Source organism: Pinus tabuliformis, chromosome 9 (assembly GCF_031772625.1).
Source record: "Pinus tabuliformis cultivar Carrire ecotype Pingquan chromosome 9, CPIR1, whole genome shotgun sequence".
Taxonomy (NCBI): Eukaryota; Viridiplantae; Streptophyta; class Pinopsida; order Pinales; family Pinaceae; genus Pinus; species Pinus tabuliformis.
The window spans coordinates 1,180,763,876-1,180,908,054 of NC_142307.1; the positions used below are offsets into that span (position 1 = coordinate 1,180,763,876).

At 38.4% G+C, this 144,179-nt stretch overlaps 1 pseudogene; it reads right to left on the bottom strand.

Annotated features, from left to right (window-relative positions):
* Positions 1-11,449: 11,449 nt before the first annotated feature.
* LOC149152785 (uncharacterized) lies at positions 11,450-112,458 on the bottom strand (annotated as a pseudogene).
* Between the last annotated feature and the right edge of the window lie 31,721 nt (positions 112,459-144,179).

A 144,179-nucleotide genomic window follows, 5' to 3' on the forward strand; every position in this document is an offset into this window, starting at 1 on the left:
AAATTGCTAAGAAAAAGAGTCAAACTTCAAACTAAAAAAAACAGAGTTTTTATAAAAGTGACTAAGACTTTAGAAAAGTGGGTTTGAAATGAAGAAAAATCAAAGTGTATGGTCTATAAAGCAAATTTATGATAGCAAGACATTCCATTGTGCAAAAAGTCAAGTTGAGAGCTAAAATTGTGTTTTCAAGGAAGATTGAGCAAAGGAGGAAGAAAACCCGAAATTTGCAGCAAGTTGGCTGGCGCTGCGCATCAGAGGGTCAGTGATGCACATCAGAGGAGCGCTGCACATCAGACAGCTTTTCCTTGTGTAAAAATACACTAGCGCTATGCATAAGGGAGGCGCTACGCATTGGGTTCAGTGCACTACGCATTGAGATGCCAAGGTTCCAATTCACCCAAAATCATCCCCTATCAATTCTTTTGCTGCATTCACCTCCTAAAACGTAAGTGTTCATATATCCTAAGCTCAAATAAGGTTTCTCATGTTTGGTTCATGATTTTTGCTTCCTAAAGGTCAAACCCTAGCTTGCCTCCATACTCTATTTCACATCATTGCAAAACCTTCACATCATTGCAAAATCACAATCTCTTGTCCCTTTTCCCAACTTCATTGCACTAAAACCACCCCTTGATTCTATTTTCCCTTTCCTATTTTCCCTAAGAAACTAATTCCCTTTATCAAACCCTAAGTCCCTCATAGATAAAAACCCTAGCTCCCCAAATCCTTCCCTTCATTCCCCTACCTCACCTTATTATTATTGTTCCATTTACAAAATCTCTTCATACTCACCTTTTTGTTCCCATGTTCACCATATCATCACCCCAATATCTCATAGAGACAAGCATGGAAGGAGGCAGTGAATCAGATTTTGAAGAGGACACACTTAGTGATAGCTCCAGAGAAAGAAATGTGTAGTCCAGGAAGCCTCACAAAGGCGGAAAAATCATCAGGGAGGAACCTATCAGCATGAGTGAACTTCTTGCTTGCTCACTAGCCACCACATGTTTCAGATATCAGTCATGTTTTGAGTTTTGTGAAATGGTTGAGAGGGTCAAATTTCACCATGAGTTAGCAAGGCAGTTTGTGATAAACATGGATAACAATGTGGTACATCTTACTGGGGTAAAATTCACTCTTTCACCAACTATCATTGCAGAGGCCACAAGAATTCTAGATGTAGGGGAAAAGTGGAACAAAAGACAAAATATTAGTAAGCATCACTATGAGCCTTATATCAAGGCCAAGTACCATGGCAAAATCAGCAGGGTGTTTCCTTCTAAATTCCTGGAGGACCGGTATGTTCCACTCATGAAACTTATCATTAAATACTTTACATGTGAGGGTAGGTTTTCCAGACTTTATGCCTACCACATCAGATTTCTCATGCACTTCACTAGGGTCAGAATGATGAGCATCCCTTATTTTATATGCAAAAACATAGAGAGGATGACAATGATTTCAAATAGAAAACCATATCCACAGCTACTCAATAGCATTTATCATTTTTCTATCATCAAAATTATTGTTTTGCATTAGCTCACTCAGTTTGGAATGCCATGGGAAATTTTCATTGCCCATGAGTGATTCAAGGGGCCTTAAATATTTTCAAATCCCCAAGAGGAAGGTGAACCTTCCGGGCAACAAAAGGGGCCTGAAAATAAAAAAGAGGAGGTTCCTATGTTTCACCTATGAGATAGGCACAAGGAAGCTTTTTGCTGCTGCCAGGCGAGTACTATCTCCACCATGGGTGGAAGGGGTCTTGTTTTCTTCACCAGACCACAAGCAAATGCTATCTTCACTGAGGGTGAAAGGGGATTTGCCTTCTTCTCCAGCTATACAGGTTGGCCAGTAGTCAAAGAACAGAGACAAAGGGAAGCAAAGAATGCATGAGGAAAGCTCTCCTGAAGGGCAAGACAGAGTGTTTATTTTGATTGAGGAGGATGTTACTGGTTTGGGCTCTCAAATCTCAAGACTGAGGGACATGATTATCAAAGAGAAGGAGGATGAAATACAAGCCTTATCACTTAACCTTGAGAGGGCCAAATGGAACATCAACTTTCTTGAGTAGGAAAACAAAAAATTGACAGATAAGCAAACTATTATGGAGCTGCACATGATTATGGAAGATAGGCAAGAGGCAAAGAAAGCGAAGATTGAGATGACCTCCCTTGAGCAAGAAATTGAGAATGACCAAGAGACATGCTTGGAAAGAGTGAAAATTCACCTTGAGAAGTTGCTTGAGAAATCTAACAAAGAGAAGAAAATGTTGCGCCATATGGCCTATCATTACTTAACTCGGAACAAGATTTGCAAAACAAGGGTAAAGAGGCTAAAAGCTAAGCTAAGAAGAACCTTGAGGGCCAAGAAAGAACTTGATAAACTCAAAATCTTGGTTGAAGCCTCATTATCTCAGAAAAGCACTTAATGAGGTTGCCTCTTACCAAATTTGAAGATTTTTTGGAAACTTTTTGTCATTTTTCATTTTTGAAAAATAGAAACACAAGAAATACTGGTGGATGCGCAGTGCCACTGGCACTACGCATTGGATTGGCTCACACTTTTTCCAAATGGCTCGTAGTTTTGGATTTAGCATGAAAAAAAAACCAAACCCAAAAAATATCATCAATTTTGGAGAAGATCTGGACCACAAAAAGGGAAAAAAAAAACTCAAAAGATGCCCTCTCTGCCACTTTTTGGACCCACAGGAAGCAGTCTTGGGAGAATGGATTTTTGAAGGGGCAAATCAACTCCAAATCAGGAAATTCAAGATGTTCCAGAAACTATATAGGTATAGCTTTCCAATAAGTTATCTTGGGCTTGATTTGGATGAGTGGAATCCCTCCAAAAGCTTCCCTAAAGTGACACTATGCATCAAGCTCAGGGCGTTGCGCATCAGGCAGATTTTGTCAATTTTGCCTAAAACTCAAAATTTCGCCCAGTTTCTTTAGTGGTTGAATTTTATTCTTGTTTAGGTAAATGTATGCATGGTAAATGATGTATTTGATGTAAGTATAGATGAAAATCACCTCATAATATAGATACATCAGGTTCCAAGTGGTTTTGAGCTGTAATGAATTGGTTTCCTAAGTTTTAGAGGCATGTTGTTCCACTGCCTACTTTTGTGTTCCTAGTTTAGATATGGTTGAAACCACCCCTTTTCTCATGGATTCGACCCTGATAGCTAGGACAATTGTTTTCCTTGCCTATATTATGTAATTTCTTAGTCATTTGTAAAGGTTGGACTTTGGCAAAAGTGTTGGCACTCATTGAACATTTGTATCAGTAGTTTGGCAAGGAATAAAACCAGGTTTCACAGCTATTTTTGTGGGATTCTTGTGACAGTGATTTTATGTATTGTTTCTTCTTTTTAATGAGTTTTTCTTATGTTTTATATGTATCCAAATCCATCTTTCTCTTCTAAAACTAAATGAATCAAGGTGAATGGACAAAATACGTTGTTGTGCTTTGTCTTGGGAATGCATTTGGTTTTCAATGTTTTCAACTGTTTGAAGAGGATTCATAGTTTCTTTATGCCCTCCTCAACTCCTCAGCTATCTTAATCTACCATCTTAATCCATTTCTAGTACATAAACCCTTATCTACCTCGCCCCGCAGAACATGACTATATCCTTGAGTTGATTTCTCAGACCTAATCTACCTTCTCCAATTGATCCAGCAACCAAAACCTAAAATCAAACCAAAAACCTTGAGCTACTATACCTAGCCTAAAATCTACATTAAATTCAATCATCTCAAACCCTAATTGCCAATATCCTAATTGAGATTGACAAGGAGAGAGCCCTCTCCCGACCTGGTAGGGATAGCTACCAGGTTAAGCATGGTTTGATGTTACCCTAGACCTGCCTTCCTTCAGCCTGAGGTAGATCCAGGCACTAACAGGAGTATTGAGCTTCCACCTTCCTTGATTGTCCGTCAATTTAGCTAACCACTCGTACAGTTCAATTGGGAAGGTGTAGAAGAAGATTTCGTCTATCTCCGTATACATATATCTATTCAACCATTCTTCCTTTGACAGGCGTGGATTCCTGTTTTCTTGCACTGTGAACTCGTGAATCTTCCAATCCAACCACTTTTCAATTTCTTTCTTATTCAAATTCCGATGATGCAACCTCACACATATCTTTAAGCAGAATCCAATCCCGACAATGGAACCATTTGTTGGCTTAGGGGGTCCTGACCCAGGTACGGAGTTAGTTGTGCCAACCAAGAAAACCCTACATTAATGGCCCTTTCGGCAGCAACCCGCGTAACGCAGGCTGCAGTCTCACTCGAAGCAATATGTGGGGATGCAAGAACCAAGTTTTTGCATCAAGAGACTAGTATGATATCTTCCATCTCCTTGGGTTTGCCTCCACGAAAATCGATAGACTCCCAGGGAAGGTCACTATAACTTAGCTAAAGTGTCCTTGAGACCTTCACGAAGGTCCACAATTAGTCCTTGCAGACCTTTAACAATCGATTTACCTACTTACGTGCATCAACAAGAAATCCTAAGTTGGAGTCCATGCAGATCTACTTAATTCATCAGAAAACATAAAAGGAACCACCCGAATCTTCGTAGAAGTGGTTAAGCATTCATTTCATACATCATTAAGATAAATTCAAGACATTTGTGTAGTATTTAATCATTATTTCTTAAAACATGTCATTCATCGAAAACACATAACATAAACAGATATGATGAGAAATAATCAATAATTCTTCAGAAAGCTATCTTTATTGATCTTCAATTCATTGATTACAGACTCTAACTATCCTGCACACACAACTATAGGGGTCCGTGCACTCAACTGTGGAGCCTTCCTTCCTCTACCTAACTGCAAGAAGCAAAGCATTCCTTCCTTAGCTCTTGCCCAAGACTCTTCAATAAACCCAATTCTCTATCTTAGTTCGCCTCTTCCTTTTTCTAAGACTCAACTATTTATAGACTTTTCCATATAATGCCATGGTTGGCTGACCATGGGTGAATCTAAAAACTAACTCAAAAATTTACTTAAAACAAGGGGCTAAGCCCCTTTAACTCTTATTTATCTACGTGCTCTGCATCCACAAACCACGGAGACTTTAAATCTTTTACAAAATTGTATACAAAATTTGGGTTTATTAACCCCAAATTGACCTAGGGGACCCCATCCCAACATCGACCCTCCCCTTAAAAGGGAAAATTGTTCTCGATTTTTTCATACTTCAATTTTCCTTGGAACAACATAGGAAATGCTTCTTTCATTTCATGTTCTATCTCCCAGTTGGCCTCCTTAGGCCCAAAGTGCTTACATTTCTCTTTAACATGGGTATTGAATCAATTCTAAAGTATAGTTTCTCTGTGGTCCAATATTTGTAGAGGCTCAACCTAGGATTCGCCTTCTAAATCAATCTATACAACATTCCAAAAGATGTTATGAGCAATATCATAAATATAACTTTTCAGAAGCGATACATGAAATACATTCTGAACCCTAATATGGGCTACTAGTGTTTTCTACTAGGCCATTGGCCCTACCCTAGTTAGTATCCCAAATGACCCACAAAACGAAGAGGCTAGTTTAGAGTGGTTTACCAATTTTAAGGAGGTATTTTTTGGTCATACTTTAATATATACATGTTCACCCAAACGAAACTCTTTGTGTGTCCTTTTTAAGTGTACATAATGTTTTTTCCTGTCCTGCATTGCTTTCAGGTTCTACACGATCCTTTTCACCATCTATTCATTTTCCTGTATCAGATTTGGCCCCAACCTAATCCTATCCTTATTCCATATCTAACTCAAGGAAATATGGCACTTCCTTCCAGACATAAATTCAAAATGAATCATCTTAAGTGTAGCGTGTCTTCAAGGATGTAACAACCCTGGGTTAAAAGTTCATGTAATAAAAGTTAATAATCGAAAATTAAGACCAATGCTATGGGACATGTATTCCAAGCTGAATGTTGGGTAAAACATCCTAGTGGGTGTTCAGTCAATTTATTATGACTAAGGGGAAATTGGAAAAGACATTTGCAAAGGAAAAGAGGCATTAATTGACATTTTATTTATGAAAATAAAGGAAAATAGGAGAAAAGGGAGATGAAAAGTCATAGGTTTTCATGAGAGGAAAATTGAAGGGAAAATAGAAGAAATTGAAGAAAATAGAGGCCTCAATGAAAAGAAAAAAAATTAAAGATCAATTCACAAAATTTTGTTAGTTTTAGATTGGAGCTCTCTTCTATTCTCTCACTCTCTCATTCTTGTAAACTTAGAGCATTCTCGCAGCACTCTAACATTGGAAAAATTAAAGGAAAGGAAGGACAAGAAGGCAAATGAATGCAAGAGACACACAGGGAAAAGTTGGACTAAGTAGCTTTAGCAGGAATACTTGTAGGTAACATGTTGAATGTGTGATTCCCTAGCTGGTTTCTAAAAGCATGGTAAAGGCATGTGTGTATTCTTTTCTCTTGGTGTCATTGACATGGGTTTTTCAGGGTCTGACAGTGTTTTCAACCTTGCCTTGACATTTCTGGATAGCCCTAGTGTGATGGGGTTCTTTTATTTGGTTGAGCTTTGGATTCTTGGATGGTTTTGGAACTGGGTGAGTTGGTATTAGGAAAATTCCCATAGGGCTTAGGAATCCCTTAACTGGTTTTGGCCGGACTATGGTAAAGCTCGAGGGTGGAGAGAAGAAAATTCCTCAAGTTATTGGTGAAGAACTTTAGAGGTATCCAATCTTATTTTGGGCCTAGTAATCCCTTGAATAGTTTTGGCAAGATTGCGATAAACACTGATGGTGGAGTTGGTTTAATCTTCAGGAAGCCCTAGTTGTTTATGCATTAGTTTTCTTATGTGATCTCTTGACTACTTTTGGCAAGATCATAGGAGCATGAGGGTGGAGGTGGTTTAATCTCTTGGAATCCCTATTTGTTTATGTCTTGAGTCCCACATTCATGCTTGGAATATGGCATGGGGGTGATTGGCTAAAAGAAAGATTTGGTTCAACTCAATCTATGGTCAGGTGGTATGTGTAAGTCCCTCGGTTGGTTGGCTTTTGCATATGTTAATAAATTGTCTTTTCTTATTATATTTCACGAGTGCATGTGCTTGTTATTATGTGGCTTGATGGTTGTTCTATGTAGTTATTATTCTGATTATATGTTGGTTATAAGCATTGTTCCATAATAGGTTCTAGCTATGGATTTTGACATGTCTTGATTAGTTTATGAATGGTTAATGAATACATGAGCTAATACATGTTATTATAGATATTATGAGAGGGCATTTGTTATGAAACCAGCTCACAAAAAGATAGAAAAGATAGATAAACACCTTAGAATTCAGATTCTTCGAGGGGACAACCTCCTTTACATTACACAAATGAATGATTCTTTGATGATTCAAATGACAAAACCTCCTTCTTATATATAGGAGTATAAGGAGTGACAATATAACCCAGCTGACCTAACAATAATAATATAAAGGCACAAAAATAACAATAGAGGGATTCTATGGGGCACAGTAATAACAATATGTGAACAACAGGGGCACAACAATATAATAAGGGATACAACTACAATAGTAATAGGGTAATCACTAGTATTATAGGGACCTAACATGCCCCTCTCCTTCAAAAAAGTGTTGTCCTCAATGCTTGAGTAGTTCTGAATGCTTCTGTATAAAATTCTCATCCTCCCATGTGGAATCTTTAGTGGATAAGTTCTTCCACTTGATGAGATACTCCGAAATTGATCGATTTCATAGCTGTCGAGTTCTTATTTCTGTGACTACTTCCGGTTCCAATATGATTTTTCCTTCCTCATCAAGTTCTAGCAATATTGTTTGAACTGGGAGCTTGTCGCCCATAACCTTCTTTAAACATGAAACATGGAAAACTAGGTGCACTCGAAAAGCTACAGGAAGCTCCAATTTGTATGCCATAGTACCAATCTTTTGCAACACCTTATACGGACCATAATACTTTGGTGATAATTTATTATCCTTCTTAAATTGCTTGAGGGAAATTTGTTTATATGGTTGTAGCTGTAGGAATACCCAATCACCTACATCAAAACTTCTTTCGTTGCGATGTTGATCTGCCTATTCTTTCATTCTATTCTGCGCCAACACGAGGTTATCCTTTAAGAGTTGGAGGACTTGTTTTTGATGCTCGAAGTGATGTTCCAGTACTTGAACGTTAGAATTTTCTCTTAAATATGATGTGATGGATGGTGGTTGATATCCATAAAGTGCCATAAATGGGGTCATTTTTGTTGTTGTATGGAAGGAAGTGTTATACCACCATTCAGCCAGAGGCAACCATTTAACCCATTGTGTTTGTTCATCAGATACAAAGCAACGAAGATATCCTTCCAAACATTTGTTTACTATCTCAGTTTTCCCATCAGATTGAGGATGATAAGATGATCTATGAGCTAACTGAGTACCGAGACAAGAAAATAATTCTATCCAAAAATTTCCAGTGAAAATGGGATCTCTGTCACTTACAATAATCTTAGGGTTTCATATAGCTTTTGAATTTTTTTCATAAATGCAATAGAAACTATATTGGCTTTAAATGGATGTGATAATGCACAAAAGTGTGCATACTTGGTAAGTTTGTCAACTACCACCATGATGACACTCTTTCCCTCAGACTTGGGTAAACCTATGATAAAATCCATTGAAACCTACTCCCAACGTTGGCTTGGAATGGATAAAGGTTGTAATAGACCCGGGGTCTTAATTGTTTCAACTTTATTTTGTTGGCAAACCAAACATTCCGCCACAAACTTTTGAATATCCAATTTAAGGCCATCCCAAAAAAAATCCTTCTTAACCCTGTGGTAAGTTTTTAAAAATCCTGAGTGCCCTCCTAATGGAGAAGTGTGCAATTCCATAAGAATCTTTTGTTTGAGTTGGGAATTCTTACAGAGGTATAAGCAATCTTTGTACCATAATGAATCATTTTTCCAACTAAATGTATCAGATGTATTGGAATCTTGTTGTAACTTTCGAATAAGTTCCCACACTTCTTCATCATTCTTCCATTCCTCCCTTGCTTCATTTATCCAATATGGTTGGATAATAGAAATGGCGCACAACAATGCTTCCACATCCTCATCCTTTCTTGAGAGTGCATTTGCCACCACATTTTGCTTCCCTTTTTTGTAGATGATTTCAAAGTCATAACCCAACATCTTTGTGACCCACTTTTGTTGCTCTTCAAAGGATAATATTTGTTCTAAAAGGTATTTAAGGCTATCGTGATCCATTTTTACCTTGAAGTGTCTTCCCATTAGGTAGGGTCGCCATTTCTTAAGTGCATGTATTATTGACAACATTTCCTTCTCATAAATAGCTTTGTGTAAAAACTTTCCCTTGATTGGACAACTTTCAAAAGAAATAGGTCTTTCATCTTGCATTAAAACAGCACCAATTCCATTTCCTAAAGCATCACATTCCACAATAAAGGTTTTTGTAAAGTCTGGTGTAGCTAAGACCTGTGCTTGGCACATTGCCTCTTTAAGATGTTCGAAGGCCTTTGTTGCTTCTAGAGTCCATGCAAATGCATCTTTCTTCAATAATGATGTTAGAGGTGCTGCTATTAACCCATAATTCTTAACAAATGTGTGATAATACCCTATCAACCCCAGAAATCCTCGCAGATGCTTTATGGATGTGGGGCTTTTCCATTCCTTAATGGCTTTAATTTTGCTAGGGTCTACTTTAACTCCTTCATGAGATACAATATGACCCAGATATTCCACCTCTTGTACTCCAAAGAAACATTTGGATCTTTTTGCATATAATTGTTTCTCCTCCAATAGTTTTAGCAACCTATCAACATGTTCAACATGATCCTTCCAAGACTTGCTGTAAATTAGTATATCATCAAAAAATACTAACAAAAATTTTCTAAGGGTTTGAAAATGGAGCTCATCAAACCTTGAAATGTAGAAGGTGCATTGGTAAGGCCAAAAGGCATGACAAAAAATTCATAATGACCCTCACGAGCTCTAAATACTGTTTTCGGAATGTCTTCAGTCTTCATTCTGATTTGATGATATCCTGAACGAATATCCAACTTGGTGAAGTAAATTGATCCATGCAACTCATCTAGTAATTCATCAATGACAGTGATGGGAAACTTATCTTTAATAGTGATCTTGTTGAGCTCCCTATAATCCAGACACATGCACCATGATCCCTCCTTCTTGTGCACCAACACTACTGGAGAAGAGAAAGAACTTTGACTAGGTTGAATTATACTAGCCTCTAGCATTTCTGCAACCATACGTTCAATTTCACTCTTTTAGGCATAGGGATATTTGTACGGCTTGATGTTTGGAGGAACACTTCCTGGAATCAGATGAATAGCATGATCATGATCACGAATAGGTGGGAGACCTTTGGGAGTCTCAAATACCTTGGAATGATTGTCCAAGAATTTTTGGAGATCTAGAGAAATAGATGATTTTGATGTGGAAACATCTAGCGAACATAATTGTGCAATTAGACCTCTTTGTTTCTTTTTTAGAAGATTTGTCATACTGTTAGAGCTGATTATCTTTCCTGGTTTCCCTGCAATACCCCTTAATTCAACTTCCTTTCCTTCCGCATAAAGTTTCATGAAAAGTTCTTGAAAATTAAAAGCTATTTTACCCAAGGATTGTAGCCATTGGACTCCTAGTGCACATCAACACCTCCCATTGGAATGGAAAGCATTGGGCTAGTCAATACATATTCTCCCATGGATAGCTTGATATTATGGCACTTTCCAGAGCAATTTACTGTTCCTCCATTTGCAACCATCACTTGACACTCTGATGCTGGATATAGGAAGCAATTCAATTCTTTTTCTACCTTACAATGAATAAAATTGTGGGTACTTCCTAAATCAATCAAGACTATTACCTTTTTCTTCTTGATTTGTCCTTCTATCTGTTGACACCTAATCCTCAACGGATGGGTGAACTGGAACGTGAACAGTCATCAAGAAGACGAACTGTTCCGTCTCCTTTTTGTATATAAACAATAGTTCTCTAATGAAATAACATATCAGTTTTTCTTCTGCTTATTCTGGAGTTACCCTGGCCTGACATGGTATCAGAGCACAGGTCCCAGGTTCTAAAAATAGTTGTAACTCCTGCCTCTGTCCTGAGCGCTGCTCTCTCCTGAGTGCTGCTCTGCCCTGAGTGTCATTGATTCTCTGCGCATCATTGATTGTCTGCGCCTCTGTCCTGCATCTCAATGATGATTCTCTGCGCTCTCTGACTAACATGAACGCCAGAGAATGCGCATTGTTTTTATGAACGTATCTTACCGTTTTAGCATCCATAAGCACTGAGCTATTCAAACGTTACACATACAATCGCCTCAATTGTTTAGCTGAAACATTGGGCGGATATCTTTGTAAAAAACGTATTGCAGGACGATCTCTTGATCTCCTCCGAACGATTACACACCTTGTATTTCCATCTGATCATCTTTTTGCAAGACACCTTCTACCAATCCGCTCTGCGCCTCGGTACTGGTCTTCACACTCGTAGGTTTTGAATAGCACAGAGTCTCCGCATCCATGAAGCACTCAAGAACCAGTTTCGATAAACTGTAACCCTGAGCTTGTGATCGACTGTATCCATGTTCGAACCACCCAAGAGCGTGTTGAAATTCGTATTGGAAAGTAGAGAGTTGGAGATGGTCACATCGGTGGAGCCCAAAATTACGCTGTGGACCGAGGCGTGAATGGGAAGTTGAGTACAGCGATTGCAGACATTTTGGAGTCCAAACTATCAGTGGACAAGTCACGCTGGTATATCAGTGGACAAGTCACACTTTTATATCAAGTTTTATGATGCACAATCTCAAGTTTTAATTTGGTTTCAGAGGCTCCACATTTTAGAAATTTGTGTGGCGGAAGGTTTTGGCTCTAGAGAATTTCATATAATCATAGATGGTTGATGCAAAATAGCTCACATGGATTGGACATGGAAAGCATTTATAAGTTTCATAACATTTTAGCATAGCTTATTTAGTCCACGTTGCATCTTGTTATAAATAATGTTTCATATACTCAGAAACTTTTGCACCAGATTCATATTGCAAGACTTGTGAAATGAATAGAAGTGGCATTCGTAGATGTTTTTCGAAAGGCTCAGTAGTAAATGTCTTATTAGATAGCCAATTTAAAAATATGGCGACATGAGAGCACTGTAATTTAACTGAGAACAGTTTTGTCATCATTTATTATTTGAGAGCAGTTCGGATTCTGTTTGTCATCACTCACGACCGCAAGGATATGAGTGTGAATGTCTGAATGGAGTCAAGTATTGCGCAGTTTATGTAAGCAGTCTTTCAAAGCAGTCAAAGTATTGTGCAGTTTTCAAAGGGTTTATTTATCATTCTGAGTATTGCGTTGTTCTTCAAAGTATTTATATATATCAATCAAAGTGTTTGATATTACGCAATTTATTACACAGTTTTCTTTTGAATGATAATGCTGCATTGAAAAGTTATCATTTCAATGCTGATGCTTCTAGCAAACATTAGAGGGATTTGAAGGCTGTAACGTAAGGAAAGTTTTTTTTTATCAGCAGAGATATTTTTTTACAGAATGCATTCAATCATCTCTATGGTCGGAATAGTTCTCACTGGCAAGGAGAACTATTCTGAATGGTCTCGGATGGTAAAACACACCCTCATCTACAATGAGTTGTGGAAAGGAGTGTGTGTCGGAGAAGAAGACAAAGACCCTGTGCAGCCTACATCAGATAAAGAACTTGTCATTTGGGAAAACAAGAACAGCAAAGCCTATGCATTGATCGCAGCATCTGTAAATGAAGAAGTAAGTCGTCATATTTCATCCTATTCCACTGCCTTTGAAGCTTTACAAAATCTGAAAGAACTCTATGATTCACATTCTGCACTTGAAGTTGTTCAGCTCATGATTAAACTCTTCACTCTTGAACTGAAAAATAATGATCCCCTTGCTCTTGCATCTGAAATAAAGTCTATAATGGATGATATTAAATCCACTAAGGTTGAGCTGGATATCTCTCTTATTGCCTTTCTCAAAGCACTCTATCCTACCTACTCCAATTATCTTGAGTCTTTACAAGCAAATGGAAATCTTAAAAACATAACCTTTGAGTCTCTTGTGAAAAAGTTTGCTGAAAGAGAGAAAGCCTTTGGAAAGAAAACAGTCCCTGAATCTTCTGGAGACTGTTTGCCTTGCTCATAAAGAAAAGCATCCTGCTCAAGATTCTACAAGAGGAAGAGGTGGACGAAGAGGAAGAGGAAGATACTTCAGAGGCAGGGGGGGCAGACATTCTCAAGGAGAAAAGGCAGATCTGCATTGCATTCGCTGCAAACGAAATGGATCACATGATGCTTCTACATGCAAGCTACCATGGGACAAAATTGAGCAGAGAAGAAACCAGCAGAAAGGTAAAACTGATGACACAGACAAAGGTAAAGCACCTGAATCTGCTCACTATATTGAGGCACAATGTAACATTGGAGTAAATGAAGATTTGTTTAATGCTTCACTTGCTTCTTCGAAAAATGATTGGCTGCTTGATTCAGGAGCAACCTGTCATATGACTCATAGGAAAGATTTTTTTGAAGATTTCACTGACAATGTTGATGGAGCAGTATACTTTGCAGATCAGTCAAAAATCAAGCCGTCAGGGCTTGGCACAATCAGGCTTAAACTGCCTGGTCTTCCAGACTTTCTTCTGGATCATGTTCTATATCTCCCACAGCTCAAGAGAAACTTGTTGTCCCTGGTCCACATCCGCCAGCAAGGTCACTCCATTCATATGTTTGATGGCAAGCTTGAGGTAAGAAAGGCATCTGACCATTCACTTGTCATGAGGGGTATAGAAGAAGAAAGACTTCTTAAACTGCAAGGAACTTCTGCTCATGCACAACATTTCTCATATATTTCTCATCATGAAGAAGGTACACTTCCATCAAGTTTATTATGGCATGCTAGATTTGGACATTTAAACTATGACAGTCTCCGCTTATTAAAGAAAAATGGTGTTGTTGGTTTGCCTACAATTCCTAGAAAACATAAGCAATGTGATGCTTGCATTCTAGGAAAGCATAGCAAACAGTCTTTTCATGATTCACATTCAAGAGCACATAGGAAGCTTGAACTCATTCATTCAGATTTATGTGGTCCAATGCCTGTTCCTTCTGCAAATGGAAATAAATATATCATGACATTTATTGATGATTACACCAGAATGTGTTGGGTTTATTTATTGAAGAACAAATCTGATGCTTTTCAAACATTCAAGAATCTTCATAAGTGGATTGAAAATGATGCACAATCTCATATTGGGTCTATTCGCACTGATAATGGAAAAGAATATAGATCAAATGAATTTGAAAACTATCTTCGCCAACATGGGATCAAACATCAAACAACTGTACCTTATAATCCCCAACAGAATGGTGTAGCAGAAAGAATGAATAGAACAATCTTGAATATGGTACGATCCATGCTTTTCTTCAAAAATGTAAAGATAATTTTTTGGGTTGATGCTGTTCTATGTGCTACATATATAAAGAATAGATGTCCATCTAGTGCTATAAGAAACAAGACTCCTTATGAATTGTGGTATGGACATGTTCCTTCGGTAAAACATCTCAGGATCTTTGGTTCCACCTATTATGCTTTAATACCAAAGGTACATAGAAACAAACTTGGTGCTAGAAGTCATAAGTGTATCTTCCTGGGGTATTCAAACACCTCTAAAGCATACCGTCTCTATGATGAAGTAAATAAAAAGTTTGTTGTATCTAGAGATGTCATTTTTCTTGAATCATCCAAATATGACAGTGTTGTTGAGTGGCAACTTGATCGCTTGGATAGATTCACAAAAACGAAATCATTTCAAGAGTTTGAGAATCAAATTCCACATCCTGAAGGGGGGATTCCTATACTAGATCAACATATGGAATCTTCTTCTGAAGAACAATCTCCCTTGCATGAAACTCCAACACCGGATGATCCTTTAAGTGATGTAATTGATAGAATTGGGAGACTCAATCTTGATTCAGTCCCAACTCAATCAACAGAGCAGCCTGGACCATCTCAGAAAGGTCCCCCAAAGTGGCTGACAAAGACACTTGAAAGCGTTCATCCTGATGAAATTGGAAAAACAGGAACCAGAAATACAAACCGACAAGATGGAGGTGATGTAGATAACTCTAATTCACCTGTTGATATGGATGTTACTTATGATTGTGAATTGAACTTGTCTACAGATTTTGAACCAACTTCCTTCAAAGAAGCTTCTTCTCATGATGAATGGAAAGAAGCAATGTAGAAGGAGTATGATGCCCTCATAAAGAATGGCACTTGGAAGCTGGTTGATCCTCCATTTGGAACCAAACCAATTGGCTGCAAGTGGGTCTACAAGAACAAGTACAAAGCTGATGGCTCACTTGACAAGCACAAAGCTAGGCTTCTGGCAAAAGGTTTTGCACAGAAGGAAGGGGTCGATTATGAGGAAACTTTTTCCCCCACAGCAAAATGGGCCACCATCCAGACACTCTTTGCACTAGCTGCTCAGAACGGTTGGAAATTCCATCAAATGGATGTAAAAACTGCATTCTTGAATGGAGATCTAAAAGAGAATGTTTTTATGTCCCAGCCTGAAGGATTTTCTGTGAAAGGACATGAACACAAAGTATGAAAACTTGTGAAGTCCTTGTATGGCCTCAAACAAGCACCATGAGCCTGGTATGAAAAACTAACTGAGCATCTTCTGAAACTCAACTTCAAACATTTTGATCTTGATGATGCAACTTTATTTGTCAAGAAAGTTGGCAAAACAGTTGTATATCTTGTGGTATATGTAGATGATCTTTTAATGACAGGGAACAATGAAAGCTATATTGCATCCATAAAGAAAGAATTAGGAAAAAGTTTTGAAATGACTGATTTGGGCTATGTTCATTACTATCTTGGCATTGAAGTAACCCAACATCCAAAATCCATATTTCTTTCTCAAAAGAAATACATTGGAGATTTGTTAAACAGATTTGGCATGACAGAGTGCAATCCTCTTTCTACTCCAATGGAACAAAACTTGAAGCTCACATCTATTGAAGGAAAGGAATTTGAGGATGCAACAAAGTATAGACAACTTGTAGGAAGTCTCATCTACCTCACTACTACCAGACCAGACATTTCATTTGCTATTGGAATCCTCTCCAGGTTTATGCAAAAGCCTTGTGAGGGACATTGGTCTGCTGCAAAAAGAGTTCTAAGGTACTTGAAGGGAACTCAAGACCTTGGAATCAAGTATACACAGGTGGACGACTTCAACTTGATTGGATACTCTGATTCAGACTTCGATGGAGACAAAGAAACTGGGGTATCTACTTCAGGATATGCTATGAGTCTTGGATCAGGAGCTGTCTCCTGGAGATCACGCAAACAATCAGTACCAGCAGATTTCACAACAGAAGCAGAATACGTGGCAGCAGCTGAAGCAACGAAAGAAATTGTGTGGCTCAGGAAAATTCTTGAAGATTTGCAGGTAAAACAAATACAATCAACTCCACTCATGATTGATAACACCTCTGCAATAAAGTTGGCCAAGAACCCAAAGTTCCATGATCGTACTAAGCACATTAATACTAAATATCATCTAATTCGACATCATGTTGAGGCCAAAACAATCCATCTCCGTCATTGTTCCACAAACGAGCAAATTGCAGACATCTTCACCAAAGCGCTTGGAAAAGAAAAGCTTGAAAGATTCAGAACGATGCTTGGACTCACCAACATCCCTTCAGATTAAGGGGGGGAATGTTGACACGTAATCCTCAATGGATGGGTGAACTCAAACGTGAACAGTCATCAAGAAGATGAACTGTTCCGTCTCCTTTTTGTATATAAACAATAGTTCTCTAATGAAATAACATATCAATTTTTCTTCTGCTTATTCTGGAGTTACCCTGGCCTGACACTATCTTGATGGTTTGAGGAGTGGTAATTCCATCCAATTCATTACAAGATATGGTTAGATTCATTTCTTCTTTATCTAAGCTTTATTCTTGGAGTATATCCTCTTCTTTTGACCTTTCTTGCTCCTTTTCTTCTTCCTCTTCACAATCTATGTAGAATAATTTCTTCTCAACACACTTATGACCTTTAGTGTATTTGCTATCACAACTGTAACAAAGCCCTTTTTCTCTTTTTTCTTCCAGTTGTTGTGGTGTCAACCTTATAGGTTGTGGAAGACTAGGGGCAACAACACTTCCATCTTTATAGTTGTGAGTGCTATTCTTCCTGGTTGCCATAATTTTGCTTTCTATTTTTCTTGCTAACCTAAATGCCTTCTCTAATGAATTAGGTTCCCAAAGGTGAACATCATGTTGGATATTATCCTTTAAAGTCCCTATGAATACATCAATGATATGCTCCCCTGGAATATTTTTTACCCTTTTGTTCAATTTTTGGAACTCCTCAATGTGCTCCATTATTGACCCTTTTGTTTGAGACTTATCAATTGGCTAAAAAAAGTGTTGCTTTTTGCATCCTCATAATGTGCTGTCAATTCTTTCGTAAAAATTGCCCAAGTGATAATTTGTTTAGAGAGCAAAGCCATTGATAACATACAAACTAATTTGGTTCCAAATATAAAGTTGCAATACGTACCTTTTGTCTGTTTTGCACATTATTGAGATCAAAAAATTGCTCCATCTTTAGTATCCATGTTACGAGATCCTTGCCATCAAACTTCCTCATATCGATTTTTGGAATATGGTGTGTCTTCGATCCAACATTAGAGTCTATGAAATCATGATTAACATTTCTTTTGTTCGCATCATGAGTTTCCTTTGCTACCCTTTCACCATTAGTAAGTATTTATTTTAGAAAATTTGTCAAATCTGTCTTCAAATCTATCTTCAAATCATCAATCTTAGCTTCCACGCCATTCATATTAGCTTCCATGCCCTTTATCTTAGATTCCACACCATTTATCTTAGCTTCCGTTAGCTTTTGTGAGAGTGAAATTTGTTGCACTTGGTCTTGTAATTTTGATATATCATGTAGCATTTCTTCCTCTTCTTCATGAGTCATGCTAGAGCTTTCAGGTTGCTTACTAGGTGTTTGTATTTTCTTTTCTCAGGGCATCAGCTACCGATAGTAATGCTCTACTATGCCCTTTGAATTCCTTCAAAATAATTTTTTAAACCAAGTTTAAGCAAAAATTTAAAAAAATCTACACACTTTTTTTCACTTTGTAGGAGCTCGATATTGCCTTTGATATATCTCTGTAATTTCAGATCATGTAGTTTTGAAATTGTGACTTGCAGTAGCCCTCTATGTCCTCTTTCCAATGCCACCATTTTGATCCCAATTGGATTCTCCAACGAAGAGTTATGCCAAATCTCCCACAGTGACCTGATTATAGACTAGTTCAGTAGAGCGAACTTGTATGACATGCCACGTGTCCTTGTTTCGACCTTTGGCTCTGAAAAATATATAAAAGAAACTTTAGTCCATCCTCTTTCTGTGCCTTCCTATGAAATTTCAATCCAATGCTTAGATAGAAAGTTATGACGATTTTCCCTAGGTCACCTATTTGGAATGTAATTCAGGAGTCTACAAAAATACCAACTTCCTTAGATCATATCTCCGCAAATATAGCGCACAAAGATCTAAAATTTGGACCCGAGGTTCAATGCAATTTCTTCTCAAATGGGTTTTTTTTTTCACTTCTGAAATGTCACAGAAAAATGTTAGAGTGAAAATTTCATGATGACTTATTTGGAGCAGCGAAACCCTAGAATCCAAAGCTCTGATACCAAATGTTATGAAACCAGCTCACAAAAAGATAGAAAATATAGATCAACGCCTCAGAATTTAGCCTCTTCTAGGGGGAAATCTCCTTTACATTACACAAATGAATTATTCTTTGATGATTCAAATGACAAAACCTCCTTCCTATATATAGGAGTCTAAGGAGTCACAATATAACCCAACGGACCTAACAATAATAATATAAAGGCACAAAAATAATAATAGAGGGATTCTATGGGGCACAGTAATAACAATATGGGGACAACAGGGACATAACAATATTAATAAGGGATACAACTACAATATTAATGGGGCAATCACTAGTATTATAGGGACCTAACATCATTAGACCTTCTTGATGATTCTATGATAAGTATCAGACCACTGTGTTCATATATGCATTCATGACCTATAGATTACATGTTCTCAATATGTTTGAGGAACGATTGGCAAGGTTAGGCCTGGTTAGTTCAAGCATTTGATCAAGTTTTGTATGAATGGCTTTGTGTTGATGTTATCTATCATTCTAGAAAATCCCACTAATTTTTTGGTAGTGATCTGGAGGTTGACCTAGAATTTGGGCTCAAAATTCGGGACCACACCCTCTCAATGGAATAATTTAGGTCAAAACCGCTACCTGGTAGTTGTATGCATGCAGTTGGAGGCCCTGAACTACATGGAGGCCTTGTCATGCATGTGGTTGGGAGCCTAGGTCACTAAAAAGCACTCTAGCTTAGGGTTTGGGCATTGAGAGTGGTTGTTTAGCTCCTGCGTGTCTTGTAGCTCCTAAGAAATGTCAATAAAGTTTCAACTTGTTGAATCCACTTCCTTAATTGTACTTAGGAGGTTGGGTCATCTCATTGAATCCTTTAGATTATGTTTACCCCAATAGGCTAGTTAAAGTGGGTAAATCTAGGAGGGGTGGTTATAAATGACCTAATTAACCCTTTTTTGTTTTACCATCTATTTAAGGATGGTATGTAGTGCTAAAATTTAGTTTCTTACCTGCTCTAGTAAATAATTCCTTCCAACAGTTTAAATACTGAATTTTTCACACTATATTATATAACAATGTTGAAGCCAAAAATTATCTCTTTTTGATAACCTCTTTACACTCCATCCTCCTTTTTTACTCTAATAACTCTAATTGAGCATTAGTTTACAAGGTTCATGCCAATAATATGTACTTAAACATATTTTATTTCATAAGTTTCATTTTTCTTTATTATTTAACTCAATATTTGCATAAGCTACTGAATTGCACCAATTCTACAGCTAATCACTGATTTTGCAACATAGTTGAAGGTTCGATAGGTTCTAAAACTCCAACCGAAGAACAAGACATATGAGTAGGTGGATAATAGCTGGCATAAAAATATTTACCTATCTTCATGATCTGGATCGATGATAAGAACACCACATAGGCCCAGTCAGTGTGGAAGTAAACCAACAAAGAAGGAGTCAAAGGCGAATCATGCGAGCGAGAAAATTAATGGAAGCAAATATTTAACCTCATGATTTGTTTCTCCGATAGAAAATCGTGAGGAAATCATGAGATATTATCTTCTTATGTTATTTTTAGTCTTTGTCGAGTAGGATAGGCTCATAAATCTCGAAAACAATTATTCATAAAGTTTATAAATCTACCTCTCGGCATGATAAACACAATCTTGGATATTATTTTGAAAACTTTGCTTATAGTTATAAAAACTCTGTTTTGTTTGATAACTTTGTTGTGGGGCATATCAATGCATATATAGTCCTTTGAATAATTCATGATGTTACCTACATCTTGCAAGAGCCCCCCCTGGAGTTGTAAGGTTTTATCATTTTCAATTAACATTTCAATTGTGCATTTCATGTAGTGTTTAATTTAGTCATCTAACTATCTAGTTTCGATTTTGAATGAATGTTTAGGACTAATTTTAAAGAAGGGTTTGTTTAATCATTTTGTTGTAGGATGAATGAGTGAAGTCGAGACCTCTTATGCACATGAAAATTATTATGACAAAGTGTGGATTGATTTAGGATTTTCAATATAGTTTGAGTTACATCTGAGTTTAAATTACATTTGAGTTGATTTATGTTAAGTGCAATATTTTAGATTAATTTATTTTTTTGTTGAAGCAATTTGGGTTTGATTTCAAAGTAATTTTATTTCTTCAAGTGTGATTTTTCTTTTGAGAATGTGTGATAATTCTAGTTTCGTATTTCTTTCATGAAAGTGGGATAATTCTAGCTTTATATTTCTTTTAATCAAGTGTGATACACTTAGTTTCATTTATGTTAAATGTGACATATTTACTTTCATGTAAGAATGATAGTTGTTAGAGGAAAACATGTGCATCTAGATATCTCAACTTAATCTAGGAATTTCTGAATAATAAGGACTTCTAGTACATATAGTGCACATACACTTCATCAATATACTAGCCTTGGTCGATAATTTATGTAGTAATTTAACATAAATTAAATTACCAAACATTTTGGCGCCATTTCGGGGGAAGTTGATATGGGAGTATTTTTCTTTTCATTATATATATATATATATATATATATATATATATATATATATAGGGAAATATATTCTAGAGGTATATTTGTAAGTAGATGTAGGAGTTTAATTCCAACATCATCACTCACCCCACCATGACCTCCTAGTGCTACACCATCCACCCAAACACATATTCCATCATTTGTAGGAAGAAATAGACTTCCTAATGTATACAGATCTGAAATCCAACCTAAATATTCACCAACTTCCTCTACTAAAGTTGTAGTAGAAGAAGAATATCATACATCCCCAGTAGAAGCAGTAATCTTGATATCTTCAACTCGAGAACAACTTCTAGGACATGAACTAGAAATCCCTAGTGAAGAAGAAGAAGAAACCAATTTTAACATTCCATTGATAGAAGAACCAAAGGAGGAACTAGAAAACCCAATTTTGGAACCTTATATTAGCTCTGAGGAATATACAATTGTTGGGTGTGGAATCCCCCCAAGGCATTTTTTGGGGCTTAAAGCCCTAGTTTTGACTAAGTCCATTGTAAAGACTCCGCGATTTGTGGGCACGGACCATAAAGTCATAATAGAGTCATGGGGTTGTTCGCCCTTGTTTTTGTAATGAAACATCGGTTTGAAAGATCTACCCATGGTCCGCGGACCATGGGATTGTATAAATAGAGAGAGGCTCTAAGTGTAAGAGAGACATCTATCTAATAGAAGAAAAATGGATCTAAGGAATTGATGAAGCATTGAGTTGAAGTGTAAGTCATGCCTTTGGGTCATAGAGTAGGAGAAGGCTTTGCAGCTAAGTGCGCAAAGGCCTAGTAGTCTGCAGCTGAGTGCACAGGGCAGGTTGAGTCTGTAACCATTGGAAGCATTAATAAAGAGAAGTTTTACCATATTTCTGTGTATATTTTTCTGTTTTATGTATTATTGGGTATGAATTGTAAGTTTACTATTTATTTACTACGCGAACTCATATGAATGCGCTGAATAAGTAAATATAACATAAGGCATCTGTTTACATAAAGATAACTAATTGGTATAAGAAGATAAGTAAGATATTGGGTGTAACTTAGGGAAATAGTGCAGATCGCTGCTCTAGCAGCGCGAAAGCCCCACAACCCCTGGTTAGGGCTGTGCAAAGGTGAATATAATAAGGCGCGAAGGCCAGGGAAGTGCGTGAAGTAATCTGTTCAAAGGGACTCATAGTTGGACCAAATCAACCCCTCAAACATCTCAAGGGTGCAGAAACCTGGTTCTAGCACCCCTCATACTACTTCGGGTGAGACCTCAGTCTACGCTGCATGGATTGTTTCTGAAAGGGCCAGTAGTATAGGGATTTGTTTGGCTAATTAACTTCGAACCTAGGTTAGGCCCCAACAAGCCAACAAATGGTTCTATTTCCAGGACCGGGATCTGCATATAGATGCCTGATCTCGTATCATTGGAATCCAACTAAGAAAGAAATTGAAGATTGGTTGGATAGGAAGATTCACGAGTTCACGACACAAGAGAACAGGAATCCATGACTATCAAAGGAAGAGTGGTTAGACTATTACCTATACATATAGATCCATGAAATTTTCTTCGCATCTTTCCCTACTGAGTTGTACGAGTGGATCATGAATCTAGTAGATAACCAAGGAAGGTGGAAACTTGATAATCCTATTGTGTGGACTCCATAATTGGTGTGCAGATTGGAAACATTGGAGGATAAGATCATGCATGCTATTGATCACTGGCTCAATCGAATTATAGGAGGATTCATTACTGAGTTCGTTGTAGATACTTCAGTCAGCTATAGCGAGGTAGAGTGACGCTTCCTCAAAGGACCGCGAGGTAAGTACGTTAAGTATTTGAAAACTTGGATTAAAATGCTACTGTGTGAAAAATGGGTTATGCGAATACATTGATATTTGGGGCTATGCAAAGTGGGAGAATTTACAGAAATGAAGGTATTGCAAAACTAGAAACTAGCCCCTTGATTTCACCTTCGCGAGGGGACAAAGAAGAGCTCACAAAGGTCTCACTAAGAAGTGCGATTAATCTGATAAGGAAGAGGATTCTGCACATATCATCCCCACCCACACCACCACTAGTTTCACTATCTTCACCCCCATCTTCACCCATACCACCTCTGCCATCACTGCAAGTCAATATGGAAAGCGCAATAAAGTTTCCGGTGTTCGAGGGAGTAGGAAATGAAGATCTAGACCAGTTTTGGTTCGTGATAAAAGCTGTATGGGAAGTGCAGGGAGTTACGAATGAAAATATAAGGAAAGCAACATTGGTCATTGCTCTACAGGATCACGCACTGACCTGGTATATTAAGCATTTTATTGACAATCCGAATGCAGGGATCGCAGACATCAAAACTGCCCTGAACAGAGAATTTAGTAGACCGAAGTTAGAGGCGCAGTCGATCATTGGGTTCAAGGAGATCATGATGCTACCAGGAGAGAACCCTTGGGAGTTGGATCAGAGACTAAAGTGCACAATTCGTGAAGCTAATATGACTTTGATGGATGGACAACACCATGAATGGTTTGTAGCATCGCTAATGCTGCATTTAAGGAATGCACTGTCACAACAGAGGCTAACAACTCAGGCCAAGGCTTTGGAGATCGATATGAGGTTGCATGAAACCCTCATACACGATCCTAACTTGGGAGTTTAGCAGATCCACACGCAGTTGAAAAACTTGTGCCTTGAGATGCAGAGTCTGAAACAAGAAAGGACAGCTCGCCCAGAAGTGCACGACGAGATATGGTGTGTTAAATGTAAGGTTTAGGGTCGTGACAAGGACCACTGCCCAATGTTCATGAATTACCTCGTGGGAGGAGGATCGATGACGTTAAGACCCAAGGCCCAAGAAGGACCTAGCGCGGTGCCTGCATTGTGGAGTGCGATTTGTCAAATAGGAGGATGTAGGTTTTAACCCCGTACAGAAATTACCTGCATACAAATTCTAAAACACCGAAAATAAACAATGCGAGAGCATAACACATAAAACACATATACATAGAGATTTTCCCCTGGATCCCAAAACCGGGACTACCACCTTGATTTTTCATTATGTTCCTTTCAATGTTACAATACACATTTAGACATGCCAAAGCATCCAATACCATGGACGGAAAACCATCGCGTCCAAAACCATGGAACAAAAACCATCGCTTCCAAAACCATGTGTGAAAATCATTCACAAAACCGTAGGTTGGTCCGGTCAACCTAATATAGGGTCCAAAACCAAAATATAGAGTGGGGTTACCTACACTCCTCAAACCCCTTGTGACTCCCCCCGCTACACAATCTGTGCAACAATGGGGGGGCTTTGCCCCCCTTCTAACCCCCTGGTTAACTACATGGTCTAGTCGTGGAAAGAATATAACACAACCCAATAGAGGAAAGCATGCTACAGACAACTGCCATTTATTATAGAAGTACATGCAAAATTCGCAAAAGTTGTTTTGTAATTTCTATAGATTAGTGGGACATGATGAGTGCACTTGTAGAAGCTATGAACTGATGATGGATAGGACTCCCACCTACAGAGTTCAGGCCAAATCACGACCCCTTGACCAAAATGCAAGGATGGCGTGAACCAGATTTTAGGGGCGCGGATAAGGCCGGGGTGGAGGAGAACCTGGAAGAGGTCGTGGACAGCTGATGTGTTACGATTGCATAGGGCCAGGACATTATGCCCGTGATTGTAAAAATCCAACGCATCCATCATGTCTGTATTGTACTTTGTTTGATCATGAGACAGAGGATTGTCCCACGCTGATAGCAAGGATGCATGACAAGGGAGTGCTCCAACCTCCCCCGACTCAAAACCTACAAATGATGAGGTTTGAGATGCATGAGGAAGACCCTAACGTAAAAATTGTGCTCTGAAGTGGAATTACGACAGGGGATGACAAAGGCAAGCAGCCTGAAGACAGTACTTTGGTTTGCAAGGCTTGAATGAAAGAACCAGAGTTTGATTTGGAGCGTGCTAAGGAAACCTTCATGGAAGCCAGGAAGATATTTTTTGATGCCTCCACTTTAGAAAGCAAAGACAGACCGGAGCCAGAAATGGACTCATCAATGCTCACAACGTTCCTGGAAACATGCATGAAGCTGCTCTACGACAACAAGGCTGTAAAGGGACTACAGGAACTCATAAATAGATGCGTTGGCACCATGCCAAGAGAACCGCACGTATTCTAGAATATTGGAAAGAATGCGACAAGGATGGGAAGAGAAATGAGATTGACCACGCAGATTGGAGAATATGAGATGGACCAAGTGATTCTGGAGCTAGGATCAGACACAAACATTCTGCCAAAGTAGACATGGGAGAGCATGGGAAGGCCTATGCTGCAATGGTCCCCTATCCAACTGTGAATGGAAAACCAGCAAAAGATCCTACCTATGGGAAGATTGCAGGGAATCACCGTGGACATTGAAGGAGCAAGCGTGTTGGCATATTTTGAAGTGATAGAGATTGTTGATGAAAACAATACCTACCCAGTGCTATTAGGAATAGATTAGGCCACTGACATGAATGGGGTGATAAATATGAGGAAGTGTAAGATGATTTTTGAGGAAAAGTCTCTGCACGTAGTCGTACCTTTGGACCCTACAGAAGGATCGTGCTACATAGATCTAGTGCACGGCTATGAAAGCGACGATGATTTAGACTGCATCTACAAGATAACTGCGTGAGAGCAAGACTGGGTAAATCCCACCGCGGATGGGGAAATCTCATGGGAGTGCAAGAGCTCCTCTACATCGGATTTTGATGAGGAGATAGAGTGATGGTAGAATCGGTTACACGAGGTAACCATGCTGAACTATAACATGATGACAAGATTGTTGCACTGCGTATCGACAGAGGTAAGGGATGTGCCTATGTATGATGGGTTAAGCAAGGTAGATGTCTTCTGGAATAGATTCGAAAGGGAGGTGCCGAAACAGCAAAGTTTCGAGGCTTTGAAATGGGTACTGCACACTACGCCCGCAAGGTGGTGGGGTACGCACCAAGGAAGCTTTGAGGACTGACCCAAATGCAGGAGAATGATGCGCATGCATTTTGGGAAGCCTCAGATGTGTCTGATAGACAAGTATGATGGACGGGATGATCTGTGCACGCACCTCGCCAAGTGGACAAAAGTCTATGGGAAAGAGCCACAACCTAAGTGGGTGCACCTGTTCTGTCATACCCTAGATGTTGTACCCATGAACTGGTATATAGAGATGTAGCTTTACAATGGGACAAGTGAATGGGATATCTTGCGCGAAGGGTTCCTATTAACATTCACGTTTGAGGATCATTGGTGGGATACTGTTGATACACACTACAAGCAGTAAAAGAAGCTATCTTTAAAATACCCCAGAAGCCAATAGAATTGATTCAGCCTGAATGGGAGAGTCAGCTGAGCTGCGCGCTGGAGTGTTATAACATAAAAATTGAAGAAGACAATGAGGATCCATGGAAAGTTAAAATTCCAGAAACTAAAGGCTATTGCGAGGTTCAAGGGCCACTGATTGAAGACCCTGACATAATCGCGCCAGTAAAAACAAAGCAAGTGAACATTGGTACGGAAGCTGAACCTAAGTACGCAACGCTCGGTGACTATTGGGATGACACGATGGTGGATAAAGTAGTTTAGTTACTCCGCGAGTACCAGGACCTGTTCCACACCAAGATCACAGAATTAAAAAGAATCATTAGAGATTTAGGAATGATGCAGATCACATTAAAGCTCGGTGCAAGACCAGTTAAGCAGAGGCCTTATTAGTTGAATCCAAAGTACAAGGAGAAGGTCCACATAGAACTAGACAAGATGCTTGCAGCTAGAATCATTGAGCTTGTGGAAGAATCTGATTGGGTAAGCCCTATAGTAGTGTAGGAAAAGAAGCAGATGGGTGAGATAAGAATATGCATGGACCTAAGAAAATTGAATGACACGTGTGCATGACCCATCCCCAACTCCATTCACAGATGAAGTACTGGAAAATGTCGAGTGCAAGAAGCATATTCTTTCACTGATGGATTCTCAGGGTACCACCAGATCAAAATCGCGCTGGAAGATAGGAGTAAGACAACCTTCACGACTGAATGGGGTTGATTTCAATACATTTTTATGCCGTTTGGGTTGAAGAATGTGTCGGTCATCTTTTCACGCATAGTTGTTGCAGCATTCAAGGAATATATCCACAAGTTCCTGGAGGTTTATCTGGATGATTGGACTATATTTGGGTTAGTTAAGCACCATGTAGCGAGCTTACTCTTGATGCTAGATACTTGCCACCGACACCAAATCACGTTGAACCTCAAGAAGTGTATGTTCCTCATTCCCTTTGGGAACTTGTTGGGACACGTGGTTTGCAAATAGGGACTGATGGTAGACCTCGTGAAGATTGAAGTGATTTTGAATTTGGAAGCGCCGCGAAGTTTCAAACAGTTGTACGCTACCCTAGGACATATGGGGTATTACAGGAGGCTCATCAAAATCTATGCCCAAATCACCATGCTGATGGAGAAGTTGTTGAAAAAGGATGTCACGTTATGCTAGAATGATGACTGCATGAAGAGCCTAGATGTACTAAAAGAAAATTTGGCCTCTTTGCTGATCCTGGTGTTCCATAAATGGGACATGGAGTTTCATGTCCATGTTGACACGTCGTGTATAGCGCTGGGAGAAGTACTAACACAGGAGGGTGGAGAGGGCTTGGATCACCGTATCACGTTCATGAGTCGCAGGTTGTCTAAAGAAGAAAAGAACTATTCCACAACTGAACGCTAGGGATTGGCTATGGTGTACGTGCTCCAAAAATATTGGCACTATTTGCTAGGGGGACACTTCAATATGTATACAGATCACTCCACGCTGAAATACTTCATCAATAAGCCTGTGTTGGGGGGGGGGTGAATATGAAAGTGGCTCTTATTGTTCCAAGAATATGATTTTGAGGTCGTTGTCAAGCTGGGACGCTTGAACGAGGGACCAGATCACATGTCGTGAATTGAGATGGGAGAGGAACCTACTAGTTTGAGGAAGGATTACCTGACGCACAGCTCTTTTCTATGCGTGTAGCGGATCAAAACTTTGAAGACATAATCCACTTTCTCATGACTGGAACTGCGCCGAAAGAGTACTCCATTCTAGCAGAAGAAGGAACTAGTGGTGCATGCGGTAGATTTTTCTATCATCACAAGGCACCTATATAAAATGGGCAATGATGAGATACTGTGAAGGTATGTACCTGAATTTGAATGAAGTCATATCCTCATAGACTCGCATGGGGGCACTGGAGGAGGACACTATGCAGGGCAAGAAACTGCACAGAAGACCCTCTGCGCAGGGTTGTGGTGGCCAACCCTTCATCAAGATTCAAAAGCACACTGCAAGGCCTGTGATGTATGTCAAAGAACAGGTAAACCACCGCGGAGGGACGAGATGCCTTTGAATCCACAAATGGCATTGTAATCCTTCGAAAAGTGGGTGATTGACTTTGTAGGCCCTATCAAACCTTAGGGAAAGATGGGCACGCGATACATTATCACTGTGACAGAGTACCTGACTCGTTGGGCAGAAGCGCAACCGGTTAAAGATTGCACGGCCGCCACGGCTGTGAAGTTTCTGTTTGAACATGTATTGACACGATTTGGATGTCCGAAGATATTGATGAGAAATCACGGTACACATTTCCTAAACAAAACAATTAGCGTGATAACATAAGAGTTTCAGGTGTATCATCAGAAAAGCACATCATATCACCCACAAGCCAATGGGACAGTAGAATCATTTAACAAACAACTCGAGACTGCACTAACAAAAGTCTACAACGCACAATGGAGTGATTGGCACCTACGTGTACCTGCAGTACTATGGGCTTATAAAACAACGTGTAAGAAACTAACGGGACAGACACATTTCCAGTTGGTCTATGGAGTGGAAGTTGTCATGCTAATGGAGTATATTGTGCCTAGTTTGTGCATAGCAGTGCTCACAGGTATGATGGACCGTGGATCCTTGGAGGAAAGGCTGGAGCCCTGGAGGAGGTACCTAGCTGGCTTCCATCAGCAGGTACAAAAGCATAGCGAAAAGGCCTGGTGCGATCGACATATTAAGTTTCACACCTTCAATGTAAATGATTTACTATTACTATATGATAGTAAGTTTGATCAATTCCCGAGGAAGTTCTAAATGCATTGGTTGGGCACATACGTTGTTAAGGAAGTCACAGATGGAGGCGCGGTGTAGCTGGTCAAGCTAAATGGAGAACTTCTCCCAAGAAAAGTGAATGGCAGTTGGTTGAATCCCTACACGGGTGGCCCGACTATCTGACTAGCTAGCAAAAGTACAGTTGTCGTGCCTCAGGGAGCTAAAATAAGGCGCGAGACTACTAGCAAATGTAGGGGACATAGGAACAGATCTATGGAAGCAGTTTCGACACTACAGTCTTCGAACAACGCGTACAGTAGATTCAGTAGGTAGCCGCTCAGTGTGTTGCCGACCTTGTAGCTGTTCGAGCAGAATTGGAGCGTCTCCACATGAAGATCTCCGCACTGACCAAGTGACTCGAGGGTGACTCACGATGTATGTGTTGGGGGCCTGTTGGGCGTGGAATGCCCCCAAGGCATGTTTTGGGGCTTAAAGCCCAAGCTTTGACTAACTCCATTGTAAATACTCTGCGATTTGTGGGCGCAGAGCGTGAAGTCATAATAGAGTCATGGGGTTGTCTGCCCTTGTTTTTGTAATGAAATGTTGGTTTGAAAGATCTACCCATGGTCTGTAGACCATGGGATTGTATAAATAGAGCGAGGCTCTAAGTGTAAGAAAGACATCTATCTAACAGAAGCTGAATGGATCTAAGGAATTGATGAAGCATTGAGTTGAAGCGTAAGTCATGTATTTGGGTCATAGAGTAGGAGAAGGCTCTGCAGCTGAGTGCGCAGAGGCCTAGTAGTCCACAGCTGAGTTCGTGGACCCCTGCAGCTATGTGCGCAGGGCAAGTCAAGTCTGTAACCATTGGAAGCATTAATAAAGAGAAGTTTTACCATATTTTTGTGTATCTTTTTCTATTTTATGTATTATTGGGTATGCATTGTAATTTTACTATTTATTTGCTGTGGGAAATCATATGAATGGGTTGAATAAGTAAATATAACATAAGGCATCCATTTACACGAAGATAACTAACTGGTAAGAAGATAAGTAAGATCTCAGGTGTGACTTAGGGAAATAGTGTAGATCACTGCTCCAGCAATGTGAAAGTCCCACAACCCCTGGTTAGGGCTATGAGAAGGTGAATATATCAGGGTGCGAAGGCTAGGGAAGTGCACAAAGTAACCTGTGTGAAGAGACTCATAGTTGGACAAAATCAACTCCTCATACATCTCAAGGGTGCGAAAACTTGGTTCCAGCACCCCCCATACTACTTCGGGTGATACCTCAGTCTGCGCTCCATGGACTGTTGCCAAAAGGGCTAGTAGTATAGGGATTTGTTTGGCTAATTAAATCTGAACCAGGGTCAGGCCCCAACAAGCCAACAACAATGGAGAGAGAAGGGGAAGGACAAGTACATAATGTGAATGGTGAACGTAGGATTTTGGGTGGAAGAGGAGTAAATAGAGGAGGTGGAAGAGGTGGAGGAATAGGAAGAGGAGTCGGTAGAGGAGATATAGAACCTTTTGGATTTCCCATCTTTGATGAAGATACCACAACAACAATCAAAAATATCTCACCCTCTATCCTCTCTAATTTCCATCGATTAAGAAATGAGGATCCTCAAACATTTCTCTTTGAGTTTGAAGTCTTGTGTAGATCATATGACTACTTGCTTGATACTCAAAAGTTAAAATTGTTTGCGGTCATTCATAAAGATGCGGCATTAAAATTATTTATGGGCTTAGAAGAAAATTCTATAAAAATGTGGGAAGAAATGAAAAATGCATTCTTAGAAAAATACAAGGATTATTGTATGCACCATAACCTTAAAGATGAAGTCTTTAAAATGATATAAAAATAAGATGAAATCTTTAAGATTTCCTTGAAAGATTTGCTTACAATGTAAAAAGGGCTAAAATGCATACTCTAGATGAAGAAACTTTGAAAGCTCTCTTACTAGAATATATTAGAGATGAATGGATATATATTCTCAATTTTATGGGTAAAGGATATATTTCTTAGTTATTATTTGGAGATATTTGTGAGTTATGCATACACATTTCAAGAGGAAAGGAAATAACTAGGAAATATCCAAGAGATCATGTTCTATCTAGGATTAATAAATATGTAGCTTGGATAGTAAGTAGGGTTGAAATAGGCAATTTGCTTGAAAACTTCAAAACAAATATTTTGGGGAGTCTTAGTGAACAAATAAATACCCTTAAATACAAAACAAGAAAAAGGCTAAAAATGTTGCATTATCTATCCTTTGTCCAAAATGTAGAAAAAAACATTCCTTGAGAGAATGCCCTCTTGACTTAAAAAGTTTAGAAGCCTATGCAAAAAATCATGATAGAAAGGTATGCCCTTCAATACTGGGTCTTAAAGTTGTCTATCAAGAGGAAGTAATGCCAAATAAAGTAGAACCTATTTGTTTTTTTGCTAAGGGACCATGACAAAATCCATAATCAAATATGATTCAAGGTTTCAACACTCTAACATATGCAGAACCACCACAAAGTAATTGGATTGCACCCATGCCTTAGCAACCTTGGCCTCAAACTTGAGCACAAGGATGGAAAAATATTTATGGCAAGTATCCTTAATATCCTCAATTTCAACAACCTTATCCTGTTTTTCCACCACAATATTTTCCTCAGCATGTTCAACCCTCTCAACCTCAAAATCCAAGCCCACAACTTTCATTAGCATTTTCACAAAGACCAAATCAACTGCTTGCTTAGCCACTTCCAAATGAAAATAATAAAAACTCACAACATGTTTACAACATAGAAGGGAAGAATTTACAAACTTACATAATAACCCCATTAGATCTAAACAATGTCCAACTTAGATCTGGTAGAGTATTGGAAAAGAAGTCACCAACTATTGTTATCGAGGAATCTGAGAAGGATAACCTCTCTGAGAAAGAGATATTTCTTCATCAAGAGGAAAATTGTAAAAAACAAACCACTGTTGTACATTCTCATGATATTCCAATAAACTCAACTCCCATTATAAAAAAACCTTCAATTTTTGTTTAAAATCCACATTTTCCTTAAAGATTGAAAATTGAAAAAGGGGTAAAAAAACATATTATTTTGCCTGATTACGGTATGATAGATGAAACGAACAATGTCTGTATAAAAATTCCTTTGTTAAAAGCTATATGGTGGGCTCCAGTATTGTAGCAATAATGCTACAACTCCTGGAGATTCCTTCTCTAATTTTATCAACCCGGTAGTTCGTAACAAATTTGGAAGCGACGGTGCTGTATGCACAAGTACTAGCTCTTGCCGCAGCTGTCACTTGGTCAGCTGGCACAAGTCCGCTAGGGCTCAAGCCAACTTCTATGAGCTCTTAGAAGAAGCTTTTTAACCGATGAACGAAAGCTAACTCAAAAGAAATTAACCTACTGCAGAAAGGAACTGAAATCCAACAAGAAGCACAAACCCTAGCAAACCCTAATTCTACCAGCTAGTCCTATTGATGCAAAGATGGGAATGAAAACTACCGGAAGAGATTCCATTACTTCTAGGAAGGTGAGATGCATGTGTCTAGACTACTTTGATCTGAAGAGAACATATTTTTGTATTTTTGTTCAAGTTGTTGGAATTATTATGCATGTGCTTCTAACTGAATCTTTACTGTGCAGGGGTAGATCAAGGAGGGAAATGCTTGGAAGAGGTCAGGAAGGCTCAGAGAGGGTCTAAGGAGTCCATAAAATCCTTTCAGAGAGGTTCACAAAGTTTAGATGCCAAGCAACCGTGTTTATGAGCTTCTACAGGAATTCTGCAGGGGTTCTACAGGATGTTCATAATTTCTACGGGAAGTTCAGTAATTCCTATAGGATGTTCTACAATCGGATTTTTGGGTGATGGGTGAGTGGAAGAGGCTGCATGGATGGATAGGGAGGTAGGAGGGGAGTTTTTAATGACTCAGCGACAGAGAGATGAGATGAAGAGGGGGTGTGCAAGGCTAGGTTGTCTTAAAGAGGGCAAAGGGAATGGAAGGCCGAAAAAGGTAGAATAACAAGGGTAATAGAATAGTTGAGAGACAATGGGTCTAATTGGAGAACGAGTAGTTGGCCTGGGAACGACTTAGAAAGACAAGAGAGTGAGAGAGTAGCGCTGCACAGTGTAAATGAAACAAATCATCCACGTCCTGCACACAACCGAAATATTATTAACCTATTCTAACTGTTTAACAAAACCAATGAACAACAACGTTATTCCTAAGGAGAATCATGCATGGTACTGAAACAAAGAAACATTCCAAGAGATCTAAACGTATGGACACTTCTACAAACAAGATATTGCATCAAAGATTGCATGAACATGTAAACCGATGTTTTTGGTGGGTGGCACTATCTACAATTCCAGCCCCTAGAAAGAGGTGAAAATGAGTGTGCAAGCAACCCTTTTCTGGAGCTTTTATCAACTCCAATCTTCTTCAATTTATTCTAAACAGCTAAAGCAACTCTATCTTCTACCAATGTCCTACTTAACCACACCAAGAAATCTAACTCAGCAAACTGTGTTTGAATGCATGTAAAGGAAAGAAAACATAATGCTGAAAGAAAGATAAGAATACAAAGGAAGGAGGCCTTAGGCTCTCAGGTTGGGCCCAACCCTGAGAGCTATGGCTCCTTTAAGAACTCAGAACTGAACTCAAATATGCCTGCTTTCCATTAAACGATAATAATCATAAGTCAAATAACATGCCAATAATGGCTACAAAAGAGCAAAACAGAGCTAGCAGCTCGTAATCCAGAATGTGCAACAAGGTTTCAAAAAAAGTCCTTTTCGAAGGCTAAAGCCTCATCATTTATACATTACAAGGCCCCAAGCTGGCCTCCTAAATCAGTGGGATTTGGCTGACCAAACTAGGAGTGAGCTGCTGCTTCCTCAAAATCTGTTTGGCTGCTTTCTAACTCGGTGGTGGTGGCTGTCAGAGCTTGGAGTTGGGGGTGAAAATCCCGAGGAAGGTCATTTAATGATGTGGACAACCCTCCTACGAATCCTCAACCCCATCTTGGCTGTCTCCTAGCCCTCATCTACGTGGTTTCGCTCCATTAAATGTCAAAATACCTGAAATAAGCACGTGTTAGCCACCTAGGAATAGTGACTACCCTTATTCGTACAAATGACATAAATATACTAAAAAATGATGCATAAGTTATGAAAAATGAAGGGTTGAGCAAGGGTAGTTAGGCCAAATGAGCCCAAAATGTTACCAAATTTGGGGCTCATCATCACCGCCCAGCTAAAATGATTGCTCATCCTTGAGAAACTAATCCAGCTCTTCGTCCTTCATTGCTTTCACTGCCACCCTCACATCCCAGGCCTCTGAAGTGGTCTCCTCCTCACTGGCATGGAACCCAGCCTTCCTTCCACCTCTTCCCATTGCTTTTTCTCTTCTTTTTCTGTGCTGCCTTCCATCAATCCTAACAGCAGAGGTGGGCTTAACTTGAGGCCAATCCAGCTAGCTTGAAGGTTATGTATGGACTTTTTGTAGAGGGGCACCCGTGCTAGAGCTTCCCTCATTCGAGTTGGAGTATGGTATTCTCTGATTTTAAGGTTGTGGGACAATGAGTTCCATCGGTGGGTGCAAGCATGAACACAGTTGTCCCCTAATAGTCGCTCCATATCCTCGAAATGGGCTATGGTCTATGCCTGCTGATCCATGTATTTCAATAAAGTTTGAGGGTTGGTGGCTAAGTGTTGGTGGGCCGTTATCAATGCAGTGGGATCCCCTGGCTCTGCTCTGATCAGCAGTGGCTCATGTAATTCTCGGTCCATGACTTCCTTGACTTTTGTTGCCCTCTTCTCTTCATGGTTCAACCATGAGGCAAATGCCATCAGTTGCATATCCCCTACAATTGTGTTGGGATCCCATGTAGTCACGTTAGGAAGGGCCAAATTATGGAGATAGAACTCCGAGAGTTTGGCCTTATCCTCTGATGAGCTGCTATTACATAATGCTGTGAACTGCTGTGGGTCTTGGAGTTGGGAGATACCCCTTTGCGCTAATGCATTGATTTGAAATTGCAGCCATTGGTCTCATAGGTACAGGCCATAGGATTTGGCCGGCTGTCTGCATTGTATAGCATCCATGGCCCAACTGGCCATGCAAGCCAGTTGTGCCTATTTTTGTTGCAACTGTTGTTTGAGAGCTTGTATCTCAATTTGTGCTTGCAGTTCCCCTTCCTGTAGATGCGAGGTTGGCTCCCCGAGACCGACTTGCAGTCCTTCTCTGCCTTGATGTTCTGCTGTAGTGTCCCCTGAGGATGTGCCCTTTTCCTTCTTCAGCTCCTGTAGCTGCAGTCTAAGCTTCTCGTTTTCTTCCTGTAGGAACACCCGCTGGCAGTTTGCCACGTGTTTAGCCATAGCTAATTCCTTTCGTGCCTCCTTGAGTTGTTCCTCCAAGGGGTCTATATCTGCCACACCTTTTGATTTGGCTATTTTCATCCACGTGTGGGTTCTCACCCTTTCTTCCTCCAATGCAAAGAAAAGTGGCACAGTGAATTTCTGTGGTATAATTTTTCCAGCTTCTAAGAAGTTATAATATGAGCTCAGACTTGGCTGAGGACTAGGCTCCGGAATATGCTCTTTCTCTTCTTCTCTTGGCGGCTCTACTTCGTCTTCCCTCGGTGGTGATGAGGGTGCCTCTCCCTCCATTCTCTCTGTCTCCTTAAGCCGGGCTAAGGTTTCCTGTAGAGCAGCCTCAGCATCCTGTAGCCGGGCTTCTGAAGCCAACCTGTCCATTCTCTCTTTCCACGTGGTTGTCTTCGGGCTCCCCCGCTCATAAGTGACTGATATTTTTGAGGGGGACCTCTCCCTGGGCGAAGTAGGGGCATCCTCTATAGTAATTGGGCTGCTGGATGGAGGCTGTGGCCTCCCTGTTTTGATTCTCACACTTCTCGGGCCTTAAAATATAGAGGGATCTCCCTCTTTCATTTTTCCTTCGGCTTAGGAGGTGTACTAAGGGCGGCCAGCACGGCTGCTGCCTCCCTTGCAAGAATGTCGGCTCTCTTTTCCTTTGGTTTTCCTTTCTCAGGGCTTCCTGTAGAAGGCCCTTTATCAGCTGATTTCTGGCTTCCTGTAGAAGCCGGTTTTGGTTTTCCTGTAGGAATAGGTGGCACCGTTTTAGCTTGTTTAACTGCGGGTGTTGTGCTTTTTGACATTGCTGAAGCTGCTGTCGAGGTGCCTTTACTGACGTGGACGGGTTCAGTCCTGTCCACCCTACTTTGTAACCTTTTCTCCCTGGGTGTCAACGTAGATTTGTCATCCTTCTCTTCGACAACCTTTTTCTCTTGTTTCCCCTTTTTCTCTTTCTTCGGTGCTTTGGTGGTGGGTTCTTGGCATTTTCCCTTCTTCTCTGTGGGTACTGACTCCTTCTCCTCGCTGCTGGAGGAACCAAGCTCTTCGGTCAACATTTTTATATCGCCATCCTTAGTCAGATTTCGGAAGGCTTCCCACAAGAGAGGGACTTTGTATGTGTGAAGTGCATCCTCCACGAGGAGCTTAATGAGCCCATGATGGGCTACCTGGTCTGGCGTGCCTTCTTTTAACTTGGTGGCACATTCAGTCATAAATTGCAGTAGAAAGTAGGGAATACTTAGTTTGTTTTCTGCAGGTAGGTCCATCTGATGTCTCAATTCAGTGAGTAGCCGGAAATGGTACCCATACACAATGCTGAACCGTCCTTCGCATGTGATGTATTTCATAATTTGGAGGCTGACCTCGCTCCAAAGTGGCAGTAAGCTAGTTCTGCGAACCCCGTTCTTATCCTCTGAGAATTGCTCCTCTGGTGGGAAGAACTCCTTTTTAGCCTTATGGCGTAATTTCCTCTCCTCCTTGTCCCATGGTACCCCCATTGGGAGGTCTGTGACTCTTCTGATGAATTGTGGGGTGACCCTGAGATTCAAACCCCTGAAATTAACAATGGCCAGCATTTTTGATTTTGGTTTCAACGCGCGCAGGAACTCCTCTGCCACCTCATCATCATAGCCTTGAAGTTTGTCGCAGAACGACATCCATTGCGCCCGAGTGAACAATTCTACCACCTCCGGGCTCTCCCTTAGTTTCTTTGAGTCGGTCGGTTCCTTTCTGATGAATCCACCTGGCATGGTGAACACCTACTATGTTAGCTGGAGATCGCGGGTGCATATCAAAAACTAACCTTTTGGGACAGAGCGTAGAACTACGCCTCTGCCACGCACACAATTCGCAAAGACTATCTACAGATGAGCCTTAACAGGGCTTAATTACAAATCACATCCTGTAGAAAACCCCACATACACTTCGACAACAATTCATGCAAACGGAAGACAACGCTTTGCAATTTTGATGATCAGACTGTAGTTTTACGCTTTTGAGAACGTCGACTCCACCATCCTCGAAACCAATTGCATGGAAGGAACAGGTTCAGGCTTACCTTTTCCAATTCACCACCTTTGACGTGAAGAGACCAATTTTCCTTGTGGCAGTGAGCTTCCTGTAGTGTAGCTTTCCTGTAGAAGCAGCGCACGGGTTCTGGAGAGCACGACATTGGTTTTGCGCCTTTTGTGCCACTACCAGACGTTCGAACAAGCCGAAGACTTGGAGTAACAAGCTTCAGAGAAATTCGGACGCTCACTCGACTTCAAAATGGCTGATGATAAATGCGTGTGGTGGCGATCTAGCCGATAGATTTGAATCCCAGCCAAACTCGTGGCGCGGGGGTGAGTTGTCCCTGCCGGACCGTTGGACGACGTCACCTACTCATTCACTGCAAATCTCCCCGACTGCTGCATCATTCCCCGCAGATCTGCCGCCACCATTTTCGTTAAATCGCGCTTCTCCCCGACTGGACACTTCTCATGTGTCCACTACCCGTTTTTCTTGCCATGACCACCACTTTACAAATCCGACTAGACCATCTGACTAGTCGTCGTGGCCAGTTGAGTGGCCATTCGACTGCTCAACCCATTCATTTCATACTTGCAAACATTCTAGAGTAGTATTCATGTAATTTGACGAAAGAAAGGGCGAGGCACTTACCTGTGCGGTCGCGACATGATTTTCCAGGTTTCAGGACGATGGTGATTAAATTTTCTTGTTGCTGCTATTTGCACGGGCCCGGGGGTCCTTCCTTGCAGACTGCCACTGATGACGAAGCTTGTGACTTGGCTGCATGTGCCCGCTCTATTGCATGTTGCAGGCGACTTAATGGTGTACACCCTAGCTAGATGAACTGCTACGGGATTCCTGTAGGATGTCCTGTAGCCGTTTTTCTTCCTCGGGTGCATGCTGAGACAGCGGAGGCGGTGGCATCACAGTCACGATCGCAGGGCCCTCGGATGGCTTGGATAAGTATTGCATGGTATCTCTGCATCTTCTTTCCATTTGAGAAGCACTTCCTCTGATAATTCAATGTTCTGTTTTGGCTGTGCAGGTATTTTCATTGCATGGCAACTGGGGTGGTAGAAGGAGGCGACAACAGTGTGTGATGGAGAAAATAGTAGCTTGCATGCCTCCATGCCGAACCTCGGTTGTTAGATCTCCCCACACCATTATTTCTGGGCCGTCCAAAACTTCTACAGGAAGTTTCCTGTAGAAATACAGAACTTCCTGTAGAAAGTCTGTAGCTTCCTATAGAAGACTAACCTGTGATCAAATCGTGCCCAGACCTTGGAGAAGATGAGTGTTTTCGGAGGGGGTGCTGGTGAGGTCACCTGGTAGAATAATAAGTACCCTTGTCTTTGAGTTGAGGGACCTCTTTTCCTTCATAGAATACCTGCAACCTGCATGCATTGCCACATTGTGAACTTGCTGTCACTGTTTTTTTTTTTTTTTTTTTTTTTTTTTTTTTTTTTGAAAGACAGCAGGGGCGCCTCAGAGAGGTTTTCACCCTTACTATCTGCCTTGAGTGCCTCAGAGAGGTTTTCACTCAAGGGTCTTTTTCAAACCCCCTTTTTTTTTTTTGAAAGACAGCAGGGGCGCCTCTATGAGGTTTTCACCCCTACCATCTGCCTTGGGAGCCTCAGAGAGGTTTTCACCCAAGGATCTTTATTATTATTATTATTATTTTTTTTTTTTAAGATCTTCAGGGTATGCCCAAAACAGAGGCAGAACCCTTCTCGATGACCAGCACTGATTTTTCCACAGTTTTGATGAATTCTTGTCTTGACAGAGGCTTTCTGTAGATCTTCAACCGATGCCCATTGACAAGCATAGGGATGGCCTCCTCATCAATGGTCCGAATAAGAACAGACCCATTTTCATTACATTTTTCCACTGCATATGGTCCCAGCCATCTGGTTCTCAGCTTCCCCTTGAAATCTTTATGCCTGGAATCATACAACAGTGCCCAATCTCCCGGTTGAAATTGCTTGTCATTGAGGTGTTGGTCATGCCACACCTTCCTCTGAAGTTGAACCACTTCTGAGTGAAGAAGGGCCTGTATTATGTGCTCGTCCAATCCATTCAGCTGCAATAACCTTTCTTGTTGGGCATGGCTGAGATCCAGGTCCAGCTGAGCTGCCATCCTCAAAGTGTTGTACTCAAATTCAATTGAGAGCAGAGCTCTCTTCCCATAGACCAGCTCATAAGGTGTGAAGCCGGTTGTGGTCTTCCAAGTGGTGTTGTAAGCCCATGTGGCCTCAACCAGGCGATCTGCCCAATCTTTTCTATTGCTGCTCACCACCTTAGTCAAGATCCCTTCCAATGCTCTATTGGTGACTTCCACCTACCCATTTTCTTGAGGATGATAGGGGGTGGAAGTCCTATGCTTGATTTTTTGATGAGCTAGCAGGTCTTCAATTAAGTTGGAGGTGAACTGGCTTCCTTGATCGGTGACTAGTTCTCTTGGGTAGCCAAATTTGTAGAAGATGTTTTCTCTTAAGAACTCGGCCACCTTTTCTTCTGTCGTTGCTTTGATTGCCTTGGTTTCTGCCCACTTTGTCAGGTAGTCTGTGCACACAATGATGTAATACCTCTGCCTCGAAGGAGGATTGATTGGACCCACAAAATCCATACCCCACTTCTCAAATGGCTCAAGAGTCACTTGAGGTTGGAGAGGCATTTCATCCCTTGGAGTCGGTTTCCCCATCCTTTGGCATCGGTCACATGGACTGATATATCTTCTGACATCTTGATGAAGCGTGGGCCAATAGTAGCCTGCCTGAAGGATTTTGAAGGCAGTCCTCTTTGCTGCAAAATGTCCTCCACAAGGCCCGTCATGACAGGTGAGGAGGATATCAAAGACTTCCTCCTCCCTTACACAATGCCTTAAGATCTGATCAGGGCCAAGCTTGAACAGGTTGCCCCCGATCCAAGTGAATGAGGCACTCTTTCTGACGATTCTGCTCTTTTCTCTTGAGGATAAGTGCGGAGGGAATTGTGCTGAAACAAGGTAGTTTGCTATATCAGCAAACCATGGAGAGAGTACTGAAATAGCAAACAGATGTTCATCGGGCATCTGGTCATCCACTGTTCCATCCTCATCTGCAGGTAAATCCAATCTAGACAAAAAGTCAGCAACAACATTCTATTTACCTAGTTTGTCAACGATAGTCAAATCAAACTGCTGCAACAAAAGTAACCATCTAATAATACGAGCATTCACATCTGGTTTATTCATTAAATATCTAATTGCAGCATGATCAGTATGTACAAATGTTTGATAGCCAGTGATATAATGTCGGAACTTGTTTAGTGCATGGACCACGGCCAAGAATTCTTTCTCAGTTACAGTGTAATTCAGTTCTACCTTGGATAAGTTTTTGCTGACGAAGTAGATGGCATATGGAAGTTTTTGTTCAACTTGTCCTAAGGCTGCCCCTATGGCTTTGTTTGAGGCATCAGTGTGGATGTGGAAAGGTAGGGCCCAGTTTGGACCTCTCAAGATTGGGGTAGACACCAACTTGTCCTTTAATTCATTCAGAGCCTTTTGACAATCGTCAGTCCATTTAAACTCAACATCCTTTGCCAAGAGGCTAAACAATGGCGAGGCCAGCTTGCTAAAGTCTTTAATGAATCTCCTATAATACCCCGCTAATCCTAAGAAACTTCGAACATCTCTTACCTTCTGAGGAGGTGGAACCTTCTTGATGAGAGCAATTTTGTTAGGATCCACTCGTAACCCCTGGCAAGAAATGGTATGGCCTAGCACGGTCCCTTCAGTCATCAAGAATTCACACTTTTCACGACTAAGGGACAGATTCATCCCAATGCACTTGGCTAGGAATTTTCCCAGATTGGACAATGCTTCCTGGAAGTTGGACCCATAAGGAGTGAAGTCATCCATATAGATTTCCACCGCATCATGGACCAGCTCAGAAAAGATGCTCAAGACGGCTCTCTGGAAGGTGGCAGGAGCATTGCATAGTCCAAAGGGAAGAACTCGGTAAGCAAAGGTACCCCAAGTACAAGTGAAGGTGGTCTTATCTTGGTCTTCCTGGCTGATTTGGATCTGGTTATACCCGCTAAACCCATCCAGGAAAGAGAAAAACTTCTTTCCTGCCAGTCCATCCAACACTTGATCTATGAAAGGTAGAGGAAAATGGTCTTTCTTGGTAGCTTTGTTCAGTTCTCGGTAGTCCACACAGATTCTCCACTTCCCGTTTTTCTTGGGAACCAACACCAAAGGGGACACCCATTCACTATCCGAGATGGGGTAAATGAATTCGGCATCCAACAGTTTTTGTAATTCCTCCTTGACGATGTCCTTCAGGGTTGGATTCATTCTCCTTTGGGGTCGCCTAACCGGTTTACAACCTTCTTTGATGTAGATGTGATGGGTACAGACCGAAGGATGGACTCCTTTCATCTCCTTATAGCTCCAAGAAAAAGCATCTAGATGACTGGCCAACTGACTACACAGCTCCTTTTCCTGGGAAGGAGATAGGGAGGAGCTGATCTTTAACGTTCTCTCAGGGCCGAACTCCACATTTTTGACTCTGGGAGTGACAGGGTCGGTCACACAAAGGTCCACTAAGGTGCTGGCTTGGGCATCCTCCACCAATTCCTCTAAGGATAATGCACTGGGAGGTGGAGTCTGGATCAAGGTCTCAATCAAATCATCCTCGGTTGGGAGGCCTCCCCTAGTGGTGTCTAGGGTGCACAAAGGTGCTGAGTATACCTCATCCTCTTCTCCTTCCTCCAACCAAAGTGGTAAGTCATGCTCTAATGAGGGTTGGGCAGGAGGGTACAGGACTAGCTGCTTGGACATAGGACCATTTTTGATGGTCATGTTTCCTGCACGGCAGCTTATGTAAGCATCTGCAGTGGCTAGCCAAGGCCTTCCCAAAATGAGAGGGTATCCAGTAAGCTTTGCCTTTGGTTGCAGAACCAAGAAGTCAACAGGGTACTCCCAAGAGTCAACCGAGACCAAGACATCCTCTACGATCCCTTCGGGAGTCACAGTGGAGCGATCTGCCAGTTGCAGGACTGTCGAGGTCTTTCTCAGGGAACCCTGAAGGTTGAGTTTGAGCATGGTATCCCTGGTCATCACATTAATGGCAGCCCCCAGATCAATCAATGTGTGAGGGATGATGGTGCCATTGATGTGGACATCAACTACAGGACTCCCAGGATCCAAATACTTTGGGCAGATGACTTGTCCCAACATAAGATCAGACAGTTGTCCTATGACATTGATGGTTGAAGCATCTCTCTTTCGCCTGCCTGGGTGTCTAAAACACTTTTCCTTAACCAGTTTGTTGTATATCGGTACATCTTTGATGGCTTGGAGAAGTGGTATTTTCACACACAATTGTTTGAGCTCTCCCAGAAGCTCATCCTCCTCTGGGTTGGGTTGTGTGGTGGCTGTTAGTCTCTCAGGAAAGGGTGGAATGGCCTTTGGTTCACTTTCCTATTTATCTTCCTCGTCCTCTGGGGGAGGAGGTTGGCGATCTGGAAGAGTCTTTCCAGATCGAAGATTGATCTCCTGGATCTCCACAGCATAGGTAGGGCATGATGTTTCCCCAGTATATACCTGCTGGGCCTATCTGTTGTTGGGGTTCGGGTTCGGTTGAGCAGGCATTTGGGGCTGCCTTGGAGGAGCAGGAGGTAATGGTTGTGGTTGAGTTGGTGGTGGAGGCAAAATGGCGGGAGGAGTATTGTACTGGGGCCTCCACCCCGGTTGAGGTGCATTCCACTGAGGCTGTGGCTGGGCATGTGAGTGAAACATAGGAGTAGTGGGCTGAGTATGGTACTGAGGTGGGTAAGTCCATGGAGGAGGTATAGACTAGGAAGGATGAACAGGAGGTCCCTAGGAAGGCATAGGAGCAGATTGGTTGGGGCTGTAATAGGTTTGGGGTGTCCCTTGCATCCCTTGTTGGTAAGGTCTAAGTCCATGTGGCCTTCTTTGGTTGAGGAAATAGAGAGGTTCAGTGGGCGCTTCTGTCCCTTGATACATGGCTTTAAGCCTAGGTAAGGTTGGACATTGGTTTGTGGGGTGGTCCTCCTCACAGACAAAACATACCTCAACCGAATGTAATGGGCACTCATTCTTAGGGTGTTTCCTTGTACACCTAGGGCAGAAAATAGCCAAAGCCCTCTCAGCTTCCTCTTTCTTCTGCTGGATTCAGAATGTATCAAGTTGCATGGCGATGGTCTGTCTCACCTCACTCTTGAGATCCTCTAATTGATTTGCAAACTCATGTTTGGAGAAAGGAATACCAGCTGAGAGGATGTTTCCTCTACCTCTTTTCCGGGCTGCCCTAGAGTGGTTTCTAAACACGGTCTTTATGTCCTCATAAGGCAGTTGGTAAATATCTCCCCCAGCTAGCATGTGAAGGGTATCTAAGAGGTCTTCCGGGACTCCTCGGAGCAGGACCAACTTGAGGGATTCAGGGTCAAGTGTGCACCTGGCCCGTTTATAGCTAAGCTGGAACCTTTCCTCGTAATCTTCTAAGGACTCATCATTCCCCATGGTCATCCGAAAGATTTCTCCCTTGGTTTCCTTGGACCTACAGTAGTCCCGGTATTTGGTATTGAAAGCTTGCTGCATCTGGGCCCAAGTGGTGATACTGTTCCCAGGTAAGCCCATGAACCAGCGTAGTGCTGCATCCTTAAGGGTTGAGGGGAAGAGTTTCAGTTTCTGCTCATCTTCAGTATAGTCATAGGTTCGACAAAGGACAACAAACTCAAATAGGAAGGTATCAGGGTCTTCAGTAGTCAGTCCATGGAAGTGAGGTAAAGCGGAGGGACCGATGTTCTTCATTTTCATGTCTCCATTGGTCTCTCGGATGGGAAGGCACCTTCAATTCTCTCATCTTCTCCCCTATTGTCAGCCATAGCTTCAAGTGGAGTGGTCTCTAACTCTTCTTCTGCTATAGGATCTTCGTATATCTCAGGAGGTTCACCTATAGGTTCTTCTGGATCACTGTCACCAAAGAAGAGAGAAGGGTGACTCAGTGATGTGGTGGGGGTGTTGGGTAAGACTTTGCCTATTTTATCTCGGTTTCTACGAGGCATGAAATGAAAAGACTTCTGATTGCTTTTGTTTTTTTCTGGTACCTGCAAAAACTGACACAGATTGAACTACAACTAACTATCTTGCAGAAATGAAAATGCGGAATTGAAATGAAAGCAGGAAAGAACTAATCTATTTTGCTCAAATGAAATTGCAGGAATTGAAATGCTAGTCTACGCTTGCAGAATTGAAATGCTAATCTACGCTTGCAGAATTGAAATGCGGAATTGAAATGTTAATCTATGAAAGCAGGAAATGTCTATGCTACTTTTGCAGAATGGAAATGAAATAAACTACTTAGCAGAAGGCGAGAGTAGGAGAATAGAAGAAAACCAATAATCACTAATACTCTGACGCTTCCCCGGCAACAGTGCCAAAAAGGATAGTGGGCTCCAGTATTGTAGCAATAATGCTACAACTCCTGGAGCTTCCTTCTCTAATTTTATCAACCCGGTAGTTCGTAACAAACTTGGAAGCGACGGTGTTGTATGCACAAGTACTAGCTCTTGCCGCAGCTGTCACTTGGTCAGCTAGCACAAGTCCTCTAGGGCTTAAGCCAACTTCTATGAGCTCTTAGAAGAAGCTTTTTAACCGATGAATGAAAGCTAACTCAAAAGAAATTAACCTACTGCAGAAAGGAACTGAAAGCCAACAAGAAGCACAAACCCTAGCAAACCCTAATTCTACCAGCTAGTCCTACTGATGCAAAGATGGGAATGCGAACTACTGGAAGAGATGCCATTACTTCTAGGAAGGTGAGATGCATGTGTCTAGACTACTTTGATCTGAAGAGAACATATTTTTGTATTTTTGTTCAAGTTGTTGGAATTATTATGCATGTGCTTCTAACTGGATCTTTACTGTGCAGGGGTAGATCAAGGAGGGAAATGCTTGGAAGAGGTCAGGAAGGCTCAGAGAGGGTCTAAGGAGTCCCTAACATCCTTTCAGAGAAGTTCACAAAGTTTAGATGCCAAGCAACCGTGTTTATGAGCTTCTACAGGAAGTCTGCAGGGGTTCTACAGGATGTTCAGAATTTCTACAGGAAGTTCAGTAATTCCTACAGGATGTTCTACAATCGGATTTTTGGGTGATGGGTGAGTGGAAGAGGCTGCATGGATGGATATGGAGGTAGGAGGGGAGTTTGTAATGACTCAGCGACAGAGAGATGAGATGAAGAGGGGGTGTGCAAAGCTAGGTTGTCTTAAAGAGGGCAAAGGGAATGGAAGGCCGAAAAAGGTAGAATAACGAGGGTAATAGAATAGTTGAGAGACAATGGGTCTAATTGGAGAACGAGTAGTTGGCCTGGGCATGACTTAGAAAGACAAGAGAGTGAGAGAGTAGCGCTGCATAGTGTAAACGAAACAAATCATCCACGTCCTGCACACAACCGAAATATTATTAACCTATTCTAACTGTTTAACAAAACCAATGAACAACAACGTTATTCCTAAGGAGAATCATGCATGGTACTGAAACAAAGAAAGATTCCAAGAGATCTGAACGCATGGACACTTCTACAAACAAGATATTGCATCAAAGATTGCATGAACATGTAAACCGATTTTTTTGGTGGGTGGCACTGTCTACAATTCCAGCCCCTAGAAAGAGGTGAAAATGAGTGTGCAAGCAACCTTTTTCTGGAGCTTTTATCAACTCCAATCTTCTTCAATTTATTCTAAACAACTAAAGCAACTCTGTCTTCTACCAATGTCCTACTTAACCACACCAAGAAATCTAACTCAGCAAACTGTGTTTGAATGCATGTAAAGGAAAGAAAACATAATGCTGAAAGAAAGATAACAATACAAAGGAAGGAGGCCTTAGGCTCTCAGGTTGGGCCCAACCCCGAGAGCTATGGCTCCTTTAAGAACTCAGAACTGAACTCAAATCTGCCTGCTTTCCATTAAAAGATAATAATCATAAGTCAAATAACATGCCAATAATGGCTACAAAAGAGCAAAACAGAGCTAGCAGCTCGTAATCCAGAATGTGCAACAAGGTTTCAAAAGTCCTTTTCGAAGGCTAAAGCCTCATCATTTATACATTACGAGGCCCCAAGCTGGCCTCCTAAATCAGTGGGATTTGGCTGACCAAACTAGGAGTGAGCTGCTGCTTCCTCAAAATCCGTTTGGCTGCCTTCTAACTCGGTGGTGGTGGCTGTTAGAGCTCGGAGTTGGGGGTGAAAATCCCGAGGAAGGTCATTTAATGATGTGGACAACCCTCCTACGAATCCTCAACCCCATCTTGGCTGTCTCCTAGCCCTCATCTGCGTGGTTTTGCTCCATTAAATGTCAAAATACCTGAAATAAGCACGTGTTAGCCACCTAGGAATAGTGACTGCCCTTATTCGTACAAATGACATAAATATACTAAAAAATGATGCATAAGTTATGAAAAATGAAGGGTTGAGCAAAGGGTAGTTAGGCCAAATGAGCCCAAAATGTTACCAAATTTGGGGCTCATCACTATCAAAGAAATATCAATATTTTCAAAGACAATCAGGGAGTTAAGTATTAAAAAACTAGGAAGAAAAAGAAAAGAAGTTAAAATAATCCAGTTAGTTGCGAAAATTGCTGATATCATGATGGGGAAAACAACGATTTGGAAATGTCTAGATCAAGGAAGTCCCATTGTGAAAACACACAATAATGGTGTTTAGGTTCCAAATACATTTATTGATTTAGGAGCATCCATAAATATCATGAATAAACAAAATCGGAATCAACTGAAACTTCCTAATCTTCAATATACACCTACACTATTGCAATTATCAGACAGATCTGTTATCAAACCTGATGGTGTATTAGAATATGTATTTTCATCCTTAGATTCTTGGGAATATCCTGTTTACTTCATGATCTTGACACCCAAGAATAATCTAGGATGACACACATTGCTTCTAGGTAGACCATGGTTATTTACAACTAATACTTTTATAAGTTGTAGATATGGTGGTATGTTTATATCTAATGGAATTTCAACAAACAAATTCACATTATATCCTCCTACAAAAAAAATAATAAAAGTATAAAGTGAAGCATGGATAGATGATGATAACGAAAACTTTCATATACGACCATTTTTTGCTACTTCACAAATATATGAAGAAGATCAGATTTTAAATTTGATGGAAAAGAATGAATCTTCCTCATATTGTGAATGAAATCAAAATTTTCAAGAATAATGTAATATTAAATATCTATCATCTCGTCAAATGGCTTTACATTCTATGGAGAAATTTGGCGATTCTTTAATAGAATTTTTTCTTGGGAAAACTTTGAATAGTAATGATGATATGGAAGAATCTCAAAGGAAAGAATTAGTAAATATATTACAATAACATTCATATGTTTATGCATAGGAATACACTGATATGAAAGGAATTGATCCTAACACTTCTATGCATCATAGTTATATTGAATAAAATTCCATACCAATCTGACAACCCCTGAGGAGGATGAATCCAAACCAAAGGGAAATTGTTAAAGAAGAACTACAAAAATTGGCAAATGTGGATTTCATTTATCCAATATCAGATATCCAATGGGTCTCACCATTGGTAATTGTTCTGAAAAAGAATGGAAAATGGAGAGTATGCATTGATTATAGGGAATTTAATAAAGTTGCTTTAAAATATCATTTTCCACTTCCTTTTATAGATCAACTTCTTGATACATTGATAGGGAAAAAGTATTTTTCATTCTTGGGTGGTTTTAATGGATATAACCAGATCCAAGTAGCTCTAGAAGATCAAGATAAAACAACATTTACCTATCCATGGGGAAATTATGCTTACAAAGTACTTCATTTTTGGTCATGTAATGCACCTGCAACATTCCAAAGGGTAGTTTTAGGAATTTTTCTGATCTAATTCATGATTATGTGGAGATTTACATGAATGATTTTATTATGTATGGAAACTATTTTGAAGAAGCTCCTAGAAATTTGGAAAAAGTTCTTATTAGGTCTAAAGAATAAAATCTCTCATTAAACCATGAAAAATGTTTTATGATGTTCGCTGAGGGAATTGTTTTAGGCTACCATATTTCAGGAAATAGAATCAAAGTGGATGCATCTAAGGTAGAAGTCATTTCTAAATCATCAAATCGAACTTTTCAAAGAGATGTTAAAAGTTTTCCTAGTTTTATTTGCTGTTATAGAATATTTATAGAAAACTTTACGAAGATAGCCTCTCCACTTTTCAAATTTCTTACAAAAGATTGTGAATTCATCTAGAATTCTAACTGCCGTAAATCCTTTGAAACATTGAAAGAAAATATTTCTGAAGCACCCATTTTAAGACAACCAAACTAGAAACTACCTTTTCACATTTTAATTGATGCCTCAGATACAACTTTAGTATTTTTATTGGGACAAAAATATTTAACTCCTTATGCCATACTCTATACAAGCAAAAAGTTGACTCTTGCAGAGTTGAATTACATTGTAACATAAAGGGAGTTTTTAGCTATTCTACATGCCATCAACAAATTCAGACATTATATCATTGGTTATGAAACTTTCATTCACACAGATCATTCTGCAATTAGATATTTGATGAATAAATCAATTATTAATTGCAGAACTACAAGATGGTTATTTTTCTTACAAGAATTCAATATTACTATTTTGGATAGACCTAAAAAGCAAAACACCATTGTTGATTTTTTTATCTAGAATCCAAAATGATAATAATGATGTTTATATAGAAGATAATTGTCCTCGCAAATATCTTTTTGCATTATATAATAAAACTCCTCGGTTTGTAGATATTGCTAATTACTTGGCTATAGGGAAGTTATCATCATACTTGTCTCCTTGAGAGAAAAGGAAAGTTATTAAAAATAATGCATCTTATTCATGGATAAATGAAGAATTGTACAAAATAGGACACGACTTAATCACTCAAAGATGTGTTCTAGAGAATGAAGTACCAGAGATATTAAAATATTTTCATGATGAACCAAGTGGAGGAAATTTCGCTGATAAAATAACTGCCTATAAAGTACTTATCTTAGGATACTATTGGCCTTCTCTTTTTAAAAATGCCAAAGAATATGTTAAGAGATGTGACAGTTGTCAAATAATGGGAAAACTTGTTTCTTCGGATGAAATGCCTCTACAACCTTAGGTACTTATTGAACCTTTTGAGAAATGGGCTTTGGATTTTGTTGGTCCAATCAATCCACCATCAAGACAAAAAAGGTACATTCTTGTTTGTATAGATTATGTCACAAAATGGGTAGAATCTAAAGCACTTCCTTTTGCTACTAGAGATGTTGTAGTTTCATTTCTTTTTCAGGAAATTTTCACTCATTTTGGTGTCTGAAGGGAGATTGTGATAGATCAAGGTTCTTAATTTACATCCAAGTTGGTACAGAAGATAATGGAGGAATACAAAATAAAACATCAGAAGTTTACTCCATATCATCCACAAGCCAATGGACAAGTTGAATCTGCCAATAAAGTAATTGAAGCAATTCTTACCAAGATTGTGCATTTGCATAGAAGGAATTGGGCAAAGAAGGCTCTAGAAGCTTTATGGGCATATCATACCAGATGGAGAAACACAACATGACACACTCCTTATGAACTTGTTTATGGAAAGCAAGTCTTATTTCCTATTGAGTTCTAGATAAATACTTTTACAACAACACCCAAATTGGGTCTTGATATATCAAAATTCTAATGACAAAGAATGGAGCTATTGAATGAACTTGATGAAATACAAAAAGATGTTATTAATATAACCAATATATTCCAACACCAAAGATATAAGTGGCATGATAATTTTATCAAAGAAAGAAAATTCCAGCTTAGTGATTGGGCATTGCTTTTTGATTCAAAGTTTAAATATTTTCAAGGAAAATTTCAAACTCATTAGCTTGGTCCTTATGGGATTGAAACTGTCTTTGACAATGGAGCGGTCAGAATCAAAACCATTGATGAAGTAATCTTCCTTGTAAATGGTAATAGATTACGAATATATGATAAACCATTAATAAAGGAAGAGTTCATAAGAAATCTACAAGATAATCTTGATTTGAAGTTGGTCAAGGAGATTCTTCTTTCTACTTTCTTAAAAAAAAATGAAAATATTTTTTTTTTGTATAAACATGAAAACCAACATTGTTGGCATGTTTATACATAAAATATAAGGTGAAAACAAAGAATTTTTGGTAGCATAGATTTTCTTTTTAATTCCCTATTCTTGTCCCATTTCTTTTTATTCCTCTTTTGAAAAATAAGATAGTTGCATAATTGTCAATAATCTATAGCTCTCATGGAATTTCGTAGTTGACTTGACACATTGCAACCAGGGAAAATAAAGATCATGGCAAAAGAAAATTGAATGAAGATCACAACTAAATAAACCTAAGTACAACCTACAAAAGGACAAATCCAAACTCATTAAGGAAATATAGTAGGTACGTAAATATTAGTTAGATAATAAAGGGAAAAACATTGAATTATGAAATTAAATAGATGTATGATCGTTGCTACTGCCATTTTGTATAATGATTAATTTCATTAAGACATGCCTTTGGTTCTAATGAAAATATCTTATCAAAAGGATATAAATTAGATATGAAACCTTGTTCTCATTCAAATTTACTCCCTTCCATATATTATCCCACTTCCTTCACGTACCATGACAATTCCTTGCATCTTATCCATTCCACTTGGCCCTATTCCATTGCCAAAAACACCTCACCTATTACCCAAATTCCATCGTTTTGACCTACTCCATAACCAAAATCCTTCCATAACCCTGTCAAAAATAGAAATTAGGGACTAAGAATTATTCGGCATGGGAGTCATTGTATGCTTAGAACTGAATGGGGCTAAACTTCATGAAGGATACCCACAAGTGAAACAATAATTGCAACAAGTGCAGTGGTTAAGATTTGTTGAAAATTTTGATGGGCATGAGAAAGAAGTTACAAAATCTTTTGCTAGGGCATATGAACTTATAGAAGCAAAGATTGGATACATCAAATTGGTTCTAACAGAGTCATTTGCAGTAGAATCCACCAGATCACCGACACTCGAGGAAAGCTGGTTCAAGAACCAAAAGATTAAGGAGAAAGAATGGGAGGTATTCCTTAAAATCCCAGGTATAGATACTGTTGTCTTTAAGAAGGGAATACCAGTCAAAGCCTTAAAGAATAAATGGAGGAATTTGCTATTAATTATTCAAAACTTCATAACTTGTGAAGGTAGGTTCGGAAACATGTTTTTTTACCATGTTTGGCTGATGATGAATTTTCTTGATGGTAATAAAGTTATCCTACCATACTTCCTGCTTCGTAGCTTGAGAAAAATGGTTTGAAACATTCAGAGGAAAATATATTCCATATATAATTCCTTGTACCATGATGGGTTAGTGAAATTTTTAATTGAGGCCCACCTCAAAAGAAAAGGGGTTAACTGGGAATATTTTCTGATTATAAATCATTTCAAAGAAGTTGAACAAGAAGAGCCTAGTAAAACAAGAAAGAGTAGAAGAACGTTTCCCTCACACCTTAAGAAAAACTCACTTGCATAAGAAACACAACAAGATCAATATTTTAATGATGAAACCCCTCTTATAAGTGTGTTGTAAATTATTAAGTAGAAAATTGTTAGAAGAAAGATAGCCAACAATAAAGAGGAAAGTACATCAAAAAGAGAAACAAAGCAAGAAAAGGTTCAAAAGTGTCCCTGTACTACTGAAAAATCACCATCAACTGTAAGAAGAAGTGTAAGGCTTAACAAATTATTACATGCACAGTCTCAAAAATCTCTAAAATTCATCAATTTAGAATAAGAAGAGGAATGGAAGTTCCATCACCAGTTGCAAGTCCAACTAGTAGAACTCCAGAAATTAATCTTGTCTAGCAAGAAATATAAAACTACGAAGAATCTCTGGAACAAAGAGATACAGGAAAGATTTTGAATCATCCTCACACCAAGAAGAAATTTTTAGTGAAGGAATTCATTTTGATCCTACAAAAGAACCCCGAATTGTAAACACTCTTAACCAGGAAATCTATGAATTGGAGGTATTAAATAGACATTTAAAGCAGGAACATGAAACAGTGAAGGTAAAAAATGAAATCTAGAGAACTCAAAATGATAACATATTGTTACATCTTGGTTTATGGTATGAGAAAAATAAGAAATTTAAAGCTAAAAATAAATTTCTTAAGAAAAAGGTCACAAGTTTGTAGAACAAAATCTTGATAAAGAAACCAAGGATGGCAACAATCAATGAGAAAAGAAAGAAGGACTAATTCAGACATTCTTGCTCAGGCCTATGAAAAAGCTCAGTAACAAAGAAGGATTACAAATTTTGAAATTTTGTGCATGAGGACATGCAATGTCTTCTGTGTGGGGGAATGTTGAAGCCAAAAATTGTCTCCTTTTGATAACCTTCTTACACTCCATCCTTCTTCTTTTTGACTCTAATAACTCTAATTGAGAATTAGTTTAGAAAGTTCATGGAAATAGTAGGTACTTAAACATATTTTATTTCATAAGATTCATTTTTCTTTATTATTTAACTGAATATTTGCATAAGCTACTGAATTGCACCAATTTTGCAGCTAATGATTGATTCTACAACATAGTTGAATTTTCGATAGGTTTCAAAACTCCAGCTGAAGAACTAGAGATATGAGAAGGTGGCTATTGGCTAGCATAATGATATTTACCTATCTTCATGATTTGGAATGGTAATAAGAACACCACACAGGCCCAGCTAACATGGAAGTCATCCATCGAAGAAGGATTTGAAGGCGAACCAGGCGAGCGAGTAAATTAATGGAATCGAATATTTAGCCTCATGATTTGATTCTCTGATAGAAAATCATCAATAAATCATGACATATTATCTTCTTATGTTATTTTATTCTCTGTCGATTAGGATAGGCTCGTAAATATCTAAAATAGTTATTGATAGAGGTTATAAATCTACCGCTGAGCATGATAAACACAATCTTGGATGTTATTTTGAAAACTTTGTTTACAATTATAAAAACACTATTTTTTTTTATAACTTTGTTATGTGTTATCTCAATATGTATATAATCCTTTGAAGAAATCGTGTTATTACCTACATCTTGCAAGAGCCCTCACTGGAGTTGTAAGGTTTTATCATTTTTAATGAACATTTAAATTCTACATTTTATGTAATGTTTAATCCGTTCATCTAACTATCCAATTTCAATTTTGAATGAATGTTCAGGACTAAGTTTAAAGCAGGATTTGTTTAATGATCTTGTTGTAGGATGAATGAGTGAAGCTGATATTTCTTATGCACATGATTGATTTAGGATTTGCAGTATAATTTGAGTTACATCTGAGTTTAAGTTACATTTGAGTGAAAAAGATTTTGATTTATATTAAGTTTGATATTTTATATTAATTTACTTTTATGTTAATGAAATTTGGGGTTGATTTTAGCATAATTTTATTTCTGCAAGTGGGATATTTCTTTTGAGAAAGTGTGATAATTATAGTTTTATATTTCTTTTAAGCAAGCGTGATAAACTTAGTTTCATTTTTTTTAAGTGTGATATATTTACTTTCATGTAAGAGTGATATTTGTTAGAGAAAACATGTGCATCTCAATTACTCAATTTTATCTAGGAATTGCTTGAATAATAAGGACTTCTGTTACATATAGTGTACATGCACTTCATCAGTATACTAGCCATGGTCAATAATTATGTAGTAATTTAACATCAATTAAATTACCAAACAACAATCTTTGGTATTCCATGAAGTATGATTTTTTTTTCATGAAGACTTTTGCCACCTATGTAGCTCTATATGTATACTGCACATGTGAAAAATGAGCAATCTTATACAATTTTTCTACCACCACCATAATAAAATAATATTTTCTCCTAGTCCTTGGTAACCTAGAAATAAATTCTAACAAGATTGCCTCTCATTTCCATTCTGGTACATGTAGGGGGTTCAATAATCATATTAGATGTTGATGTTCTACTTTTATCTGCTTACATTCTTGGCATGTTTCCAAGTACTCATCTACCTCCTTCTTCATACGAGGATAGAAAATTTTCTTTTTAAGATCGGTGGTCATTTTATTATAACCCTAGTGAGATGAAAATGGTCTTTTGTGGTGTTCATCTAACATCAATCATTTAATTCTAGACACATCCAAAACATAAATTATGTTTTTATATGTTAACAACCCATTTTCATTTAGTGCATAATATGGTTTTTCTCCTTGGTTAGATCTAATTTTCATATTTTCGTAAATATGATTACAAATTGTATCATCTAATATTTCTACTTTGATATGTTCTATGAATTTTGTTTCAACACTACTTATTGTTACCTCACAAAGTTGTTTCTGACTTTGACTTAGTGCACCAACCACCTTGTTTTATTTTCCTTTTATATGTTTAAGACGAAGTCATATTCACTTAGGAAGACCATCCATTTGGGTTAACTGACATTCATATCAGGTTCGACTGAAAACATATTTTAAATTGACATGATCAGTAATTAAGATAAACATATTACTAGTTAAATAATGTATCCACATCTTAAGTGTGTGGATGACTGCAACTAGTTCAAGGTCATATACTACATAGTTCCTTTCGTGATCCTTTAGTTTTTGGGATTCATAATCTAACGCATGATCTTCCTACATAAGCACACCCATGAAACCTTTTAAACAAGTGTCAATACAAATCACAAAGTATTTATTAGGGTCGACTATTTATAGCATAGGTCAATAGTACATAAATGATTTGACAATTGAAATCTCTCCTGACATTTGTGAGTCCACTCAAATTTCACCCCTTTCTTCTGCAAGGATGTTATGGTGTAAGTTAATTTAAATAATCCCTCTATGAATATACAATAGTATATGTGATACCCATGAATGATCTAACATCTACCACATCCTTAGTAATTGGCTAGTTAAGAATGTTGTTTACTATTTTGGGATCCACTATTATCCCATTGTTAGATATCACATCTCCTGGATACTGTATCTTACCTTGATAAAATTCACATTTGTTGAGATTACCATACAGTTGATGTTCACGTAGATTCTAACACTTCTCTTTCCACTGTGCTCATGCAAAAGGATGATCATAATAATGAGTGTCCTATGTCTTTTATGAGCACTAGTCTTCAAAGACACAAACTCAATTATGCCGCCATTGACAAGTAAGATTATGTATTATACAAGGCGGTGTGCACTTTCAACCCTATCTCTTGAAAAACCACTATATTATATTTTTTTTGCACCCAACAATCTGATCATTCTTTTTTCAACAAGATATGGGTGAGAGAGGAGCAAACTGGATGAATGGTTTATAGGAATATGTCTTAGAGTTCAAACCAGTTCACATAATCGAGGGCCATGGTCTATGTCAACTAGTAGCAGAAGCAGTGGATGCAAAGGAAGAAGAAGATATCTTAGGATGGGAGAAAGAAATAAAAATATACAATGTTAAGCGAGATTCCCCCGCTAGTGTCATGAAACCTTGGTACATAGATGTGCAGAAATACATAGATTCGTCCCATCTATCCACATGAAAAAAAATGGCACTTAGACTCAAAAAATTAACTTACCAGTTTTTCCATGATTTTCTTTTCAGAAAACACCATAATGGAGTACTCCTCAGGTGTTTGGAAGCACATGATTTAGAGAAAGCATTGTGTGATATCCACGACAGACCAGTCAGGGGACATTTTGCGGATAACACAACAAGACATAAAGTTATGTGGTTTGGATTTTACTAGCCTACATTATTCATGGATGCTCATGCTTATGCCCGCAAGTGTTCGATCTGTCAGAGGTGCGCCAGTAGAAACAAGAAGTCACCCACCCCATTGCTACCTATCACAGTGGAAGAACCTTTTCAACAGTGTGGCTTGGATATTATTAGAGAAAATTTTCTGCATTCATCAAAGCAATACCACTACATTCTCACTGGCATAGACTACTTTACGTGGTGGATAGAAGAAATTCCACTCAAACAGGTGAATGGTCAGGAAGTCATAAATTTCCTTTAGAAAAACATCATTTCCAGGTTCAACATTCCTACTCCACTTGTTTTCGATAATAAAACATAATTTTCATCGCTAAGACTTTATGATTTTACATCACAAAATGGTATTGTATTGAAACATTTAGCTAATTTTTATCCATGGTGGAATGGTCTTACTGAATCCACAAATAAAAACATCCTCTGTATTATCAAAACAACCATATTCTCTAAGCAGTGAAATTGGCACTCCACTTTAGTAAATTCTTTATGGGTTCATTGAGTCACATCAAATCCCTCTCTAAACACCTCCCCTTACTTCTTGGTATATGGAAAAGAAGCCATCCTCCCTCCCAACATCTACTTTCCTGCCCTCCAACTGTCGCAAGAATCCCAAGGTAAGCCATCTTTATTAGGCAACGTAGGATGGACACCCTTCGCAAATTACAGGAAAGATTGAAAGCAAAAGAAAAAATTTAACTTCATCAGAACTGTATGAAGATGTGGTTTGACAAGAAGTATGCAAGGAAGAAAAACCTCAGTGTGGGTGACTTAGTCTTGAAGAGGGATAAAGCCCACGAGAAAAAGGAAAACATACTAAGTTTCAATCTCTGCGGACTAGGCCATTCACAGTCCACGAAAAGCTTGGCCAACACACTTATCATCTTCAATCACTTGATTAGAAGATTGACCCTCTCCCTATCAATGGACAAGACTTGAAACATTACTTCTAATGATGATCTGGGGTTGTGCCCTACACTGTGTACATAGTATTTTCTTTATTGTTTGTTTGAAAAAAAAAATTCATCATGTGAATAAGTGTTGTACATGAACATGTTTAGGCTTCTTAGTATGTGTGTGGCTAAACTCTAAAGAGTCTCGTGACACTTCAACATTTGGTTAACCTCTTTTCCATCTTCCCTATGTTGTTTATATATTTTGGTCGATAAAGTTTTGACAAAAAATATGATCCATTTGTAACGAGCATTTTTGTCCAACCATGGACCTATGTCTATTCAGGAAACCTTATGCCTACAATCGGTTTTTTTGCTTTAGTGTTTTCATTCTTATCCAATCAATAGAAGAGGAGAATGGGAAAAATCTAAACGTTCAAACCTAAATCAAAGATCTCTATATGCTTCTCTGAAGTAACAACTCTTATGCTCTCAGTAAGCCAGCATGCCTCTTCCACCCAAAAATGAATAAGCGTCGATGCAAAATCCTCTTTAAAATAAATAAATAAAGGTAAAATAAGAGAAAGGCTTCCTTCACAAAGAGGTGAAGCAAGCAACTTCGTCAGAGTAATATCTAGGCTTTCTCGTAGCGGATAAATGTTTGTGTTATGACATGACTCTATCGGGGTACTGTCTAGACCTACTGGAAGCAAAGCAACACCAGAGATGAAAAATTATACTATGAAAATCTTAAGCTCGTGAGCTACACTACTTATCTAAGGATTCCTGAAAATAGATGAAAGGTTGCTACATTCCTCCCAACCATGAACTGTGTTTCTCTATAGTTCCCCCCAAGCTCTACTCCTCTGTTCAAGGAAAACATCATAGGATTTCTTCTTTAGCTTCATCTTCTTAACCCTTTAGCAACATCCTACTAGTTTCTGGGTTCAAGTCCAATTTTTCTCTCGCACTAGCCTTTTCTTTTAAAATTGGATTTATTTATCTCCCGCAATCCTCCTTCCACAACTTCCACACATGACATTTATCTTCATACATGGTGATCTGCTCTAGACAATAGTTCAACTATCTTTTGGCAAAAATGGACAATTTTTCTTTTCTGCTCCTTCCACCTTCTTGGGTATAACTAATTCAAGTTTTTTTCTTGGTAGTTAGCAGTCTAAGCTCACACGTGATAGCCTTTAATATATTTTCAAGAATAATAATACACACACACACAAAAAAAAAATTCTAGTGAAAATAAATATTTAAATTGTCTCATCTTATTATATGTCCCAATTAACTTTCAGCCACATGCTGAATATAAAATCCATAAAAAGAGACAAATTTACTAGATGTATCACAAACAAAAATATTTTATTGTGGAAACCCAAAGACTAGGAAAGCTAGTAATATTTTAGTTTTATTTTTTATATTATCTTTTAATGTTACAATACAATATGTATATATATTTCAACATTCACAAACCCCCAATCCATTAAAATTGGATTAGAATACAATTGTAGTTCCTTTGAATGGGTCTACAAAACCATGGGAAAAACTATCATGTGCACAAAAACTACTAAAAGTGAAAATTCTGTGGTGAAAACCACAAAACATGGATGCAAAAATTATGCATGGTGCATATAAATCATACATGGGGTGAGGAACCAACGGTTGTCAAAATTATGGGCAAAGAAAATGAATCCTTGAAGGTGATGGTGGATAATTTCTAGAATATTGCTAGGCCTCCTGAGGCACCCATTTCACATTGGATTATGAAATCAACATTATTCTAGAATAAATTGACAAGTTTACTAAGACTTTTGTGAGAGAATTTCATCATTTGAAGCAAAAGGATATCAGGTTTTTCTTTTGAAATTTGTTTTTTTAAGATTCAATGCTTGGATTCACTATTCAAGTCATGCACATTCCATGAGATGACTTTCATCATTGGGATTTGGATATAAGATGGAAGAGGGTGGTCATATAAACAACTACACCCAAACTATGAAGGAACTCTCCAAATCCTGAAGAAGTTGGCTATTGGTTTTACGTTCTTTTTTCTTGGCTTCTTTGGCTAAATTGGAAGAGTCTTAAGGGGCATTTCACTTGATTCATTTTGAAGAAAAAAAAGTGGATAAAGAAGAGGTGGTACGTGGAGAATTTTCCTTATGGAGAAGCAAATCCTAATCACAAATATGTGCTTTTGGAATGATTTGAATTTGTTCTTCTAGAATAGCGCCGATATCTTTATTCTCCCATTCCTTAGCAATTTTCTGCAGGTACATATTTTGAAATTTGTGATACTCCAAGTCTTCTTCCTCCATGGGATTCATGGACTTTTGACCAAAGGTATTGCTTGTTGGCCTTGGATCTTAATAGGGAAGAACTTGATTTGATTTCATTGGGAAAATCCCTTTAAGAGGGATATTCCAAAGGATCTTTTGTTGATTGTACTTCCTCACTTAACACATTTTCCTCCTCTCATTATTGGAGAACTATATAACTATTTTTCCCTTGGTCACCTTGCGAGGAAAGCTTGTCTTGTCTTCTATGTGAAACCCTTCTTCTAGCTGCCACCCTGGTGAATCTGCACTCTAGGGGAGGTTGATTAAATAATTTGGGTTGTTGGGGTAATTTCTTAGGGAAATCTCTAAATAGGTGGCCATAAGCATGACAATGAAGACACCAGAAGGGGATATGCTCATAATCAATAGGTTTCTTGTAGACTACATCTTAACAACTCAAAAGGATTCGTGAGATGCAAGTAAATGCAAAGCTACACATATGAACTATATCTCCCTTTTTTTATTATGTGTGACATCATGATGAATTTCCCTATTTTGTTGCCTATATGAGCTAGAATTCTAGGATTGTAATATTCACGAGGGAGGGAATATAATTAGATCCTACGAGAAGGAAGGAGAAATCTTCCCCTAGTTAAAATCTGGCTACCCATGGTTTCATAAACATACGTGCCGAATTCATAACGAATATACCTCCTTAGAGGATATCATCTTGATCTTCAATATTGTTGATGAGCACAATGAAAAATCCTTTAGCTCCCAGTTTAAGTTTTGCTTCTCCCTTGATTGTCCACCTTCTCTGAATCCAGTTGATGAGGAGTTCTTCTGAGGGCTAGGGTTGTATAAATTTGCAAATGATCGCATTCTCTTCGATATGCTCAATTGTTGAGCCTACTTTTGCAGGAGGAATTTCGAAAAGAGGGGCTTCTTGGGTCTACAAGAGATAGGGGCTTGCAGGTTGGGATGATTTGCCTCTCGGATCTGTGCGTGGACTTGAGGGTTGTTGCTTGCTAGAGCCTCCCATTGCTGAAGAAATTTTTGTCTTATGTTAATCTTCTACACAGATTCCTTTTAATAAAAAATTCTTGACTTGAAACCAAAATGGGATCATTCTCATGGTTTTATCAATGAAATAAATAAATGAACTCGATCCTCTCCCCTTTAGATCATTAGAGAGTAAACTATCTACAACATTAGCATTTGTTAAAAAATATCTAAATATAAAAATTAGAGAATGTTTATTATTAATTTTTTATTTGAAACTAGTTAAACCACCTCAATGGAAGCCTTAGTTCACCTTGGTTCTATATTATTTCGCTCTCTAGTTTTAAAATAACAATTGAGCTTGAAGTTCCATGTTATATAAAAATAAATAATATTATTAATTTATATATATAATCCTTAAAAAAATATAATTATTTATTAAAAATTATATATTTATATATATATATTAGTTACCCCTGTAAGGGTAGAAAAGAATGGTCGCTGAATGCTCACGTTTAAGTTTCAAACTCCTCCCTCCCTTCTTTCACAATCTATGGGTGAATAAACGTCTCTCAAACCTATCATTGCCATTTATGGCTCTCACATGAGTCGATTATCTTTTGATCACCCATTGATTTCGCAGGAGGGTCACGAGATGTTGCCACCGCCACGAGATATTTCAAGAACCTATTCCTTGGTCCTTTTTTAATGGATATCATAATCTTGGCGTGATCTTTTTTTTTGGGTGTTTAATATTTATTAGTGTGAGAGTATTTATTTATTTTTATTTATTTTTTCCATGTTTTACAAAGAACCAAATATTAATCATCATACAATAAGTCAATTATTAATTCATTATTTTTCCATAAAAATAAAATATATATGAAAATTTATTATACACTGCTAACATAGTCATTCAAGGACTGGACTATCAAACTATGGTCAGTATCTATGTTATCATATTTGGTTTTCTATCTTCATTAGAGTTCCGTGTGTATGCTTTCAGTATAATGCTTGGAATGGAAAAAGCAGTACAGTGCATAAACTGTTGGAGACCGATGATAATAAACTCTCGGAGGCATTTCTTGTGAGCATTCTGTACCTTTTTACAGAGCCTGTATTTGTTGTCACATGGCAGAGCAAAGAGCAAGGAAATTTCTGTTGCAAGAGCTATTTATGTTAGAGGCCGTGTTTTTAAATTATTAGATCAAAGCATATAATGATGAGGGTAGTTATGATCCATTTTGTTTTATAAAAAGAATAAAAGAATTATTATTTTGCTTTAGAATGTTATTTTTATATTTAAAATATTCTAAAAGAAGCATGATTCAAGCATCATAACTTCGATCATTGTACGCGGTTATTATAACAAATATTATAAAATTAAAATTTAATATGGGTTTCAATTGATATTATTGACTTTAATTTCACATAATTTGACTGTTACATCGATAAAATTTAAGTTCATTTTAAATTTTATCATTAAATTAAAATAAAATTTACCATTAAATGAGAATGAATGAATTTATACAGAAAGATACTCATTTCAATTATGATTTATCAGGCCTCTATATTGATGTAATATTTGGAGGTACATTTTTTTTAAGTTTTGCATTATAAAAAGGGTTGGCACCTCAAAAGATTTGATTCTTCGCGAGATGCGTAACTAAGATGAATCTTGTACTAAAGTTTTAATATATAATATAAATTAGTGTGGTTATATAAATTTAATAATTCTTAAACAAATACTTAGTTTATGATACATGCCAAGTTGCTAAAATTATAAAATAACTATCTAAATATTATAACTTTATTTTAAATAGTATATATATATATATATATATATATATATATATATATATATAACTAGATTCTTAACCATGGAGATTCACCCCCACTTTATTCTAGAGTGGAAATTCTTAATCTATAAATAGGTTTTTGTAAGCTAATAATTCAACTATTTTTCCGAAAATGGAGGTTTTTTTTTTTTTTTTTTGTTACCTACATCCTTCATGGGCACAACTGATTCCTAGGAGTCTAATCTCATGCATGATATCATTTAATGTATTTTCAAGAATAATAATACACAAAACAAAAATAAATATTTATATTGTCACATCATATTACTTGTCCCACTTTGACTTTTTAGTCACGTGTCCAATATAAAAGGGAACATCATCCTTGATTTTTTCAAACTTTCATTTTCCTTGAAACAACATTGGAAAAGCTTCTTTCATTTCATCTTCTATCTCCCAGTTGGCCTCCTTAGGCCCAAAGTGCTTCCATTGTCCTTTAACTTGGGCAATGACTCGATTTTGAAGTGTAGTTTCCTTCTAGTCCAAAATTTGTAGTGTCTCGACCTAGAACTTGCCTTCTGATTCAATCCTCACAACATTCCAATCAGTAATATGAGCAAGATCATAAATATATTTTTTCCAAAAAATTTGCATGTGAAATACATTATGAACCCTAATATGGGCTAGTAGTGTTAGTTGTTAGGCCACTAGCCCCACCGTAGCTAGTATCTCAAACAACCCGCAAAACAGAGGGGCTAGTTTAGAATAGTTTACCAGTTTTAAAGAACATTTTTTTAGTCGTACTTTAATATATACTTTTTCACCCACTTGAAACTTTTTATGTGTACTTTTTAAGTCTACATAACTTTTTTGTCTATCCTACGTTGCTTTTAGGTTCTACTTAATCCTTTTCACCATCTATTCCTTTTCTTGTAGCAGATTTGCCTCTAGCATAAGTCTATCCTTACGCCAACTCTAACTCAAGGGAATATGGAACTTCCTTCCATACATAACTTTAAAAGGACTCATCGTGAATGATGCTTGATAATTTTTGTTATAGACAAGCTCAACTAAATGCAGATAGTCCTCCCATTTCGTGGGATGATTCATTATATTCATGTGTAGCATATCTTCAAGAACCCAATTAACCTTTTTTGTTTTCCCATCTATTTGAGGATGGTATGCAATGCTAAAATTTAGTTGTGTGCCCACTATAGTAAACAATGTCTTCAAAAGTTGAAAGGGAATTTTGCATCTCTGTCTAATATAATAGCCTTTAGTATTCTATGAAGTCTATTTTTTTTTTTCATGAAGACTTCTACCACCTATGTAGCTCTATATGTAGAATGAACATGTACAAAATGAACAAACTTATACAATTTGTCTACTACAACCATAATATAATAATGTTGTGTTCTAGTCCTTGGTAACCTAGTAATAAAATCTAATTAGATTACCTCCCATTTCCATTCCAGTACAAGCAGGGGGTTTAGTAATCCTATTAAGTGTTACTTTTTTACTTTCACCTACTCACATTCTTGGCATCTTGCCAAGTATTTAGCTACCTCCTTCTTCATACGAGGTTAGAAAAATTCATTTTTATGAGCAGTGATCATTTTTTGATAACATCAATGAGCTAAAAATGGTTTTTTTGTGGTGTTCATCTAATATCAATCATTTAATTGTAGTCACATATGGAACATAAATTATGTTTTTATATGTTAACAACCCATTTTTACTTAATTCATAATCTACTTTTTTCCTTGGTTAGATTTGATTTTCATATTTTCACAAGTCTGATTATAACTTTTATCTTCTAATGTTGCTACTTTGATATGTTTTATGAAGTCTATTTCAACACCACTTATTGTTACCTCACAATTTTGTTTCATGCTTTGACTTAGTGTGCTAGCCACCTTGTTTCTTTTCCTTTTATATTATTAATGTCGAAGTCATATTCACTTAGGACAACCATTAATTTGGCTTACCTAACATTCATATAAGGTTGATTGAAAACATATTTTTAACTCACATGATTAGTAATTAAGATAAAATTCCTACCAATTAAATAATGTATCCACATCTTATGTCTGTGTATGACTACATCTAGTTCAAGGTCATATACTGCATAGTTCCTTTCATGATCCTTTAGTTTGTGGGATTCATAAGCCACCACATGATCTTCCTGCATAAGCACTCCCCTGAAACATTCTAAACAAGTTTCAATACAAATCAAAAAGTCCTTATGGGGGTCTGATATTTACAACATAGGTGCAATAATAATTAAATGTTTTAACTGTTCAAAGCTCTCTTGACATTCGTGAGTCCACTCAAATTTCACCCCATTCTTATGCAAGGAGGTTATGGGGTAAGTTAATTTAAAGAATCCCTCTATGAATATTTGATAATATTTATGATAGCCATGAATGATCTAACATATACCACATATTTAGGAATTAGCCAGTTAAAAATTTCCTTTACCATTTTGGGACCCACTGTTATCCCATCTTTAGATATGGCATATCCTAGATATTGTATCTTATCTTGATAAAAATCACATTTGTTGAACTTAGCATACAACTTATGTTCACGTAGAGTTTGTAACACTACCTCTAGATGTTATTTGTGTTCCTCTAGTGTCCTTGAATAAATAAATATATCATCCTTAAATATTAGTACAAACTTGTCTAGGAATTTGCTAAAGACATTATTCATCAAGCACATAATGGTAGCAGGTGCATTCATAAGTTTGAAAGGAAGCATTGTAAGCTCATAGTGTTTGCATTGAGTTGATTTTTTTTCTTTGGAATATATTCTTCTTTAACCTTTAGCTAGTGATAGCTAGATTTAAGATCTACTTTAGAAAATGTAGTTTCTCCCCTTGGTCAAATAAATTTTCAATTCTAGCGCATAATTATTTTTAATTTTCAATTTATTTAGTTGTTGGTAGTCAATACATAATTTGAAACTCATGTATTTCTTTTTGACAAATAGTACTCGTGCACCCTATGGTGAAACACTTAGTCGAATATACTCTTTTTTAAAAAATTCTTGCAACTACATTTTTAACTTTACCAATTTAGTTACACTCATATGGTAAGGTGCTTTTGATACTAGTGTCACGCCTGGTATTAGTTCCATAGAAAAATCTATTTTTCTTTTAGGCAGAAAACCAAGAATCTCATCAGCGAATACATATTGATAATCCTAAATAACTTCCATATCATTCAAGGATTTAGCTCGAGTATCTTATGAATAATCTTCCACTTGAATGGAAAATAATTGGTATCCTTTCCATGTATCCCTATTTAATTATGAAGCAAATTTTTTTCGCTCATAAATGGGCCTGGGTATGCCTTTTACAATTTGTGTTTCTCCATTTTCCAGAGTGTGGGTAAGTTTTATCAAGGTAATTAATAATTTCCCTATGCCCCTCCAACCAATCCATCCCTACCAAAACACCATATGATTCCCATTTAATATGAACGAGCATGTGTTCACCCAATTAGTAATTTTTCTTTTTTGTGCTAGTAGCTAACTAGACTAGCCATGGGTTTTTGTGTTTTTAGAATTTAATTTACATTTCTGTACAATTCGGGGACTAATATAGCTCACATTGGCACCAGGTTATAGTAAAACATCAACATGAATCCTTAAATTGTCCCTTATATCTCCATGATGGTGTATTGATGCTCTACCTATTTCTCTTATAATGTTTTACTAATCCATGGAATATTCCTAGCCACATCGTTAACTATGGAGGCCTCTTAAATATTCTATATATTTTGCATAGATCTTGTATTGTAAAGATAGTTTCACAGAAGACTGGGTTCTGCATATACTTATGGGTTGTTTATCCTTCCCATTAAATCCCTTAATAGTTAATTTAGTCTGTTTGGATCATATCTGAGTCTGAGTTCTTTGGGTATAATTAACATTTTAAATAATGTTTTGACCCTAAATACTGTTACCATATTTCTTATAAGGTCCAGGTTTTCCTCCATTTCCATCTTAGGAAAATATGTCTTCCTTTTTATTAGGCCATGATTCATGTTTTCATTCCTCAGCTTAGCCCACTGATAGAATATTCTTGCTTTTCTAATGGCCTCATCCATTATTTTGGGATTATCATACTCAAATCATTTCTTAAAAGAAAGGGATACAATTAATAAAGCATTGTGCTATAGCTTTTTCTTCTCATATATATGGCACATATCTCAAAATATGAGTAAATTTCTTCACTAACTCATGCATTGATATTTGGCCAAGTTTCAAATCATGAAATTCTTTGGCCTTGTCATCAAAATAACATTCATATAAGTATTTTTATTTAAAGATTCTATGAAAATATTCCTAATTAACATTATTATTTTCTAAAATATGCATTTTTCAAATTTCTTCCCACCATGAGGAAGTTTTTTCTCATAAGTGGTATGCATCCAATTTAGCTTTTAATTTTGTAGAATAATCGTAAACATGGAAATACCTATTAATATTAAGCATCCATTCTTCCATTGCTTCTTCAGACTCCCCATCATAATTTCGGGGTCCAATTTTCTTAAATTCTCCTTGTAGTTCCACTTTTTCCCTCTTTCCATATTTCACATGAATTTTTTTTGAACTATGTTCTTTCCCCCCCCGGACTTATCTTATTTTCTTTCAGCCACCTCTTTGAAGGTATTCTACTTAGATTTCTCTCTTTTATCTTATTGCTCCCTTATCATTTCCAAAGTATTGGTATTAGATCTATCTGTCAAGTTTTTCATAATTTTTTCTTGATTTGCGGTAACTTTTAATAGCTGCTCATACCTTGTGCAAAGTTTCTCTAACTTTTTCTTCAAATATCTCACCATATTCATTAATTCCACTATGGTCACTCACACTTGTTCACCTATATGTACCCAAATTTTTTCTTCTCCTGTGTGAGTGTTTCCCTATGATTATGCCATCACTTATCCCTTTTGATTACTTCTCTTCTTATTCTATACAAAAACAAACATTCATTATCTTAGATAAAATTTAGTGATAGAACATTAATAGGGATTTCTCATTCACAATCTTTAATACATTTAGTAAAATACAGATAAATGAAATCCTACTTATTCCATCCATAACTTTCAACTACAAAAATAATGTATTAACACATATTTTACCAGATAATTATATACTTGTCTAAGGATTCCTGAAAATAGATTAAAGGTTTCCACATTCCTCCCAACCATGAACTATGTTTCTCTATAACCCCCCCAAGCTCTTCTCTTGCCTACTAGGAAAATAGCATAGGATTTCTTCTTCAGATTCAAATTTTTAACCCTTTAACAACGTCCTACTAGCTTCTGGGTTCATTCCCATTTTTTCTCTCCCACTCACCTTTTCTTTTAAAATTGACTGTGTTTATCTCCCACGGTCCTCTTTAGACAACTTCCACATGACATTTATGTCCATCCATGGTGGTCTTCTTCAGCCAATATTTTAACTATTTTTGGGGAAAATGGATGATTTTTCTTGTTTGTTCCTACCCCCTTCTTGGGAATAACTAATTCCAGTTTTTTTCTTGGAAATTAGGAGTCTAATCTCACACATGGTAGTCTTTAATATATTTTCAAGAATAATAATACATAATAGAATTTTCCTTTTATTAATTCAAAAAAAATAAAAAATTGTCCCATCATATTACTTATCCCACTTTGAATTTTCAGCCACATGTCCAATATAAAAGTCATCAAAAGAGACAAATTTACCAAGGGTATCACAAACACAAATATTTTATCTTGGAAACCCAAAAAATAGGAAAAACTAGTAATATGTTTTTAATATTATCTTTTAAATGTTACAATACAATATGTATATTTATTGTAGCATTAATAAACTCCTGATCCATTAATCCTAGATTAGAATACAATTGTAGTTCCTTTGAACGAATCTAAAAAACCATGGGAAAAACTATCATCCGCCTAGAAACTACTAAAAGTGAAAATTGTTTGTTTAAAACCACAAAAAAGGATGCAAAAATCATGCATGGTGCATATAAATGATGCATGATCCCTGTGGTCCCCCTATGTGCATGGTGTATATAAATCGTACATGGGGCTAGTCATGCAAACAATATAAGGCATATCCAACAGTATATACCTTATTGTAAAATGCATTTTGATCAAATTTTTCATGTAGAAATCACGTAAAACATTTGAATCATACTCACCTTCTTTTTCTAATCTTAACACTTTGTTGTTGACCACGTTGCTTCTCCACTAATTCCTTAAATTCTCTAAACATGTCAAAAATTTTGGACATTTTTTCAAGGAGTACACCCAAATCTTTTGTGGTAATTATCTATGAAGGCTAGGAAGTAGAAACTTCCCCTTAGTGGTTGGGTCAACATTGGGCTAGATAGGTCTATATAAAATAGCTCAAATATTGTACTTTTCTGGAATACAATTCTCACATGAATTATTTGGCCCTTGAATGAGAGGAAAAACTTCACCAATTTATTTTTGCCACAATATTTTTAGGCCATCAAAATTACATGACCAAATATGAAATTCCTCACCAAAATTTCTCAAGCATGTTTCCTTTTGGTTCAATGAGGCATCTTGTCTATCATAATTCATGGCAAGAGAATACATTATATTATTTCTCGTATTCACCCTAGAAATCAACATCTTATAGGGAGGTTTTTCATAAATAAAACAATCACTTTCATCAAATATTGCATTTACCCTTTTTTAGTAAGTTGACTGACACTAATGAGCTTATGCTTCAAATATGGGGAGGTTTTGTTTAAAATTATGGCATACTACATATATGGGATGTCCATTTTTTGTTGTTGTTTGGTTAGGATGTTGACCACTCTTTTTCCCATAGAATTTATAATATTTTCTATAACCCCAATTAAAATTAGTCCTTTCAATCATCTAGATTTTCAATTAGGCATTTGTTTCGTATCATGTGATTGCTACACCCCCATCTATAAGCCAAATCATTAAAAGTATCCTCAGTAGCAATACAATTAAGGATTAAAGAGTCTTAATAGCTCTCAAAGGTGTTAGAATATATTTCATCTTGTCTACTAAGATCAATGTTCATCTTCCTACATTCGTGTACATGATGACCTAGCTTATTATTGTAAAAAAAATAACTTTGTATTAACCATATCTCTCATTTGGCTATGATCTTCTATTGCTTCTTCCCCTTGAGTGATCCGATTTAAACAGGAATGCAATAAAGTATAGAAATAACCATAAATACAGAGGTGCATAAGAAATAATACTTCATTTCATTAATGTAAAATACTAAAATATGCTTACAAACAGAAATGGAAATAAACTAGCTCTCGCGATTGTAACTTATCTCTGAGAAGAGATGTGGCGGCTACATGCCTCTGAACTATGTTACAATGAGACTCAAAGGCATATTTATTATTGAGATACAAGGGAAAACCATAAACATCCAAAAACCTAACCCTAGGAGATGAAGCGCCAAATTATGGGCCACGTTTGGGTAGATTGGTACATTAACATCCTGGGGTCGTAACTTTGGCATACAATCTTCGTTTGACGCTCACGATACATCGTTAGTAAGATATATCCAAGGACTACAAGTTTCATATGGCTAACATTAGTCAATGACCAACGTTGGCCCCTATTTTCCCAAAAGCTTCATTTAGGGCCTCAAAATGGCTCTGGAAGTTCATGACCTGAAAAACTACCAAAAATAGTAAATTGTGCTACAATTAAGGAAACTAGAAAACTGAAAGAGACATTTGTGGGGGTCTAAGTGGGATAGGTGGGTGGCAACCAACATCCACCTAGATCATTCCTCCCCCATTAGGAAGCAATGGTCCCCATTGTGTTGAGTGCCTCCATGAGATGAGGAAGCTTCTGCTGAAATTGGCCCTTGGTGAGTTGTTCTGCAATCTCTGATGTGTCCAGTAATGGTGGGAAGCATGGTCGAGGTTGGTCCACATTGAACACTCGGTGTTAGCCAAAGAATGTGGGAATGTTGTGCTCCAAAGCACTGTTTCCCACAACCTTGGTAATATCGGAGTGGCCTGAGCTTCCGATGGGCTCTTGTAAGGTATTCTTTCTGCAGATGCAACTAGAGTTTGTCGCCCACTTCAAACATGTGTGGCACCTGATGTTGATCATGTCACTGCTTGTACTTGGGATTTTCCACAATGGAGTGGCGATATATGGGCCCACTGGGTAGCGGAGCTTTGGGAGTCAGATCGGACAAATGCTCAACGTAACAGTGCAATGATACCCCTATGGGTGAGGAGAAGTTGTTCCCATATTCTTTCATGATCATATCCACTTGCTTCTGTTGTGTGGAGGAACCCTTCCTGAGGGCCATGGATGTGGCTATGTTCTTCCCCTTAGTTTCATAGCGAACCAGAAAGAAAATGAATTTCCTAGTCTAGGAGATCATCTTACTGCATTTCTTAGCAGAGATCAAAGAGGTGGCAGTAGGTGGGGCTACCTCCGGTATCCTGTATAATGAATTACCCAAAGAAATAATAATAGCGTGATGCCTTGACTCATACACAACATTTCACTTCCACAAGTATGGTTGGCCTAATAATAAATCACAAACATCAAGAGGTGTAGCATCAGACAATACCTCATGTGTGAAGGGCTTGACGCTATAGGGAAGGCGCCACTGCTAGTGGAATCGAAGATATCGTCCTTGGTGAAGCCACCCAATGTTGTACGGTTGTGGGTGTGGTATGGTCGGTAGGCCCAACTGCTTCACGACCTCTACTGAAATGAGGTTCTTTTGGCTACCATTTTCAACAATGAATTATAGCGGAGCACCCTTCACCCACATTTGTTAGTGGTAAATATGCTCCCCCTCCTCTAGATCTTTGAGCTCATTCTTCTGGGTCTTAGTGGTTTCTACAGTTGCATTGGGCTTCACATCAATGATCTGCTTCCCTTTGTCATTCCTCTTATCGGGTTTTGACTCAGGTCAAAACATGCATCTAATTCTAAAGCCTTCAACTCGACTACCAGCGACTGCTTGGCTTGACACTCACTTGTGTTGTGAGTGGGGCTTTTGTGGAACTCACACCACTTTCCTGTGTCCTTCTTTGACTTCATGGTGTCGTTATTTTCTTGCAGCTTTGATAGGTTATCTTGGGTCACACCATCTTGGCTTTGTCCTTAGTTTTGCTGTTTGGGGAAACCTTTCCCTTGCTTTGGATTCACGGATCCAAAATCTCACTTCTTCTGTTTAAACTTCTGCTCGATCTTGACAGTGTATCGGCATGCTGTACTGAGCGAGGAGATGTCCAGGAACTCCATCTTGTCCTGGATGTACCTGTGTAGGCATCTGCAGTATTTGAGTACAAAATGCCACTCAGAATCCTTGATACCCTACTTTGTGCGAAGGGTATGAAAAATATTGGTAAACTTTGACACATCTTGGTCCCTTCCCTGCCACAGCGTGGTCCACTTTATGTATGTATCCTCATAGCTTTCAACAAGGTAGTACTACTCCTTGATGGCATCCTGATCCGGATTTAAGCAGGAACGCAATAGATTACAGAGATAACCATAAATATAGAGATGCGATAACCATAAAAACAGAGATGCAGCGGAAATAATACTTCATTTCATTAATGAAGAATACTGAAATATGCTTACAAATAGAAATAACCCAGCTAGGGCGATGGTAGCTTATCTTTGAGAAGAGATGTGTCGGCTACATGCCTCTGAACTATTTCTAACTGTCTTTACAATGAGGCTCGAAGGCCTATTTATTATTGAGAAACAATGGAAAGCCCTTAACATTCCAAAATCTAACCCTAGAAGATGAAACGCCAAACTATGGGCCCCGTTTGGGTAAATTGGGACATCAACTTCCCGGGGTCATAACTTTGGCATACGATCTCCGTTTGACGCGCATGATAGCCCGTTGGAAATATCTCTCCAAGGACTACGACGGAAAAGATGATTTTTTACCTAAAAAACCACGGACGTAGATTTCCCAAAAAACGTCGTTTAGGGCCTCAAAACGGCTCCAGAAGTTTAGGACCCGAAAAACTGCTAAAAATAGTAAACTGCGCTATAATTAAGGAAACTGAAAAATTGAAAGAGACAGTTGTGGGGGTCCAAATGGGATAGGTGGGTGGCCACCAACATCCACCTGGATCACATCCCAAAATGAATTCCAAGTGGGTGCAGCTGAAAATAGTGAGATCGTACTTTCATCCTTCTGCTCGCAGTAGGTTTCCCAATAGTCCTTAATGTGGGGGGCTTCTTTGAGAAATGCAAAAGTGGTCTTTTCCTGGCTGGAAAAATCATGAATGGAAAAATACCCTTCTAGCAGATTTAACCATTTATCCACAACATCTACATCTATCTGGCCCTCGAATATGGGGATTTCAAAGCTAACTTGTACCATAAAGGGTGTGTCGTTTCCATAGTAGCTGCTAGAAGTAGATGCATCACCCCTGGGTAGCCGTTGAAGGATCTGGGAAAAGTTGTCCATCATCGCGTTCCTTTGTCTCTCGAGGGCTTCTTCAAGCAATATTTTGATAGGATCTCCTACCCCCTCATCTTTCTTTTCATCCAGCATGGGAGGACGTCAGGATTTGTGAGGCTAGTATTGTAAAGGTTTGACTAGTTCAACCCTAACTCCTTATATCCCGACCTCGTTGGGGACATGCAAAGAAAAACAGAGAAAGAGCAGACCGGTCTAATACCATTGATCCATATTTAAATAGGAATGCAATAAAGTACAAAAATGACCATAAATACAGATATGTAGCAGAAATATTACTTCATTTCATTAATGTAAAATACTGAAATATGCTTCCAAATAGAAATGGAAAATAAACTAGCTCGGGCGATGGTAGCTTATATCTGAGAAGAGATGTGGAAGCTACATGCCTCTAAACTGTGTTACAATGAGGCTCAAAGGCCTATTTATTATTGAGATATAAGGGAAAACCCTAAACATCCAAAAACCTCACCCTAGGAGATGAAGTGTCAAACTATGGGCCCTGTTTGGGTAAATTGGTACATCAACTTCCTAGGGTCGTAACCTTCACATACGATCTTCGTTTGACATGCACATACCTCATTAGGAAGGTCTATCTAAGCAATACAACTTTCAAATGGCAAACATCGGTCTACAAACCAAGTTGGTCCTCGTTTTCCCAAAAAACCTCGTTTAGGGCCTCAAAACGGCTCTGGAAGTTCAGGACCCGAAAAAATGCCAAAAATAGTAAATTGTGCTACAATTAAGGAAACAAAAAAACTGAAAGAGACAGTTTTGGGGGTCAAAGTGGGATAGGCGGGTGGCCACAAACATCCACCTGGATCATTGAGCTATGGATATTTCAATCCACTCCCTTTTCTAGTTTTGAGATATCCCTTTGGTTGCTAGTTTTGTTGCTCTTGCCTTTCTTCTCTTAACCTTGATCCTCATCTCCCTCTTGAGATAGAAACTTAATATATTAATGCAGTTTTCAAAGAATTATCATTCCTATTTATTTTGGTTTCATGGGATAACAAGAATATTGACTACTCTTCTACTTATAGCTATATCAAGTTCTTAAATTATTTAATGTCTACAGCCATTGTATCAAACTTTTTAGAGACGTTTTTAAGAACCTTCTCTACTAATTTTTTATCTAGAAGTTCATCACCATTTATTTGTAATTTGTTTAAAATGAATTTGGTCATAACCCGATCTACTTGTTCTAACTCCATCTTCAAAATTTCAAAATTCTTTCTTAATTTCTACAACTTTGCCATCTTTACCTTGATAATTCCTTCATTGTTCATATCAAATATGTCCCAAACTATTTTTGAAAATTTTGGTGCTGAGATCGCGAGAAATATAATTTCATCCTAGCCATTTTAGATGAGATAGAGTGTTTTTGTATGCTTCTTCATGTTATCTCTACACTAACCCTTTTGAGCATTTGTTAAGGCTTACTTGGTTTCCTTATCATATGGTTCTACATATCCATGAAATAAAAGATTCCAAACATCACAAGAACATATTACTATGCTCATTTGATTGCCCATAAATTATAATTCTTCTCTTTGAGAATCTAGATTTTTGGCTATACACAATTCCTACTCGAAAACTCTCTTTCTCTCTCTTCAATATTAGAATGAAAATCAAGGATTTTCTCAATTTCTATATGAAAATAAGACAAGTTAATATATTTGAATTCCAAGTTAACATGTGTTTAATCTATCATATCATAATTCCTCCATCCATAATAATTGGGATACCATGCATATTATCATTATGTACGAATAATAATGAAATAATTGATATTGGGAAAATCTATTTCATAACACCTAATTGACAATTGAACAATATAAAGAACCTATTATATTGAAATTAAGGGAATAAGACAACTTCCTTATTATAAATTTGTAGATGTTATTAGTTACAGAGAAAGCGAAAAGGGTAATTTTTTAATCACCTAGAATGGATAGCCTAAATGCTTTGGATAATGATTGAATTAATATCTTGCGAGAATGTTGTAAAATGACAAACAATACTTCTTCTTGGTAGTAGCTAGGTTTTGGGAGAATGTCAACTGCTACTATGGTGGCTCGAATGGAGGTTAGGTGGTTTTTTGTAATCTAGTGTAAAGTCCACAAATGACAACATGTTTTCCTAAAACCCTTTATCCATGACCTGTTTGATCTACTCATAATGCACATATTCTCTCAATCTCTTGTTCTTGTCTTGATTGATCCATGCTCCGTCATAATTTATTGTTTGCTCGAATACCAATTTAATAGAGCAAGAAACATATTTCCTATAGCTATAATAATATAATCTGAAAAATCAACACACCAATAGCTCATCTAATTAAATAAGTATTAAACTTTGATATTTTGATTTCCTAAAAAATAAATACAAATAAACATATTTTTATCGAAAAAAATAAGTTATATAGAAATTTTTGAGCAAGTAAACTTAATAATAAACAACAATCTTGACCATGATTTTAAGACTTTATATACCAAAATAATCCATATTTTAACTAAATATAAAGATAAATAAAATTTAAAACTCTTCTGAAACACTCCATTAAGAAAAAAATAATAATACTATAACATTGCAGCCCAAGCAACTTGACCTAATGAACGAGTACCATCCATCCAAGGCTCAAGAAATGCCCATAACACCCACACACCAGGTTGGGTTGGCTTGTTTGAGAACCTATATATCGTCCATGTGGAGACATGGGGAATCAATTTTCAATGTTGCACTCCACTTTTAAATGAGTGAAAATATCTATTATTGTTAAAGACAAAAAACCCAAAAACCAATGTGGGTTCACACTCCAACCTACAACCGTGCAGATCTCGTCTTTTTCCCTCTTCTTCCAACAGCCCTGCCAAATACTTTCCACACATAAACATATAACTAGAATTGCACCAAAGGTGCAAACATATGTCGATATTTTGTTTGGGTTTTTTTTACCCTTTGAATAAAATTATTGTACTTACCTCACAAGTTAGAAGGATAATGTAGAAACCTACTGAGCTAGACTTGCACCCAATCCAGGTTGGGTAACCTCTTACCCACGAAAGGGTTCTAAATATTCTTGCATGCAATTACACTAGAACTTCATTAATGATTTATCTATCAAAAGAGTTAAGTGTACAAACCCTCCCAACCATGGCTAGAAGATGGAAACTTGCCACCCAAGTGACAAAGAGAATCTGGGAGCCTAGTAAGCTACCTGCAATTCAGCTAAAGTGTTATACATTGCTCTAGTATTGTGGGGGTGTGAATATTTCGTGCACGTAACAAAATAGATTCTGATTTTTCCAAAAAAAAATGAAATTTTCTAAAAAACTAGTTTCACAGTTAATTTGATTGATTTTTTCTATTGTTGGTAGAAGAAACCTACAAGTCAATTTTTTAACAGATGAAAAAGTTACCATTTAAAGAAACAATGTTTGCAACACCGATTAGAGCAAGCAAGAGTAGTGGGTTTTCTCCTTTAGTAGAGATGGTTAGGAAGGGATTTTTAGGCAATCAATTAGGAAAGACTTGTCGGTGCCAGCAATGCCTTGGATGATCATTCTTAACAGTGTGGTGGATGCATTATTGGAGAAGTGGGAAAAAATGATATTGAATGCCATTCTCTGACTTCGGGTGATCTAGGTCCAGGTGTGATGAAAGACCCTTCCAAGACCTTCTACTTTTGTGATGTGTTAAATTTCATCTTTAAAAGAACATAAAGGAATTCATTTGCATGTTGTGAAGAAAAGGAGCATGACAATCATCAACACATGAAAACATAAGCCATTGATAACGGAGTTCGTCCAGGAGTGACTACGTCTCCAGGCCCCAGTGTCAATATGGTGTATGCCACTGCATTAAGTGTTGTCAATAGTGATGATGTACATAAGAGGTGATGTGGTTATCATACAAGGAAAATTCCATCACGCAGGAATGGTTCCAAGAGGTGTTCCACTACAGGAACTCTCAATAAAAAGGACTCTTATTAGTATGACACAAACTCATGCATGATGATCAAGAGCATCCTTCCATCATGGCATAAAAGGGATCTCAATGTAAACATGCATGATGAAAACATGAGTATCCCATCAACATACAACAAAGGGATCTCAAAACACAACATGATGAATCATGACAACAAGTACATCACACAGATGATTTCGCATCACATGAAGCAGGAATCATGAAAACGAGTAAGAAACAAGATCCCACATCAAGCATCAAACAACGATCTGTGCAGAAAAATGCATAGAAAAAGAAGTACATAAATACACTGCATATACCTCATATCCAGGGGCCATCTAAAGAAGCGGATGTCAAATTGCTGAAGTTGGTTGTACCATTAATCTTGTGGCATTGAATCTCATGGAAATGGATTCTCTCACATGAATGCTAACACCTACACTCCACTTAGAAAAGTGGTCAAAACATAGAATGAGGAAATGGAAAATCTGAACACACCATCAGATTTATGGCGTCAAATAGCCCAAAATCGACTGTCAAATTTCAGAATTCTGAGAAAGTGGAAATCTGGGGCTCAAGGAATCTTTTAGATTCCCCCTAGATTCCTCAAAGATTCCCTCCTCCGGGTCCTCTACAAATTGGCTGCTCATATCAGGAAACTGACTGTGCCATCAGGTTCATGTCACTGAGACATGTAATATTGACACAAATTTTGTCCAATTTGGACACTACAAAATTTTCACCCTCCTGGAAACTTTGCTCAGTGATGGTTCCACTTGTATTAAAAAAATAATAAGAAAAATCTACCTCATTTTCTGTGCCCACTCCTAGTTCCTCCATGCTGCCTACATTGGTAAAAAGTAGGGTTTATATATTAAAATGTGGGCGGAGTTTTCCAAAGAAACCATGTGTCCCAACGGTCGTCGGATAAAATTGGAGCACGAAGGTCAGGGGATCATATCCCACCCTCGCCATATATAACAAACAATTTTTGTTTTTAAAAATCATGCATGCATCAATTTAGCAATGGTTTAGATTTGACCATTGGCTAGGGTATTAATTGGTGGTGCATACATTAATGTGGCGCATTTGTTTTGGCGCATTTATGTTTAGTTGATTCGTTCATGGGGCCACCCAGTGAGGGCCGGGCGGGTTCAACCCCGATAGCCCCAGCATTACTATTTAAGGCATACAATAATGTGATAAGGATTGGGGGGTTATGGAGAGGCGTGGGGTGGTAGGGGTGGTGGCCCACCACCCCCCCTTTTTAATATTTTTTTTAGCTTTTAATACTAATAAGGCAATTTTGAAAATCTGAATTTTTGACCAAAGGAGTCATTTTCACGAGGTGAAAATTTCGCCCAAAATCTGGCTGAATTTGGCCAGATTCTGTCTACCAGAAAAGTCCAAATTGTGTCTCCATTGACCTGCCGAGTCAGCAAAAGTCAACCAAAACTTTGATTTCCTCTATCTTCCTCATTTGGACTCAGATTGACAAACCGTCCACACCATCGCGATCACGACGACGAGATCTTTAACGTGAACCTAGTTCAATCATAATCCAAACACTTTCATTTTTGAGCCTTCATAAGTCCTCTTTGTCCTGTGTGTCTCTAGAGCCACCTAGATCAATCCTCCCCACCGAGGAGCTTTTGGTCCTCCAAAAACATGAAAAACAGTCTACAACATTTTTGTGCCTTGTCTGCATCACAAGCATTCTAAAAGGCCTCGCTTCCATCTCCTTCACCTTTATTCTTCAGGGCCTTAAGCGATGAGCCGACACCTGCAATCTTTGCAACCTGTAGTACATTTTTTTGAAAATTACATGCTTGACATTCATGACCAAATAATGACCCAAGCATCCCACACTTTACATGATTTTATAACACATATTCGGTGGTCAAGTTTACAACAAGATGGATGCAATACCCCAGCCACGAAACCAAGGCCAACATATCATTGTTGCCTCAACAAGTGATGGAAAACACATCATCACTACAATACATGATTTACAATAATAAGGCCAAACACTATTTTTGCTCTGACAATTGATGGAAACATGACATCACTTTCACATTTTATCATGCAACACAGAATAAGACCAGACATCATTGTTGTTGAACAAGTGATGGAAAACACATCATCACTTTTACATTTTAAAAATCAACAAATGATTTACAAAAGTACGACCATGAAACGCTAACATATCTAGAAACCATTTTTCACTTATCGTTGTGAATGGGTTGCCTCCTTGTGGTGGATTTGCTTGTCGAACCTTCATTCCACCTAGTTCATGCACTAACACTTTCTCTTTAAAGCGTTGCTCTAGATGGAGCCTCCAACAAGTGGCTCTTTGATGGCCACTTCTATCTCAATGACTACAATAGGTTTTCTTCCACCATATCTGCTTAACATGTTTCTTTACCTGTTGTTGAGAGGGTATTTCATGCCTCATCCTTTTGTGTGCTACCATTCTTTCCCAACACTTAGAAAATGTATGGTTATTTAATCCACAAAAGGTACATTTTTTTCGATGCCATGTTTTACGTTCATCTTAAATTAACAGCATGATTATAATCAGAACGAAAACTTGAATGTCAAGAGTGGCTATACCTTTCATTGTTGTCTCTGGTGTAAGTATGGTGATGAGAGCTTGCCTCAGCTCTTTCCCTGCAATGGGTGCTGCCATGGGATGATGGGGATGTTTTCCCCTCATTCTCTTTCCTCAACGATTTTGACGATTCTTGGAAGCATATGACACCTTCGAGCATTCTCCTTTGATGTATATCAAGCCTGAAAATTGAGGTCTCTGCACAACCTCCAATGGTTGAGTTATGCCTTGGTTATTAGCACCAAGTTTTTCTTCCCCCTCGTGCCTCGTCCTTGTAAGGAGCCTCATGTTTGTCCCTATAATTGGGATCTCCAAATATCCAATAGGAATCATACTATGTGAAGATGAAACTGAAAGGAAATAAACATATTTTACCTCCTCTGTCGATTTGGAAAGAACTGATGAGGGCTTCTCATCATCTATTGTTGGTGGTTCGCTAGCTATCGCGGTGCATTCCCCAACTTCCTTTCTGACATGCCCAAGTCTTGTTCAGCAGCGTAATTCTTCTACTTTGATGGGGTTGACAATGCCTTGGCCACTAATTCCCAAGCCTTTCCCTGCATACCCCATTTTCTTCAACAGTTTGGAGCCAATTCCTATGGTATGATTTTCAAAAATAGCAAAATCATCATCAAGACACATACATGAATTTAGAGAACTACGTTTTACCTCACATGGGTCACGCTGTAGCCTTTCCAAGGCCTCGTCCTTTGCTTGCAGCTGTCATAGCAAAATTTTCTCTTCATGTAGAAGCATCTTCAATTCAACATTCTATGTTTGAAGTTTTTGGTTGTTGTGCTTCAGTTCTTCCAGGTCCTCTTTTGTGGCTTGCAACTAAAGCTACAATCACTCCTTTTCCTCTGTCTCTTTCTGTAGAGTTCCATACATTATTTCCTCTCTTTTGGAAATTTTGAGCATGGTCTCATACATTTTTTTCATCCTTTGTCGCTGCATGTTCCATGTTCACGCTTGCAATTCACATCCATGCAAAGACTGTTCTGATACTGCTTGATCTAGGTCTGGGTGTGATGAAAGACCCTTCCAAGACCTTTTACTTTTGTGATGTGTTAAATTTCATCTTTAAAAGAACATAAGGAATTCATCTTCATATTGTAAAGAAGAGGAACATGACAATCATCGGCACATGAAAACATAAGTCGTTGATAATGGAGTTCTTCAAGGAGGAACTACGTCTCCGGGCCCTGGTGTCAATATGTTGTAGGCCGATACATTAAGTGTTGTCAATAGTGATGATGTACATAAGAGGTGATGTCACTATCATACAAGGAAAATGCCCTCATGTAGGAGTGGCTCTAAGATATGTTCCACTATAGGAACTCTCAGTCAAAATGACTCCTATCAATATGACACAAACTCATGCAAGATGATCAAGAGCATCCCGCCATCATGGCATAAAAATGATCTCAATGCAAACATGCATGATGACAACATGAGTATCTAATCAGCATACAACAAAGGGATCTCAAAACACAACATGACGAATCATGACAACAAGTACATCACATAGATGATTCCACATCACATCAAGCAGGAATCATGAAAACAAGTAAGAAACAAGATCCCACATCAAGCATCAAACAGGGATATGTGCAGCACAATGCATAGAAAAAGAAGTACATTAATACACTAGATATACCTCACATCCAGGGGCCATTTGAAGAAGTGGATGTCAAACTGCTGAAGTTGGTCGTACCATCAATCTTGCGGTGTCGAATCTCATGGAAATGGATGTTTGCACTTGAATGCTAACACCTGCACTCCATTTAGAAAAGTGTCCAAAAAATAGAATGAGCAAATGGAAAATCTCAACGCACCATCAGATTTGTGGCGTCGAATAGTGCAAAATCGACTGTCAAATTTCTGAATTCTGAGAAAGTGGAAATCTAGGGCTCAAGGAATCTTTTAGATTCCCCCTAGATTCCTCAAAGATTCCCTCCTCAGTGTCCTCTGCAAATTGGCTACTCAGATCAGGAAACTGACTGCACAATCAGGTTCGTGTCACCGAGAGGTGTAAGATTGACATAAATTTTGTCCAATTTGGACACTGCAACAATTTCACCCTCCTAGAAATTTCGCTCAGTCATGGTTCCAGCTCAATTAAAAAAATAATAAAAAAAAGCTGCCTCATTTTCCGTGCCCACTCCTGTTTCCTCCATGTTGCCCGCATTGGTAAAAAATTTGGTTTATATATTAAAATGTGGGTGAAGTTTTGCAAAGAAACCCCGCGGCCCAATGGTTGTCGATAAACTTGGACCACGGAGGTCGGGGGATCAAATCCCGCCCTTGCCATATATAACAAACCATTTTTGTTTTTATAAAACATGCATGCATTAATGTGGCGATGGTTTAGATTTGAACATTAGCGAGGGTATTAAATGATGATGCATACATTAATGTGGCATGTTTGTTTTGGCGCATTTATGTTTAGTTGGTTCGTTCATGGGGCCGCCCGGTGGGGGTCAGCCGATGTGGGTTGGGCAGGTTCAATCCCCACTGGCCCGCATTACTATTTAAGGCATACGATAATGTGATAAGGATTGGGGGATTATGGAGAGGTGTGGGGTGGTGGGGGTGGTGGCCCACCACCCCCCCGCCCTTTTTTTATATTTTTTTAACTTTTAATACTAATAAGGCAATTTTGAAAATCTAGATTTTTGACTGAAGGAATCATTTTAACGAGGTGAAAATTTCACATGGAATCTGGCCGGATTTGGCTGGATTCTGTCCACTAGAAAAGTCCAAATTGTGACTCCATTAACTTGTCGAGTCAGCACAAGTCAACCAAAACTTTGATTGCCTCTATCTTCCTCATCCAGACTCGGATTGACGAACCATCCACACCACCACGATCACGACAACGAAATCTTGAACATGAATCTAGTTCAAGCGTAATCCAAAGACTTTGATTTTTGAGCTTTCATAAGCCCTCTTTGTCCTATGTGTGTCTCTGGAGCCACCTAGATCATAGGGACAAGGAGGAAAGGGAATGTGGATATGTGCAACTATATATAAAGCAATCATATTACTCAGGTTTAGAAAAGAGTAAGGCAAGAATAGACACAAATTTAGTTGAGCTAGTCAATAATAAAACTGAAGAAAATACATATGAGAGAGATAGAGTGAAGGTGAAAATCTTAAGGTTGCAGGAAAAGAACATAAGAGGAAGAATATTGATCTCTCCATAAATTTATGGCACCAAGAATTCTAAGCTATCATTAGAGGAGTCCTAGACGATAACGTTGATATTGGAAGTTACTTGTAAAAGGAAAAATTAACTATAGTGTCAAGCAAGAAGAATGGAAAAATGCAACCAGTTAGAAGGATGACCACGCTTGATTTAGTCTTGAATCTTGGACAATGGTTAAATGCATAATAAACATATTTTGTATAAATTTTGATGATTTCCATAAAATTCCTCTTTTCTTTAAAATAAAGGGCATGTTCCAAAGATAACTACCTTATAAGATCAAAGATCACATGCGGGCACTTACAACATTTTGTCAATGGCGGCATAGCTCATTCAAGGTAATGACAAACAAAGAGGGGAGAAATATACAAAGAATGAGACAAGGTTGCTAAACAGTAAGTAGACAAAGAGAATGTAAAGAAGAGAGTGAAACCACCAAATGATGTAACAAAGGAGGGTGCCACAAAACATAGTTGAGATGCAAAGATATCATCAAAATCAATCATATCAAATTTAAATCACAAAAGACAATTTTACCTTCAATGCAGAGGAACCTGCCCATGTAGGTCATAATGAACTAAAATTTTGATATAAAGATGTGCGGAAAGAAATATCCTGATAAAATGTCTCATTAAGAACTGAGCTCTACATTCCCAGACTAATTAGTATGAGAAACCAAGGCCTTCAATAACGATAAGAACTCAACAAGAATAATGGCATAAATTTAGAATTTTGTATAACCACCCTCCACGTTACTGTTGATTAAATTATGTGCTCAAGCACATGGTGCACACAAGTACTGTATCTAGTGTGCAAGCAATGCCTTTGGCCAAATCTATAATAATGTTGAAGCAACAACAAGGCAGTGAATATCATAATCTCCTATCCATGAGATAGACATTTGAATTCAGATGGTAGAAAAATGAGAATAACACCTTGTAGTAAAAGAATTTTTAACAAAGGAGTGCACAAAAGAGAGTTTATTCTTATTTAATATGTTACACATCAAGCAAGACTGTCAACCTCTAGAAATAGTAGCAAATGTTATAGTTTAGGTAAGAACCATTGATAGATATTAACAAATAGTTTTGAAGTAGTTTTCTCTTTCCCTGAGGCCAAATACCACACCAGGGAATCATTGTATACATGCAAGAGGATAATGGGTGCACCATTGTGTGCAAAACAAAGGCCAACAACTTTCATTGATTTTGAAACATATTCAATAGATATACACTCTCTCAATCTAATAGTTTTGCTTAAGGTTGAACATCAAGGATTGGTACCCACATTCAAGAATACATAGAAGCAAGCATCCTCTATGGTGACCATAACCAAATACCATTCTGGACAATTTTCTGAAAGTCATGTTTGAACTCAGTCATAATGAATTTTCAAAGCATATGAGTACCTTTGGAATTTGTAGTCCAATGGGAAAGACAAAAAAACCTAATAATTTATGTTAAAAAAACAAGAGAATATGGATGGGTTTATCACTAGGAATGTAGTCCCTTCATATCACTCCAATGGCTCCAAATTTTGTTGACTCAAGCAACATATGGAAAGCCAAAGATATTTCAGCGATGTCCTCTTGAGAATATATAAGGAGAAAATGAAGATGGAATTCTTGTTCTGGAAAGAGGGTCAGCTGTGTATTTTCAATTTTGGAAACCAAAGAGGCAACAATTCATGATTTTGTTGCATATCTAGATAACATAGCATTTCCATTGTTTTTTTAGGGTCCAAATGTGATTATACAAAGTTTTATGGGTTTTCTCAGCAATTTCGCATGCCCAAGGGATCTAACCACTTTTGATTGCAATTTGGTGTTAAGACAAAATAGAGATGAACAAACTAGATATGGAAAACAATAATGAAGGTCAGTTTAAAAGCTACTTACTCCTCCTCCTTTGATGGGGTTGATTCTAGTGCCACCTACAAACAATTGTTGAGTGAGTATTAAATTTAGATTCTAAACCCCACTTACCTACAATTATTAAGGTTGATAAGTTAAGGTGTTAATTTCCTTTTTAGACCATTTGCTCTGCTCATTAGCTTGGATCATGACAAAAGTAAAAGGGATGCAAGAAAACAAAAATGAAAGTAAGAATACTGAAAATTACATATGGCCAATAAAATAGAGAACCTTATTAGCTTAAAATAGCCTGATCTGGCAAGGTACATGGATAAGTCAAACAACACAGAATAAAAATACCATTGTCTTTGTTTAACAGGCATTTTGATGGCATCTTAAGTAACTTGTCTACGTAATCATATGACTAGCATTAATTACAAGGAAGTGAAAAATTGTATAATTAATATGGTGCTTCTAAAACACCGATTTTTACAACTCACCTACAGTACCAATTCAATGGTTTTATTTGTGAAAGCTTCTATATGTGCTCTTACAATACAATGAAAAATAATTCAAAAGAAGCAAAGCTCTAGAAAATAAACCTGATAATTTCTACTAAAACCATTCATATTGTCCAGATGACAAATTTTCCAAAAATGTGAAGAACATGATCCAAAAAACATTCCAACATTGCTACCTCTGTTTCACAAACAACTAATGAGAAGATACCCTCACCCAAAGAGTGATATGTGTCTACGTTACCAAAAGTGGAAAAATAAAATAGAAGCAGGAGCAGAGTGAGAAGCAGAGTTAAAGGGTTTCAAGAGATAAGAAACATAAACCCCACCTTCCATGGTGTATTTTATACATGAAAAAATCATTAGTAATGCACTAATTTAGTGTCAACACAAGAATGGATACAACAATACGAACAAAATTAAAAATGGGTCCCCTGGTCATGTTTCTAGTAACATAGATAGGAATCTAAGATAAAACCTACGACAAGGGGAATAGGCACACATAAAATCAAGTCGTGCATTTGAGTCTATGATGTTATAGCCAATAATAATCATTGTATAAGTACTTAAAAAGGATGGACAATGGGAAAAAAAGCTAACCTGTTGCCCCTGATTTTGAGCTGAGTCTCTGCACACTGCTTGTGAGTAGCAACTAGATCATCCTTGCAGGAACAACCCAACACAATAGATGCCTCTGCCTCTTAGTGTTGGGTGCAGCCCAAGTTGGCCTAGATTTTTGCAAAGACTCCACATTTTGTGGGGCAGAGCGCACAATGGAGCATGTATCGGAGCACATTTTGAGTAATCAAATATATTGTGTGGTTTCATAAGGGAATCGGGGTGGGTCTAAGCCCCTCCTTATTGTAAAAGTTCACTTTGTAAGGGATAAATGGTTTTTGGGCCATAGTTGCTTGTTTTGAAGATTCCATGGTATTTGGACCATGGTATTTTCATGATGTAACCCTACAATGTAATAGTATATATAGGGTAAGATAATAAGAAGAGAATCATCAATTTTGATACAGTTTGGTAGAAAAGGAGAGGCTATGCAGTTGAGTGCACATAGGACTGGAGAAAAGTCTACAACTAGGTGCATAGACAGCCTGCAGCTTAGTGCGCAAGCCAAGAAATGGTTGTTGTTCAAACATTCATTATATTAAGCAACAATTCTTATGGATGTAGCCCTACACTAGGGTGAACCACGTTAATTTAGTGTTTTAATATGTATAATTGCTTATTATCTTTTGTAGAGTAGCAATTATTACAATTTCATTTTAATTTAGCATAGTGATGGTTTATGGTTTCATATGAGATGTTTAAGTCATTAATCTAATGCGGCAAAGTGATTTATAAATTATAAGAATAAGATAACATGATAATACCACATCTCCTAGTCCTTTGAGGCTGCAAAACACTGGTTTTGCATCCTCCCATAGTCACATCAAGTGAGACTACGATATGCTTGCAGGACGTTGCCGAAAGGGTCAATGATCAAGGATTTGATGGTGCGCAATATAGATTGAACCTAGGTCAACCCAAATCAAGCCAAAAAATGGTTCCATTTTCGGTACCGAGATCTTTTTGAGGTATATGTGGATGTGGTACCCATCGAAGAAGGAGATTCAGGATTGGGTAGACCTGAAATTGTGTGAATTTTTGAATCAAGAAAACAGAAACCCTCATCTGAAATCTGAAGTTTAGTTACAGAAGTATATTTTTATAGATCAATATGATATTTTCTTCAATTCTTTTCCTATTGAGTTGTACGATCAGGGGATATCGAGGTTGAATGAAAAGAAGAACTGTTTTAAGGGTGAAGAACCTATGGTGTGGACTCCTGAACTGATACAGTTACTCAAGAGCACTGACAATAAGATTTCAAGGGCTGTCGATTTCTGGATTGATAACATCTTGGGAAGATTCATTACTGAGTTCATTGTAGACTTGACCATGTTCTACAATGAAGCGGAACGACGATTCTTCAAAGGACCACGACGTAAGTATTTAAACTATATATAACTTTGGATTAAGATTCTTCTGTGTGAAAAGTGAGTTTTATGGATGTAATCGGATTGCTAGTTTACTTATTTTTGAAAGAAGAGAGAATAAATTTAAGCAATATATCATAGTAACATGAAGTGGAAAGAGATATAGAGTAGATAACAAAAATATATCTCATGGACAAGACCCGAAGACCTTTGTAGAGATTCATTCTAGTCCTCTTTTGAGTGGATCTGAAAGTGAAAGAGAAGAAAGTCACCCTGATAACCCCCAAGTAACTTCGCAGTATTCACCCTCCCCTCCTGAGAGTTCACAAAAGCCATAATCTAGTAATAGCTAGGGTGTTTTTGGCTTTCCCTCTCCCCCTACCTCTCCTACGCCCCATCCCCCTCTCCCTCCAAGAAGAAGTATGGCTGATGATATTAAGCTACCCATTTTCAAAGGAACTAGATTAGAGGATCCAAAACAATTTTGGTTTTTATGTGAAGCTTTATGGACAACAAAGTAGATCAATGATGAGAATATAAATAAAGTGGAGCTCATTATGATGCTTCGAGATAAAGCATTGACATGGTATATGAAGTATTCAAATAATTAGAATAGAAAATTTGTAGATATTAAAAAAACATTGATAAGAGAGTATAAGATGTCAAAGTCTGAGTCGCAGTGCATCGTTGAGTTGAAAGAGATCAAACATAAACCTACTGAGTTTTTTTGAAAGTTTGATCAGAGATTTAAGGAGTTATTAGATCAAGTAATCTTCGACATAGCCCCACAACAACATCAAGAATTCTTTATATTTGCGCTTCTACCGCATATCAGATTGCCATTGATACAACAAAAGATAGAAAGTCAAGTCGAAGCTCTATAGGTTGCAATGAAATTGGGAGCTTTGCCTACAGGAGATACTAATGCAGGCATGCAAGAGATTCAAAATTAGCTGGTGAACCTAACCCTGCAGATACAAGACATCAATAAAATTAAAGAAGATAGAGAATAATTATTGTGTACAAAGTGCAGATCAGAGGGCCATTCTAAAGAACAGTGCCTTATCTTTAGGGATACATGGCTTGTGGGGAAATGAATCCCTTGAATTGAGGATCCAACCTATGGTGGGAAATATGTAATACTAGAGGCCAACATCGTTCAAAAGACTGTTACTAGTTATATAAATATCTATAGACTCTGAGGAATCTATATTGAAATTTTTTTAAATGAATAGGACACGATGAGAATAATTGTCGAGCTTAGGAACTAATGATGGAGCGTAGTGTTGACGCTTATAAAATGAAATAAGAAGAGCATGGATATGAGGAAAATGGACAGCATGGTGGTCGAGGTGGTGGAGCTGGTCAAAGACATGGATAGATCATTTTCTATAGCTATGGTCAGCGAGGTCATTTTGCAAGAGACAATTAGAACCCCATAACGACATGTAAGTATTGTAAACCCTTTTACCATGTAATTGAAGAATGCCCTGTAATTATGGCGAAGATGCAAGAAAAAAGGAATCAACATCCGACATAGAATAGTCAAATGAGGACTATTTAAACAAGGTCCAACGAACCTCGAATTAGTATTGTCACTAGAAGTGGAGTTGTGACCAATAGTGATAAAGCAGGTGAAAAGAAAGAATATGAAATTGCATAGGTCAGAAAGGCTACTGAGAAAGTTCATGTTTTCTATACCTAGAAAGAAAAAGAAGTATATATGGAAGCAAAGTGAAGTTTTATGGATGATGAAGTTTCAACATCTAGTGCACATCCAAAGCCCAATCAGAAAAGCACCTACAATGTGTCATCAACTTGAGACACAACAGAGCTCTGACACAGGATCACGCTCTGACACAAGACCAAGATTCAGCAAATAAATTAGTTATTTTAAAGTCTTTTTAGTACAATTGTATGAAATTGTTAATAGATCAAAAGGTTGTAGAAGGGATTCAAGATTTGATATATTCATGTGCATCCAAAGAAACACCGCGACTTGAGATGCATGCAGTTAATAATTTACATCGACAGAAGAGAACCAAAAGAGAGATGAGGCTTAGTGGGTAGATAAGAGAGTATGGTATGAATCAAATTATTTTGGATTTGGGATCTGATGCTAATGTATTGATGAAGCAGACATGGGAATTAATGGGTAATCTGAAGCTACATTGGTCACGTATTCAGTTAAGTATGGAAAATCAACAAAATATCTTCCCTATGGGAATACTACCAGGTGCCATAATGGATATTGAAGGAGTTCACACTACTATTGATTTTGAGGTAAGAGAGATCATCAATGACAGTAACCATTATCCCACATTTATTGGAATTGAGTGGGCATTTGAACATATGGCCATAATTAATTTGAAGAAGAGAAAGATGATATTTGAAGGAAACAATATGAGAGTAATTGTTCCCTTGGATTCATTAGAAGGAGTGATATATATAGAATGAGTCAAAGAAGAATACTGCACAGCTAACATAGACAATATCCATCAAATGACAGTAAAGGAACAAGATCGTGTTAAGCATAATACAGAGGGAAAGTTGAGTTGGGAGCATGATAATTCTTGTATCTCAGAGTCATAAGAATAGTTGGATAACTCGTAGAATAGGTTGCATGAAGTATCCACAAGGCGTTGTGCAATAATTACCAAATCAGTTCGATGTATGATATCTGAGGTATGTAACCTACCTTCTTATGATGGTTTAGCTAATGTAAATACTTTTCTTAATGATTATGAAGAACAAGTTCAAGAAAATCAAATGTTGTCAGCCTTGGATATAGCCATGAAAGCTACCCCTGCTAGATGGTATAATGCACATAAGAAGAATATAGGAGGTTGGCAAGAATGTCAAATACTAGGGTGGATAAGGTTTGGAAAGATAGATACGGAGATTGGGATAAAATATGATGGTGAAACTAATCCTAGGAAGCATATCCAACTATGTACTACAACATGGAAGGAAATTCCACAACAAGAATGGGTACATGGATTCATTCATACATTAGAGACAATCCCTAAGAACTGCTACCTAGAGATGGAGCTTTGACATGGTACCATGAACTAGGCAGACATGATTGATGGCTTCATATTAACATTTAGCTTTGAGGATGATTGCCCATACATAGATTTGGCCCTTCATACTATCAAGAAGAGGATCTTTGAGAATGTAACCCCACTAACATGGCAACAACCTAATTGGGTTGCGTAGATAGAAAATGCACTGGAGTGATATAACCTTACTACAGATGAAGAAGAAGATTCTCGAAACATCGACATAGCAGAGTCATAAGGATACTGCGAAGTAACAAGATCTGAGCTAGAGATACCACACATAACAAAACCATTGAAGACCAAAAAGATGAAACTAGGATTAGAGAAGGATTTAAGGTTGCAACAATAGGAGACTATTGGGATGAGGAGACAGTCAGTAAAGTTACAGAGTTACTTCATGAATATCAAGAACTTTTTCCCACCAATTTTTTAGAGATGAAGGGTATAATAGGAAATCTAGGAGTCATGAAGATTCCCCTTAAGCGTGATGTGAAGTTGGTCAAACAAACACCTTACAGGATGAACCCGAAGTATAAGGAGAAAGTGAAAGTAGAGCTTGATAAGATGTAGCAACTTGAATTATTAAACCTATAGAAGAATCAGAATGGGTGAGACCTACGGTGGTGCAAAAGAAGAAGACTTAAGGATAAATTAGGATCTGTGTTGATCTGAGAAAGTTGAATGATGCATGTTTACATGATCCCTTCCCTACCCCTTTCACAGATGAAGTGATAGAAAATGTAGGAGGTTAGGAAGCTTACTCATTTATATATGGATTCTCAGGTTATCATCATATTAGGATTGCACATGAAGATCATCATAAGACCACATTTGCTACATAATGGGGATCATATCAATACACAGTAATGCCTTTTGGATTAAAAAGCGCCCCTGCTGCATTTTCTAGGGTGGTGGTTGCATCTTTTAAGGAAAACATCCACAAGTTTTTAGAGCTATATTTTGATGATTGGACGATATTTCAATCGTTGAGAAAACATGTTGGAAGCTTAATACTTATGCTCGACACATGTAGATGATATCAAATATCTTTGAACCTAAAGAGGTGCATATTTTGTGTACCTTTCAACATATTGTTGGGACATATTTTCTGTAAGCAAGGACCAATGGTGGACCTTACTAAGATTTCTATCATTATGAACTTGCCTCCACCTAAGGCAGTAAGAGGGACATACTAGGTATTACAGGAATTTCACCAAGGGGTATGCTCAAATCACTACGCCTATGGAGAATTTTTTTAATAAGGATGTAAATTTTCAGTGGAATGAAGAATGTTAGAAGAGACTCAAAATATTGAAAGAAAAATGGTAGTTTCAACTATGCTAGTGTTCCCTGATTGGAATAAAGAATTCCATGTCCATGTGGACCCCTCGTGTATAGATTTGGGAGTGGTACTGGAACAACCTAGTGGACGAGAGATTGATTATCATATAGCTTTTGCAAGTAGAAAGTTATCTAAAGCAGGAAATAATTACACCACTACAAAAAGGGAAGGATTGGCCATGGTGTATGCTTTGCATAAGTTTAGACACTATTTTTTGGGGTCACAATTTAACATGTTTACAGATCATTCAACACTAAATTATTTGGTTAATAAGCCTATCTTAGGAGGAAATATCTATAGATGGTTACTATTATTCCAGGAATATGAATTTGAGATCATTGTTAAACTAGGGACACTGAATGCAAGACTTGTCTGTTGGGTTGTGTTATATTCTTTCCATGATTAGCCCACGCGTGGGGGGGATGGTGGCCCCTTGTATGTTGAGCCAAGGGGTGGCTACCCACCCTGTCGGGGGGTATGCAAGGGGTTGGTAGCCCCCCTGCATGGTGTCCGGGGCAACGCCCCAACAAAATTTGTTTTTGGACCCTATATTAGGTAGGCGAACCTACCTATGGTTTTGTGCATGGATTTCGAACATGGTTTTAAGTGCGATGGTTTTCGGTCCATGGTATTTTGTAGATCCGGCCAAGCGAACTATGGTTATGTTCTAATCTAGGGTTAATGGATTGGGGTTTAAGGATGCTTCGACATGTATATATATGTATTGTGACATTGAAAGGAACATAATGAAAAATCAATATAGTAGTCCCAGTTTTGGGATTCAGGAGAAAATCTCTGTGTATATCTGTTTTATGTGTTATTCTCTCGCCATTGTTTATTTTATGTTTTTAGAATTACTATGCAGGTAATTTTTGTACAGGGTTAAAACTTAGATTTGGTATCAAAGTTGTTTTGGATTCAAGGGGACACCTTTGTTGTTGAGGGGTTTTGCTTGGGTCAGTGGCAGACCCTGTTCAATGGGAGATTTGTGAGATCAATTCTTGTTGTGAAAGAAGATGGTGAGAAGTGGAAATATAGAGATTGAGAAATTTAATGGTCAGAGTTTTAAGTTGTGGAAACTCAAGATGGAGGATCTGCTGGTGGATAAAGTTTAGTGGATCATGGTAGATCCAGGTACTAAACCAATGGTAGTGTCCGATGAAGAATGGAAGAAGTTGGATCGGAAGGAAAAAATCACAATACAATTGTTTGTCTCAGATTCAGTATTGTTGAATGAATCAGGGGAAGCTATGGCGAAGGCTTTGTGGGACAAGTTAGGGACTTTCTACCAGTCTAAGTCTTTGGTGAATAAATTGTTCCTAGGAAAAAGCTATATAACATGAGGATGAAAGATGGAGACTCGGTGATAGAGAATATGAACACATTTAATACTATTGTAAGCAAGTTATTATATTTTGATATTAAAATTTCAGATGAAGATAAGTGCATTAGTTTGTTATGGTCTCTACTAGATTCGTGGGATAGTCTGGTTGTTGCAATAGGTAGCAATGCAACTGTCTTGCAGTTTGATGAAATAGTCTAATCCTTGCTGACGGAGGAGATGAGATAGAAAAATATGGAGAGCTAGAATGGTGATGCCTTATTTGTACGAAGACAATCCCAAAATAGAAACAAAAATAAGTCCTCGAGTGGGAGATCTAAATCTAGAGGGAGATCTAAATCTCCAAGAAAACCTGTAAATGTGTGCTAGAAATGCGATAAGTAAGGGCACTACAAAAGGGACTGTAAATATAAAGCTCCTGAAAAAGGAAAGGGATATGATGATGTTTCTTTTGCAGAGGCAAAAACCACCTCAGATGAAGGTGGGGACGTGTACTTGGCTTCTTCTTTATGTACACATGTAGGTCATGAAGCATGGTTGATTGACTTAGGTGCATCCTTTCACTTCACTCCCCATAGAGAATGGTTTTGCGAGTATGAGAAATATGATGGAGGTGATGTCTTCTTAGGGGATGATAGGAAGGCTAGATTCATTGGTCACAGAAAAGTCAAGTTAAAATTGCAAGGTGGAAGGATTAGAACACTTTCAGGTGTTCTTCATATTCCTGCATTAGCTAGAAATCTGATTTTTGTACGTAAGTTGGATGATGCAAGTGTAAAAATAGTGTTCGAAAAAGATACCTGCAAGATGGTTTGGGAGCACTGGTATTGATGTGGGGAGTTTGGATTGGAACTCTGTACAAGCTGCAATGTAGCATTGTTATTGATGGGTGCAAGAGTTTTGTGGTTCTTGAAATTGGAGCAGAAAATATAGTGGTCTTTGGAGAAAAGACCATGCTATGACATCAAAGTCTTGTACATATTGGAGAGAAGGGCCTTCGAATACTTCATGATAAAGGTATGGTAGAAGGTATGTCTAATAGCTCTCTAGATTTTGATTTCTATGAAAAATATCTATATGGGAAGGAGAATAGGGTGAGTTTCTCCTTTAGTGGTAAGAGGGCGAAACATATATTAGAGCTTGTGCACAGTGATGTGTTTGGACCTGTGTCAATTCCATCAACAGGTAAGTATGTGTACTATGTATCATTTATAGATGACTTCTCAAGGAATACATGGGTATATTTCCTCAAGACAAAATCTGAAGTCTTTCGCGGGCTTAAATAATTTAAGGCTCTGGTGGAAAAACAAACAGAGAAGAAGATAAGCGTGCTAAGGATAGATAACAGTGGAGAGTTTTGAAATAAGGAATTTGAAGAGTTTTGTTGGCTTAGTGGGGCCTGACCTAGGTTTGAAATTGATTGAGCCAAGAAAATCCTATTACTACTAGCCCTTTCGGCAACAGTCTGCGGAGCGCACACTGAGGTCTCACCTAAAGTAGTATGGGAGGGTGCTAGAACCAAGTTTCCGCACCCTGGGGATGTCTGATATACGGTGATTAGTACGCAATTCAACCTTCGAGCTTACTAGGCTACACACACCAGTGAGCCCTTTGCGTCCTTTGCGCAGCTCTAGCCATAGCACGACCAGTGTTAATTACCCAAATCTTCCTTACTTAGGTTCTGTTCGCTAATTACTTAGAGGATTTTCATACATAAGCATTCATATCAATGTTTAAGAAGTGCACACATATAAGTAAATAGATACAATTAACACATAACATCAAAATACAGATCAACGAAATAGATGCACAATATTCTGAATCAAACATATCTTTATTAATAATCCTTTTCAAGTTCAGTTCAATACAGACCCAACTTTGCCCTGCGCACTCAACTGTAGGGGTCAGTGCACTTAGCTTCAGACTCTACTAGGCCTCTATGCACTCAGCTTTAGAGCCTCTACCTACTACTATGGCCCAATACACTTCAGTTCCACTTCTATCCTCTAACCATGCCTTTACATCTCTCTATTACTTTCTTACTTGCCCAAAAACTAACTTTACACTTAGAGCCTCACTCTATTTATACAATCCCATGGTCCGCGAACCATGGGTAGCCCGACATAACTTTACATTATTTTACAATTCTTAGGGTGAACAACCCTATGACTCATCCTATACTTTTGCGCTCTGCATCCATACTTCGCGGAGTATTTACATTGCATTGACCAAAACTCGGGCTTTAAGCCCCAAAACCTACTACAGGGGATCCCATGCCCAACAGGCCCCCAACATAATCATCGTGACTCATCCCAAGTCACTCTGCTGGTGCGACGATCTTTGCGTGAAGCCGATCCAGTAGGTCTCGCACAGCTTGGGTTTCTGCAGCACAATGTTCGGCTATCTATTGTACTTGTTACACACGTAGCTCTGAACCTTCGCGAGCAGGGTCACATTCCTGTCCAACCATATAAAGTTCCTACATCTGTGCCAGCTTCACTTTAATGGTAGTTATAATTGTGAACACTTCATCGATCCATGGTTGGATGTGTGCTTTAAGCAAGGATTATTTTTTGCGCGCGACATCTAATTGGTCCTTCAGTGCCCTTGCCTACTATAGTCTGGTGAGTCGTTGAGTAAGGACAACCATCGGCACGGTGCCCCAGACACTGTCGTACTCCTGCTACAACTCGCGTGCCTTAGATTCTAGGTGCTATAGATTCAGGTCCTCCTGCAGGTGCATAAGCATGGTTAGTGCTTGCTCCAACATCTCGGTGCAAACCTGTGTTTCCTAGCCAATTTGCTCCAACCCTATCTGGATAGCGCGGGGGTGCTGCTTTCTAACTTCGGGGGGCTTGGATGGTTGTGCCTTCAATCACAGCTTGGTAATATGTAGGTTCAGCTCCAACTGAACCTTTGTTGTTTCCTCCCTGGCCTCGCAGACTCTGGCCGACAATCTATGGACCCGATCTACTGCTAGTAGCTCTACCGGCTTGGTCAACTCTACGATGTTCCTGCATGCATCCTCTACCGCCTACTCTAGTCCGCAAGCCTGCACAACCAACTCATCATGCTGGAGGCTGAGCTAGTCCATGTTGATTTTCTGCTCGTTCAGGACCTGGATTGTGCGACCTTCCCAAGCGCGAAGCTCTACGATGACCCCATCCTGCAGTTGGTACAGAATTTAACACGACAGGGTAGCCAAGTTCAAGCCGACGCCTTTCATTCTACTCATTGCAACCCTGTCACCCTCGCTTGCTGCTTCTAGCGCACCTTCGAGCAATACGAAAGGGTTGTCCATACGGGCGTGCAACGTTTGTTCGGCCTCAGCAGTTCCTGTTGCGACATACTGAGCCATTGTCCCTGTTTGGGGGGGTTGTACCTGCAAGACTTGTAACTACGCATTGAGCACCCCCAACATAGTGTTTTTCTCCATCCTCAGTTCCTGGAGTGCATCCGTTGTGACCTCGTGGATCGTTTTGTTGATGTCAAATAGATCACCTTCTGTGAGCATGATCAAGTCGATAGACATCTTTGTCACTTTTACCTTCTTCCTAGGAGCTATTTTCTTAAGTTCACGTGGCTACTTGACTTGGGTCGATGTGGAACTGAGGTCCGTGCATTCTTTTGCACTATCCACTTCCCCGATCTGCTGCTCTGTGGACATCTCCTGGCCCTCCTTGGGCTCTCTGGTTGGTGTTGTTGTGGTTTCTCCCATCTGCACCACTGCTGTTGCATTAGCTGCCTTCTCCTGTGTGGCTTCTTCTTGTTCCTGGCGCCTCTTTTCAGCCAACTATGCAATGTGCAACTTAATGTCCTTCTTTCTCTGTTGGGCTATGGCCTTCTCCATTTCTGCCACAACCAGGGTGTGCCACTCCGGAGGCCATGACTCCATTACTGCGAAGATCTCATCATCTGTTGTGATGAATGGAAACTTCACCCATTTCTGTGTTGGATCCTTGCACGCTCGGATATACAAATTATGCATATCCGCCTTGAACTCTGCCACGCATTACAAGCTATTATGAACCATAGGAGACAGGTGCAGCCATCAGTTGATCCAAATTTGGATGCTCGCCTCCACGAACACCTAGAACACCTTCGTCTTGCAAATCCTCTTCACGTCCTTTGTAGCCCAGAGCAAGGTGTACCTCATGGCTTCAGGCAAATCACCCTCAATAGTAGGAAATTGGTTATTTTCTGGCAGCTCCCCTGCAACCATCATGATAGATAAAAGTAGCCACACATAGTGGAAGGTCTTACCCTACTCCTCGGCCTCCTTGCAGTTCGTCAAAAACTTGTCGTAGAGGAACTGTGCCAAGTTGAACTGGACCCCCTCTGCGCACTGCTCTGCCAACGCAAATCACAAACGTTGGTACTTTGTCAGTGCAAAATTTCCTCATTATCTTGCCGGCCAGCAGCTGGGTGGCTATGCGCACCCCTTTGTCCTTAATTCTTTCTATTACGTAGCCTTGTGTTTTCTTCTCTAGTTTATACTTGGCCTTCATGGCTTCTGCAAGAGCGAAGTCACTGCTTTTCCCTGCTATGGCTGTGGGGTCGTGTCCTTTGAATGAAAGTCGAGAAATTCAGTGAATTAGGTTGGTCATGATGGGAATAGGCTCCTCCAACTAGAGATACCCATCATGCACCAGGTACAGCAGCTGCCTGATGACGAAAATGGTGATCAACACGCAGTGGTAGTGGGGTATCCATTGCAGATAGAGTAACCCAGCCTTCTTTACACTGCACAATAATTTCTGCTTCATTAACTTCTCCGTGGCTAGGTGTGGGAACTTCTCACTATCCACGAGGTCCTAATCCTTGAACTTCATGGTAGGTATTCATCCCAATGGTGGACCTTCAAACCTTATAACATCAGGGAGGAGCGGGGTCTGGAGCGCACTCTTCGTGGCCTCCAGGTCCTTCAGTATCTTGGCTTTCCCCTTCCACGGGCGGACATATGGAGGTAACTTTGTCGCGAAAGGCATTTGTGAGACATCCTCCATTTGTGAGACATCCTCCACCTAATTGTCTTGGACCTCAATTTAAGCAATTAGAGCTTTCAAGTCTTCCTCCTCCTCATTTGTTTCAATGGTGACAGATTTTCCCTTCTCTTCCATTGACAATTTGCCAAATCGTGGATTTCTTGGGGATACACAGTTTGGCCCCATAGTTTTCTTATCTTTCTATGGCCATGGCATTCGTGGTGATTTTGGAACTTCTGGCGTAACTGTCACCTCTCCAGGCTCCTCGTGGGTCATATGGGGCTCCGCGGTATCTTCGGCGAATCGAACTCTTGTTCTAGCAGCAATCATTGTGTCTATAGTTAAAGGTGGTAAGAGTATGCGGCGCTCACTGCTCTGTAACTTCTCAATTCTCATACAACCAAGTTTTTCCTTGAGGCTAGCCCCGGGGGTTTTATAGTATCGTATGAATTTGAATTTGACCATTCCCCCGACTTCTGAGCCATCAATTCCTTCTTAGCGGTAGATCGTCCGAAATCTAGCTCTTAATTCATGTATTTATTGCCCGTCGCCTGCTCTTTTTTTCCATAAATTGAACCTCTTATCATGAATATTGACACCAACGGTCACTTCCCAGCCTACCCACATGGTAATGCAGCCCCCTACACGTGGGTGCAACCCTTGTGACACTGATCCTACGCACAACCTCCTTATCGCAACTCCCATACAAACTCTTTTATAGTCCCGCACTCTCTTTCAACTGCTTGGAGCGATGAGATTGTGCTTCCTACGAATAGTCAGGTGGTCCCACCACCTGTGCAAGGCTTCAATTCACCTTCTAGCCCGGTCCGTCGGTACCCCTCAATTACCCTTGCGATAGTAATCGTTGTGCATTCCTCCTTATGTGGTGTGCTCCCCTAGTTACCCTGTTTGGTAAGGTGTGCTCGCAACCATGGTAGCAGAGCCACAAATTGTCAACGAAAATATTTTAATGCAGTTATATGGCTGTCCATATCTTGTCCTGTCATTCTATCGACATGATATCCTTGCGAAATTTCGATTTCCAGTTTTTTTATTTATGTGTCCATTAACATGCTTTTCTTCCTTAGTTGTACCAGATCTTCTTCGAGTTCGCGAAGCTTAAGGTTCCCTCACCGAATGGCTTTCTGAATCTGCATATGTTCATCCTCGCACAACTGCATAATTCCTTTGTCCTGGTCCTCATGTGTTGTCCCAATTGTGGGAGCTATTGGGTGAGGATTCCATTCCCCCAAGACTATGGCCTCGACTCTGCTCGTTGTCTTCAGAATCATTTTCACGCTCAAGTTTTTGTGCATGGCCCTATAGGCCCATCGAACCATTGATACGCGTAGGTCCCAATTAGTTCATCCTGCCTAGTCAACCCTATTCAGGATTCCACATACCCTCTTGAATGCTTCTACGTGGAACGGTTATGGTGCATGTCGTTTTTCCTGTAGCTGCATCCTATTTCGATTTTCGATTCTTAGTTTGGGGTGTGTTTGTGTGGACTGCACAACACACGTTTGTACCCATCGACACAGGTGGGCGCGTAAGCTACTCCGTCCTGGCTACCCGACTCTCATTCGAAACTGGGGGCTTCCAAACTGTAGGCACATCATCCTTCTACATCCATGCTGGTCATCAAAATTTCCTTGATGGGTACCCCACCATCGTGCGGGTCTTTCACATAATGCCCACTTCAATGCATTGAACCGTTGTTGTTCTAGTACTACGCTTTCGAACTTTCTCAGGAATTCATCCACCATTGTCATTCCATCATATGCTAGTAGCTCTCGTGCCTCTGTTGTCACGCAATGTAGTGATCTAACCATCATGTTGCAATTCAATGTTGTTACTTTGTGCAACCAATTCTGCCAGTGCTCTACTTATTCGTCTGAATCTGAAGTGTAGGAGCTTTCGTGCTCCCACGAGATTCTCCCATCTGCAGTCGGATTCAATTGATCTTGGTCTCACGTAGTTATCTTGTAAATACAATCCAGCTCATCATCACTTTCATCATCGCACACTGGTTTAGTGTAGCGCACTCCTTCGGCTGGGTCCAGTGGGACTACTATGAGTAGTGACTTTTTCTCAAAGATCATTTTGCACTTCTTCAGATTGATGACTCCGTTCATATCAATGACCCAGTCGATTCCTAATAGTGCAGGATAGGGATTGTTGTCATTGACAATCTCTATCACTTCAAAATCCATATGTGTGCTCACGCCTTCAATATCAATTATTACCCCTTGCAACCTCCCCATGGCCAAAATCTTCTATTGGTTCACCATTCATAATTGAATAGGGGATCACTGTAATGTGGGCTTGCCCATGTGTTCCCATGTTTGCTTCGGTAACAAATTCACGTCTGAACCTAGATCTAGGATTACCTGATCCATTTCATAATCACCAATCTGCACGGTCAATCTCATCTCCCTTCTAGTACGCAAGGCATGCTTTCCCAATTTTCGGACTACAGGCGGTTCTCCTGACCCTGTGCACCTAGTGATTAGCTCCTATAGTCCCTTAACTGCCTTGTTGTTGCACAACAGTTTCATGCATGTCTCCAGAAAGGTAGTAAGCATATAAGGATCCATCCCTGGCTCTAGTTGATCCTTACTACCTAAAGTGGAGACCTCCGTGAGCTTTTCTTAGATTCCATGAACCTCTCCTTTGCGTGTTCTAAGTCAAACTCAGGTTACTTTGTAGGAGCCTTGAGAACCCATGTATCTTCCTTGGGTTGCTTCCCCTTATCCTCCCCCGTGGTCGCACCGCTTCTGAGCATAATGTTCACATTCGGGTCTTCTTCGTGTGGTTCAGACCTTATCATTTGTATATTCTAAGTCGGAGGAGGCTGGAATACCCCTTTCTCGTGCATCTGTGTGATCAACGTAGGGAAATCTATTGTTTCATGATCAACCTGAGCATAGTACGAACAAGATATCCTCATTGGGTTGGTACAATCGCGGGCATAGTGCCCTGGTCCTCTGCAATTGTAACAAATTAACTATCCGTGGCCCCTTCCTGGTCCCATTACTCCTCGTCCCTAAAATCCAACATGCACCATTCCCCCAGCTAGGTTGAGGGCTCGCGTTTCTATCTGCATTCTATAGGCTGGGGTCTGATCCATCATTAACTCGTAGCTATGACAAGTGCACTCATCATGGCCTACCGACCTGCAGAAATTACAAAACAACTGTTGGGAAGTCTGTGTATACTTTTGCAACAAATGACAATTATTCGTCATGTGTTTTCCTCTTATTTGACAGATTGCACACCATAATGCGGGTGTCGCACTCAGCCCTACCTGTGCGTCTAGTCTCCACGGCATTGGCCCCCCTCTTGCCAAGTAGTTCACAAACTTTGGATAGTGATCCTTGTCATGGCCCTGGCATTTTCATTTTATGCACCATACTTCCTCACATGCCTCTTGCCACGGTGCCCTATCCTGCTTCAAACTTTGCATTTCCAAGCATAGATTCTGTAGCTGCATGTGGATTTGTTGAACTCCCAACCTAAGGTCTTGTATCGGGGTCTCATGCAACCTCATCGCCATCTCCAACGCTTCGGCCTAGGTAGAAATTTTCTGTTGTGACAGCGTTGTCCTCAAGTGTGGTGTCAGAGATGCTACAAACCATGCATGATGTTGTGCATCTGTTAGCGTCATATTGGCTTCGCAGATCGTACTCTTCAGCCTTTGTTCTAGATCCTAGGGAGTCTCGCCTAGAAGCATCGTGATCTTTTTAAACCTGATGATTGACTATGTCTCTGATTTAGGCCTGCTAAATTCTATGATCAATGCATTCTAGATCTCTACTATCCTCACATTTGGGTGGTCATTAGAGTGCTTGATGTACCACGTTAATGCACGATCTTACAACGCGCTCACCAATGTAGCCTTCTTAATATTGTCATCCATGACACCTTGTGCTTCCCATACTACTCTTATCACAAACTAGAATTGGTCTGAATCCTCATTCCCTACTCCTCTGAATACTAGTAGTTTGATCGTGCTTTCCATACCGGACTATGGAGGTGGTGGAGGTGGAGTGGGCGGGCATGGAGGTGAGGGAGGTGAAGCAGGTGGCAAGGTAGGTGGAGGTAGCCGCGGAATCTATTGCCTTATCAAACTGACCGTGCTTCTCGGAGAAGCTTTCACGAGCTCGTCCTCGCTTTCCCGCGAGGGTGAAATTAAGCGACTCTTTTCTAGTTCTTTACTGCTTCTGCTTTTGTATATTCTTCCACTCCACGTAGTCCTAAACATTAATTTATTCGCATAACCTACTTTTTACATAATATCATCTTAATCTAGGTATTCAAAGATTTAATATACTTACCTTGCGGTCCCTTGAGAAAATGTCATTCTGCTTCGCTGTAACTGATGGTCGTGTCCACTGTGAACTCAGTGATAAATCCACCTATTATTCGGTTAAGCCAGTGGTCCATAATGCATGCTATCTTATCCTCTGAGGCTTCTAGTCTACGAACTAGCTTCGGAGTCCACACTATCGACTGGTCGAGCCTATACCTTCCCTAGTTGTTGGCTAACCTTGCGATCCACTCATACAGTTCAGACGGAAAGGATGCAAAGAAAATCTTGTGGATTTCTGTATACATGTAGATATCCAGCCACCTTTCCTCAGATACTTGTGGAGTTTTGTTTTCCTGTGCTGCGAACTCGTGAATCTTCTTATCCAACCACTCTTCAATTTCCTTCTTTGTTGGGTTCCAGTGGCACGACATCGGACATCACTTATGTAGATCCTGATCCCAGCAACGAAACCATTTTTTGTCTTAGTGGGGCCTGACCCAGGTTCAAAAGTGATTTAGCCAAGAAAATCCCAGTACTACTGGCCCTTTCGGAAACAGTTTGTGGAGCGTGGACTAAGGTCTCACCCGAAGTAGTATGGGAGGGTGCTACAACCAGGTTTTCGCACCCTAGGGATGTCTAATGTATGGTTATTGGTACGCGATTCAACCTTCGTGCTTACTGGACCACGCACCAGCAAGCCCTTTCTGTCCTTTGTGCAGCTCTAGCCGCAACGTGACCAGTGTTAATTACCCAAATCTTCCTTACTTAGGTTCTGTTCACTAATTACTTAGAGGATTTTCATACATAATCATTCATATCAATGTTTACCAAGTGTGTGCATATAAGTAAATAGATACAATTAACACATAACATCAAAATACAAATCCATGAAATAGATGCACAAAATGTCGAATAAAACTTATCTTTATTAATAATCCTTTCCAAGTTCAGTTCAATACATATTTGACTCTGCCCTGCGCACTCAGCTGCAGGGGTCCGTACACTCAGCTACAGACTCTACTAGGCCTCTACGCACTCAACTGCAGAGCCTCTACCTACTACTATGACCCAATACACTTCAATTCCACTTCTATCCTCTAACCATGCCTTCACTCTATATATTACTTTCTTACTTACCCAAAAACTAACTTTACACTTAGAGCCTCACTCTATTTATACAATCCCACCAACACAACTTTACATTATTTTACAATTCCTAGGGTGACAACCCTATGACTCATCCTAGACTTTCACACTCCACGTTCGTACTTTATGGAGTCTTTACATTACATTGACCAAAACTCAAGTTTTAAGCCCCAAAACCTGCTGCGGGGGATCCCATGCCCAACAAGTTCTGTAAGAAGTGTGTTATAGCACGGCAGAAGACTACTCCATACACACCTAATCAAAATGGAGTTGTAGAAATAATGAACAAGACATTGATGGAAAGGGAAATAATCATGCTCAGTGGTGTCGGGTTAGGAGAGGAATTCTTGCCAGAGGCAGTGGAGACTTCATGTTACCTGGTCAACAGATCACCTTCATCGACGTTGGAGGACAAGATGCCACAAGAAGTATGGATTGGTAATAAATCTTCTCTTTCACATTTGAGGGTATTTGGATGTGATGCATATGTACATGCTCCAAAAGAGAAAATAACAAAGTTGGATAGTAAATCTGAAAAGTGCATCTTTATTGGGTATAAGGATGGTTTAAAAGGTTATAAGCTTTGGAACCCAGTGACAATGAAGGTTGTGTATGACTAAGATGTGGTGTTTAGAGAGGTGAAAGATGTTATTAAACATGAAGTCTTATCAAAGGAACCTAAGAAGATAGAGTTTGAGCTAAAGGAGGAAGAATCAGACTCTATAGTAGAAGAGGAATCAGAAGATGAAGAGCCAGAAACTCTGGTTGTGAGAAGATCAGTTCGAGAAAGAAGGTAGCCATAAAGGTATAGTCCATCTACTTGTTGTTCAAATTTTTCTTTATCTATTACTGATGATGATCCGATATTTGTGAAGGAAGCAGTAGATTCATAGGATGGAAAACTCTAGAAAGAGATCATGGTTGATGAAATGACATCTTTGCATGAAAATGAGACTTGGGATCTGGTGGAGTTTCTGGCTGGAAGGAAACCCATTGGCAGCAAATGGATGTTCAATAAGAAGATGAATGCAGAAGAAAAGGTGGAGAAATATAAAGCTCAGTTGGTAGAAAAATGTTATTCTGTGGTGTCGAGAATTGATTTTGGTGATATTTTTTCTCCTGTTGCCAAAGTCGCTTATATTATATTACTTTTATCTCTTGTTGTTTCTTTTGATTTTGAGGTAGAATAGATGGATGTGGATACAACATTTCTTCATGGGGATCTGGAAGAAGAGATCTACATGAAGCAACCTGAAGGCTTTGTGGTGGACGGTAAGAAAGAACTGTTATGCAAGTTAAAAGTCTTTGTATGGGTTAAAATAGTCACCAAGGATGTGGTATAAGAAATTTCATACATTTATATGGGGACTTGGCTTCACCAGAAGCAAGGCAAATCACTTTGTTTATTTTAAATTAATTGGTGACTGTGTTATACACATGGTCTTGTATGTGGATGATATGTTGTTGGTTGGAAATGACAAAGAAATTATCCAGGATTTGAAGACCAAATTTTCCTCCAAATTCGACATGAAAGATCTTGGTGTTGCAAACTATATTTTGGGCATGGAAATTAAATGAAACCAGACAAAGAGGAAGCTCTGGTTAAACTAGAGGAAGTGTGTCAGGAAAATACTACAGAGGTTTAATATGTAGGATAGTAAACCAGTGAATGTTCCTATTCTTATAGGTGTAAAGTTATCTAATGAACAGTGTCCCAAGGCACAAGAAGAGGAAGCGGACATGTCTCGTGTTCCATATGCAAGTGCAGTTGGTAGCTGGATATACACAATGGTCTATACTATACCAGACATTGCACATGCAGTGGGAGTATTGAGCAGGTTTATGTCAAAACTAGGGAAGGAGCATTGGACAACAGTGAAGCGGGTTTTCATGTATTTTCGTGGCACTAGTGATTATGGTTTGTGCTACCAAGGAAGACCGGTATTGGACAGAGTTTTGGAAATTCATGGCTTTGTTGATGCAGACTAGGCTGGAGATCTGGATCAGAGAATATGTACCAATGGATATGTGTTTAACCTATTTGGAGGTGCAGTGAGTTGGATGAGTAAGAAACAATATGTAGTGGCACTTTCAACTACAGAGGGAGAATACATGGCAGCCACTCATGCAAGCAAGGAAGACGTTTGGTTGGAGAGATTATGTTCAAGTATGGGGTTAGTACAAAAAGCTATAAGGATAGATTGTAACAGTGAAAGTTCAATTTTCTTGGCAAAGAACCCTACTTATCATTCAAAGCCAAAGCACATTGATGTCTAGTATCACTTTGTGGGGGATATGGTAGAGGACAAAAAGGTGTTTCTGGTAAAGGTGGACACTTTGAAGAATAATGCAGATGCGTTGACAAATTCTGTGAGCACTGAGAAGCTCTCTTGGTGTAGAGAAAAAATGGGTGTTGCAGGGCTAGATTAATGAATGAGCTCTCATGGGCCCTTTGTGGAAAGAAAACAACAAGTGGGAGAATGTTGGGTTGTGTTATATTCTTTCCATGACTAGCCCATGAAATTGTTTTTGGACCCTATATTAGGTGAGTAGACCTACCTATGGTTTTGTGCATGTATTTCACACATGGTTTGGGCGTGATGGGTTTCAGTCCATGGTATTTTGTAGATCCAGTTAAGGGAACTACCATTATGTTCTAATCGAGTGTTAATGGATTGGGGTTTATGAATGCTTCAACATGTATATATATGTATTATAACATTCAAAGGAACATAATGAAAAATCCATCTGGTAGTCCTAGTTTTTGGATCTAGGGAAAAATCTTTGTGTATATTTGTTTTATGTGTTATGCTCTCACCATTGTTTGTTTTTTGTTTTTAGAATTCGTATACAGGTAATTTCTGTACGGGGTTAAAACCTATACTTTCCATCTGTCAAGATTGGAAACAATGGAAGAACCAACCAACATAGAGAATAATCTCCCTCATGCACAATTATTTGCAATCAGAGTGCAGATGACCATTTCACAAATATCATTCATTTTTTTACCACAAGAATGCCTCCTTCAGAGTATACTACACGACAAAAGAAAGAATTAGTGGTTAAGGCAACTGACTTTCCATTAATAGTAGGACAGTTCTATAAGATGGGACCAGATGAAATATTACGTAGATATGTTGCTGAACATGAAAGACAGATGATTTTAGCAGAGGCTCATGGGGGCACAACTGGTGGACACTATGCAGGAAAAGATACTCCACAAAATATTTTGAGAGCAATTTTGTGGTGGCCTACACTACATAAAGATGTGAAGGAGTACTATCGAGAATGTGATGGGTATCAAAGAACAGGGAAGCCTTGCATAAGAGATGAGATGTTGTTGGTACCACAAGTTACATTATAGGCCTTTGATAAGTGGGCAATTGATTTTGTTGGACCCATCAACCCACCTGGAAAGAGGACTGGTGCAAGGTACATAATTATAGCGATTGATTACTTGACAAGATGGGTTGAAGCACAAACAGTAAGGGACTATTGCAAATTTTATTTTTGAGTACATATTGTCTAGATCTGGATGTCCGAAGACATTGATAAGTGACCAAGGTTCACACTTCCTAAATAAGACTATTGAAGCATTGACTGGGGAGTTCCAAGTTTATCATCAGAAGAGTACCCCTTATCACCCTCAGGCTAATGGAATAGTAGAAGAGTTTAATAAGATTTTGGAGAATGCACTTACTAAGGTATGCAATGTGAATAGAGGCGACTGGGACCTTAGAATTCCAGCAGTGTAATGGGCTTATAGGACCACATGTAAAAATTTGACAAGTCAGACAACCTTTAAGTTGGTTAATGGGAAAGAAGTTGTGATGACCATGGAGTACATTGTGCCTAGCTTGAGGATTGCAGCTTTTACAGATATGGCAGACCCTAATATAATGGAGGAAATAATGTCACAATTTCTTTCTTTGGAGGAAGATAGATTTATAGCATGATTCCATGAGAAGATACAGAAAGTAAGATAAGAGGTCTGGCATGACAGACATATTAAGAAGAATAAGTTCCAGGTAGGATACCTTGTTCTCCTTTATGACAGTAAGTTTGTAAAATTTCCAAGAAAATTCAAGATGCATTGGTTGGGCCCATACATTATCAAGCATACTATTGATGGAGGCATAATTCAATTATAAAATTTAAATGGAGAATTGGTTCTAGGAAGAGTAAATGGAAGTAGGTTGAAGCTGTACGGGGACAACCCTACCCCTATAGGTTTTCTCTGAAGAAAGGAGAAAATTCTTAGTGCCACCTACAGTTGAAAGTGGGCACTGGACTATAAACTATGTTGGAAAGATATTTGGATGTAGGAAGTTACTTCACTACATTCTAGATTATGTCAAAGTTTGTAGGAGCCCCGAAATAAGAGGGGTTGCTTCGCTACAATATGGGATGCCTCGAAGTTCACCGGGAAAATATGTCCGTGGAAAAGGAAAGTTGTCATTGAAGCACACAGAAACATGCATTTATGAGGACAGATTGAGTAGATCTAGTGATAGATATGCAAATGATGAACTAATATGAGCTAATGATGGGGTTAGAAGTTCATATTTATTATTAAAATCCGCTTCTTTCCCAGAATTGGCACTTTGTTGTCTTGAGAGTTCGAATATTGCTATTGTAAAGAAGTTCCAAACATTTTCATTGTCGTATGTTGTCTAAGGATTCCTTTGAATAAATTGTTCATCTATTAAGTGAGAAGGGCTTAGTAAGAGTCATGGAAGCATCATTTCATATGCTCGTAGCAGAATCACCACAACCAAGACACACGCAGTGGAGATCTCTGCAAAAGAAAATGACGAGAAAGGAGAGAATGAAGAAGAAATAAGAAAAGAAACCTATTGAGCCTCAGAAAGAGCCCGAACAAGTGAGAGATAGTGAGGATGACACAAAGTGAGTGTGAATGGAAATGGATGGTGTAACCTTTCTATCACATCTCCCACCGTATATTCCACCAAGAAAACCAGATGTAAAACCAATGACAGAATTGAAGGACGCAAAGTATGGCACCTTCACACCTTTATTTCATGAGTCAGTGCGATTTATTGGAGAAAACATTGGAAAGATTCCACAGCCAAAGTTTGCAGACAATGATTTCAATGATAGAAATAAATCTATAGTTAGCACCAGATAAATACTTTAAAAAGTGCACTACCCTAAGAGTGGTGTGACAAGGTTAGAACCGCAACAACGAGTAGCTGGATTGGTGCAATTGGGCTTGTTGAATATGTTGAATGTGCCGCACTTCGACAGAAGTCTAGGAAGAACAACTTATGTGAGACAATTTCTCGTGCTAGTGCACGATGGATACCTGTGGATGGGAAGAGGATCCTTATCAACCCAATGTTAATATGGAGAATCACAAGACTGACTTATCAAGGGTTGAGCCCCGTAGAGGAGTTTGTTGGGAAAATATTAGGACAATGCCATAGCAGACAACATGAACAAGAAGTTTGGATTGACGAAATGGAAGCGAGGTTATGATATCAACTCGATCAATGACCAGGGAGTTCACTTCACAACACATATATTGCCTGGAAACATCATGAGAAAGTTCTAAGCTAATGAAGTCCTTGCACAGGTGGTTGCATTAGCTACGCAATGTGCTAATGGGGTTCAGTGAAACTGGGCCACATATCTAAGCCAGAGATTATGGACGATTGTTGTGAGGTTTGGGAGAAAGGTACTATGTTTCAATACACATGGTTAATTTTAATAATTACAATGCTTGCATTGAGAAAGCAGGAAGATTCGCAGTTCCCTCTACTAGCCTCAGATGTTTGTGAAGCCACACGATATGCCTCACTGTGGTATACCATTGATCCAACGTGAGCACATGATAACAAAATGTGTTTCGTTTTATACCATATGAACTTACACATGTTGGTGAACCAACACTCTCGCCTTTCACCGAACCTATACAAGCAGTATAGCTCTGTCGCAAAGTTTAAGGTTGACTTCCACAAATTTTACATACATGCTCACAGGGACACAAGGAGGACATGGCATCCCCTACCATATTTAGTGACAAAAGAAAATCTCCTAGCGCATATACACTAGTGTCCCATGGAGTGGATCACTGCACTAGAGACACAAACAGAGGATACTACGATAGAGGAGGACATGACACAACTCGGGGAAGCGAGTGGGAAGGATAAGGATGAGAAAGAGTTAGAACAATAGGAGCAATATGAAGAGGGTGTCCAAGATATTCCTAGAGGTGATGAGAAGAAAAAAGAGTCTGAAAAGACAGAGACAAACCCAACTCTTGCAGAGAAGAGGAAGGCATGCACTGAAGCTACCACAAGAAGTGAAAAGAAGTAGATGATAGACAAGACAAAGGACATAACACCGTTGGTCCTCATTGATTAGGACTTGGAGCATATTGGGGACATAATTCAGGAAGCAACAACATAATCATGGAATAAGCTAGATGATCACTACACAAAACTTCTAACACATGTCACGGAGCACATTATAGAATTGAGGACATCGATATCTACAGTCAGATAACCAGTACAGGCAGAGGAGAAGCTTGGAGAGGAAATACCGATAGATCTTACACTTGGTGCATGGATAGCATTGATACCTGCTGGAGCCTTGCAATTTAACTCCGCTAAGGTACATCAGCAGGCCAAAGAGTGGAGTTACGTGAAGATGAATATCATAGCAGTGCCTCTTCGGAGATTACACAAGCTACATCTAGAGATCATAGATGAGATGAAGCAGTGCGAACAACTCACTTCGCAGTTAAAAATTCAAATATAGAGAGTGAGCTTCGCTAAAGAAAAAGCTTGACCAGGCGATCCAGGAGATGGATCAGGCAGTACAGCAGCAGCAGAAGCTGAAGGAGGTGGTCAAAGAAACATGTTGTCAGGTTCCATACATTGATGTCCGAGAAGAGGAACCAATGGAGGACAAGGTCACGAAGATCGTCCTTGCAGTAAAAGGGTACAAGGATAGGACCGCAGATGTGCAATTTACATATGAGATGAATATCGGGGAGCTATATATGAAGCTACAAGCAACCACACCAAAGAAAGTGCGAGAGAAAATGGAGGTTGACATGAAGGCTTCAATGGTCGGCATCTCCGCAAAAGTGGAATATTGTGGGAATTTATTGGATGAGAGTTTACATATTTGGACTTCATTGTAGGAATATCCAAATGCACAGAGACTACAAGAGGATATTTAAAAAAAGTAACAATATCTAGAGGAGATTCAAGAAACTGTGAGAACCTTACCAATATCACAAAATCTTGCAAAGGTCAATGAGGGAAATTCCCTCCAGAAGAAGATAGAGTAGTTGAGGAAGGAAGAGTAGACTGTGACAGACAAAACTCAGCCATGGCAGGATGAGGCTCTCCAACTATCCAAAGCATTGGATGAGAAGATTCAAGAGCTTCGATAGAGAGAAGGAAGTGATGAAAAAGGCTATGAGACCGATGACAGAAGCATTGTTGGAGGAAGTGCTCAGCAAAGAGAAGAAGGTCACGGACATTTTGCAGTAGCTCAACAGTGCCTACAACAACATTGTGATGAAGATTAGAGGCAAATCGGCTAAGTGAATTAGGATGAGTCACATGTGAGTGTTGGGGGCCTGTTGGGGGCCTTTTGGGCGCAGACCAACTTGGCCTAGATTTTGGCAAAGACTCTCCATTTTGTAGGGCGGAGTGCATAGTGGAGCATTTAGTGGAGCAAATTTTTAGGAATTAAATATACCGCACAATGTCCTAAGGGCTTTGTGGTGGGTCGAAGTCCCTCCTTTTTATAAAAGCACACGATTTTGTAAGGGATCAATGGTTTTGGGGCCATAGTTGCTTATTTTAAGGGGTCCATGGTATTTGTACCAGGGTATTTTAATGATGTAACCCTGCAATGTAATAGTATATATAGGGTAAAATAATAAGAAGAGAATCATTAGTTTTGATCTAGGTTGGTTGGAAAGGAGAGGCTCTACAGCTGAGTGTGCAGAGGCCTGGAGAAGAGACTACAACTAAGTGCACAGACAACCTACATCTTAGTGTTCAAGCCAATAATTGGTCATTGTTTAAAGATTCATTATATTAAGCAACAATTCTTGTGGAATTAGCCCTACACTGGGGTGAACCATGTTATTTGGTATTTTGATGTGCATATTTTGTTATTATCTGTTGTAGAGTAGAAGTTATTATAGTTGCATTTTAATTCAACACAGTGATGGTTTATGGTTTTATATGGCATGTTTAAGTCATTAATCTAATACGAAGAAGTGATTTATAAATGATAAGAATAAGATAACATAATAATACCACATCCCCTAGTCCTTCAAGGATGCAGAAACCTGGTTCTGCATCCATATTCACTTCGAGTGAGAATGGAATCTACTTGCAAGTCGTTGCCAGAAGGGCCACTGATCAAGGCTTTTGTTGGTGCACAATATAGATTGAACCTAGGTCAGCCTAAATCAAGCCAATACTTGGTTTGTCTCCAGAGTAAGGTGGAATATTCTACACTCATGAGGTCATATCCCAATTATGTATAATTGCATCCCTTGATCAGAAGGCGAATTCCCTTCTAGTTCCTTCACCTCGGGGTCAGGACCCTTCTCAAGATCTACATCAGAACTATCGAAAAGAGAATGCCTTGTGAGATATGACATTCCTACAATATCATTATCAGAAGCATTAGAATAATCATATTCATCATCATAAGTTCCTCCATTTGAAGTATACTGCGAATGCCATGATTGATCTTCAACATCGAAATAATTTGGGTTGTCTGCACTGCCATCCACAGATGGTCTGCATGAGATGGGTTCCTCCTGCTCCTCATATGCTGGAACATTTATGGACTCATATTTAACTGCAAAAGTTGAAGACCTCTCCATGCTAATGCGGAATGGGCTATAAAATTCGACTTACTCATCAATATGACTGAAAAAGCCCTCATATTTCCCCCATTTCTCTTCAAAACTCTTTTTTCTTGCACTTACTATGTTTATGTGCTTAGGGACCACAACCAACAAGAAATACCCCAATAACAACAATGCTCACATATCATTTGCTATGTGTTGGGATGCACCCAATATTATCTAAGAAAATATCAAGTCCAAAATTGTAACTTTGAGAAATATCCTTTGAGATGGCCTTTGAATACCCTATTGCTATTGAATGCTTTGTAGGCAGGTATGGAGAATGGGGCTCGACTGACCAATGGAAAGGAGAAGGGTACAACACTCTTTAACACCAGTAACGCCGTGTGAGTGAGATGGCCGACGTGGATCAGTGCAATTCAATAGGGGAGGTATGGCGGTTGCAGCTTGATTGACCAGCAGGAAGGAGAAGGGTACAACGTGCCAGATAGGAGGGTGTGAAAATGAAAAGTTGGGGGGAGGACATAGGTTTGGTTGATCATGTTGTGTCAGTAGAGAGTTGTGGAAATAGGTAGGTAGTGGAAAATGTGGGTCGACAACAATTTGGACAGATGGAAAAATTATATTGCTTGGAGGGGAAAACACATGGAAAAATCTTATTAGTTGGAAGGATGAAATCCAAGCTTTCCCATTGGTTGCAGTGAATAGTGTTTTTCCACCCCAAGTGAGCAAAGAAAACACCTATCGACGTAATTATATTATCCATTCATTAATGCAGGAATAATGTTTTAGGATACAAATAATAATTATATCATAGAAAGTAAAGTACGTTACAATAATTATGTGTGGGTGTGTGATTTCACTCACCAAAAATTAAAAAGAGAACCAATAATCACAAACATTGAGGCGATTATAGAGATGTGAAAGTTGTACATTTTCTACAAATACAATATTTTTCTTCCCTCAACATCTTGAAAATTTATAAGTTTCATTTTTAACTAATTATGGAAAAGTATGGCCAATGTTATTAAAATATCTTATAAAATATATTTTAATGAGATTGAGAAAGAGAAGTTGTATAATATGGATTTTTTAAAAAAGATATTTTGGAAAGGTAAAAATAGTTAACTGAAAAAATGTTTTTAAAATATATAGAAAATATATTTTTTTCATTTTTCAAAATAATAATGAAATAATATTTATTTATTTATTTATGAAATTATAATTTAAAAGAATAATATTTTCAACCAATCATTCTTCATTTTGTTAAAAATAATATAAATCTAAAAATTTCTCACACTTTCCAGGACTTCAGGCTCATCTCACTTTACATCATTACATACAAGTTGACCTCTAAGGTGATCATGAGACTTATTATACTATCCCTCTCTCCCCACATCTCCAAGGAATAGTTTGGTTTTCTGAATAACCGTCTGATACATGATGCCATTGCAATGACACACAAATGTATACATTCTATACATACCAAAAACATGGATGACATTGTTATGAAAGTGGACTTGCATAAGGCCTACGACTATGTGGATTGGTCCTTCATATGCCTCATATTAGACAAGATCGGATTACATGTGCTCAATGTTGAATGGATTATGGCATGTATATCCATTGTCTATTATTCTTTATTGATCAATAGATATTCTTCAAGCTTTTTCCACGCCAGCAGATGATTAAGAGAGGGATTCTCTTTTTCCCCTTTACTCTTCATTCTTGTTATGGAAGGTCTTAGCTTGAATATTATGGAGGCAAAGTCTCTGGGACTTTTTAGGGGTATCTGTTATCTCATTGTGTGATCATTATTCATTTATTATTTGTAGGTGATATCCTTACCTTTGGAATGGTTTCTAGATATCGATGGTGTGCTCTTCGCTATATCTTCTTACATTATGGGGAAACCTCTAGATTGGTTGGAAATGGAAGTAGATTGATTATTCTCTTTGCTATTGGTGACAGATGCGATATTGAGTTTATTGCATGAATATTTGTAGGACTGCTCCACTAGTTGACAGATTCTCCTATTTGGGATTTAGACTAAAGCCTAATAAACACAAGAATTTAGATTGGAAATGGATTCTAGAAAAATTTAGAAAGAAAATGAATTCACGGACACACAAATAGCTTTCTATAGGGGGAGATACAATCTCATTCAAGTTGTTCTCCAACAGATTTTAGTCTTTTGGGCACATTTATTTTCTCTGTCATTTGCTATCATATCCAAGATTAGAGCTATATTATCTCGTTTCCTCTAGTCTAGAACAATCACATCTTCAAAATACCATCTGTGTAAATGGGATATGGTGACCAAGCCAAAGGTTTTTGGAGGATGTCATCTATTGGATGCAAAGGTTTTCAGACAAGGTTTACTAATCAAATCACTTTGGAGATATTTGAGTAGGGATGGAATTTGGCAGGACATAATCAAATACAAATATCTTAAAGCAGGGGACATCATTGCATGGTACAAAGATATCAATCTTATCAGGGTAAAGGGGTCACTTATATGAATGAGCTTCATCGCAGTGATGCACTAGTTCTCGTTGAGGTTAAAATGGGAGTTTGGCAATGAAAATAAAATTTTAATTGGGGCAAATTATGTGATGGGAGTCAATCATGATACCCTTCTTAGGGAGCACATAGTGGAGATCCTACACTCAAGCAGTTACTTGTATTTATATAGGGTTATTCAACAGTGGCATGGGGGATGCCCATTCTAGAAAGAGGCGTCCGATATTGGTTTGGTCGGTCAATGTGCTAAGGAATAGAATGTATTTATCAGGAACCTTCAAATGGAGTGCCTTTGTATTTCTAAACATGGTGACCATCTTACCTGGAGCGGATTCCTACATAAACATTTTGTGGTGGTGGCAGATTCCTATCAATATTACATGTCCCATACTTATAATTTGACTACCCCTCTTCGTTCCATAAGTTATGGAAATGGAGTGTTCCTCTTAAGATCATCTTTTTCATTTGGTTGGTGTGAAAAGACAAAATTCTAACATGGGACAGTCTACACAAGCGAGGGAATATAATCCTCGGTGGTGTACTTTCTCGAGGAAATATTTGGAATCGAGTCTACATATTTTCATCCTATGGTCGACTACTAGACTCATATTATTATGGCTATTACAGGCACATAACATTACAGATAGGTAGGTCCTTACTATTGAACATTGCCTCACTGTTTGGGCATCAGGGGTGGGAATACAAGGAGCTTCCATTGTTCTTGTTTTAGGAGTTATGAAGGCACAGAACCTCTGCACCTTTGAGGGGGTACAAAATCAGAATTAGCAGAATCTGCCTCAATATCATCTCTTGGATGAGAACATTGTCTGACACTATTGATTCCATCAAGGATTTACACTCTCGTCCTTGTTCTCCCTCCATACAATTCCCATCTGGATTATTTGATGGTGCGGCTTAGCATGGCCTTTATGGATGAGGCGCGTGGCTTAGATTATGTAACAGGACTCAATTCAAACTCTTGTCAAATGGTGGCCCAAGTACAAAATCCAGAGTAGAGACATTGGCACTTTCGGGTTTGTTATGGTTCGCTAAAAGGCATCATGTGAATAATCTTCATATATATGGTGACTCAAGATCCCTCATTAAGGTTATATTAGGGCACGCTGACAATGCCCCCCCTATCTTATATGGTTGGATTGATGGCATTAAATTGTTTATGCACATGCTCTAGGGCATCTCTCTTCACTATATAGTGAAGCTAATATGGTGGCAGACACCCTCTCTAAAGATGGATTAAATGGTGATTTTGGGGTTATGAGATACAAGTTCATAGAAGATAATATCACTAGGGAAGAGGGTATGCTTTCCCTTCCATAGTTTTCAATGTTTCTCTTTTCTATCTTCCTATGGTGGTTTTAGGCTTACTACTTTATGTCTTTGCCCTGTGATGAACATATGGTTTTTTAGAGCTTTCTTAAATAATCTTTTTTTATAAATATATACTCATAAACATATAAATGTATATGACAAAGTTTATGACAAAATCTATTGACTATATATACGGGAACTTTTGATTAATATAAATCCAATGTTTTTTTTTCCTTTAAAAAAAGTAATACATAATTCTATTATCTCTTCATCTAAATCTAACCCAATAAAAAACTGGCTCCCATAAAAGATATCTAAATAGATTAGATTTATTGTATATTAATGGCACTCCATTCCTGTCCCTAACTCAAACAAATCAATTTTTTTCCCACCAAGCTATCTTGATATACCATGCCTTCTTTATTAGTCCCTGCCCCTTTGGGGTAGTAAGACTATTGTAATCGATTTTTAGCATTTTCATTAATAGTCACAGAAACCAAGCAACAAACTAAACTCACTAACCTAAGTTTCAAGTTTATATTCAATAAATCACTTTTTTTTAACCAATAAGAAATTTCTAGCTGCTATTTCGACCACTAAGAATTTTAGAGATCTTATTTGGCCTCATATCAAGGCCAAAATCTGGGCAAACTTAGGATAAATCTTCATTTAACATATGGATTCAATGATTTTCTGAAAATGGAAACTAATGCTAGCAATAATTAATAAACATTAAATATTTGTTATGTGGGTACTTGGTAATGTTTACTTAGTTAATATATCACATGACATACCACCACATCAGGTGCACATATGGATGTGTGCATGTATTAGTGCAGATGGATGTGTGCATGTATTAGTGTGGTGTCAACCTAACCTCTGTTAGAGAGTTGAAATCAAGCATAGCTGAAATCTCTAGTAATCAACGAGAGCTCTGTCATCAACCAGACCTCTATCAGAAAGCTAAAATCATGCACAACTGAAATCTCCTGATGTGCGTGACTGTGATCAATTAGTGGGAAGGATGGATGGGATTACAAGGAGGGACAAATCTCTCTCATTATGCGTGACCGTGACGAATCTCTCCCGGTGTGCATGATTATGATCAATTAGTGCGGAAGATGGATGGGATTACAAGGATAGAAGAATCTCTATCAAGTGCAAAATTAGATCACCGCACTTTCTGAAAAGATTCAAGAGCTTATTTCGCCTACAATAGCCCTCATGCTCATCTCGTTTATTCAGGTAGAACTTTCATGCTCATCTCGTTTATTCAGGTAGAACTTGCTTCTTTATTCAAGCTTGTCCAGTCTCGCCCATTCAGTTAGAGCTTTCTTCTTCATTCAATCTTAGCATAATCATTTTATATAGATATTAATTATCTTTTGAAGAAATGCATTCATCAACAAAGTCCCCTCCTTCCTTTTAGTATATGAGAAACTTTTGACAACCTAAAAGACACACAGATTAGCATAACAATTAATATAAGCTTGGATGGGTTTCTTAATGGCCTTGCTCACTCTGAGTGGGTTTGCTTACTTATAACTTATATATGTTGATTACGATGGGCTAGATGCTGATAACTATGGTCATGCTATAATTAGTATGCAAGTGTAGGCTATTATTCATTGGTTTGCTTAGCAGATCTCTTTAGTGTGGGAGATGGATTCAATCTGCTCTTGATTGGCCTCTAGTGATGCATGAACTATGCTCAGTGTATGCTTGAAATTCATGGAAGTTGGCTTATAGAATAAGCGATCTCGTACCTTATTTATGGCGATGTGAAGAAGGTGAAAATCTTCCGCATCAAAACCGGTCCTTTATATCCATAAACAGGTAACCTGCGCCTGCCTTACCTACTACTGATGAAGCTTCAGGGTCCACTACGGGCCTATTCTACTCAAATGCACATGAATTTCCCACAGTTCAAAGCTTACTACAGTCCACTGCAACGACTATGTGGAATTTCCAATGCTTTACAACTAATTGTAAAGGCCAAACTGAAGGGCGATTTTCTACATTTGGGCTACTTTCCTCGCGTGCAATACCCTAATTTACTACTGGAATTTGAAATTCCCTTACTACTTACTGTGGCAGTTTAGTGATTGCACACCACGTGCAATACCCTAATTTACTACTGGAATGTGAAATTCCCTTATTGACCTTGCTTTCTACTGGAATGGGTTGGATGGTCTTGCTTTCCAAGGGTGTTGGTCCTGTCCAAGCATAGTTGGGCAGGTGAACCCTGTAAATGGTAGCAAATATATAGGTTTTTTCTCGCTTGTTCGTCAAGCTTTCGTGCAAGCATCTATGCTATAGCAGCATCAAAATCGCTCTGTTTATTTTCGTCTCTCCTAGTATTGCTCACACCACTTTGTATTCCCCATTGTCGAAAACTAAAATAAAAAAAAATCTAACAAATAGCTGCAATTAAGCTCTCTGTCATAAAGTTCATTCACTGTCACTAAGACTTACACAGCACGTCCTTACACTTTCTATCACTAAGACTTACCAAGAATTACGCAACAAGAACTACATTGTTTCATGCCCTTACTCTCACAAGTGGCACCAGTGATCAAATTTGAAGGGCAGGTCTTAATTTCATGTAGAAGGGCACACATCTAGGTCGCACTTCTATAATGAAAAGCATAAAAAAAAAAAGCAATTCAATTGACAATAGTAAATTATTTTCAAATTTCTTTTTACTTTTTCACAAACAAAAAGATACCACTATGTCAAAGGCTGCATTAGTAAATGAATTACTCTTACACATGTGATTGAGAAATGTAACCACATAAGATTATATTGCGCGCCTTCAACTCAGCCACAATTGAACCAACTATAGGGACAAAATCATAGTTGGGAAACTGCATATGAGTACAAAAAATAAACATATAGGCATAATTATATCTTAATGAAATTGAAATAAAAATAAAAATACGAAGAAACAAAAATACTTATATTAAAAGTATATGGAAGGTCTCATTTATAAAATTAAAAATAAATTCTAGCTTATAGAGGAAGTATCAGTGTAATTCTAGATTATAAACTTCAAATTTGACCAACTCACTATTCTATTGTCTATTAAAACTCTTTTGGAAAGCTGAGACTTCCAATATTTGCACATCTCAAATTATTGGAACTACAATCCCTATACTTGGCTGCAAAATTGATACTCCTCATTAGTCTCCCTTCTACATGCAGCAAAAGGAGACCTGTCTACGTAGCAAGAAGAGGATCATTATACGTTGAGAAGAGGAGGCCTTAACCAGCCCTAGACATAGTCAAAGAGGAGTCTATATAAGCTACCCTAGCCGCAGTCCTCAAGGTTGATGTAATCCGCAATTAAGGGTGACACTTACACGCTATCAAAGGAGCCCTAACGAAGCCTACTAATCTATTGTTTGATGATGCCGTAATCCGTAGTTATCATGAAGCCCTATTCGCAACGAAGGAGAGTTGATCAGTAGTGAAACCATACACTGTAATAAGGACCCTAAATATGCAGTTTAGAAGCGCTTCTATCTGTTGTCATCTAGCCGAAGCAAAGTAGCCATCATACAGAATGAAACTGGAATAAGTTAAGGGACAGTTTGAGCCTCCCTCTTGCAACTGTGTGAGGATGGTTCCTTCTTGTAAGGACGCCGAGTTAAAAGAAGCAGTGGATCAACCTGTTGGGATATCATTGGAAGATCAAGAGTAATGTTTATGCTGCTATAGGAAAACTATGTGTTAGGCTATAGGCCATAACACCACACTCAAATATTTCTTATGGGTATTTGAGGGTTCAGGTCATTAGCTTAATCTAACAAGGTATTGTGTATAATGTTGTTGAGATCTAAGGCTAATTTTGATGACTATATGATGTTGCCTAGAGAAAATGGACTAATTGCTAGATGCGGGGTAATAAAAACCACTGGTATTTCACATCTCATGTTTGTGGATGACTTGTTGTTTTCTAGAAACATAAGTTAAGCAAACTACAAACATTCTATAACATACTTTCCAGATTTGGGGTGGCATCTAGAATTATTATGAACAAAGATAGATTTGTTCTCTGATTACTAGTATCTTGCCTCCAAGTCACTAGCACATTTACTAACACTGATACAAGTAACTCATTCAGAAATTGGGAATATGAAAACATACCAGGAATTGGGAATCTGCAAACAAATAAAATCCAATAAGTTAGGAAGCCTGTGGAATGCACTCCTCTCGAAGCATAAATTGTGCTTAAACCTTGCTTGATAGGTGTTCGCTGAATCATGAATCTATGCTCCTCTCCAGCTTAAATCGTTGTCAAACCTTGCTTTATGCAGCCTTCAAGCACAATCCAATAAAATTACGGACCCAATACATGACCCATATTGACATCTAGTGGCTCTCAATTGAAACTACCAAATGAAATGGTATCAAAGGGTAATTGTGAAATAATAATTAATAAGAACTTGGATCATATGCACAATTAGAAAAAACAACTCAAAAAGAAACTGTTGTTTTTTAAATGAGAGCAACTTAGAAACTGCCAAATGTAATGGTATGAAAAGGTAATTTTGACATAATAAGTAATAATAACTTGCATCATATGCACAATTAGAAAAAACAACCGAAAAAGAAATTGTTGTTTTTGAAATGGGAGTTTCTCAAATGGAATTTAAGCTTTAACATGAAAGGAAATTCACAAATTTAACATTCTTAAAATTTTAATTTCAGAAAAAATGAAATTTAAAAAAATTTGAAAATTTAACAGCCCTTCTTAAAAAAATTTAAGATATTATTCCAATTTTTTTTTTTAAATGACAAAAATCATATTTTAAATTTCTTTTGACGGGTAAAAATTTCTCCTTACTTCTTTGACGTGCCAGAGGCCCTTTGAAGGGCTCTGATGTGTTCAATTTTGAACGCTGAGTGGCACACATGCATAAAGATGGAAGCTGACCTACAGTTAACAAATGGAGATGGGAAATGTGTTCTTATGTTGGTGGGGCAATGTTTCCAACGTTCTCAGGGATGTTTCCAGATTTGAATTAAAGCGATATTATAAAAAATTTTGAATTAAAGCAATATGATAAAAAATTATAAAATTAAAGCGATTTACTTTAAATGTGTATGCATATATAGACGACTTCCTGTAGTGTAATTCATTTGGAGGAAGCCCCTGCCATTGTATGCAGTTGGTAAGTCGCACTTGTAACAATCTTAACAACACCAGGTAGCTTTGAAAGAGAATCCACTTGCTCTGGAGTGAGTTTCGTAGAAACGCCATTCACAGTATGCTTGTAGCTATACAAGATAGCTTTTCTAGCTTCTTCTTTATTGCCGAGAACAACAACGAGAGTCTTTACATGGATAACATCGGGATCATCCTCGCCTACTTCCCTGTCCATGTACACAATTTTCACGCTGCCCTTATTGGTCTCCTTTGCTTGTTCTTCTTCGTGTCGGACGTTCGCCATGACAGTGGCAGTGAAGGTTCAAGTGACAATGAAGTGTTGTAGTTATAGGAGGATGGATATCATGATGCAAGTCATAACCCCTTACTTTCATTATGAGTAGGTAGGGGGAGCATCAGTGACAAAATAATAAGCCTTACCTTAACATACAGTTAGTCTATAATGAACAAAATAAGCACCATTAACCTTTACACTTAGCCAGAAGGTTTACCTACAGCTAATCACAACCTTTTTTCAATAGCTAGAACTCCGAAAGTCTATAATGAACAAAATAAGCACCATTAACCTTTACACTTAGCCAGAAGGTTTACCTACAGCTAATCACAACAGCAGAGGCAGAGTATGTGGCAGCAACAGCAACATGCCAAGCAGTATGGCTGAGAAGAGTTCTCAGAGATTTGTGTCATGAACAGGAAAATGGCACAACCATTTACTGCGACAATAGCTCGGCAATAGCATTGTCTAAAAATTCTGTTTTTCATAAAAGAACAAAGCATATAGACACCAAATTTCACTTCATACGTGAATTGGTTAACAATGGTGAGATTGTTTTGCAGCACTGCAGAACAGAGGATCAGCTAGCTGATATCTTGACAAAACCATTGGCAAAGAAAAGCTTTGATCATTTCAGGAAATGCCTAGGTATGCAGAAAAAAAACCCAGCAGTTAAAATTAAAGGGGAGTGTTGGAATGTTAATTTCAAACTGCAGATTTTTTCCTGCGATGCGATCCCATCGCATATCGCACTTCCTTTCTTTCCAGACTTCAACGTGTCCTTTGATTGTCTGCGATGCGATTTCGCGATGCGATCTGATCGCATATCGCATTATTTAAAGGTTATAAGAGCGGTGGAACATCCTCTCTCTTCTTGCGATGCGATGGTGTGATAAGCCATGCATTAAATTTCCAGCAAGATATTTTGAGGCGTGTAATTAATGATATTTACTAGGGTTGGTAGATGTAGGTGAAATCTTAAATTTTATTATTTTTTATTTTTCACGGAAGTATGCAAAAGCAACACGTATTGTAAAAGATATTTTTGTGTTGTTCGATATAAAAAGAATGCAAGAGGAGAGACGAGTAGAGAGTATTAGCCAAGAAGTTCTCTTTCTTCTTGCAACGCACAGCAGTGCTGAATCTTTTAGTTTTTCCTATGATAAAATCAGATTCTGGAACTGAAGTTCCTGTTGTAAATCCCTCTGAGTCGAGGAAGACAAATTCTGTAACCGTTTTTATTATTATTATTTTATATGATTAAAATCTTGTAGAAAACAAGAGCGTTGTTCTCTGTGTTATTTTTTTTGTGTGTTTGAAATCAACAGAAATTTCCATCAAATTTTCTACATTTGGGCTACTTTCCTCGCGTGCAATACCCTAATTTACTACTGGAATTTGAAATTCCCTTACTACTTACTGTGGCAGTTTAGTGATTGCACACCACGTGCAATACCCTAATTTACTACTGGAATGTGAAATTCCCTTATTGACCTTGCTTGCTACTGGAATGGGTTGGATGGTCTTGCTTTCCAAGGGTGTTGGTCCTGTCCAACCATAGTTGGGCAGGTGAACCCTGTAAATGGTAGCAAATATATAGGTTTTTTCTCGCTTGTTCGTCAAGCTTTCGTGCAAGCATCTCTGCTATAGCAGCATCAAAATCGGTCTGTTTATTTTCGTCTCTCCTAGTATTGCTCACACCACTTTGTATTCCTCATTGTCGAAAACTAAAATAAAAAAAATCTACTAAAATAAAAAAAATCTAACAAATAGCTGCAATTAAGCTCTCTGTCATAAAGTTCACTCACTGTCACTAAGACTTACACAGCACGTCCTTACACTTTCTATCACTAAGACTTACCAAGAATTACGCAACAAGAACTACATTGTTTCATGCCCTTACTCTCACAAGTGGCACACATGCATAAAGATGGAAGCTGACCTACAGTTAACAAATGGAGATGGGAAATGTGTTCTTATGTTGGTGGGGCAATGTTTCCAACGTTCTCAGGGATGTTTCCAGATTTGAATTAAAGCGATATTATAAAAATTTGAATTAATATGATAAAAAAATATAAAATTAAAGCGATTTACTTTAAATTTGTATGCATATATAGACGACTTCCTGTAGTGTAATTCATTTGGATAACATCGGGATCATCCTCGCCTACTTCCCTGTCCATGTACACAATTTTCACGCTGCCCTTATTGGTCTCCTTTGTTTGTTCTTCTTCGTGTCGGACGTTCGCCATGACAGTGGCAGTGAAGGTTCAAGTGACAATGAAGTGTTGTAGTTACTGGAGGATGGATATCATGATGCAAGTCATAACCCCTTACTTTCATTATGAGTAGGTAAGGTAGGGGGAGCATCAGTGACAAAATAATAAGCCTTACCTTAACATACAGTTAGTCTATAATGAACAAAATAAGCACCATTAACCTTTACACTTAGCCAGAAGGTTTACCTACAGCTAATCACAACCTTTTTTCAATAGCAAGAACTCCGAAACTTCCCCGCAACAACTCAGAGACTATTGCCGACCCCCGCCCTTATAGTTTAGAGATCAAGATCGAGATAAAGACCCAACTTACCTTAGTACAGTTCCATTTATTTCGGCCCCCCACTACTACTTACTTTGAGGCAATCAAGCACATCTTACGTTACTTAAAAGTAGGGGTATGGACTTCGTTTTCGACGAAAGAGAGGTCCCGGTCTCAATCGCTCAATCGGGTCTCCGGTCAAAGCAAGCGGTTAGGCGGGACAAGATGCAGCAAGTCATAAATACAAGAAGTGAATAAGGATATAGAATTGGTGTTTTATCTATCATGATGAATCTCAAGGAAAGAATCAATCTAACGCCAAGACCGGAAAAGAGGAGAAATAAGTGCAAAGAATGGCTTCAAAAGGCCTTTGCGTCTGTTCTAAGGTCACTTAATGTGTAATGCAATAATGAGCACGTAAGCCAACGAGTTCGAAAAATAGTACGGTATGGAGGAAGATAACGCATATGCGGCAGGGGCAAATTGAATGGAGACTATTAGTTACTGAATAAGCTTAATCTGTGGAAACCTGTAATCTAGCGAGTCATCCCATATTATAGAAATGTAGTCTTCTATTGTTAAATTGTTAACATTTTGTTTTCCTTTTCTCAATCTTTCAACTTTTCAGTCGTAGCTTAGTTTGTCACTGTATGAACTCCAAAAGTGCAGACTCTTTATTGACTATTATTTTTAGCATTCAAACCCACATTTTATCAATTTTAGTGAATATTTGAAAAATTCATCTTTTTCTTCATAATTGATTATATTAACTTGGCAATTTTGAGAGAGCACTAGATTGAAGGATCTCAACTGTAGAAGTCAATGGAAACTTTGCGCAGTCACGTAGGTAGAGCTAGCATATTAAATCTTAGTTTCTAATCAACATATCTCTGTAGATTAAATTGTTGTTTCTGAGACATTTTTAAAGACCCTTTGAGGTTGTGAGTCTTTAACATAAAAGATATTGTTACTATCTTCTCTAGTGTCTTTATTCAACAATGTACTTTCCATATGCATTTCTATTCTAGGGGTGTTCATATCCTTCTATAAAATGGACTGTCATTACTGCATTGGATCGATTTGCAAAATTTCGAGCTTTCCATTGCCTTTCTTTCTGAACAAATATTTACGATTCTTTTGACTTCGTTGTTTCTATGCCTTGATTTTTCTTTTTGCTACACTCAAACTTGAAAACTTCTCTTGTGATTGGGAGGGATGTATTGAGACTTACCTAAACAGATCTTTTTCAAAGTAGCTCGAGACCCCACTTATGAGGTGATCCTAATGACATTAGTTGCACATTATCCACGACATGTACCTGCAATTCTTCTCTGTAAGATATAGCTCTATCCAAAATACAGTTCACGCTAAGCATCTATGGGAGATAAAGCATGCTGAGTGAAAGGTCATGGACACAAATTGAAATTAAAATGTTAATGTATTTTAAGATTGAAAACTAAAAATGAAAATTGAAATTAAAATGTTAATGTATTTTAAAATTGAAAATTGAAAATGAAAATATATGAGTATAAGAAAATAGTTTAGATATTTGAATTGTAATAAAAAGTATTAGAATGTTATTTATAAAATATATATAGTTTTTTAAAATTTATATCTTAAAAATTAAGAGGTAAAATATGTATAGTTTTAGTAGTTAAATTGTAATGTTTAGTTTATATTTTTGTCTCATAAATAAGGAGATTTTATATATTAATTTTTATATATTAATTTAGTTTTTTTGGTGTCATTTTAAAATTAAATTATTATTATTAAATTTATTAAATAATGTTTTTTTGTTTGACTATTAAGTAGTTGGGACAATGAGATGTCATGAGATGTTATGAGACATTTTGGTGTCATTTTAAAATTAAATTATTATTATTAAATTTAATTGAGATGTAATGAGATGTTAAGTCGGCCTGGAGTATGCCGTAAAACTGCTTCTGCTTGGCTAAGAGCTCGTCTTCCTCGGACGTAAGGAAACAGGTTAACGGCCCAAGACCCAGAATCTGGCAGAGTGAAAGCCTGCTCCCTTAGAGCATTACAGGTGGCGTGTTTTCTTGATAACAGTGATGAGTCAAACCGACATTTAGCAGCCAGAATGGCTGTTCACTGTTGGTTTGACACCTGAGTTTGATAGGTTTTGCCACCTTAAATGAATGTTATTAGACATTTTGGTGTCATTTTAAAATTAAATTATTATTATTAAATTTATTAAAGAATGTCTTTTTGTAAGACTGTCAAGTAGTTGGGACAATGAGATATAATAAGATGTTAGGAGACATTTTTGACAAGTTATAATAAAGCTCAAGGAAAAAGATTCCCCACCCTCATAAAGTTTCAACTCTTACTAAATCATAAACTCTCAATATATTTAATCTAAAAAATATTATATAAAATTTTAATATTATAATAAAAATAAATAAATTTGATCTTAAACGGGACCTAAATTAAAAATAAAAAATTAAACTAACAACCAATCAAATCAATAAATATGCCACTGGACCAGGTTGACGTCAGTGTTTTGTCATTATGTTAATCCACTGCGTTTTTGGCTTTAGGTTAATCCACCATACAGATTCGTTTTCATATAAGTCCACCTGCCTGAAAACAAAATGAGATCCTTCTCATGGTTTTCTCAATGAAATAAATAAACGAACTCTAGCCTCCACTAGGTAGATCATGGGACTGTCTACAGCGTTGAGCATTGGTTAGGGGTAATCTGTGAATACAGATTATTGAATGCTTATTATTAAATTTTTATTTCAAAATAATTAAACCATCTGAGTAAAAGTCCCGGTTCTGTAATATCTGATTGTGCAGTTTCATGCTTATAATTGAGTTTGGATCTTCATCCTATTTACGAGAATATATATATATATATATATATATATATTTAAAAATAAATATATACAATTAGTAGGTATAATAAAGATATCCTGGTTTGAATTTGAGACCGAGGAAAATTGAATTTGACCAATTTAGCTAACGATAGGGGTTTTAAAACGAAGAGATGTTGAGAATTTGGAAAGTGGTATTTATAATGGTTAATTTTTTATTTTATTTTTGAATTTTAAAGGAAGAATTTAAAGTAACAGAGTCAATATTATATATTATAAAATATAAAAAGTAATTTAAATTAATATTATTTCAAAAATTAGTTTTTAAGATAATTTAGTGGCATAATCTAATTTATAGAAGACATTGTGATTTTATGTTGTTTAAATTAATTTTTTGAATGTATAAATGGGTTCAACACTTTGAAAAACTTTTGAGGTTTTGTAGCCGTTACAAATTTTGGATGTACCCCAAAAATTTGGGTCCCCCTTTTTCCTCTACCTCTTAAACCCTAATTGGTTTGACCATGCCACCATATTGATCAAGCTTTCAGAAATCCCAATTGTCGTCTAACCCAACTCATCTTCATGATGTATATTGCACATCCACTTTGCATGACCCTAGCTATCATTCGATATAATGTACTAGGGTTACAAGACTCACTTTACTCGTCCTCATGATGCATATTGCACATCCACTTTGCATGACCCTAGTTATCATTCGATATAATGTACTAGGGTTACAAGACTCACTTTTTAATTGTGTACTCATGTAGGCCCACTTGTAGGTAGGTGCCTTGTGTCAATAACCTCATCTTGCCAAGGTCCACATAGCGTTCACATCCAATAGGGTTTGTAAAATTGTTTTGTCACTTAGGTGCATTTGAAGCCCTTGATTCATCGGTCAAAACCCTCGCCCCATTAAACATTTTCTTATCCCCTAAGATACATTGTTATAAGCATTCTATAATGCTTACATTACTTGTCATTTCCTTAGGGTTTTGAAAGGTTTCTGTGATATGCATATCTTACCTTATTTTCCTCTCTCTAAAATGGGTCATTAATTTGGATCCCGAATACATGTTAACAACTCCATGATCATCATTAGAATTGAGTTAACTCATACGGTGGAGGAATTAATGAATTTGAGGAAATATTATTCACATGCCCTAAGTTAAATCTTCTAAGCTACATATGCACATTCTTTTATCACACCTTTAAAAAGTCACTGGCATGAGTGGTATTTTGTATTTATGGCATCACTTAGAACACCTCTAACAATTTTTATACAAGTCCTCCTTTTAGGCCTTAACATTCAAATGTGCAAAGGCTTTTTTATGTGACATTTAATATTACCAACATCAAATATTACTTGTTACATGGAGGCTCGATATCGGTAATATTTGTGCCATCTCACAACGATGATGATCACACCTCACAAGGTATGAAGACCAAAGTATCTAGGCCAACACCCACGAGGTCTCTACATTGCAAAACCACACTTATGAGCACGTTGAATGTAAATGGTCGATCACAGATTAAATAAGCTATGAAGGGGTCATCAATGTGCCTAGAATGGAAGGAACACTAGGATTTTAGTGCTGGGTGATGACCATTGCACTTAAGGCAGTGATAAGGGCGCAGTCAAAGTGGTTAAGGGGTCGTGTTAACATTTTCATCACACACCAAGCCGTGAGTTTAAATTGGAATGCATTACATCAAATAAAGGATCATGTTTCAAAGGCAAAAGGTTTATCCAACCAGTGGCCGGAAATCCACAAAGGGCAAGAAAAGGCATTGTCCATTGGAGGGAAGCGCGGGTAAAGTCACAAACGGCAAGAAAATGCGTTGTCCATATGAGAAGAACACGATGCCAAAATTTCACTGAAGGACGCCATGACTCTCTCTACATTTGGCTATCGACATTTTTATAAGGTACACATTTTAATATGGGGTGCATTGTCCATCGCTATAAGCTAGAGCGATTGCACCAAAGGATGAGCACTGTACACGTAATCACACGAGGCATGGAGGAAAACGCATGCAAGACTAAGAGTGTGTAGTATAATCGATAATGAAGAACGTTCTATCCCATGTCCTGGAGTGTTAGGTAATGATCAATGCATTCGATACAATGATGAAGCCTCCCCATGTGCACTGGAAGAGAAGCATTTGGAGATTACACGTTTTGGTTATAAACACACTACAAGACAAGCCATGATTATAACACCTATTATAGAGGAGACAATAATCAAGATTTCTACAGGTTTAAATTTTGTTGAGCCGAAGGGTTTTGTGAAATTTGTTTCTCTATTTCAGAACACATGCAACAGTCAACCGTGCATTCATTGAGCTAGCCGGTGCCGATGAGTTGATTATAGGCATGGGACTTGTGATTCGAAATCAAAGGTCGAATGAAGGGATATATTCTTCTATGATAAGAACACTATCCAAAAGCGATGGAATTGCCACCAGACCATCCCCTCAAGCTCTCAGTCGCAAAAGTCACAGGGCAGAAGCGGAGGGATGTAGTTCTGAAGTGCGACGTGCATGAAGCGTGACCATGCAACCTCTTTATGACACGCAAGGTCGCATTCCAGGGAGCGCCCCCTCTGGAGGATAAAATACGACCTGCAGTTGGGTTGGTCCCATCTTCCCCAAAGTTCGCAGGTCGTGCTTTGACATCCCCCGAGCCACAGGCAAAGGGAAAGCCCCACCGTGCTTCATTTTTCCATCGATAGTGATATCGACAATCCGATCATGACCATAGGGCGCAACAATAAACATCAATCTAAATCATGTGACCATAAAGCACTAAGTGCCTTCAACACATAGAAGTTTGACATGATTGTATTCTTATAGTGAGTGGGCAAGGTCATCGCATAAATCCCCTCTGCGACATACACCGAGTGGATTTGCAGAACTCCCAAAGGGCTCAATCGCAGCGAAATTTGAGTATGATAGACGATTAATAAGCATGATTGTAGTGGGTGTAGCTTATGTAATGAAAGTTGAGACCGTTCCTTGCATCAACGCATCCCAAGCCCAGTGGTGCATCCCTTCCACCGAACGCAAACCAAACCACCTCAAAAGTGCGACTTGCTTTCCAGACTCGGTATTGGATATGATCTCACATTGAAGCATCGTGTGCCCATGATTGCAATGTTGTGTAGATTATTGAGTACAAGGAAGACATATATATTATATATATAACCATTGCAGAAGTCAAATGGTAACAATTCCCAGGTACACATATACAATCAGAACAATCCAATGTTATGGACGTGAGATCATACTACATATTGAAAGGAATAGTGGCGCGCATATTAGAGAGAGCCTTCAGAGTTCGAAAGCTTACACAGAGAAAATGATATGCTAAACATTTATTTCGTTGTCACAACACAACATGCGCGAGCCAAAGTAGTTCGAGTACTGGAAAGGAATTGTGTAAGACCATGCGCCCAAATATTGGTGGGTTACATATCGCATACAATGAAGGGGCAACAAAATTGCTATGGAGAATCATAAATTTCATCTCAGAAATGTGGGGCGATTCCACTTTAATGGTCATTGCAACCATACGTTACATCTGCCCCTTCAGTGAATTCTCGAGTGAGTTGTGGTGAAAATTGAATCTTGGTCACCTCCCATGTGCCATCAATGGAACGGTCTACAGGTAGCACTGATTGCAAGAGGGATACAACATGATGACCAATGTGTGAGGAAACGCAAGCCATGGGGAAATGGTTCATTAAAAAAAAAAAGATGTAATGTGACCGATGCGTGCTTGAATGCCGCCAAGGGCTTTTTTTTGTGCACAACATTCTCAAGACCTTGATGTGAAGTCACAAGCACACTTTACTATATCAGCCACACAATTTTCTGGTCCCACCCACAATGTGGCACTAGGGCACATATTTCCTCAGCCATTAGGTACACCTGTATTGCTCCTGTGCCACAAAGTGGAAATGCTTAAATCGAGTTTACAACCAATGGATCCTCACGAGAGTAAGTAGTTGAAGATGGAGGAAGGGGAATAAATGCACTACTCGCATGGAGCTCAAGCTAAGATCATGGAAAGAGAGAATATGCTTTCCTCAAGGCGCATTTCAAGCTGAAAAGGCACAAGTTGTGAATTGCAAGTGCATTCACCATGGGTCCCATCCTATTGATGTTGGAACTACTACACACCTACATGCGGACTCTTAGTTAGAACATGGGACTATATGCAACATTCCTTCTGCATGATTTACTCTTTCTTTAACTCTGCAACTGGTTAGTTCTTCTGCATGATTTACTCCCTGATTTGCTCCTTCTTTAACTCCGCAACTGGTTAGTTCTTTTGCATGATTTACTCCCTGATTTGCTCCTTCTTTCACTCTGCAACTAGCTAGTTCTCTCCGGAACTTGTTGTAGGTGTTGAGTCTTCTCATTGATCACCACTATGGTGCATTACTTGGGATCTTCACCCAGTAATGCTATATCATGAGCATTGTAACCTATTTTCTAACCAATCATTCTTTTGTTATTTTGATTTCTTTTAGTGTTTTTGCTCTGCAAAGCTGTGTGTTCAACATTTACTAGCTAGACTAATCTGTGTAGGTTTTCTAACACATTTACATGGTATCAGAGCCCTCAGGTTGCTAGATAAAAGGCACACCAGTACTTTATTTTGCAGGTATTACAGCTTGGAGATCAAAGATCGACAAAAAAATGGAGTTTCCCAAAGCATCGATCTTAACACCGTACAACTATCACGAATGGAAGGACCAAATGGCTCGATACCTTCGTGAAAAAGGGTAGTACAAGATTACCATGGCTGCAGAAGTGGAACCCACTTCAACCATAGAGAAATCCAAGTACCTCAATCGTATGGATGAGGCCCACAGATCCATATGCATGTGCATCTCTCCAGAGTTGCAATTTCATCTATCTGCCTGCAATACTCCCAATGAGATTTAGAAAAAGGTTGAAGAACTCTACGGGAAACAGGATGAGATGAAAGGACATCTGCTCGAAGTGGAGCTGTTGTCATTAGATCCACAGAACTATGACAAAATTGAAGACTTCTTCACCAAATATAATGATCTATTGTTGCAACTCAAGGGTTGTGAAATTGACAAATCCAAAGAGGAGAGTCGCCAAATTCTCTCTATTATGTCAAAGCTCGGACCGGAATACTCCATCTTTGTGTCTACATTTCATTCAATAAGGATCACAATAGGTAAATCCTACACTATGCCTTCTCTCAAAGAGTTTGTGGAGTCCCTTACTTTTGAGCAAGATAAACTCATTGGCATGGGGAAAATCAAACCTCCAAAAGCGCATGCACTCGCTGTGCATGATGGCAGCCACAATAAAAATCACAGATCTGATTCAAATCAGAAAAATCAGTAGCAAAAGGACAAGGGAAAAGCGCATTCCCATCCAAAGAAGGAAGGGTACACCAAGCCCTTCAGTGACTCCTCCGGCTCGAGAAATGAGAAAGGGAATAAAGGAAACAGATGCACCTACTGTCAAAGAGGATTCCATCCAAAATCCTCTTGCATGAAGAAACAAATTGACCAAATGGCAGAAATCCTTCAAAAGCACAACCTTGGGGACCACATCCCTCAAGGCGCCAAGAAGAAAACTGAGGATCCGCCACACGGGAAAGGTGATAATTTTCATGCTTTAGTTGCAATTAATTCTTCCCCTTATGAAAGGATTATACATTCTGGTGCATCACATCATATGTCTGCTGCAAAGGAAGTCTATTCCTCTTTGGATGCATGCAAAGGACCTCCCATCCTCATGGGAGATGACTCACCTATTGAGGTCACCAGAAAAGGTAGAGTGGAACTTTTACACAGAAGCTTTGAAGATGTGCTTCATGTTCCAAAACTTTCAGTAAACCTGCTTTCATTTTATCAGATCACTCATTCCAGCACCGGAAAGAGAGTGGAATTCACTCCAGATGCAGTGAACATATATGACCTACATAGCAGCTCCAAAATTGCAGCCCGTGAGGTAAACTATGCAGCCAGACTGTATACATTTTCTAAATTTATTGAATATGAATCCTCCTTATTGCTTACACATGCTAATGATAGTAGTAGGCTTTGGCACGAGAGGTTTGGTCACTTAAATTACAAGTATATGCAGCAGCTAAGCAAGCATGAGATGGTGGAAGGCTTACCAAATATCAGTTTCTCCAAAGGAGTTTGTGAAGGATGTGTCCTTGGCAAACATCCTAGAGAAACGTTTGACACCGGCAAGACTCACAGAGCATCCTCTCCTCTAGATCTCATGGGGCCTTTTCCTCATCCTTCCATCAATAAAGCAAGGTATGTGCTTACATTTATTGATGATCTCTCACGGTATACTTGGGTGTATCTTCTCAGGAACAAATCTGAAGTTTTTGTGCACTTTGAAGATTTCAAAGCACTAGCTGAGACACAGTCAGAGAGAAAGATCAAATCCCTCCGTACAGACAATGGGGGGGAATATGTTAACACAACACTTAAGAACCTTCGCCTTCAGTTTAGCATACAGTCGTAGTAAACAGTTCCATACACTCCGCAGCAGAACGGAGTTACTGAGAGAAAGAACCAATCTCTCAAAGAGATGGCTTCCTGCATGTTTCATGCTAAGTCACTGCCTCATAAGCTATGGGCTGAAGCACTTAATTGTGCTAACTACATCCAGAACAGATCTCCTCATAGCTCTGTCAAGGATTAGACCCCCTTTGAGGTTTGGAGCGGCACTAAACCAAAGGTCACCCACTTCTGTGTTTTTGGCTCCCGAGCATGGGCTAAGATCCCCTCTAAAAAGAGGAAAGCTCTTGATCCACAAAGCATTGAGTGCATCGTTTTTGGATACCCTGATGGTGTGAAGGGATACTGACTCTTGATTTCCTCTACAGACAAGCTCATCATTGAGCGAAGTGTCAAATTTGAGGAAAGTCTCTCGCATGCACCTCAATTGTCGCATGCAGACACCTTTTATCTACCTCATGTCTGAGATGATGACTCAGTACACTCAGATGCAAATACAGAGAATGCAGTTGCCACAGTAGAGCATGCAGATGCAGAGGCAGAGTCTTCAGATACAAATCCAGTGCATGCATATGATGATCCACATCCAAGCCCAGATCAAGCTTCCAGTAGTGAATCAAATTCCCCTGTCATAAATCAAAGAATAAGGAGTTTACGTGAGATATATGCACAAGACCACCTAGCTGCTAGAAATGGTCTTGTGGGGGATGATTATGATCTACTGAGGGCTAGCTCAGAGTTTATTGAGCGTCCTCTTGTCCTCACTGCCACTAAACCATCGCCATCCTGGCATTGTCATTTGGTTCAATCTTCTGATGCACAATCTTATGCTGAGGCTTTTGGGCATCCATCTTGGGAGTCCGCCATGGAGGAGGAGTATAACTCCCTCCTCGAGAACCAGACCTTGGATCTGGTCCCCCTTCCTTCAGGAAGGAAACTTGTCTGATGCAAATGGGTCTACAGGACCAAGAGTGCTGCAGATGGGCAAATCACCAGACGGAAAGAAAGGCTAGTAGACAAAGGCTTCCAACAAGTGCATGGCATTGGTTATGACAAGACCTTTGCTCCAGTAGCAAAGATGGATTCCATATGCCTTACACTTGCCATTGCGGCTGCCCAGGGGTGGGAAGTACATCAGATGGATGTGAAGAATGCCTTTCTTCATGGAGACATATCTGAGGAGATCTACATGGAGCAGCCACATGGTTTCATTCAGGATTCATCTTTGGTCTGCAGACTAAAGAAATCTCTCTATGGCCTTAAGAAGGCCCCAAGAGCTTGGTATGTGAAGATGGCTTCTTTTCACTTATCGCAAAACTTTGAAAAATGTAAGTCTGATCCGAATGTTTACATGCTCAGGACACATGATTCTCTTCTTATCCTAGTTTTGTATGTTGATGATATCCTAAACACTGGCAGCTCGGCTTCAGCCATTGCTACAGTTAAGAGGGCCTTGCATGATAGGTTCTTGATGATGAACATGGGTCCATTACACTTCTTTCTTGGTCTTGAGATCAGCCAGGATGCCACAGGCATCAAACTCTCTCAGGGTAAGTATGCACGGGATCTCCTCGAGAGATTTCACATGACTAACTGCAAGTCAGCACCGAATCCTTTTCTGTCTGGAGTCCGCCTTGAGGATGGATGTGCCACTCCATTAGTTGATAGCACTCTCTACCGACAACTAGTGGGGAGCTTATTGTACCTCACCCACTCCAAACCAGATCTCTCATATGCAGTAGGGACAGTTTCCAGATACATGCAGGAGCCGCATGAGCTACATTGGAATGCTACCAAACACATCCTCCGATATGCGCAGGGCACCATCACCTTTGGGATTCACTATGCAGTAGGCACTGCATTGAATCTCCTTGGCTTCACAGATTTTGATTGGGCGTGAGACAGCATTGATCGCAAGTCCACCTCTCGATATTCACTCAGTTTAGGATCTGGCCCTATCTGTTGGTCGAGCAAGAAGCAGGCTGCTATTGCTCTCTCTTCAGCTGAGGCCAACTACAAAGGAGTAGTCAACATCACCATTAAGGCTCTGCGGCTATAGCACTTGCTCACTAAGTTGGGCGTCTAGTTCCACCAGCCCATTGTCATCTGGTGTGACAACCAGAGCACTCTCAAATTTTGCAGGGATCCAGTACAGTGGTAGCAGATTAAGCACATAGAGATCCATATGCACTACATCAGAGACTTAGTACATGATCGGGTCATTAATTTGCAGTTCTATCCTTCAGCAGAACAGACTGCAAACATCTTCACCAAGACATTCATTGAGCAGAAGTTTCGCTGTATGCGCGATCGTCTTGGAGTGTAGGACATAGTTGCTTAGCAACTGTCTTTTCTTCCTCTTTTCTTTTGATTACATTGTATTTTGAGGGGGGGTTTTTCCCACGAGGTTTTCCCTCTTTCCTCAATTTTAGTACAAGTTGCACTGTATTTTGGGTGACCTTTGGCCTTAGTTTCCAGGGCCCATTTTCTATTTTTCCCCATAGTGGTGTTCAGGGGCGGTGTTGGAACTACTACACACCTATATGCAGACTCTTAGTTAGAGCATGGGACTACATGCAGGATTCCTTCTGCATGATTTACTCCTTGATTTTTTCCTTCTTTAACTCCGCAACTGGTTAGTTCTTCTGCATGATTTACTCCCTGATTTTCTCCTTTTTTAACTCCACAATTGGTTAGTTCTTCTGCATGATTTACTCCTTGATTTTCTCCTTCTTTCACTCTGCAACTAGCTAGTTCTCTCCGAAACTTGTTGTAGGTGTCGAGTCTTCTCATTGATCACCACTATGGTGCATTACCTTGGGATCTTCACCCAGTAATTCTATATCATGAGCATTGTAACCTATTTTCTAACAAATCATTCTTTTGTTCTTTCAATTTTCTTTTCGTGTTTTTGCTCTGCAAAGCTGTGTGTTCAACCTTTACTAGCTAGATTCATCTGTGTAGGTTTTATAACACATTTACAATTGAAGGTCTCAATTTCCACCCAGACAGCCGCACTTCAATGCCTCAGGAAAGCCTCTAGGAAGTGTGACCTGGACAATGCGCACATTTTTAAGTTGATTACATATTTTTGAATATCTCAGAATATTTGGGAATCAGATGGACATAGGCACGATCAACCATGCCCATGTCCATCCGATTCCCGAATATTTAGGGAATCTGCAATTGACTTAAGCTCAGGGACACGAGACTGTGTGACCTTCAATAAGTCACATTTCCACCTAGGTCACATTATCGTGATCTTATGCCTCAGGGAAAGTAACCAAAATATGCAACTCTATTATGGCGTTACTATGTGACCATTGTAAGTCGCAAACTACCCCACGAGTCACAATTTCTCTCAAAGGTCACGATGTCTGCAATAGGTCATGATTTCGTTGATCTTCTTTGAGTCATATTTCTAAATGCAATTGGTCCAATGATTGCAAAGGTGCCATGATAACTACATTAAAGCCTGCATCCAGTAACAAGAAATGAATGTGTTGGAAAAACTTTAGGAACACGAAGCAGATAGCATTTGTGCACATGATTGTCCATATGAATGATAAATGCACTGACAGATTGATAAATGTGTGATGCACAGGTTACAAACTAACTCCTCGATAGCATTATCAATGGCAGAGGGAGACATTCTCAATATCCAAATGCCCAGGCATTTCTGTGCATGACAACTATTTATAAGTATGACCATTATATTATGTCTAAAGGTAAAGGGTTTCATGGCAAAAGTATGAAGCACTCTCGCATCCCTTGGTGTTGTAGGAAGTTAGACAAGGGTCACGCAACAGGAAAACAAGGAAAGGAAGATTAGCGTTGTTAATGGAGTTGTCTCTTATTCCAAGTAGTGGAAGTTACATTGTTGATTTGACTTATAAGATGTCATGCTTGAATTATGGATGAACAACTCTGGCATTGAGAATAGTTTTCCAACAAAAGATTCAAGGAAGTGGTCCACATGCATTAGAGTGTTAAATCTTGAAGCAGAGGAAGCTATATGCCTCTTGGCACTGTGATTCCTCCATAGAAGATAACAAAGCCATATATCTTTCACCCTAAACATTACTTAATGATTGATTCAAGCATATGAACGATTCAGATTTTTTGTAAACATTTTCAAGCCTAGGGGCACCCCATAGCGATTACATTCATTGACAACATTGTGCCACAAAAGTGGACTATACAGAGGTCTAGATTGATGTTTTAGTTTCAGTGAATTTGTCGTGTTTTTGGCATTATTCTTTGTTTGCATGTGGGAATGATTATTTTCTTGGAAAAAGGTGGGGTTTCATGCAGGAGCCTTGCAATCATGGATTCAATAATAGGCTAGCCAGATGAGGCGACCATGATGGCATGGACTCTAGCATGAAAATGAACATTCAACATAGAAAATGGATCACAATGCTATTGAGTGGCTCATCATGACTGTGCAATAGTAGTAGGGTTTTAAGAAACCCTACCCTTACTCATTCTTCTCACAATTACTTTAATGGTATTATGTACATATTACTCACCGTTTTTCCCACAGCTAGGCATAAATCAAGTTATCATGTACTAGGCAAGAGGCATGAGAGAGACGTGAGGAAGTTCAAGACTCATGAGGGTAGGTCAAAGGTCACAGTAGGTGAATGGTCACCTCACCTCCATAAATGTTCCCTCATGCCTCATTGTAAAGGGGTGACTTTAGCACTTGACTTGGCGCTGGTAGTAGATAGTTGACTTGTGCTTGAGAGCTAGAGCCACTCTACTCTTGGAAGCTAGGAAGGAGATATGAAGTGAGGCTAGGGCTTTGTGTTGGATAATGGCATGAGCCACCCATGATCCAATGTTGGGATTTGATGAATTGAAGAATATGTGCTTTATTTGCGGCATCAATAATAAGATTTTAGAAGAGGAGGAATGACCTGTTATAGAGTTTTGTGAACCCAACGTTTCATACTATCAAGTGAGTCCATCATCAGGGGATGCATCAATAGATATTCTCAGATATTAATGATTTATCCATGAGCTAAACCCTAAATAGAGCTCATGGATAAATCATTAATATCTAAGAATATCTATTGACGCATCCCTTGATGATGGACTCACTTGGTAGTCCGAAACGTTGGGTTCACAAAACTCTATAACAGGTCATTTCTCCTCTTCTAAAACTATTCTCACCTGTATGGATTCATTATTTAACAACAATAATAAGATGTTGTTCATTTCATAGTGGTTGTATTGTCTCTCTAAAATTTTCACTACATTTGTGTGTGTGCATTCATACATGTAATATATTATGGAATGGTTCATAGTTGTCATATGTATGTTTGATTTTCAATCTGTGCTTACTTATTTTTGCCATGCCAGTGATCTATTGTGAACTAATTTGCAATTAACCTCACGCATGTTCTTAATCATGTTTGCTTCATTAGGATTGGCTCGCCGATCCTTCTCATGGCATATTTATTTTTAATGTTGTTGTGACTTTCTTGTACCTATTTTGTAGTTCCTCGATCCTGGTCTAACTTTGTTTCATTGTCTAGACATTTTTTTCTTGTCCTCACTCTCACGCCTTTTAATTTGACAACAAAAAGCACAAACATTCATGGTGGGAGTAGGACCCACATATTGGATGGGGCTCCTATCCCAAATGGCGTGAGGTCTTATTGGGACTTCACACCTGAGAGAGCCCCTAGTTGTTGGCGATATTCCATCCTGTCAACAAGGCACTCAAATTCTACACATTAAACAACTTAAAATCAAGTTTTTAAACATATTTTCTAGAATTTGGTTAAAGTTATTTGAGAAAAATGTCATGAAAATGAATTTTTCCTATAGTGCACCCAATTCAATCGGTCATGACTGTTAAAATGAAGTGTTATGTGTAGAGGAAACTCAAGATTCAAATTCTTGTATATGTGGGTAGGCACCTAGAGGTTATATTGGTAGTGGTTAAAATTTACAATCAAATTTGATGTTAATTACAAATTTGATTGGTGTTAATAATCATATCAACTTATTTAATTAAATAATAAATTTTTAATATAAAACATATTTATTTCATATATATATATATATATATTGAAACTTTGTTTTGTTATTGATTGATTTATTAAACTTTCTTATTTAATACTCAATCAACTTTATATTTATATTCACAACACAAATTATTAAATTCTACTATTTAAATTGTTTTTCATATAAAATTTAAATATAATTTGATATTTATTCTATATTAATACCTTTTAAACCAGTGTAATATGCATCTTTGTTGCTTAGTAATAATAATATCCATTTTTAAGGTCACAACAAAACCAGACACCAAATTGGCGTATGAGACCCCCTTGTTTATGGGACAAGGGACTCACCTCCACGCAACGATTTGACTGCTAAGTCTACAAAGGCATACATACTCTACCCCCCTCTAGTTTTGAACCTGTGACCTCTTAGGAGGAAACACATGCTCTTAACCATTAGGCCCACTCAAGCTGTATCAAATGGTAATGGTAATTGATAGGGGAACTTAATAGATAGCAGAAGTTATTGAGCCAAGAGGTTCATTCTACAACCCAATATGAGGGGATGTGTAAGTTTGTGAATCTCTGCATTCCCCTTTAAAATAAAAATAAAAATAAAAAACTACGTTATAAATAGAAAAATAATGTCGGTTGTAATAAAAAAAAATGAATAGAAATAAAAAAATATATGAATAAGATGTTTAAATCTTATACTTTTCAAAAATATTTCAACAAGAGATTTAAATAAACTATTTGAACATCGATGTTAACTAATTTACGTTGATATCAACTTTTTTTTTTTTTCTCGGTAAAAGACTATCTAAACTATTGTATTATATGTACATGGAAACTTTTACAAACAGTGAGGCATGCCTGCCAGGGCCAGCAGATGCACCCTGGATTTTTTGACTTGAGCGCAGAGAGCTCTCCCTCAGGGGCTGCATCTACAAAATTTCCAGCTATCAAAAGCTCCCACGCAGGGGCAGCACCAACTAGACTTCCCATAATCTCTGTTAAAGTTCACCAACGTCCTTCAGGGAGGCCCAACAGACTTATGAACCGTTGCACTAAGGTGCAGCTTTACACTAAGTAGACACAGGACTGCCCACGCAGGGGCGTACTACTACTATTGACTGAGTGCTATGGCTATCAGACAGCCAAAGCCGAACCAACATAAACTGAACAGCGTAGAGAATTGGCCAGAGACCATACAAACATGAACAGGACAGAGACAGAAATGTCTGCTGCCAGTAAACATGACCAAAATGCAAAATCAAATTACCCGTTGTTGCTTCAATCCTGGAATCGGGGTGAGGGTGGGCGGAGTGTGGCTTCAAGATGTGCTTCAGCGTCTTCACAGAGACTTGTGTCTTCCTTGATGTACGCCCATCCATGTCCCTCTTCGACGCCCTCCCACATCGACCTCCATTTCTCCTCATCGATTCCCGGAGGTGCCGGCCCCATTGCATGTGAGGGGCCTTGCATAGGCTCCTTCCCCTTAGTGCTTGCTTCCATCGATGGTTGCACAGCTGTAACAACCTCTCCAGAACCTCCCGGGGGCAATGGTGGTGGCACCGCTGAAGCCTCCCCTCCAGAATTTCCCTTAGGCGTTTCCAGCGTGCCTTGCTGATTCCCAGCTTCCGTTCCTTCAGATGATTTGGTGAACAGGACTGAGACGTGGGCATTGAGCCCGGCATTATCTGCTGAGCCCCCCAAAGTGAAAATGACCGAACCAAACGCGGGCAGCATAGGCCCTCCCTCTCTGGCACCACCAACCTCCAAGAATTGCGCAGCTGGAAGCGGAATTGCTCTAGCTCTTCGGTGACAGTAGCAGCAGCAACAATGGTGATGCTCGTCTGCTGCAGGTCGTCGAGACGAAGACCCACGCTGTGGCCCTCTCCTACAGGGTTGTCGCTCCCGCAATTTCGCCATGTATACCTCGCAGCTTTCCTGGGTTGCCTGAGAAGTGCTTCGGGCCTGATCACTGAGCGCAACCACCACCGAGAGGAGTTCCCTTGCAAGAAAGCTGGCTCGTATGGCCAATTTTTTTGGATTGCTTCCGAATTGCTGATCCCTCCCACAGCATTGCCAACAGCTAGTGCTCCCGACTGCGTTCCAGGGTGGCCAGACCTCCACTCTCCACGCAGCTTGCTGAACCTTCTCTCCCTTGAATCCAACATTCCTCTGTGTCTGCATCGCTTCCTCTGCGCCTTAATGGCTTCAATTCCTTCGTAGCCTGTGTGCATTAACTGCATATTGCTACCCCAATTACTCTGCATTGAATGCCTCAGGCTCGAAGATGGAACCAGATAGCTGAGCCGGCGATTCATTAAGATGCCGTGCTGTTCACCTGGGGTGGCGCATGCGTAGCATGTGGCTCACCGTCCTTGAGCGTGGCAGCACCCGCATCCGGGGACGTTGATATCAACTTCATATATATCTATATATCGATTTTTTTTTTTTTAAATAAAACATATTATTGTTGTATATAAAAAAATATTTAATGTGGGTTATTAATAAAATATTTTAATAACAATTAATATTGACATATAATTAAAAATATATTGATAATAAAAAATCATTTTAATTTGTGTGATAAAGTATCTCGATGTACATGTGATGTAAAATATTTTAATATAAATTAAGTATATATTATATATCATTTAAAAAATTTATGTATATATCATGAAAAAATTAAGTTTTTTATGGTTAAAACATTTATTTGGTCCTATATATATTCTATTTGGCATTCAAAAATAGACTTTAAACAATGAAAAATAACACATTGTATTTTTCACCCTTCTTATGAAGAGATTCAATTTTTATTTCCTTGTTTGAATTTTCAATTGAACATAATCTTCCATAAACTCTAGAACCCTCATAAACCTCATCTCAAGCTCACTTACAAAAACAAGTTAGATTTATAGTAAGATTAAATGAATAGAAATAATGTTGGCTATAATAATAAAAAATAATAGAAATAATAAAATATATGACTAAGATGTTTAAATCCTATACTTTTCAAAAAAAATTCAATAGGAGATTTAAATAAACTACTTGAAGATCTATGTTAACTAATTTATATTGAAATGAACTTCATATATATCTATATATAAAAAAATATTGTTAAAATAAAACATTTTAATGTTTTATATAAAAAAATATTCAATGTGGGTTGTTAATAAAATATTTTAATAAGAAATTGTATTGACATATATTTAAACATATATTAATAATAAAAAACAATTTTAATTTCTATGAAAATTTTTAAGTTTTTATGGTTAAAACATTTATTTGGTCCTATATTTACTCTATTTAACATTTAAAACATACCATTTAAACAGTGAAAATTAACAAATTGTATTTTTCATTCTAAAGAAGTTTGGACGTGAAGAAATTTGATCCCTCTCAACTCATGTTAGATCAATACTTAAAATGGATCTATACTTCATGGATTTGATTTGTCTGGGCTCATGTTAGATCTGCACTTAAGATGGATTTATGTACTTAAGATCGGTACATTCCATCCCGTCAACAGGGCACTCAAATTCTACATATTAAACAACTTAAACTCATGTTTTTAAATATGTTTTCCAAGATTTGGTTAAAATTATCCAAGAAAAAATGTCTTGAAAATGACTTTTGCCTATACTACCCCAAATTTAATTGCCCATGACTGTTAAAATGAAGTGTTATGTGTGAGGAAATTCAAGGTTCAAATTCCTATATATATGGAAAGCACATAGGTAAACACGAAGTTATATTGGTAGTGGTTAAAATATACCTAACCTTATTACCCATTTCTAATTATATTAAAATTTACAAGTAAAATTGATGTTAATTACAAATTTAATTGTTGTTAATAATCATATAAACTTATTTAATTAAATAATAAAATTTTAATGTAGAAAATATTTATTTAAAAATTATATATATAAACTTTGTTTTGGTCGTGATTGATTTATTAAACTTTCTTATTTAATACATAATCAACTAGATATATACTTTATATTCATATTCACAACAAATATTATTAAATTATATTATTTAAATTATTTCTAATATAAAACTTAAATATAATTTGATTTTTATTTTATAATAATGTTTTTTAAACAAGTGTAATATGTAGTTTTGCTGCTTAGTAACTGTTTTTTATATAAAAAGTAATTGATAGTTTTTTATATAAAAAGTAATTGATAGTGAGAGTTATTGTAACCAAGATAAAAGAAAGATAAAAGAAATACTCTTACTATGTAAATAATTGTCCATATCTATAACAATTTTTTAACATTAAATAGATTAGTATGCTAAGTAGCAAAATTACTTTTATACTTACTATGTGAAATGGAATGAGAAACAAATCAATTTTATATTGATCTTTTTAAATTTTGAAAACTTATAGTCCGAAATTTGTTATCCACATTATTATTTTAATGTATAAAACATATATTTATGAGAGTTACTTATACAAAAAGTAATTGATAGTGAGAGTTATTGTAACCAAGA